The 126,272-nt window shown below is 51.4% G+C and overlaps 5 protein-coding genes and 1 long non-coding RNA gene across 12 annotated transcripts; 2 read left to right on the plus strand and 4 right to left on the minus strand.

Moving 5' to 3' along the window:
- Nucleotides 1–12,387: 12,387 nt before the first annotated feature.
- CDK5R2 (cyclin dependent kinase 5 regulatory subunit 2) lies at nt 12,388–14,895 on the plus strand. Its single transcript, XM_019976983.2, has one exon. It carries the CDS (start codon nt 12,593–12,595, stop codon nt 13,712–13,714), a length of 1,122 nt encoding a protein of 373 aa, XP_019832542.2. The 5' UTR covers nt 12,388–12,592; the 3' UTR covers nt 13,715–14,895.
- Nucleotides 14,896–38,044: 23,149 nt separating this feature from the next.
- FEV (FEV transcription factor, ETS family member) lies at nt 38,045–42,447 on the minus strand. Its single transcript, XM_019985508.2, has 3 exons — nt 42,236–42,447; nt 41,418–41,492; nt 38,045–39,171 (listed from the first exon to the last, which is right to left on the minus strand). The coding sequence occupies exons 1-3, from the start codon at nt 42,285–42,287 to the stop codon at nt 38,585–38,587; spliced, it is 714 nt and encodes a 237-aa protein (XP_019841067.2). The 5' UTR covers nt 42,288–42,447; the 3' UTR covers nt 38,045–38,584.
- On the plus strand, nt 41,225–52,815 carry LOC139177415 (uncharacterized). The gene is made up of 2 exons (XR_011561863.1): nt 41,225–41,860; nt 50,855–52,815. It is a non-coding gene; the product is annotated as an uncharacterized lncRNA (long non-coding RNA).
- Nucleotides 47,203–50,489, minus strand: CRYBA2 (crystallin beta A2). The gene is made up of 5 exons (XM_019985518.2): nt 50,407–50,489; nt 50,067–50,231; nt 49,113–49,254; nt 47,883–48,025; nt 47,203–47,406 (listed from the first exon to the last, which is right to left on the minus strand). Exons 2-5 carry the CDS (start codon nt 50,225–50,227, stop codon nt 47,259–47,261), a joined length of 594 nt encoding a protein of 197 aa, XP_019841077.1. The 5' UTR covers nt 50,228–50,231; nt 50,407–50,489; the 3' UTR covers nt 47,203–47,258.
- A 7,759-nt stretch (nt 52,816–60,574) lies between the features above and the next one.
- CFAP65 (cilia and flagella associated protein 65) lies at nt 60,575–102,212 on the minus strand. 7 transcript variants are annotated; one of them, XM_070772467.1, is made up of 35 exons: nt 102,095–102,212; nt 101,279–101,445; nt 98,510–98,556; nt 97,961–98,192; nt 95,566–95,750; nt 88,871–88,973; nt 88,202–88,368; nt 87,810–88,009; nt 87,377–87,522; nt 86,698–86,920; nt 86,035–86,300; nt 85,428–85,628; nt 84,836–85,195; nt 82,091–82,228; nt 80,187–80,432; nt 79,379–79,603; nt 78,349–78,507; nt 77,956–78,106; nt 77,369–77,497; nt 75,757–75,970; nt 75,314–75,442; nt 70,855–71,031; nt 70,498–70,564; nt 70,240–70,350; nt 67,918–68,109; nt 67,655–67,813; nt 66,241–66,384; nt 65,685–65,798; nt 65,399–65,506; nt 63,765–63,809; nt 63,326–63,528; nt 62,727–62,852; nt 61,707–62,207; nt 60,889–61,026; nt 60,575–60,775 (listed from the first exon to the last, which is right to left on the minus strand). In XM_070772467.1, exons 4-35 carry the CDS (start codon nt 98,093–98,095, stop codon nt 60,643–60,645), a joined length of 5,595 nt encoding a protein of 1,864 aa, XP_070628568.1. In that variant the 5' UTR covers nt 98,096–98,192; nt 98,510–98,556; nt 101,279–101,445; nt 102,095–102,212; the 3' UTR covers nt 60,575–60,642. The 7 variants fall into 7 exon arrangements, 6 of the variants coding, with proteins under 6 accessions (XP_070628568.1, XP_070628572.1, XP_019839607.2 ...); XM_070772471.1 differs by having other exon boundaries at nt 67,918–68,040; nt 102,020–102,182; XM_019984048.2 differs by having other exon boundaries at nt 102,020–102,182.
- Nucleotides 102,213–114,547: 12,335 nt separating this feature from the next.
- IHH (Indian hedgehog signaling molecule) lies at nt 114,548–120,823 on the minus strand. Its single transcript, XM_019976990.2, has 3 exons — nt 120,286–120,823; nt 117,703–117,964; nt 114,548–115,978 (listed from the first exon to the last, which is right to left on the minus strand). Exons 1-3 carry the CDS (start codon nt 120,601–120,603, stop codon nt 115,320–115,322), a joined length of 1,239 nt encoding a protein of 412 aa, XP_019832549.2. The 5' UTR covers nt 120,604–120,823; the 3' UTR covers nt 114,548–115,319.
- Nucleotides 120,824–126,272: the final 5,449 nt, after the last annotated feature.

Consider the following 126,272-nt stretch of genomic DNA (forward strand, 5'->3'; position numbering starts at 1 on the left):
ATGAATGCTACAGCTATACATGAAAATGCCTGCAGATTACAAAACTACAGCCCACTGTATGGGTTGAATGGCTCCCCACCTCTGCCTCCCCCTCCCCAAAGTTATATCCATATTCTAACCTATAGAACCTACAAATATGACCTTATTTGATAAAAGGGCCTTTGTTTATATAATTAAGTTATGGATCTCAAGATGAAATCATCCTGTGTTTTGAATGGGCCCTAAATCTAATGGCAGGTGTCCTTCTAAGAGAAAGGCAGTGGTTCCTGCATTATAGGCAGACTTGAGAGACACAGAGGAGAAGGTGATATGAAGATAGAGGCAGAGACTGGAGTGATAATGTCTACTAGCAATGGAGCTCCAAGGATTGACACAGTCATCAGAAGCTTAGGAGAAAGGCATGGGATGGATTCTGCCTCAGAGCCTTCAAAAGGAACAAAACCTGCCAACACCTGGATTCTGGACTATGAGAGAAATTCTTAATTATTTCAGGCCACCACGTTTGTGGTAATTTGTTACAGTGACCCCAGAAAACTAATACAGCCACTAAGTCCAAATGAAATATTATCCCAATTTTATCTTGACCCCAGGAACTGTCATAGCATTTCAACACCCTCTGCATAAGGAAACAGGTAACAAAGGGGGAGTTGGAATGGAAACAGCATCTTAACCAATTTTGGTTAAAATACCAGTTCTTCAAATTTTGGAAAAATCATAAAACTCTGAATACATGAATAGGGCCCCTCCCAGGACATTGGAAGGGGTCTGGCCAAGTGAGAGTCCCTGAAGCTTACAAATGATAAGTTTTACAGGTGGGAGGCACAGTGCAGTGTTATAAAGCCAAGCACTAAGTCAGATGGCCTGGGTTCAAATTCTAGTTCAGAACTACCTGGCTGTTGACTTCAAACAAGTTACTTAAGCTTTCTGTGTCCCAATTTCTTCCTCTGTAAAATATAAATGATAAAAACACTATTTACCTCATGGGGTTATTAACATGGTTAAGTGACATGATACATATAAGTTGCATAATACATGTAACACACATAGAACATGACATACCCCATGGTAAGTACTCAATACACATTAGCCATTTTATGATTTACTGGGCCAGCCAGTGTTCTAGGCATTGGGGTATAAAGACAAATGAGAAATGGTCCTTGCCTTCAAGAAGCTCATTTTAGAGGGGAAATAGAATATAAAATGATCATAATACATTTGCTCAATTGGGATCTATATATGTAGTAGGAGACTAAGGAAATATATGAAAAGATAAACACCAAATCTAGAACACTGGTTATTTCATTGGGCAGTTAGTGATAGAGAAAAGAAGGCTATTGGGTAGAAGATGAGGAAATGGAACTATAGGCAATATTTTATTATTTAAACCAGGTTTGTTGTTTTGGCTTCCCTGGTGGCTCAGCAGTAAAGAATCCGCCTGCAGTGCAGGAGCTGCTGGAGACACGAGTTTGATCCATGGATCAAGAAGATCCCCTGGTTGGTTGCATGGCATCCCAACTCCAGTATTCTTGCCTGGAAAATCCCATGGACAGAGGAGCCTGGGAGGCTATTGTCATAGGGTTGCAAAGAGTCAGACAAGACTGAAGCAACATAGCACACATGCACACACTTATTGTTTTACTTTTTACAACTTTTTGTATTTTTCACTTATTGCATAGCAATTTTAAAGATTCCCAACCCTCAATCATAGCCTAGAAACAGTAGAGGTGCTAGACACTGAGGGGCTCTTTGGGCTTGGACAATGAGTTCTCCCACAGGTCTGTGCTAGAGACCTTCTTCTGTTTTCTGGACATATTGTGCAACCTTTGGGAGGAGGATGGAGTCCCCATAACAACTGAGATTGAATTTCCCTCCACCCCAACAGAATCAGACTAGGAGTCGGATTTAATTTAACATCCTGGAATGTGAAGTCAAGTGGGCCTTAGAAAGCATCACTATGAACAAAGCTAGTGGAGGTGATGGAATTCCAGTTGAGCTATTCCAAATCCTGAAAGATGATGCTGTGAAAGTGCTGCACTCAATATGCTAGCAAATTTGGAAAACTCAGCAGTGGCCATAGGACTGGAAAAGGTCAGTTTTCATTCCAATCCCAAAGAAAGGCAATGCCAAAGAATGCTCAAACTACCACACAATTGGACTCATCCCCCACACTAGTAAAATAATGCTTAAAATTCTCCAAGCCAGGCTTCAGCAATATGTGAACCGTGAACTTCCTGATGTTCAAGCTAGTTTTAGAAAAGGCAGAGGAACCAGAGATCAAATTGCCAACATCCGCTGGATCATGGAAAAATCAAGAAAGTTCCAGAAAAACTTCTATTTCTGCTTTATTGACTATGCCAAAGCCTTTGACTGTGTGGATCACAATAAACTGTGGAAAATTCTTCAAGAGATGGGAATACCAGACCACCTGATCTGCCTCTTGAGAAATTTGTATGCAGGTCAGGAAGCAACAGTTAGAACTGGACATGTAATAACAAACTGGTTCCAAATAGGAAAAGGAGTACGTCAAGGCTGTATATTGTCACCCTGTTTATTTAACTTATATGCTGGACTGGAAGAAACACAAGCTGGAATCAAGATTGCTGGGAGAGATCTCAATAACCTCAGATATGCAGATGACACCACCCTTATGGCAGAAAGTGAAGAGGAACTAAAAAGCCTCTTGATGAAAGTGAAAGTGGAGAGTGAAAAAGTTGGCTTAAAGCTCAACATTCAGAAAACGAAGATCATGGCATCTGGTCCCATCAGTTCATGGGAAATAGATGGGGAAACAGTGGAAACAGTGTCAGACTTTATTTTTGGGGGCTCCAAAATCACTGCAGATGGTGACTGCAGCCATGAAATTAAAAGACGCTTACTCCTTGGAAGGAAAGTTATGACTAACCTAGATAGCATATTCAAAAGCAGAGACGTTACTTTGCCAACAAAGGTCCGTCTAGTCAAGGCTATGGTTTTTCCTGTGGTCACATATGGATGTGAGAGTTGGACTGGGAAGAAGGCTGAGCGCCGAAGAATTGATGCTTTTGAGCTGTGGTGTTGGAGAAGACTCTTGAGAGTCCCTTGGACTGCAAGGAGATCCAACCAGTCCATTCTGAAGGAGATCAGCCCTGGGATTTCTTTGGAAGGAATGATGCTAAAGCTGAAACTCCAGTACTTTGGCCACCTCATGGGAAGAGTTGACTCATTGGAAAAGACTCTGATGCTGGGAGGGACTGGGGGCAAGAGGAGAAGGGGATGACAGAGGATGAGATGGCTGGATGGCATCACTGACTCGATGGACATGAGTTTGAGTGAACTCTGGGAGTTGATGATGGACAGGGAGGCCTGGCGTGCTGCGATTCATGGGGTCACAAAGAGTCGGACACGACTCAGTGACTGATCTGATCTGACAAAGAAAAAAAAAAAAAGAAACAAAATGTCTTGTTCATCAATTTGTGTTGAGTGAATGAATGGAAAGATGAATTCTGAATGGACGCTGAGGTAGTCACACAATCACTATCAAGACTGTGTATTTGGATCATAGTGTAGGATAGGAAAATATTGTCCTATTGCAGAATAATCCAGAAGCTACTTGAAAGTAAGCAGCCTCAGAGTTAAGAGAGAGAGATGAACCATGTTGTAACCCCAAATTGTGGTTTTGTTGGGGCCCCGGCCATTCTCCTGAGAGAGCTCCCCAAGGGCAGGCCTGACAGAAGTCCTGGAAGAGAACCCTGGGGCAGCTTTAAAGCTCAAACCTACCCCTACCCTGCTCCTCAGAGACATTGTGCTAATGGCCCTGATGATAACAAATGGTTCTGTGCGGCCACAGCTGCCTCTTACACTGGTTGGGGGCAAACTTGATTCAGAAGCATGATGGAGGGTAAAGCATCAAGTTTCCTATTTAGCAGGAAGCTGATATCCAAGGAATGCAGCCTGGCAGCTGCCCAGAAAGAAGACTTGACAATTGTGCAGGCTGTGGGGAAATGGCTTTCTTGTCCCAAGGCTTTTACTTTGAGGGTTACTGGGATTCAATGAACACCAATCACCAGCTACAGTTTGCACAAGGAGGTTTGAGAAATTCAGCAGGAAATAAGCCTTGGGGTCAGGAGCCAGGTTGTGGTCTACAGTGTTTCATCCAGATTCAGTCCTTCGCTGACAACCAGATGCGAGAGACCATCCCCTTCAGTCATCAAGACCCAACGCGTACTTCTCTGAAGTTAGCAACAAATGTCCAGAAGGAAAATTTCTAGGCAGGAAATTCTATTTACTGGAACTTTTTTCCTTTGCAAATATTAAATTTGCTACTCAAATTACTTTAAGATTAGAAGTGGGAAGGAGGGGTATTTATTGGGTCATAGACTTGGCATTAGGTCCAGCTGGATCCAGGGGCTAAAATTACATGAGGAATCTATCCCTCCATATGTTGCCTCTGTTTTCATGGGTATTAGTTCAGATGACCTCTCTCCATGTAAGGGCAAGAGAGTCACCAACATCTCAATGCTTAGCAGCCTCAGAGGAAGAAAAACATCTGATTCTCAGTAGTTCTAGTAAAACTCCAAGAACTGAATCATCTCATTCTTAATAGTTCTAGTAAAACTCCAAGAACTGCATCTTGTTAAGATTGGCTTTGGTTGTCAGCCCATCTCTGATCCATTGTGACTGGGGAGGTAGATGGTCAGATACATAACTATTAACGCGGCTGTTGGAAGTATCAGGTGAGATCTTGCCTAAGGATGTGCTTTGTAAGCTGTAAAGCACAGTATTCAGCTCAGGTCTGGCCATTAGGTATATGGAAAAGACATGCCCATTGCCCCATGCAAACCACATGAATTGAGAGTGTGGGAGAATTAATTTCCCAAAAGCAAGTTAGGGTATTCTTACTGCAGGGAGGCTGGATGCTCTTCTGGCAGCAAGAGCAGTGGTGCTTAACAGAAGAAACAGGTGAGACCCAGCCATCTCCCCAAGTTTTCCTCTTTCTCTTAAGACCACCCAAAGAAATTATGATTCCATGGGTCTGAGATAGGTCCCAGAAATTATATTTTTACAAAGTTCCTTCAGATGACTCTGCTAGGCAGAGTAGTTTAGAAGCTACCAGTTAACCTAGCAGACAACCTCCTTACACTTCTCCGCTGCCTTTTTGTTCATTTGCTCAGTCATGTCTGACTCTGTGACCCCATAGACTGTAGCCCACCAGGCTTCTCTGTCCATGGGATTCTCTAGGCAAGAATTCTGGAGTGGATTGCCATTTTCCACTCCCTACTCCAAATCAGAAGTGAGTATGGGACTTCCCTGGTGGTACAGTGGATAAGAGTCCACTGCCAATGCAGGGGACACAGATCTGATCCCTGGTCCAGGGAGATTCCACATTCCATGAATCATCTATACCCCTGCACCACAACTACTGAGCCCGCTGTCTGGAGTCCTCAAGCCACAACTACTGAAGCCCATGAGCCTAGAGCCTGTGCTTTACAATAAGAGAAGCCACCACAATGAAAAGCCTGCGCACTGCAACTAGAGAACCACCCCCACTCCCTGCAACTAGAGAAAGCCCATGCGCAGCAACAAAACCCCAGTGCAACCAAAAATAAAAAAATATTTTAAAAAAAGTGAGTGTGTGTGCAGCTCTAGGTGATAAAATCAGGATTGATTTTTTACTTAAAGGAAATAAAAATAAAGGGTTGATCTTATATTTTGAGACCACAGAGATGAAAGCGTAAATTAACGTATCTGTTGCAAACCCCATCCCCCCTCAGCCCCTAATTCTGGACAAATAGGAGGTAAACCAAAGTGGCTCCTCTCCAGTGCTGAGTCTTAAGCAGGTCCACCAGGGCTCCTCCCACAAGCATTTACTCACTAACCCTCATTGCTCAGAGGGTAGTGAGCAGGCAGTGGCTGAGGTCTGGCTCTGCCTTGGGAAAGGTGCTTAGCATTTATCACAGCTTGAGGGCAGAGAGGAAAAGGCCGTGGACTGGAGGGGACACAATACCAGATGGAGGAACAGGACCTCAGTTAAAAATTGATTTTATCCCCCTGCCAGTGGTTGCTTAGCTGCGAGACTTCAGGATAAACTGGAGTTAGTTTAGCTGCAAAGGTAGAAGGGGGATGGGCAGGGTTGGTCAAGTGGTCCAGTCTCATTCTCTGTAACTCACCAGAGGACATGGCTCAACTTACTACTATTTATTATTATTTTCATCTCTCTGTAATTTCTGTTGTATATTCTTTGAAGGCCAGAGGTCACCCCCGCCCCAATTCTGTTTCCTATTCCCAGCCCCTAACCCAGTACTTTCTAGCGGACAGTTTCTCAAATAGTATTTGCTATCATGGATTTTATAATTTTGCAGAACATTTTCTCAAAACTCTTGAAAAGAAGATCTGACCCTCCATGGAGTCTCTGGAGCTTTGTAGAAACAGCAGGGTGTGAGATGAGTAGCCAGAGAATGCCCTCTGAAAAGTGCAGTCAGAATGCAGGGCCAGCATGGTGCTGGGCACATGGCAGGCACACACAGCTTCACAAAATTAATGAGGCCCACAGTGGACTGGAGAAGGGGCCAGTGCATGATATGCTGGCAGGTCTTTGTGACCTCAGGAATCAAATCAAATAACCCCCCACCCAGGAACAGTCTGAGTTGCAATAGCTGCCAGCATAATGGCCCAGAAGAAAGGATAGCTCTAAATTCAGGTCTCAAAAGCCAAACAAAAAGAAATGATAGTACAGCCCCTGCCCTTTAATGAAAGATGTTCTAATGAGAGAAGAAAAAATGCTAGTGGTACAGGTCAGACAAACTGTTCCTGCCCTGTAAAAACAATGACAGGATAATTCTGTAATAACTTACATTTTGTAACACCAAGCACCATGCACATATAATATACAAGCATTGTGGAGCATTGTGAGATTAAATAAAATCTTACAGCAACCCTATGATGGTCCACCATTACAGGCCTCAGAAGAATTAAGAAACTTGCCCAAGGGCCCTCAGCTCATAAGTGGAGGGGCTAGGCTTGAATCCAGACCTGCATGACTCTAAAACTCATGTATGAACCCCCACACTGTCTTTTTTTTTTTTAAGGTGACAAATATTTTCAGTGCTATTTGTGAATGAATCAGATCTCTTCCTGGCCCCTCCCTCTGCTAACAAAGGAGTCTGGGACAGTGAGCTCCTTGTTCAGTCCTAAAGAAGGACTGTAACCCAGGGCTCAGCCTCTCTCAGGAGGCAGCCCCTGAACTCCAGGTTGAATTTAAGTCAAGATTAGAAAGGCTCTTGTGATCATGAGTTTAGGGATCTGAACATCCCTAGAGTTTAGGGATCAAGTTCCATGCAGGGGGTGACAGAGGATGAGATGGTCAGATGGCATCATAGACTCAGTGGACATGAGTTTGAGCAGACTCTGAGAGATAGTGAAGGACAGGGAAGCCTGGCAGTCTATGTGGCCACAAAAGGTCAGATACGACTGAGCAACTGAACAACAACAGGGGTTGTTGGGGCAGATGAAAGTGGGGCAGAGGCAAAGATTGTGTGGGAACCCAGGGAATATCTGAGCTAGAGTTCTCAAAGCCTCTTTTCTTTCCCTGAGAGTCTCCAAGACAGAGTTTTCAAACCTCCCTGGGCTCAAGCCAGGGCAGAGAGAACCCCTCTCCCATCCCAGGGCACCAAGATGGGAAGGTAGGACTCCCAGAGTGGAATCAAGATAGAGGACAGAGACAGGGAAGGAGACAGACAGCTACATGAAGACCCAGTCACAGCAGCAGCTTTCCTGCAGCCACCTGCCTGGTTGAGATGGAAACGCTGATTCCAGCTCCAGCCCCCAGACAGGCTAAGAATATCCCAGAAAAGCAACAGCCACCACCCCCACCCTTCTTGATCTGCTCCTGCATCTGGAGTGCTATGCTGGGCTCCAGCAGGGCAGGGAAGAGACAGAGATGCTTGTGGCTGGGGTTGGGGGGTGAAAGAGAGGAAGCAAAAAATGGGCTTGGTGGAGGCAGGAGAAGATGAACTGAGAAATAAAGCTATTGGAGAGCATGTACATATATATATGTATATATATATACACACACACACACACACACATATATACATATATTGCTGGGAGGATTGGGTAGAGAGAACTGTTTTTAGGGGGCAACAAAGGGAGATGAAAGCAGGAGCCAGAGAGCCGGGGATAGAAGGTCCAAGTATGAAGAAGTATGAGGATGTGAGAGGGCCGGCATCAGTAACCTAGAGGGTAGACCAAGGCTTTATTAAGGGAGCAGAGCTTAGAGCAAGGAAAAAGAGCCCCAGCCTCACCCTTGTCCTCCCCTGACCCTTAATCCTGGGCCTTCCAGCCTCTCAGCCTTGGTCTCTTCTCTTCCTATCCTGGAGCACCACTTCCGCAACTGTGCTATCAACCCTATTTTCTTTTCTATAAGTTTTACTTGGGCTCCTCAATTAAGTCCTCCTAGCAAGGGGTCTGCTGAAAAGTGAAAGGCATGAGAACATGGGGTTTCCCTCTTGGCAGCTAGCAGCACCTCCTTTGTTAAGTCCATCTCTTCTCTCTGCTCCATCTCTTTCTACACTCCCCATTGTTGCCTGGGAGGAGGCAGGGTTTCTACTCCCTCCACAGCCTCCCCACTCCAGCTCCCCTGGGGTAAGGTCCTCTGGGGAGGGAGGGAGGGCTGGTGCATATGCTCTCCCTTTGCACACCTCAGGAGCCGAGGCCTTCGGGTGGGAGGACTGAATCAGGGTAGGGGGGCAGCCGGATCCAGGCATTCAGATGTCCAGGCTGAGTCTCTTCTCTGGCTGTTTTAAGAACCTACATTGTCATCAGCCCCTTTGTAGGGGCCTCTTGGAGACATGGAATGCAATGACCTTGAGTTCCAGGACCTCCTGCCTTGATGTTTACTAGGGAGACCCTGGAAGTTGGCCATCTTGGCATCCTGTCCTTTGTTGCACCATCTTTCAGGCTCCCCTCCCCTAAAGCTTGGAGGGACCTAGGAACGTTTACATTGCTGAGAGCCTGCGCACCCCTCCCCTTCATCTCCTGGGTAGAACTGCAGAAGGGCAGGCCTCACATAGATGCTGTGCACACAAGCCTGAGCCCATCAGGCAGAAACATAGAGAACCAGACAGGACTGGAGCTGGAAAGTGAAACAGATTCACAGGGCAGGTTTTATTTAGAAACAGATTCGTAGAGCTAGAAGAGGCTTTAAGAACCATTTTTAAGTTCAATCACAAGATATTATCTCCCTCCTTCAGTGTTTTTTTTTTTTCACCTGATAATAAAAACATGTAGAATTCCTGCATTGTAGTATGAAGGGAGAGCTGAAATGACTTCCCGAACTCATACAATTAATAAGCTGTGGACTAAAACTCCTGACAGAGGATGAGATGGTTGGATGGCATCACCAACCTGATGGACATGAGTTTGAGCAAGCTCCGGAAATTGGTGATTGACAGGGAAGCCTGGTGTGCAGTCCATGGAGTCACAGAGTCGGACACTACTGAGCCACTGAGCTGAATTGAACTGAAAACCCCTGCATCCTAGACTATGACTTATCAGATAAAAAGATAAAAAGCAGCCAAAGGGCAGAAGAGTTTGAACAGCATTGCCTTTGGATGTTCCCTTAAAGATGGGGCTCATTTAGGGAATTCCCTGGTGGTCCACTGTCTTTCCATAAAGCACACCTTCTCAGAATGTCTTTCCAGTTTCACTGTGGTTATCCTCCTTGGCCTCCACCCTGTAGAGACATAAACTCCCTCTTTCCTCCCTTAATAGTGCAAGCTTTTTTGGTAACAGAAATGCCGTCACTCTTTATAGATTTGCTTTTATTATTTTGTCTTCTTGTCTTTTAAAATTCCATCCATATTCTTCTTGCACATCTTGGACTGAGAACTCAGAGCCCAGCCCTTAACCGAGTTGTTATGTAGCAGCTGCTGCTGGCAGGGGAAGAGGTTAGAAAGATTGATGTTAGGAAGGGCGTCAGGTCCCTCCTAGTCAGTCCGTAAAAGCTTCTTGGAGGAGATGGAATTTCAAGAGCTTGACAAAGGCAGATTGGTGGTCTGAGGGAGGGTCCTGGCCCAGTGATAGGAACTCAGAGATTCAAGAGGGATGACCAGACTAGGAGGGTGGTGATCATGTGAGCCCAAGAGAGGGGGTTTGAGGCAGGGCAAGATGAAGATGAGAAGGGGAAATAAGATGTTTTAAGGCACCTGAAGCAGAGGAGGGAACTCTCAATTCTAAAAGGACAGCAGGTCACTTCTGGGCTTGGAATGGGGATCCCGTAGTGGTGACATCTGTAGGGGCTGCATAGACTCTTGTCCTGAATGACACCAGCAGCAGGCCTTACCTCAGTGAGGGACTCCTGGGAGCAGAGGATCCACGTGCCATTCAGATCCACGTGCCTGGTGTTTCTGCTGGTGCAACTCAGTCTCTATGGGGCCTGTCCTTAACTACTGGTGAACTGACTGTTCCTTGGGTGTCAGATAAAGGCTGACTCAGAAAGCCTTGTAGGAGGAAGTAGGACCAATTACAGAAACTGAAAAGAGGGAACATTTTTCAGTAACTATGGGGAGAATGAGAGGTTGGGCAGGTCAGCTTGAGCTGTGAGAGAACAAAGATCAGATCTAAGGGAACAGGAGAGACCCCACTGAGAAAGTACAATTGAGTGCTGAGTCAGGGAAGGGTACAAGTTGGCCTGTGTAAGGTGGTGTATGGTAGGGAGTCAACACAGCTAGACCACAGGCCCCCACAGGGGTGGGGTGGGGGCGGGCCTGTGGGATAGCTGAGAAAAGCTGGTGCCTCTGTTGGCAGCCCAAGGGGATTCTGAAATAGCCTCTATGCAATGAACTAGGTATACACGTGCATACACACAAGCCCTGACAGCAGTGGATCCTTGGAGCTGGGTTGGTGGTCTCTGAGGAGCATAGAGGTGACTCTGGGGCCAAGTCTGAGAATTCTGCTGAATCCATGTGTGTGTTCTCTTTGCACCCCCCATCAACTGTAGCCCACCAGGCTCCTCTGTCCATGGGATTTTCCAGGCAAGAATACTGGAGTGGGTAGACATTTCCTTCTCCAGGGGATCTTACTGACCCGGGATTAAACCCAGGTCTCCTGCATTGCAGGCATATTCTTTACTATCTGACCCACCAGGGATAGGCGAAGGCTTCTCTCCTCCATGAAACCCATACCTACCTCCAAAGTCCACTTAAGAAGCCAGAAGACTCCTGTGCTGGGGAGCCAGAGAGCAGGCCAGGAGAAGGGTGGACACAGTCCTTCAAGGCAGATGGAACAGCCCAAAACCAGCTGGGCTCCAGACCTGCAGGTAAGGCCTAGAGAATACCAAATCCAGGACAAAGGCCTTATGGGTGCCGAGGAGAGGACAGACAGACCCAGAGAGAAATGGGCAGGACCTAGCCTAATAGCCTGGAGCTGGGAATGGGGTCAGCTAGGACCTGAATGGCAGGGAGTATGTGACAATAAAAACCCATCTCAGCCTGGACCCAGGACTGGCCATGGTGGGACCAACCCTCTGCACAGAAGGCCGGTCTGCTATCTGAGGCTGGACAGACCAATTTCCAAACTTTCCCCAGGGACCAATCACCCATCATCCACCCAAGTGTGAAATCAGGGGATTGGAGGGGAGAGGGGCAAAGAGCACAAGAGCAGTCGCTCAGGGACCAGAGCTCAGGGCCTCTTATCACAGACTCAGCAGCAGAGAATCAGGTCGGCAAACCGTGGCTTCGGCGACAAATCTCAGCGTATTACCACCCCTAGAGTAAAGGCCTCTAAGGAAGCGGGTCGCGACCTTCAGGCAGACGGGGCCCAGCCAACACCTCATCACAGGCAGAGCAAGAATATACCTGCTGCAGTCTTCCCTGGTGGCCACATGGGGAAAGGGAGGGGAGGAGAGTTAAGAGGGAATCCACCGACTGCTAGATTGGAGGAGCTGGTGCAGTGCGACCCAGCTGGGGCCTGGGCGCCTTGATGAAGACACTTGCCTTGATGAAGCAGCTGCCCACACTGCCTACCGCCCCCTCCTCCCCCCCAGCACATAATCAAAAGGGGAGGGAGGGTGTTCCATGGCATCTCTGCTATCGCGAACCAGTGCATCAAAACAAGTTGATTCAGGGCCCTAGGACCTGTAGGGGTAGGTGGGAGCAGCCTCCCACACCCACCCACCCACCGGTTCTGACCCTGAGGAGGTCCTCGAACCAGCCACCTCCTCCTCCTCTCGCCTTTCTTGTGAAGGGACTGGACCAGAGACCGAGGCATGGGGATGGGCGGGACTTGAGATTGGTATGAGAGATTCTATTGGTCAGCGCAGCTGCCGGTTAAGAGGGCAGCTTGGGCAAGGATTGGCTGCGTGAGACGGGGCGTGGCGCGGCGAAGACTGGGCCCAAGGGGTGGGGCTGACGCTGCAGCTGGCGCAGCTCAGACCCGGAGCAGCCGGCGCAGAAAAGCCAAAGCAGCCGCGTTCTACTGCCCGTTCCCGCGCCCGGGCCGGGGCTGGGCCCCCACCGCCGGGTCCCCGGGGGCTGCAGCAGAGGCGGCGGCGGCGCGGCGGGCAGGGGCACCGCCCGCAGTTCCCGCCGGGGCCCGGGCGCCGGCCCCGCTCTGCAGGATGGGCACGGTGCTGTCTCTTTCACCCGCCTCCTCGGCCAAGGGCCGGAGGCCCGGCGGGCTGCCCGAGGAGAAGAAGAAGGCGCCGCCCGCGGGAGACGAGGCGCTGGGGGGCTACGGGGCGCCGCCAGCGGGCAAGGGCGGCAAAGGCGAGAGCCGGCTCAAACGGCCGTCCGTGCTCATCTCCGCGCTCACCTGGAAGCGCCTTGTGGCCGCGTCCGCCAAAAAGAAGAAAGGCAGCAAGAAGGTGACGCCCAAGCCAGCGTCCACCGGCCCCGACCCCCTGGTCCAGCAACGCAACCGCGAGAACCTTCTCCGCAAAGGTCGGGATCCCCCCGACGGCGGCGGCGCCGCCAAGCCCCTGGCGGTGCCCGTGCCCACTGTGCCCGCGGCCGCCGCCACCTGCGAGCCGCCGTCGGGGAGCAGCGCCGGCGTTCCGCCGCCAGGCTCGGGCGGAGGGAAGCCGCCGCCGCCGCCGCCCCCAGCCCCGCAGGCGGCGCCGCCGGTCCCTGGTGGCTCGCCGCGGCGGGTCATCGTGCAGGCTTCAACCGGCGAGCTGCTGCGCTGCCTGGGCGACTTCGTGTGCCGGCGCTGCTACCGTCTCAAGGAGCTGAGCCCAGGCGAGCTGGTGGGCTGGTTCCGCGGAGTGGACCGCTCGCTGCTGCTGCAGGGCTGGCAAGACCAGGCCTTCATTACGCCCGCCAACCTGGTGTTCGTGTACCTGCTGTGCCGCGAGTCGCTGCGCGGGGACGAGCTGGCGTCGGCCGCCGAGCTGCAGGCCGCCTTCCTCACCTGCCTCTACCTCGCCTACTCCTACATGGGCAACGAGATCTCCTACCCGCTCAAGCCCTTCCTCGTGGAGCCCGACAAGGAGCGCTTCTGGCAACGCTGCCTGCGCCTCATCCAGCGGCTCAGCCCGCAGATGCTGCGGCTCAACGCCGACCCCCACTTCTTCACGCAGGTCTTCCAAGACCTCAAGAACGAGGGCGAGGCCTCCGCCAGCGCCGGGGGTCCACCCAACGGGGGCGCGCCCGCGGCCCCCTCCACCTCCTCCTCCTCCTCGGCCGCCAGGGACAGCTGCGCGACTGGAGCCAAGCACTGGACTATGAACTTGGACCGCTAGGGATAACCCAGGGCCGCGCCCGCCCCCCGCCCCAGCCCCTTACACACACTCGGAGCCCCCGGGACCATCAAGCCGCCGCCGCTGCTACCGCCGCTCCGCGCCGTGGCCGGAGGAGGAGCCGCCCCTGCCCCGCAGGGGAAGGTGGAGGCCAGGATGCCAGAGGCCTCGGCGTTTGGATTTGCTGGGCGCAGGGTGGGGGTGGGGGATGAGCGCGGGAGAGGAACCCCCAACCTCACCCTTTCTATCTGTCTGCGCCCTCATATCTCCAATTCTGCCCGGGTCACCCCCTTCCCTTCTCTGTGTAAGTCCGTCTCCCTTGGACTTGTCCATTTCTTCATCTCCTTCCTGTATCTTCACCTTCCCTCCTTACTTCATCTTTTGCCTTCCCACCTTTCTCCTTGCAGTTCCACTTTCCATTCCCTGGGTGTGTGTTTCCGTCTCCATCTTACCCACTACCTGACTCTCTCTCATTGCCCCGTTTCTCTTTCTGCACCTCTGTCCCCATTTCCCCTTCTTCTCTTTTCCTCGCTCCTGGCATGTGTCACCATCTTCCCCCTCCCATCTGCCTTCCCCCCTCTCCGCCTGTGTTAGCTTGCATTTCTCTCTTCGACTGCGACCCCGTATTCTCCTCCCCAGACCTAAGGAAACATGGATTCTTGATTGGGATCGGCTGAGGTACAGCAAAAATTGCAGCCCCGGGAGCCCAGATAACCACCAGGGTCCTTCGCCCCATCCCCACCACCTCTCCCCACCTTTTCTAACGTGTTGCATGCCGGGAGTTGGGGACAGGGGGATGCCAGCTTCAGGAGGCTGAGGTTTGGGAGCAAAAATCAACCTAGGAGGTCACCCCGGCGGTGGCGGCGGCGCCTCAGCAGAAGGGTGAGAGGAGACAGAATACCCCTCTTCCTTGCCCTTAGGTGTTTTTGTCCCCCCCACTCCCCAGGTTTAATTTATTTGGTTGTTTCCGGAGGGAGGGGGGAGGGGCGGGGTGGGCCCGGAACTGTCTGAGGTGCTGATCTGAGGCCGGACCAGAATTCTCCTGGGAGGGTACCAGGGACTGGGTTGGGCCTGGTGCCGTGTCCAAGGTGCCAATGATGCGGGCCGACGGTGCGGGCCGCATTGTCTGTCTGTCCGTCTGTCCGGGAGAGAACTATAAAGCGCTGGAAGCGCCTGCAGATGTTTTTGCGCCAGCCTTTTTTTGGGCCTTGGGAGGGAGGGAGCAGGAGTGGAACTATCACAGGCAGGGCACTCGGGCCCCCATGGGCCTAGTGGGGAGGGTCGAGTCCCTGAGAACGGCTACTGTTTCTGTCACCCCTCCCCCCACTGACTTCCATCTTACAGAGAGCAAAGTGAGGGAGCCAAAGGATGAGGCCTGGTGGTAAGGCTGAATTTCTGCCCCACCCCGTCCCCCCACCCACCCCCCGCCACCTCTGCCTTCATTTTTTCTGACCACCTGCGCATTAACGCCCAGGCCATTTAGGGGATAAGTGATGAGGACAGCGGAAGTTGCTCTCCTTTTACAGAGTGGCTCATTGAGGCAGCATCAGTTAGTTATTGTTGTTGTTTTCTCTCTTTCCTCCGCCTCTCCCTGCCATTCATTCTGTCAAGAGTTCAGTCAGGCCTGACTGTCTGTCTTCACCACTCTCAGGTGGGGCCCGAATGCCACACTTAGCCCCATACTCTTTCCCCTACCCATGGGTCTGCTTCAAGACTGTTTCAGCCACATGCCTACCCAGGGCAGCTTTGGGAGGTCCATCCCTGCTTGAGATTCAGACCTAGCCCTTAATCGCCAGGGAGGCTAGTACCCAGGCAGCCTGGAAGACAGGAGCCATTCTTTGGGGTTGAAGGAGGAAAAGTAAGCTATTTAGCCTGAGATTCCTCTTTGGTCCCCATTGCCTTCTTAACCACTTAGCTAAGCGCCCCATTCAGTTTTTCATCGGCCCGAGGAGGCCCTGGCTGCAGTGGAGCGCTGGCGTCTGTGACCCTGATCTCCACGGAGACCTCCGAAGCATTCGGAGAGAGAAGAGGGAGAAGCCCACCTAGAAAGGCCCTGGTTCGCTGTCCGTGGTACTGACGGGGCGCACTTGACAAGAGTGAGGGAGGGCACGCAGGAGTAGGAGGAGCTGCAGACGGCCTCAGTTAGGTTTTCCGGATAATTTGGGAGTAGATGTGATCCTTTCTGGTGGTAAGTCACAGGAGTCTGGCCCAAGAACTCAGGAAGACTGTCCTCATAGGAAGACAGATCTCAACTCTTCCCCGGACTCTGCCCAGCTCCCTCTCAACCGGCCAGTAGCCGGAAATCCCCAGTCTAGATTTGTGAATCGAGTTCCCGGAGGGAGGTGGGGAGAGCTGGTGGAAGGAAAGGCGGGAGCAGTTGCCCATTGGCTGGAATTTGGCGCAGTCAGCGCGGTGCCGTCATCTCTCTAGGTATGGAAGGAGAGAGGGAGGAGCACTTGGGTCACCCCGCGGCTGTCGCCATAGTAACCAGACTGAACAGGCGGGGCAGGGGAGGAGGGTGCCCTTTCCACTCTCTCCTCTCTGGCGGGGAGGTTGTAGAGAACAATCCTGGTCCCTCTTATTTGGAACTAGTTATCGAGACTATTTGAGTGGGATTTCTGTGTTAGAAGAGCCCAATGGGGATGGAAAAGAGGCTCCTACAGAGACCCTCAAACATCCTTGGGGAGGGGGCTCTAGATTCTGCCCCTGAACGCATAGACACAGCACCCTTCTATTACTACACTCCTATGAGCACTGGAACACACACACATACAGGTGGGTGACAGCGCGCTTGCCTCCAAGTACCTGTGGTCTGGCATTTGGAGACCTAGAATGAGAAAAAAGCCTTAGGGCCTGGTGACAAATTAAATCTCACTTTCCTTGCCACGCCCCAGGCATGAGACATTGCCATAATCCGATTAAGTAGTGAGGGACTGGAGGAGGATCAGCATGAATACAGGGAAGAATTAGCCTCCTGGGTCAAACTTGGTCAGATTCCTGTTTTCTCAGGGAGAAGGTGGTCATTAAGAGAAGGACTCGGAGCAGTCTTTTGAGAAGGCAAAGTGAGAAGGGAGTAAATGCAGAAACAGAGTGACGTGCCTTCTCTTGATTGCCCAGAAGTGAACCTCTGGGAAAATAAGTCCAGGCTTAGGACAGAGGTGGTGAAGAGGGCCCAGAGGTCTAGAGAGTCCTGCAGGAATGAGGGAGGGGTGGGCTGAGGAAAGAATGGAGATGGAGGATAGGAGACAGAAACCCAGATGGAGCCATGACTCAGCACTTATGCTCAGCAAAGGTTGGAGGGCGGGGTGATTTTTACAGGACAGGGGCAACAGAGAGGGGAGGGGAGGGGAGAAGGAAGAAAATGGGTAGATAAACTGTGATCTCACCATTTGCATGATACATGCTGATACATACATTGTTATACAACACATTTGAACACAGAAGCAGGTACATAGGCATTTAAACTGATGAAGTCTCATTCAATCATAACATAAACACATCTCCACTTTCCTTCCCTGCTTCCTGGAGCAGAGGACGTTCTGTTCTGAGAGCTATGCTTGCCTCTCCCTGGAATACCGTGGTACTTAATGGAAAAGGAGAAACACAAAAAAAATCACAGGTGTGTGTGTGTGTGTGTGTGTGTGTGTGGTGGTTGTCATGGTAACTGCTTTGCCTGCCAGGCAGGGTGCCCAGCAACCAGAGCATCTGGCAGTATCCAAAGGGACATCCTGTGGCCTCTACCCTCTGGGACTCTGCCACAGGCACCAGATGGGCATCTCCAGAAGATTTCTACTACAGAGGCTGCCAAAGCAGCCCCTTTGACCATGCCACCATGACCAGGGACATCTGGTAGCCAGGCCTGGGGGCCTGGCCATCTTCATATGTCCCACTTTAAGTGCAACTCCTGACCCCTTTATACAACATAAACAGCACTTGCCATGAGTGGCCTCAAGACAACAGAGGTTAAACTTTAAAGACCTTTTTAAGACTATTACCAGGACTTTCCTGGTGGTCCGGTGGCTAAGACTCCAAGCTCCCAGGGCAGCTGGCCCAGGGTTTGATACCTGGTCAGGGAACTAGATCCCACATGCCACAACTAAGGCCTGGCACAGTCAAATAAATAAATTATACACACACACACACACACACACACACACACACACACCATTACCTTCCCTTTCAGCATCTTGTCAGACATCCAAGAAGATCATCTATACTCACACAGGTTAGGTGTGTAACTAAGGCATACCAAAAATGTTTTAGTTCAGTGTGATTAAAGATTGGGTATAAGACAGATAAACTGCAGAGCACAGTCTCAGGATTCAAGTTCCTTTGACCTGAGTTTAATATTTTGATAAGGTTTTTAGAAGCAATCTCTCTTTTACACTTGCAGACTGGCTGTCTGACTTTGTACTCTAGCACCCCATTTTCCTTTTTTTCCTAGGCATTCAGGTTTAACCTCTTAGTTTCTGGCTTAAAATTCTCCCAACTGATTTTGGGCTTCCAGGGGATTTCTTTTCCCCTGGATTCTAATTCTTTAGCAGACAGCTGCTCTCTAGATCTCTCTCTACTTGGTGACATTGCCCACCATAGTTACTCCCCTTTTACAAGTTTCCCCTGCCCCATTTCTTCACCTCCTTTGATCATAATCTCCTGTGACTGATATTTGGCTTCAAGACCATACATCATAAAATTAGTCTCTCTGCATGCATTTTTATATATGACAATCTAAAAGGAAGGAGGGATGATGATAAACAATATAAATATGAAAAGGGATATTTATAACCTTTCTACATTTTACACCTTTTTAAAAAATTTACATATTATCCCAGAAAACCACAGGACATCAAGAAAAGCATAAGAAATAAGACTAATGATGGAAGGCTTGCCCTACTATATATTAAAATTTACTAAAGAGCTAAGGTTGCTAAAGCATAAGGCACTGATGTAGGAACAGATGTATCATTAGAACAGAATAGATAATCCCAAACTAAACTCCAGCAGAGGTGGGAATTTAATAGATGATAAAGGCACCATTTCAGATCCATTGGGAAAAAAGATAGATTAGTCAATAAATGCTTTCAGGACAACTGGATAGTCATTTATAAGAAGAAAAAAGATCAATCCTTTCTCATTCTTAGCCCCCAAATAAGTTCCAAATTGATGAAAACATTTTTAAAAAATTATAAAAGCCTTAGAAGAGAGAACAATTTGAAGGTATCTATTAGAAATTCAGATGCATATATTTTCTACTCTGGAATTCCAGTTTCTAATATTGACCCTAGAGAAGTACTTAAATGTACAAAGAGACATGATAAAGATTTGTTTATTGTATTACTGTTTAGAGAGAGAAACTGAACTCAACCTAAATATCCACCAGTAGGTTAGAAATTTAAAATGCTTTGATATAATATTCAGTTTAAAAGGATGGACTGGACTGTACATACCAATGTGAAAGATCTCCAAAACATGTAGTGTCATTAAAAGTTGCATAGCAATATACATAGTACCATATAATTTATGCAAAAGCAAAACAAACTAATTTCTGTGTGTATGTGTGTGTATAATAGAAGCTTAAGAAAGATACAGATCACTCTTATTAAGTGACTTCTGGGAAGGAACTGGGATTGATGTTGTCTAAGGGACTTTTGCCTTATCTATGGAGTTTAATTTTTGCAACAACAATGTATTAGTATATTGTTTGCATAATAAGAAAATAGTAATATGTGATAGTAATCTAATATTAAATAAAATACTTGAATAAAACATGTGCTTATAATTATTGCATCTTGGGTTGGGTCAGTTCAATTCAGTTCAGTCGCTCAGTCGTGTCCGACTCTTTGCTACCCCATGAACCGCAGCATGCCAGGCCTCCCTGTCCACCACCAACTCCCGTAGTTTAACCAAACGCATGGCCATTGAGTCGGTGATGCCATCCAACCATCTCATCCTCTGTCATCCCCTTCTCCTCCTGCCCACAATCTTTCCCAGCATTAGTGTCTTTTCAAACGAGTCAACTCTTTGGATCAGGTGGCCAAAGTATTGGAGTTTCAGCTTCAACATCAGTCCTTCCAGCGAACACCCAGGACTGATCTCCTTTAGAATGGACTGGTTGGGCGCTCTAGGGCTGCGCCGCCGTCCGCTCGCCCGCAGCTGCGCGGGCCCAGGCGCCCAGACGGCTGCCTGTGGGGCCCAGGGCGCCGGGGCCTTCATTAGTTCGCCCCGCGTGCGGAGAAGCTAAAATCTTAAAAAAAGAAAAAAAAAAGAATGGACTGGTTGGATTTCCTTGCAGTCCAGGGGACTCTCAAGAGTCTTCTCCAACACCACAGTTCAAAAGCATCAATTCTTTGGCACTCAGCTTTCTTTATCGTCCAACTCTCACACCCATACATGACTACTGGAAAAATCATAGCCTTGAGTAGACAGGCCTTTATCGACAAAGTAATGTCTCTGCTTTTTAATATGCTGTCTAGGTTAGTCATAGCTTTCCTTCCAAGGAGAAAGCGTCTTTTAATTTCATGGCTGCAATCACCATCTGCAGTGATTTTGGAGCCCCCAAAAATAAAGTCAGCCACTATTTCCACTGTTTTCCCATCTATTTGCCATGAAGTGATGGGACCAGATGCCATGATCTTAGTGTTCTGAATGTTGAGCTTTAAGCCAACTTTTTCACTCTCCTCTTTCACTTTCATCAAAAGGCTCTTTAGTTCTTCTTCACTTTCTGCCATGAGGGTGATGTCATCTGTGTATCTGAGGTTATTGATATTTCTCCCAGCAATCTTGATTCCAGCTTGTGCTTCTTCCAGCCCCACGTTTCTCATGATTGGGTTGGGTAGAGAACATCTTTTTATACATGGAGAAATCTTAAAGAAAAAGATTGATTCCACTTAAGTTGAATGTTAGAGATACAGAGAAAAAGAACAGCCATAAACAAGATTGAAAAACAAGTGACAATCTGAGAGAACATAATTGCAACACAATATATTTTTAATAGAAAGATAGTTAAAACTGTGAAGAGGTAATTCACACAAAATATAGATAATCAATAAGCACACACAAAAAAGATACTTGAATTCACTATTAACTAAAGAAACTCAAGTCAAAACAGTAGTGGGATATTGCATCGCTGACAAAGATCATAAAAGTAGAAAATCCCATCATGACAAAAAAAATGGGGAAATGTGCACTTCCTTGCACTATTGTTGCCATATACATTAGTCCAGTATTTTTGGAGAGCTACTTGGCTGTGGATCAAAATGTGGAAGGCAGTATACTTATTGTCCCAACTACTGCATTTCCAGAAATTTGCCCTAAGGTGATAAGTGGAAAAAGACATGATACAAAGATACTTATCATAACATTGTTTATAAAAATAAAAAATTGGATGCATCAGTAGGAGACGAAGTAAACTGTGACAAATCAATATTCATTGGGATATTATAAACCATTAAAAATGGTACATTAATCTGTATTAGAAATGACCATGACAAAGTGAAAATAGCAGGTTGAAAACAATATAATGTGGTCCCATTTGTGTAAGAGAGAGAGAGAGATCTTTAAACAGCTGTTCTTTTCCTATCATTCAGATCCTCCACTTAACAGCTACCTCTTCCTGCATGAATTCATCTCAATCTGCCCCATAGTCACCCCTCATCACATACCTCAGATTGATTTCTTCATGACATTTGTTCCTGCCTGCTAATTTTTTGTTACTTGTTTTGTATCCTGTCAATAAATGGCCTATCTTTTTCGCTGCTAGATTCCTGGCACCTGGCAGTAGGCAATCAATTGTTATTGTTCAGTCTCTCAGTCGTGTCTGACTTTGTGACCCCATGGACTGCAGCATGCTAGGCTTCCCTGTCTTTCACCATCTCCCGGAGTTTGCTCAAACTCATGTCCATTGAGTCGGTGATGCCACCCAACCATCTCATCCTCTGTTGCCCCCTTCTCTTCCTGCCCTCAATCAACAGATATATACTGAATCTGTGCGTACGTGTATGTGCAGCAATGCCAAGTTTTAGAATGTTTTTGTCTGTTTAGTCACTCAGTTGTGTCTGACTCTTTTTGACCCTGTCCATGGGATTCTCCAGGCAGGAATATTAAAGTGGGTTGCCATTTCCTCCTCCAGGGGATCTTCCCGACCCAGGGATTAAACCTGTGTCTCCTACATTACAGGCAGTTTTTTTACTCACTGAGCCATTGGGGAAGCCTAAAATTTTAATAGTTGTTCTCAATAAGTGGGACGATTTTAAAAGACCAGTTTTACTTTCTTCTTTATACTTTTCTGAGCTTTTTAGTTAATTACAACAAACTAAACTATTGTTATTACCTAAAAATGAAGAAAAATTATAAAGAAAAAGAAATAGAAGATAAATGAAAGGAAGGAAGGAAATGGGAAAAAAAAGTGACACTCCTTTTCCAGTGTCTGGAAAAGGAGAAGCACATATCTACAGCCCTGCCCACCTCCTGTTGCACATGTCTCCAAAGTCACTTCACTCCCTTCCTCCTCTTCAAGCTATTTCCAGATCCCTAGGATTTAAGAATGTCCCTTGCTGGACAAGAGAAGTAAGACCCCCATCTATCCCAGCAGGCATGGGTGTGTGTACATGCACAACACATGTGTGGTACAAGCACACACAGCATGGGCATGCACATGTGCACACTCTTACAAGGATCCATCCAAGGCCATTTAAAGAACATTTCTCTATCTTTCTCGTAAGTGCTGAGGAACACCCATTGTTACTTATACGAACATTAAAGCTAGGGAAAATATTCCTCTTCACGTTAGCTTCTTCCTATGTTTTCTTTAAACAGTGAGAATTAGTGCAGCACCTGACAGTGGATCGTCTCACACGCTAGCAAAGTCATGCTCAAAATTCTCCAGGCTTCAACAGTACATGAACCGAGAACTCCCAGATGTTCAAGCTGGATTCAGCAAAGGCAGAGGAACCAGAGATCAAAGTGCCAGCATCCGTTGAATCATAGAAAAAGCAAGAGAATTCCAGAAAAACATCTAATTCTGCTTCATTGACTACGCTAAAGCCTTTGACTGTGTGGATCACAACAAACTGTGGAAAATTCTTCAAGAGATGGGAATAGCCGACCGCCTGACCTGCCTCCTGAGTAATCTGTATGCAGGTCAAGAAGCAACAGTTAGAACCAGACATGGCAAATCAAAACCACAATGAGGTACCATTTCACGCCAGTCAGAATGGCTGCGATCCAAAAATCTACAAGCAATAAATGCTGGAGAGGGTGTGGAGAAAAGGGAACCCTCTTACACTGTTGGTGGGAATGCAAACTAGTACAGCCACTATGGAGAACAGTGTGGAGACTCCTTAAAAAACTGGAAAAAGAACTGCCATACGACCCAGCAATCCCACTGCTGGGCATACACACGGAGGAAACCAGAATTGAAAGAGACACGTGTACCCCAATGTTCATTGCAGCACTGTTTATAATAGTCAGGACATGGAAGCAACCTAGATGTCCATCAGCAGATGAATGGATAAGAAAGCTGTGGTACATATACATAATGGAGTATTACTCAGCCATTAAAAAGAATACATTTGAATCAGTTCTAATGAGATGGATGAAACTGGAGCCTATTATACAGAGTGAAGTAAGCCAGAAAGAAAAACACCAATACAGTATGCTAACGCATATATATGGAATTTAGAAAGATGGTAACGACAACCCTGTATGCAAGACAGCAAAAGAGACACAGATGTATAGAACAGTCTTTTGGACTTTGTGGGAGAAGGAGAGGGTGGGATGATTTGGGAGAATGGCATTAAAACATGTATAATATCAAATAAGAAACGAATCGCCAGTCCAGGTTCGAAGCAGGATACAGGAAGCCTGGGGCTGGTGCACTGGGATGACCCAGAGGGATGGTATGGGGAGGGAGATGGGAGGGGTGTTCAGGATGGGGAACACGTGTACACCCGTGGCAGATATATGTTGATGTATGGCAAAGCCAATACAATATTGTAAAGTAAAAAAAATAATAATAAAGTTTAAAAAATAAATAAATAAAAAAAGAACCAGACATGGAAAAATGAACTGGTTCCAAAATGGGAAAGGAATACCTCAAAGCTGTATACTGTCACCCTGCTTATTTAACTTATATGCAGAGTACATCATGAGAAATATTGGACTGGATGAAGCACAACCTGGAATCAACATTGCTGGGAGAAATATCAATAACCTCAGATACGCAGATGACACCACCTTTATGGTAGAAAGTGAAGAGAAACTAAAGAGCCTCCTGATGAAAGCAAAGGAGGAGAGTGGAAAAGTTGGCTTAAAACTCAACATTCAGAAAACTAAGATCATGGCATCTGGTCCCATCATTCGGCAAATAGATGGGGAAACAATGGAAACAATGACAGACTTAATTTACTTGGGCTCCCAAATCACTGCAGATGGTGACTGAAACCGTGAAATTAAAAGACACTCACTCCTTGGAAGAAAAGCTATGACCAACCTAAACAGCATATTAAAAAGCAGAGACATTACTTTGCCAACAAAGGTCCATCTAGTCCAAGCTATGATTTTTCCAGTAGTCATGTATGGGTGTGAGAGTTGGACCATAAAGAAAGCTGAGCACTGAAGAATTGATGCTTTTGAACTGTAAAGTTGAAGAAGACTCTTGAGGGTCCCTTGGACTGCAAGGAGATCAAACCCAGTCCATCCTAAAGGAAATCAGTCCTGAATATTCATTGGAAGGACTGATGCTGAAGCTGAAGCTCCAGTGCCTTGGCCACTTGATGTGAAGACCTGACTCATTGGAAAAGACCCTAATGCTGGGAAAGATTGAAGGCGGGAGGAGAAGGGGACGACAGAGGATGCAATGGTTGGATGGCATCACCAACTCGGTGGATATGAGTCTGAGAAGCTGCGGGAGTTGGTGATAGAGAAGCCTGGCATGCTGCAGTCCATGGGGTTGCAGAGTCAGACACAACTGAGCGACTGAACTGAAATGAACTGACAGTAGATCTCGATAAATAGTAAATGGCTAAATGAACAAAAATAGTGACAGTTTCCATGTTTTGCTTTGGTTGTCAACAAGTATGCAATTAAATATATATCTTTAGAACACAACTGTGGTAACTAACTCCTCCCAGATGTTTAATATTCCTCTTCTCTTTTTGAATGTTCTTGTTTTATGCTGGATTTGGAGATTAGGATTTGCTCTGTTTTTGAATTTTATTCTGGTATTTTTATAGTATGTTTTATAGTGTCTTTATTTCATTAATTTATTTTGGAATTTATTTTTGTATGTAGTGAGAAGGAGAAAGTGAAAGTGAAGTCGCTCAGTTGTGTCCGACTCTTTGCAACCCCGTAGACTGTAGCCCACCGGACTTCTCTGTCCATGGGATTCTCCAGGCAAGAATACTGGAGTGGATTGCCATTTCCTTCTCCAGGGGATCTTCCCAACCCAGGGATCGAACCTAGGTCTCCTGCATTGCAGGCAGATGCTTTAACCTCTGAGCCACCAGGAGAGAGAACTATTTTCCCCAAACGAATAACAGGTTGCACCAACTTTTGAACAGTCTTCCTTTTCTTCCAGTGTATTCCATCTCTATCTTTTATGAAATTTTCACAAGTCCATGGGTCTGTTTTCAAGACTCTCCTGGGTTCCACTGGTCTATGTGACTTCTATTGTGCCAAACCACACCTCTAATAAAATAACGGTAGTTTTGTGGTATGCTCCTTGTTCTTTTGCCAAAACTGTCTTGGCTATTCTTTTTAAAAAATATTTATTTATTTTTGGCTGTGTCAGGTCTTCATTGCATCATGCAGGCTTCTTTCTAACTGTGTCTTGTGGGCTTTCTAGTTGAGGCACTGGGCTCAGTAGCTACAGCGTGCAGGCCTACTTAACCCAAAGAATGTGGGATCATAGTTCCCCAGCCAGGGGTTGAACCCACATTCCCTGCATTGGAAGGCAGATTCTTAACCACTGGACCAGCAGGGAAGTCCCCCAAACACATCATCCAGAAGAACTTTAGAGCCAAACCTGTCAGTTTCCATAAAATCCCTTTGGAAAAAAAATCCTGGGACTTCGATTGAGACTTAACAGTTTATAGATGAATTTGGACAGATCTGACATATTGTAATAATGAGTCATTCCACCCAGGAACATGCTAAGTATTCTATGTATTCAGGTCTTCTTTTATATTCCTTAGTGAAGATTTATAGTTTTATTTTTCCATTTGGATATTTCTCATGTATTTCACTAGGTTTACCTGGGAATGTATTTTTATTGCTCTTGTCAATCTGTCATTCCCAATTCTTTTCCTTATTTCTACACAGTATGGAAAAGCAGAAGTTTTTGTGTATTAACCTTGTATCTTACTGGATATACTATTTTCATTAGTTCAAATTGATTTCCAGTTGAGTCTCTTAGATTTTCTAGGGAAGCAATCATATTGTCTGCAAACTAGGACATTTTGAAATCTTCCTATCTAATATTTGCATATAGCAGATAACTTTTCTTGTCTTATTGTGTTGCCTAGGACTTCCAGTAGAATGTTCAGTAGTAGCAATGATGACAAGGTTAGAAGGGGTAAAAAAGACACCACTGCCTTGTCCCAGACTTATGGGAATGCTTCTCATATTTCACCAATTGTTTTTTTGTCTTTTAGAACTGAATATTCTGTCTTTTAGAACTGAATATTCTGCTATATAGTAAGTCTTCTCAAATCATTTTTTTGGAAGTTGATAAATATCTGGGAAAAGAAGAGAAGTGAAAAGCAAAGGAGAAAAGGAAAGATATAAGCATCTGAATGCAGAGTTCCAAAGAAGAGCAAGAAGAGATAAGAAAGCCTTCCTCAGCGATCAATGCAAAGAAATAGAGGAAAAACAACAGAATGGGAAAGACTAGAGATCTCTTCAAGAAAATTAGAGATACCAGGGGAACATTTCATGCAAAGATGGGCTCGATAAAGGACAGAAATGGTATGGACCTAACAGAAGCAGAAGATACTAAGAAGAGGTGGCAAGAATACACCAAAGAACTGTACAAAAAAATCTTCACGACCAAGATAATCACAATGGTATGATTACTCACCTAGAGCCAGACATCCTGGAATGTGAAGTCAAGTGGGCCTTAGAAAGCATCACTATGAGCAAAGCTAGTGGAGGTGATGGAATTCCAGTCGAGCTATTTCAAATCCTGAAAGATGATGCTGTGAAAGTGCTGCACTCAATATGCCAGCAAATTTGGAAAACTCAGCAGTGGCCACAGGACTGGAAAAGGTCAGTTTTCATTCCAATCCCAAAGAAAGGCAATGCCAAAGAATGCTCAAACTACACAATTGCACTCATCTCACACGTTAGTAAAGTAACGCTCAAAATTCTCCAAGCCAGGCTCCAGCAATATGTGAACTGTGAACTTCCAGATGTTCAAGCTGGTTTTAGAAAAGGCAGAGGAACCAGAGATCAAATTGCCAACATCTGCTGGATCATGGAAAAAGCAAGAGAGTTCCAGAAAAACATCTATTTCTGCTTTATTGACTATGCCAAAGCCTTTGACTATGTGGATCATAATAAACTGCGGAAAATTCTTCAAGAAATGGGAATACCAGACCACTTGACCTGCCTCTTGAGAAACCTATATGCAGGTCAGGAAGTAACAGTTAGAACTGGACATGGAACAACAGACTGGTTCCAAATAGGAAAAGGAGTACATCAAGGCTGTATATTGTCACCCTGTTTATTTAACTTATATGCAGAGTACATCATGAGAAACGCTGGGCTGGATGAAGCACAAGCTGGAATCAAGATTGCCGGGAGAAATATCAATAACTTCAGATATGCAGATGACACCACCCTTAAGGCAGAAAGTGAAGAGGAACTAAAAAGCCTCTTATGAAAGTGAAAGAGGAGAGTGAAAAAGTTGGCTTAAAGCTCAACATTCAGAAAATGAAGATCATGGCATCTGGTCCCATCACTTCATGGGAAATAGATGGGGAAACAGTGGAAACAGTGTCAGACTTTATTTTTGGGGGCTCCAAAATCACTGCAGATGGTGATTGCAGCCATGAAATTAAAAGAAGAAAAGTTATAACCAACCTAGATAGCATATTGAAAAACAGAGACATTACTTTGCCAACAAAGGTCCGTCGAGTCAAGGCTATGGTTTTTCCAATGGTCATGTATGGATGTGAGAGTTGGACTGTGAAGAAAGCTGAGCACCGAGGAATTGATGCTTTTGAACTGTGGTGTTGGAGAAGACTCTTGAGAGTCCGTTGGACTGCAAGGAGTCTGTTGGACTCCAACCAGTCCATTTTAAAGGAGATCAACCCTGGGTGTTCTTTGGAAGGAATGATGCTAAAGCTGAAACTCCAATACTTTGGCCACCTCATGGGAAGAGTTGACTCATTGGAAAAGACTCTGATGCTGGGAGGGATTGGGGGCAGGAGGAGAAGGGGATGACAGAGGATGAGATGGCTGGATGGCATCACCGACTTGATGGACGTGAGTTTGAGTGAACTCCGGAAGTTGGTGATGGACAGGGAGGCCTGACGTGCTACAATTCGTGGGGTTGCTAAGAGTCAGACATGACTGAGCAACTGAACTGAACTGAACTGAAAGCTTTAATCAAAATAATTTTTCAAATTGCCTGTTCCTTGTGGAACATCAACTGAGCCGTGATCCTGGGCAGGTACAAGTTGGGGATGGAGGATAAAGTGACTGAATGCTCCTCTGGAACTGCTTTTTCCCTCCTGACATTTGAAAGCAGTGTTATATGATGTACAGAACAAAAGACTAGGAGCCAGAGGTTTGAGTGCCTACTCTACATTTACTAAAAGTTGATCTAAGGCAGTTATTCAACCTCTCTGAATGTCAGTATTCTCATCTATCAGATGGAAACAAGAAACTCAGATTTGTGATATCTTATCAAATTGCTATAATAAGAATGAAAATATTACTGTTTTTGGAGTAACAACCATTGCTATGGTAGTCAGCACTATTAATACATTTTGACAGAGGGATCAAGGGACCAACAGGGTCCAGAAGGGGACCCTGAGCTGCTCTGACCAGCTCTGCTAGCCCCCGAGGCAGCAGGGAGCCCCAGAGGCCTGGGCCTCCCATGAGCAATCTGTGACCTGGGTGATATGTGTTTACTCCTTGCTGCCAGGCCCCGGCCCCAGTGGGACCCACATGCCTGTCTCCAGAATGCAAGCCAGGGGACTTGCTACAGCTGCTGGTGTGTAGATGCCTGTGCCAGCCTGGCCCAGCCCAGCAGCATTCCTGAGTCTAGGCATTTGGTCCAGGAGACCAGGCCTCTCGTGGGACCCTCCACTCCAAGGATGTCCCCTGCCGCAGCAGAGAACAGCTGGGCCTGCCTCCTCCACTCACCTGCTTTCTGATGAAGGGTGGGGAAAGATGCTCATTGGGGGCACCTCAGGACACTTGGCATGAAGAATCCTCAAACTGTGAGGACACAGAATAGCAGGCATAACAGTGGTGCCAATGCTTGTACTAACATCCATGCTGCGATATGTAGTAGAAATGTGCTGAGATTTGCAGCAAATCTGGGCCCTGCTGTTTCCTCATGGGGGGACCTTCAGACTTTCCCCCCACATCTGTCATATGGGAATTGAAGAGGCTATTGTATCTGGTGAAATCATATATATGGATGTCCTTTGTTAACTGTAAGGCACAGTACACATATAAAATGGTCCTGAATCTAGCCCTTTTGGCACGTGGTTACAGACATGGCCAGTGGACCGACATGTGTACAGGATGGATCCTAGAACTCGTCTCTCTGTCTCTCCTTGTCAACGGTAGAAAACACGGGGAATGAACTGAAGAACTGGAAAGGTGATCATAGAAACAGAGAATGAAGCCCAGAGGTTATCAGAGCCTGGGACCCTTCCCCGGTTTCCCCATTCATCTCCCCAGCTAATGTCACCCCAGATTCTCTATGTTGCAGAATGGAAGAAGATAGCCCTGCCTGGAGCCTCCCTGACAACTTCCTGCTGTGTTGCTAAGCAACCTGGCCTCCTCTCCCAGAAAAAGGAACCCAGGATCTGGCCTTCCTGCCTCCCTCAGCTACTTCCTCCTCCCCCAACCTCACAGAAGAAGCTTCTCTGACTCACGGAAGAAGTTGGGTGCAGTGTTGTGGGGACTAGACTGGGGGAGGTGGTTTGAGACCCCAGTGCAGGGGGCTCTTCTGGGCTGGTCAGTGCTGGGGTATGGTAGTTATGGAATGGTCCTCAGTGCTGGGATCTTTAGGCAAATGCTCTGCCCATGGCAGCAAACCAACAAGGTGGATATAACCAGTGTTTCCATTTTACAGATGAGGACACTGAGGCTCAGAGAGAGCAAGTAGCCCTCTCTTTCCCACAGGGGATAGGCAGAAGTTGCGTCTGAATCCATGTCCTCCTGGACTCCCTCTACTCCATCATGCCATGTGAGATAAATGCAAGGGTCACATTGGCCACAGATTTCCAAAATGTATTTCTCAGAGACTCACAGACTTAGAAAATGAACTCATGGTTTCTGGGGGAAAGGGATATTTAAGGACTTTGGCAAGGTCATGTACATATACGACTATTTTTAAAATGGATAACCAGCAAAAACTTACTGTATAGCACATGGAACCCTGCTCAATGTTACGTGCCAGCCTGAATGGGAGGGGGGTTTAGGGGAGAATGGATACATGTATATGTATCCCTTCACTGTTCACCTGAAATTATCACAACATTGTTAATCGACTATACCCCAATACAAAATGTTTTTGGTGTTAAAAAATAAAACAAAAATAAAATGTATTTCCCACTCTGTAATCTGTCTGGAACCAAGGTGAGTACTGAAATTCGGAACCTAGCCTAGGATTGGGCTGAGATTTGGGGAAATTGTCCTGCCACTTCCTGGGCTTCTCAGAATCTGCTCATTTTTCCATGAGAAAGGATCAGGGGAATAAGGGATGGGGAAGGAAGTGAAAACTGGGCTGCTTGGGCTTGAATCACCTTGCTACCATTTAGCAGCATGGTGACTGCAAGCAATTTATCTAATATTTTGTGTCTCGAATTTTCCTCATCTATAGAATGGGAATAATACTAAACCCAACTCCAAAGGGTTGTGAGGACCGAATGAATGTAAAGCTCTTTAAATAATGCCTGACACATAGATGTTCAATAAGTATTAGCCTTTATTATTATTACTTCTAGGACACCTTAGCATATAAAGCTCTTTCACATCCCTAGTGGTTAAGAGAACTCACAGCCTCTGAAATCAGACTGGGTTCAGATTTTGTTCTGCCCTTTCTCACCATGTGACTTCAGATTTAACCCCTCAGTGGGCTTCCCTGGCAGCTCAGACAGCAAAGAATCTGCCTGCAATGCAAGAGACTCGAGTTCAATCCCTGGGTCAGGAAGATCCCCTGGAGAAGGGGTTGGCTACCCACTCCAGTATTCTTGCCTGGAGAATTCCATGGACAGAGGAGCCTGGGGGGCCACAGTCCATGCAGTGGCAAAGAGTTGGACACGACTAAGTGACTAACACACACATACTCTGTGCCTCAGTTTTCATATCATAAAATGGGGGAAATCATAATCTCTCTTTCAGAGGATTGTTGTAAGGATTAAATGTGATTTAAATATTAGTTGTGGTAATGTTAGTTGCTGTAACAAGAAAACCTCCAAATTAAAAGTAACAGACCAATATATGAGTGATTTCTCTCCATGTGATGTTTAAGGGGCTGGGATCCCTTCATAATGGAGTTCTGCTGACTCCTAGGAACTAGCGGTCCCCTAGTGCACCACAGGAGGTACAAAGGGAGTGAGAGAACATGGAGAGGGCACACCCACCTCTAAACGCCTTGGCCTGGGCACAAGATACACTGCCATTTTCCTTCATATTCTGTTGGCTAAAACAAGGCATGTTGCTCTCACCAAGATGCAAGGAGGGCTGGAAAGTTAGTCGCTGGTTGGGTGAGGACACCGAGTCGACCCGACCTTTCAGTGACAGCTCCACTGCCTGAAGTGAGGAGCACGCAGCTTAGGCTGCAGGGAGGGGTAGAGCTGCCTGTGTCTGCCACACTGAGAGAACTATTAGGATATTATCAAATGTGTCATTAAGTGCAAGAAATATGTTAAGTGCTATTATTAATATTATTTTTATTTAATCCACATACTAACCATGGGAAATAAACATTACTATTGCCCATATTTTAAAGGAGAAAGCTAAGTCTCTGAATGGTGTGGATCTGTGGTCTTCCCTGTGGTCTTTCCTTTGCCCTGGCCACACCTTGCCAGGTGGGGATGGTTATCTCCACTTTCAGGTGAGGAAACTGAGGCTTTGAGAAGTTGAGTGACTGGCTCAACACGTGACCCCATAGCTCAAGTCCTCACCCATCACACCAGCTCCTCTCTCACTGGGCCTTCCTGGAAAGCCTCTTCCTCGTGTGGAGGTGACCTGCAGCCTGCCCAGATCAGGTGTACTCCATCCACTTATCTAGTCATAGCAGGTGAACTCCCAGGAGGCTTCCCAGTGGGAAGTCACACAGCCAGGAACTAGCTGAGACCCTGTCATCTTAAGTTCAGTACGTTGTCCAGTTGCCCCATAAAGAAACGGAGGATGCACTGAGTATAGAAGGCTGACCCGTGTGATGGTTATGGCCATATAACCATTCAAGAGATGGGTTCTTGGTGAAGCTCACCGGGTTTGTGACTGGCCTCAAAAAGTAGGTGTAGCCACTCAAGTTCCTTCCCAGGGTATATGGAAGGCATCTGATTGGGACTGGAGAGGAAGAGCCAGTGCTTTCTTTGTTTGGAGTTGTTTGTTTTTTTTTAAACACTGATATGTGTACAAAGTTTCTTACATGATCATTTATTCCTTCAACCCTATGAGGGAGGGTCTGTTATTTTCATATCCATTTTGCGGATAGAGTAATTGAGGCACAAAGAAGTAAGTAACAAAGCTAGTAAGTGACACAGCCAGCACTTGAAGCTAGGAAGCCCAGCCTCAGAGCCCTTGCCACTTAACTACTATGCTATGTCACCTTTTGTTTACAAAGAAAGGAAAAGAGGAGATAGCAAAGAAAACGCAGTGGGAGAGAAGTCTTAGAAACAGAAAAAATCTCAGTCAGTGGGACATTGGGCCATCGGCCTCCCAATCTGCCATCCCAGGACGGAGGAGTGTCAGGGGAAATTTAACTGACAAACGGATGTAGGAATTGCCACCAAAGTCAAGTTGTAGTCAGACCCTAGCCCCACCCCACAATACAGTGATCCACTCAAAGGTTGTAGAAACACAAGGAAGTGAAGGCTTACAAAAGACAGTGGGGCAACCAAGCAGTCTGATGTGTTTTTTTAATCAGACCAAGGCCCTCACTAACCAAAGACATTCATAAGACAAGTCATCAACTTGTCCATTATAACTGATCATCTTCTGATTGTTTCAGTCATGTCCAACTCTTTGCGATCCTATGGACTATAGCCTTCCAGGTTCCTCTGTCCATGAGGTTTTTCCAGGCAAGAATACTGGAGTGGGTTGCCATGCCCTTCTCCAGGGGATCTTCCTGACTCAGGGATCAAACCCACATCTCTTGTGTCTCCTGCATTGGCAGGCGGGTTTTTTACCATTAGTGCCCACTGGAAAGCCTCCTGGGAATTCACCTGCTATGACTAGATAAGTGGATGGAGTACACCTGATCTGGGCAGGCTGCAGGTCACCTCCACACGAGGAAGAGGCTTTCCAGGAAGGCCCAGTGAGAGGAGCTGGTGTGATGGGTGAGGACTTGAGCTACGGGGTCACGTGTTGAGCCAGTCACTCAACTTCTCAAAGCCTCAGTTTCCTCACCTGAAAGTGGAGATAACCATCCCCACCTGGCAAGGTGTGGCCAGGGCAAAGGAAAGACCACAGGTAAAGTATTAGCATAGGGCAGAGCATGGCACAGAGTCAGGTTCAGTGAATGGCAGACACATATTTTATTATCAGCAGTTCTACTTGCTGTGAATTATAGGAAAGATTAAGGAACAGGTTGAAGTGAAGAGCATTTGAAAGATACTTTAAAGGGAATATGAAGGAATGAAAGCCAGAAAAGTACATCACAGCAACCCATTTTGGTGTTTGCCTGTGATCACATGGGCTGATGTACGAGAAGGTGCTCTGTAAGCCTCAGCGCCCTGGGTGGCATCTCTGTGGCTGTGCAGATCTAGAGCACGTGGCTATGGATGTCCTCACACAGCATGCTAGTTGGATTTCTGATTCTATCTGCAAGTGAAGGCAAGTGGAGCTTGGTCACAAGGAGCACACATCAGTGGAGAAGACACGGGTCTGTGTAATCCTGAGAGGATGGGGGAGTGATCCCACAACACGGTGACCAAGGCCACCTGGAACTGTGGAGAAGCCACTCAGAGCACTGGGAGAAGGCCTTGTGAGGAACCTGGCCTGGGACAAGCCCTGAGACTTTGGCCAAGTTTCTCAACATCTTAGGCTTTGGTTAACTTATCCTCCGAGTGGATAAAGCCATCCCTGCCCCGCTGTCTTCCTCCCTGACTCTGGACAGAATCAATAAATCAATGGATGTAAAAGTGCTTTGTAAACTCTGTCATGCAAGTGCATGGCAGGGGCTGGGGTGGTGAGTGAGTCATATTTTGACCAGTTACATGAGTGAAGAGAGAGAGAAAAGGCAGACCTTCAGGGAATGAAAGAGGGGCTGCACCCTGGACTGGGAGAGAGAAGCAATGGTGGGATCAATACCTTGGAGAGCCAAAGGCCAAGGGGTTAAGGGTCAGTAAGGACAGGCCTGGGTCGTCAGGAAGCTGAGTATGGTAAGAGTGTGGCTCCATCAGGGCTTGGGTGGAACGGAATCAATCCAAGACCACAGTAAATGGAATCCCAGAAGAATTATCTGAGGGTTAAATAGTAAGTCAGTTGCCAATCTAGGACCAGAACTCGGGTTTTCTAATGCCCAATCCCAAGCTTCCCAAACTGGCTTGTGTGAAGGAAAGAATAGAGGGGCAGGGTGAGCTCTAAGGATGTGATGTCATAGGCAAGAAAAAGTGAAAGCGAAAGTGAAAGTCACTCAGTTGTGTCCAACTCTTTGTGACCCCATGGACTGTAGCCCGCCCAGGCTCCTCTGTCCATGGGATTCTCCAGGCCAGAATACTGGGTGGGTAACCATTCTTTCTCCAGGGGATCTTCCCACCCAGGGATCAAACCCAGGTCTCTCACACTGCAGGCAGATTCTTTACCATCGGAGCCACAGAGAAGGCCATAGGTAAGAAAACCGTCTAACACTTCCCCTGGCTTCCCAATGATGCCCAAATCCCTCTTTTACTAACTCACTCACAGGACTTTGAATCTCAAAGTCAGCTAACCCACCTCCCCTCTCAACCTTCTAAGGAAGGTTAGTAGTCCAGTGACAAAGCACTCCTCATCAAGGTCCATGGCAGAAGGTTCTTCATGAGATCAAGTTGACATATCTGCCTCACTGTAGCTTTCCACCACATGTCCCAGTACATGCATCTGGGTGCTCTGCCACAAGAAAGCTCTCTGAATAATTGAGGACAGCTTCTGTGCCTCATTCCTTACTGTGATTTCCCAGACCATGTTTCCCATGGTTGGTTTTCCAGCATTCTTCCTTCTTCACTTGGTGGGTCCACTATTCTATCTGTCCTCCATTTGATCTTCTCCTGAAAGTGTTATCTATTAATAACACCGTGTACAACATGCTGGGGGCACAATCATTTTTTTAAATTTATTTTTTGACTGTGCTGAATCTTAGTTGCTGCATGTGGGCTTTCTCTAGTTGCAGCGTGCAGAGGCTACTCTCTGGTTGTGGTGTATGAGCTGCTCGTTGCCGTGGTTTCTCTTGTTGTGGAGCACAGGCTCTGTGGCACATGGGCTTCAGCAATTGTGGCCTGTGGGCTCGAGAGCACAGGTTCAGTAGTCGTGACGCAGGATCTTAGTTGCTCCTAGGCATGTGGAATCTTCCTGGACCAGGGATGGAACCCATGTCCCTTGCATTGGCAGGTGGATTCTTAACCACTGGAACATCAGGGAAGTCCTGGTGGCACAATCATTACAGCAAGTGGATCATTTCCTTCATTCTAGGGTGTCCATAGCTGCATCAATGCATCCTCAGATCACAGTGGTTCTTCTTCATTTAGCTTACAGTCTTCCATGTAACATTGTAACTAAGACACTGCTCATTTACACATAGGCTCTACTGAGCCCCACCCTTTCATATCTCACACTCTGGCCTTTAGAGATCTAAGAAGAGGATCTCACACTCCTTGCCAGGAAATTTCACCTTTTTACCTTCAACCCACAATTCTTAGCAGCCCAGATCTTTCTGGAACCTGGTTCTGTCTCCCCTGTGTATTCTTTTCCCCCCAGCTTCTACTCTCTGCAGAGAGGCCCTCTGCCTCTCCCCCAAAGTCACTGAGCTCCTCACCAGGCTAGACTCCTCCCCTGGCCATCTGCTGCCTGAAATACATGATCCCACCCATCCACCTCATGAGGTCTGCAGAGCATAGCAACATGGAACGTGCTGATGCCAGAATGTTAAGGGACTAAGTGTGTGTTAGTTGCTCAGTCGTGTCCGACTCTTTGCAACCCCATGGATCATAGCCTGCCAGGCTCCTCTGTCCATGGAGCTTTCCAGGCAAGAATACTGGAGCCAGTTGCCATTTCCTTCTCCAGAAAGGGACTAAAGCAGGCACCATTCAATTCCAAAGGGCGTAGAGAAAAAGGAAGGTGATTATGACAAAGGGTTATAAACAGTGACCTCTGTGTAATGAGACTGTAGGTGACTTTTCCCCGTGCTTCATTACATATTTCATTCAACTAGTATTTAATGGAGGCCTTGTTGTCTATTTTTCAAATTTTCTATGCTGAGTGTGTTATTTAGAAAACCAGAAAAAAATAAAGTGAAGATGAAAAGAAATACTCTTTCCCTAGATGGACCTCGATTTCATTCCCTTTGGGAAGGGGCATTCAGGCTCTCCCTGCACTTATTAATAATTGACCTGCATTTCCTGCCCACAGGGCACAGGGAAATCTCCTCAGCTGCCTTGTGGGAGCCCAGGCAGTCTCCAGGCAACAAGTGAGGAACCTTTGGTCCAGGAGGGATATGGCCCCTGGGAAAGAAACACCAGGACCACGGAGAAGGGCTTGCCCTTTGTGTTGCTTCCGTCTAAGGGAACGCGTTTAAGGCAGCTGTCCTGCCTACACGTTTTGTAAAAGGCCTGAAGAAAGCCTAAGAGCTGTGGGCCTCGGTGGGCACAGTACTCAGAAAAGCCTCAGGTGGTGAATAAAATGGCCCAGCCAGGAGGACCATCCACTTGATCCACTTCTCAGGTTTCTCGAGGTGAGACCTGGGATGCAGGGCTCCTTTGCCCTCCTCTCTGAAAGCCAAATTTGGCTTCCCAGGTGGCACTAGTGGTAAAGAACCCGCCTGCCAATGCAGGAGTCATAAAGGACGAGGGTTCGATCCCTGGGTCGGGAAGATCCCCTGGAGGAGGACATGGAAACCCACTCCAGTGTTGTTGCCTGGAGAATCCCCTGGACAGAGGAGCCTGGCGGGCTACAGCCCATAGGGTCGCAAAGAGTCGACGCGACTGAAGCGGCTGAGCACGCACGCACGCATGTCGGATCCTCAGCTTAGCTGCAAAACCCGGCTCTGGCTTGTGTTCCTCAGACCAGCAGAGGGCGCGCGCCACCCGCGAGAAGGAGGTTTGCAGCCGCAAGCCCAGAGGGGAGAGGCCGGCGCAGAGAGGGAGGTTCCCCTCTGAAAAAGAATGCAGATCCAGAGAAAAACAGAACGTTGGAGATGCTGCCGGCGGGCGGGGGAGGGGGGTGGTGAGTGGGAGTGAGAAAACAAGTCTAAGTGAGGGTAGGAGAGGGAGGAGAGGGGAGGTGGGGAAGGGGATGAAATGGTGACTGAGGGATGGTTGAGATGATGTGAAGACGACAAGATAAGTTGGGGTGGAGGTTGGGATGAGGGAAGGAACTTGTGGAAGGACGGGTGCGATGAGGGTAGGTGGGATGCCAGGGCGCGTTGGGAGAAGTCAGGATGGGGTAAGGTGAGAAGGGGCAAGCGGAAGGCCTGGCAAGGCAGGCGGAGGAGGGGTCGGTTGCAAGGGAGGAGGGGGGTTGCAGCTGGAACCCACTCACTAGGAGCTCTGCACTTCCCTCCAGTAGCACCCAAGCCTGCCGGCCCTCATTCTCTGGAGCTTTTCCTTGCCAGGCCTTTCTGCGCACGCCTGAGCTGGGCGTCTGGTTACCTTCCTGCCCCTACCCCTGCCCCTATCCGCCCCCCCCCCCAAGTTTCTGGGGCAGCTACGAACAGAGAGAGGAGGCAGCGGGGAGCTTCGGAGCTTTAATAGGTCTGGAAGGGAATAGAAACACACCGCAGTACTGCGGGAGGGTTGGGGGTGGGGAGGAAGGGGGCCTGGAAGCTACCTAGAAGTGTGTGAGGTGCCGGGAGAGGAGAAGGTGGACTGAGCTGGGCATCGAGGGGCCGGGGGTGGTGGTGGGGGGGGTTGGGCATGAGAAAAGATTTGGAATTCGAGAGAGGGGTCATATCGAAGGGGCTTCCAGGAGCCAGAGGGAAGCACAGACGGAGGGGAGGGAAAATCCGGAGAGACGCAGGGACCTGGAGTCTAGAAGGTTAGAAGTGGGGGCACAGTCACCCTCCCTCGGGGGCTGAGGGACGAGGCGGGGGCAAATCCCGTGGTAAAGGAAGACTGAGGCGACGTCAGTCCCTTCCCCCCGGGGCTGGGTGCAGCGGGTGGAATTAAATCTGAGCTGGAAAGAACGGAGGGGAGGCCCCGGCCCCCTCTCCCGTATGTGGGTGGAATTGAGCGAGGCTCCCGGAGGCTGGGAGAGGCCCCCGGGGCGCCCGGTCTAGTGGTAATGGCCCCCCAGATGCGAGGCCGCGGCCACCGCGCCGAAAGGCCCGGGCGGGGGCTGCAAGCCCGGGCTGGGGTAGAGCGCAGCGGTGGCGGCGGCCGTGGCGGCGGGGCCCGGGCCCGGCCAGTAGGAGAAGCCGGCGGGCGCGACGCCGGCCGAAGCGGCCATGAGGTTGAGTTTGGAGAGGCCAGGGAAGGGCAGCGGGGCCAGGCCGGCCGGCAGCTTGTAGAGCGCGCCGTCCTGGGCGGCCGCGGCCGCGGCCGCGGCGGCGGCGGCGGCGTGGGCGTGCGCGGGAGGCGGCTGGCAGGCCTGCGCCAGGCCCTGGAAGTCGAAGCGGTAGGCGTAGCGCTTGCCGTGCACCTTGCTCATGATGTTCTTGTCGTAGTAATAGCGCAGCGCGCGGCTCAGCTTGTCGTAGTTCATGTTGGGCTTGCTCTTGCGCTCGCCCCAGCGCCGCGCCACCTCGTCCGGGTCGGTGAGTTTGAACTCGCCGTGGCCGCCCTCCCAGGCGATGCAGCCGGCGTTGGCGCGGTCAGCCAGCAGCTCCAGCAGAAACTGCCATAACTGGATCTGGCCGCTGCCTGTGGGGAAGGGGGCGGTCAACCACAGGCGGAATGAGGGAGGCGAGCGGCGGGGAAGAGGTGGGGTGTGAGAACCCACCACTCACCCCCCTCCCTCGCAAGTCGGATGTGGGGATCGGTGTCAGGGAGGAAAAGGGCACGTCCAGCTGAGTGGCTGACCAGGGAGGAGATGGTCAGTAAAGCCGTCCCTAGGCAGTACTGCGCTTTCGCACAATGGAAACACAACCCCAGGGCGCACAGCTTTGTAAGAATTAGGGAGTGAAGGGAGAGCATCACTTGTTCCATGTGGGGGCAGCGGTACTCCAAGGCACAGGGCTCTTGGAGGTAAGTGAAGGCGGAATGTCAGACCCTCGGCCTGAGAGCCCTTACTCGGTGCAGAGCCTGCACAACCGCTCGGGGTAGCCTACATAGGCGGTTAGCTGGCCACATCCTGCTGGACCACGTCCAGAGATCCAAAGGGAAGAAGTCGGCCTGCAGCAGGATCACTCGGCCCAAGAGACAAGGCATACACTTGGACCCTCTGCCTGAAGTGAAGAAGAGGTGATGTCTGGCTTCCTTGCCATACCATGTCAGACTGGGATGGGGACAGTGGCTCCCTAAGTGTGAGAGGAACGGCAGCCTCTAAAGTCTCCCACCCTTGCCAGCATCTGGTGCTGGGGCTACTCCAGTTCAGCCTTTTTTTTTTTTTCTGAAACAGGCAGGATTCCCAGCGTACCAAGGTGTCACAGTTCCCTGGGGACATGATACACAGCTCTCAAGAGAGGAGACCCAGACGCTTCTGTGCTTGGCTCCCTGCCTCCGCCCCATCTTTGGCCAATCTCCAGGCCCTTCTGCCCTGTCCAGATTTTCAGGGTTGCTAGAAAGGGCCAGGAGGTTTTCCCAGATAAGTGGGTAGTGAGAACTCCTGTTTCTCTGTCTTGGAGCCTCAGTCAGACAAGCAGAGAAAAATCTTGATAGAATTAACCACCCCTCCCCACCAGCCCACCCCCACCCACCCCAGTCCTTGCACCTACCGGCACATATACATACACACAGTTTTAGAATAAAATGGATTTTCCTTGAAGTTGTCTGGTTGTTGTTTTAAATTGAGCCTGGTGAAGCTCTCTTCTTTTTTCAGTGACTTCCTCAGAACCCAGATGCTGCCCTCCACATAATTTCGACCCCAATCCTTCCACACCAGCTCTGGGAGGGGCTCCCTGGCTCCAGGTCAGGAGGACTGAATTTTAAGATCAGAAGCATGGCAAGGGGTGGGGGAAATGTGCATCTGGTACTGAGAGGTGTAGAGGCTTGGAAACTCATTCCGGCTGGGTGTTGTGTTCCCTTTTAGATAAAGCAGTCGCTGGCCTTGTTTTTCTGGTCATGGTAATTATTGGTCACTTGATAAGATCTAGGGTACCAACTGTGGGGCTTCCCCTGGTAAAGAATCTGCCTGCAATGCAGGAGACACAGGAGATTCACCTTCAGTCTCTGGTTCGGGAAGATCCCCTGGAGAAGAAAATGGCAACCCACTCCACTAATTCATGCCTGGAAAATCCCATGGACAGACGAGCCTGGCGGGCTATAGTCCAAAGGGTCACAAAGAGTCGGACATGACTGAATGACTACGCACAGGGTACCAACTGGGCAGGGACCGGTGGGGAGGCTTTACCTGGTAGGTCAGCCAGGTCCTGCTGCCAACATGGCAAAGCCAAGGGTAATTTAGCGACCAGCCAAGGGCGGATGGCGGAAGCTGGAAATCAACTGAAATGGCCTAGAGGACTTGGCTCACAGAGCCCGGCTGGCCAGGCCAGTGAGGCAGGTGGGCGCTGGCCCTGGTGCTAATGGTGACTCAGCCTGGAGTGGCCTGAGAGTACTTCTCCGGGGTCACCTTGCTGGGTGGTGTCCAAGCCTTGTGCTCCTGCTGCCAGTAGGGAAAGGACACCAAGCACCAGAGCAGGAGAGAAATATTCCCAGCTGAAAAGGGGTGGGGCGGGGTGGGGTGGGGGCGGCAGGATCTTCTCAGCCTGCCCTGGCCTGCAGAGTCAACACTGGGTCTCAGAAGGTACCAGAGCCAAAGGCCAAATGAATGTTCACCACCATCCCCGCCAGTCTCCCCACAACCAGGCCCGGACCCGCCGTTTCCCAAAGCCCAGCGTTCCACATCGCTCCCACCCGCCGTTGGGGTGACAGTGGCGCCTGTCGGTATGCGGTGCGTGCCCCGGGACCCCATCCTCGACTCTGCCCGTACACTCCGGCGGCCAGCTCACCTTTCTGTACCGCTGGGCTCAGCGGTCCCCAACCCGGGCTCTTTCCTTCCTTGAAGAGACCGTCTCCGACGGGATCTGTGGCAGCAAGAGAGAAGAGTCAAGCGGATCCAGGCGGAGGTTGCCGACTTGACCGAAAGACCCCGAGGCCAAGGCTCAAGGAGGAAGAGGGGCGTGCCATGGTTCCCGGGCGAGAGGCTGGGGGCCCTATCCGTCCGGCTCCTCCTCCCGGAGCCTGGCCCCGGCGCGCGCCGCGCGGAGCCCCTCCATAACGCCCAAGTCAGGAAACGCGTCCAGGAAAAAGGAAATCCGCTTTCCGAACGGGCCGGCGGGAGCCTTATAAAGCCGAGCGGGGTTTGCGCCAGCCGATCTGGAGCGCGCAGAGCCCACCGGAGAGGAGAGGACGCCTGGAAGGCTGGGCTGGTGGGAACGCTCGGAGCTCGGAGGTGAGGAGCCACGAGGGCGCTCGGGCCACGCCCGGCTGACCACAGCCTCCCAACACTGCACTCACACTCAGTCCCTTGCTACACTGAAGACCCCTGCTCCCCTACCAGGCTCTTTCAGCCCCCGGAGCCGGAGCTCCTGGCTTTCCAGGCTCTCAGTGTGCTCACTTCAAGTCCTCTAGACCTCACACTTAAACCTCAAAGCGCTCCACCTGCTTTTAAGGTTTCCTGATGCCCTAGCTGGCTCAGTTCTGCCAGCGATCCGAGTCTCTGGACCGCGCCCCCTTCCCTTGGACCCCAGCATCCCCGTCCCAAGCCCTAACCCAGATTTCCCGCCCCGGGTCCCGGTGCCTCCAGCCCCCAGCTGGTCCCTGGTACCTGGCAGGTACATGTTGATCAGCAGGGGCTGGGAGGCGCCGCTCTGTCTCATCGCCGCCAGGAACTGGGTGGTGGGAGGTGGGGGGGGGGGGGGGAATGGGAGAGGGGGGGATCGCGTCAGGCTTTGAGCTCCGGGGCACAGATCCCCGCCCGAGGCGACCGAGGTGACAAGGAGAAGAAGGCGGCGCTGGGTCCAGCAGGACCGGGCGGGAGGGGGCTGCCCGAGTGTGGCGGGGGATGTGGGGTGCGGGGGAGGGGGGGTCCTGGAGCGACGCTCCCAGCTACCAGGCTGTTCGGAACCCTCCGGCCCCCAGCGCGGGCAGGGGCCGCAATTTCCGTTTTAATTAAAGAGCTGCCGCCTCGGCCCCCCGGACCCCGCCCCCGCCCCTCTTATCGCCCCATCGCAATAAAGTCTCCAACGTGCAGCGCGGCAGCCAAGCGCACCAGGCAGCCCCCCACACCCCGCAACCCGGGAGACGCGCGGGGGATGGGCCTGGGCCTGGGCCTGGCGCTCTGATAGGGGTCAGGAGCCCATTTCTTTTCCGCCTCCCTGACTCTGAGCAAACAGCAACGGGGTGGACTACCCCGGCCCCACCTCGGACCCCCGGGGCCACAACGCGGGGAGGAGGAGGCTCACTCCTCTTCATCCATTCCCCCCACCTCACTGCTCCACTCTCCTCCCCTTCCTCCCCCCACCCCTACCCGGGTTCCCGTCTCCAGGCTGCGTTATCTGCATCTTCACTTTTAAATTTCCGCTTCCCTCCCTCTCGCCTGTCTCTGCGCTCCGGGTCGGGCAGCCGTTGCTCTCTTTATCTGCCCCCCTCCATCCTCGCTTCTTCTGCCTCCTCCTCCTCCACTCTCTGCTCTTCCCTAAAGACCCGATCTCCTTCACTGATTCCCTCTTGTTTCCCCAGGTTTCCTGTCTTTCCAGGGCTCCCAGGCCCCTGGGCCATCACTGGGGTGTCTCCCTTACAACTTTTAGTGGGTTGCCCTTCCTCTCCTTTTCTAAGTCTTTCCTTCTTTCACTTAGTCTCTCCTCCTCCTCCTCTCCCCATCTCCCCTTCTGTCTCCTCTCTACCTCTTTCCCTTCCTTTTCTCATTGATTTGTTCCCACTAATTTATGGCATATGGTAGACTCGTGATCTTCCTTCCATTCCCACCCACCATAACCACTTCTCTCCTATCTCTGCCCATCTCTTGTCATCCCAGCTTAACCATCTACCCTAACAACTACTCTTGATTATCCCTGAACTAGGCTACAATTGACACCTTGCTCTAGCAGAAGAGGAGTGAAAACAGGTGTACTGTACAAGGCCCCCAACCGGGGGAAAGTGGAAGTAAATCCACTCTGGGAAAGGGACAAAGGCGGGTATGTGGTTCCAGGTGGTGGCCTGGAGTCTCTGGGTACAGGTGAGGCTTCCTGGCTCTGGAGAAGTGCATCTGGAGGGATGCTGGCTGAAAATGAGGCTCTGGGTCCGGAGCACCACCTGCAGCCATACAGCACCTGGTGACTCCAGGCAGAACTGGTAAACGCAAAGCCTTTCTTTCCCACTGCTTGACTTGAGGAGACAGGAGGCCTGGACTTCAGGGCACTTGGATTGGAGCGAGCAGGTTACCAGTAAGATCCCTGGTCCTGGGATGCCTGACTGAGAATGGCTGGGAAGTCCAGCTTGAGGTGGGGACCCTGTGCATTCTTTACTTGCTGTGACTGCTGGGTTGTTCCTCCTTCCTGGTGGAGGGTACAAAAATCAGAAGGAGCCAAGGAGGAGTGTGGGAGGAAATGGGGGAATCCCAGGACCCTAGAGGATCCTCAAGGGATATGGATGGAGGCTTCAGGATGTGGAGGTGGAATCCTGTGGGGAAAAGATGAGCGGTTGGGATGCTGGCTGGGGACAAAATTCAGGGCTTCGAAGGAGCAGAGCATCTTGAGGGTGGGGCCAAAGTCTTACTCCCTCTCCTTCAAGCCTTCTGTGACTTCCCCAGATAGAATATGAGAAGCAGGAGACGAGTGTTGCAAGAGTGGGGAGGCAGAAAGTTTCACTCATTTAATGGTCTCAGCAGAAAGCTGAGGGCGAAAGGAGAGGCACTTAGAGTGGGGGTCTGTCCAGACATCCCAGGTCCGAGCTGGTGAAGAACCAACACCTCAGGCTCTGCCTCACCTCCCTGAGGACTGAGGGGCTGAAGGCATGGGTGGGCTCTCAGAAGAGTTTGTGAGGGAGTGATGGGTGAGCCCCGACCTCATGTGGATCTTGGCTGCGTCCCTAGAAATGAGATGACTTTTTCCATCCCGTTTGACCTTTAGCTGAGTGCAACCAATGAGCAGGTCTAGGCAGCTTCCACCATCACCTCCCACCTGACAGGGTGTGGGTTCCACCGGGTTCTGCACATCCCATCAGCCTGCCCAGAACAGGAGGATGGGAAGGTGGTTCCCTGGTGGCTTTGTGGGTAAAGAATCTGCCTGCAATGCAAGAGACACGGCAGACATGGATCCCTGCGAGATGCAAGTTCAATCCTTGGATCAGGAAGATCCTTAAAGAATGAAATGGCAATCCACTCCACTCTTTTTGCCTGGAAAATTTCATGGACAGAGGAGCCTGGCAGGCTGCAGTCCAAAGGGTCTCAAAGAGTTGGACATGACTGAACGACTAAACACGCAAGATGAAAACACCCAGGCCCAGCCTGGCATCTGTGCCTCCTTCTCTTTAGTTGCTGGTGTGGAGAGCAGAGTTGGACCCCAGGGTCTAAGAAAACCTAGAAGGTCCATCCATGCTGGCAACGGCTGCAACAAATATTAGCTCCCCCGACTCCTTCATTGTACAGGTGGGGACACTGAGACCTAGAGACAGGGTGCGCCCTGATCAGCGTCACACTGCGTTCCCGAAGGCATCTTGCTGGGTGTTTTTGGTAACCATGGACCTTCCTGGAGGGAGGGCAGTTCAGCTGATGGAGGACCCCAGATCTCCCTTTGCCCATTGCCTGCCCCAAAGCAGGTGGTGGGGGAGATGACTTGCTGGGCCCTGAGGCCAGTTTGCCTGGGTCTGGGCTCAACTCTTCCATTTTCTAGTTTGTGTGGTTTTGGAGAAAATTACCTCACCTCTGTACCTTAGTCTCTTCATCTGTTAGATAGGGATTAGAATACAACTATACAGAATTATTAGGCTTATATAACATGCTGAGTGCTCAGATAAAGCTGCATATATGTAGCTGTTACTGTTACCAACCCTCGAGGTAATAGGTCACAGGTAGGAGCCTGTGACCATGCAGGAACCCCAGACTCCTCTGGAGGCCACAGAGGTTTGGGGCTCTGCTGAGGCCTGAGGCTTTTGACCACAGCTCAGATCAGCCTCCACTTAACAGCCTGGATTTGGGGTCAGAAGCCCTGTGTTCAGGTCCTGGCTTTGTCACCAATTAAATAGATAACCTCATCCATTTAAGGCTTCTCCTTCTCTGAGGAGTTCCAGTTTCTGCATTGGTGAAATTGGTGAAGAATGGAAACTGTTAGGAGGATTAAATGCAAGAAGGGCCATGGACTCTCAAAGCCATCCAGGTATAAAGCAGAATTCATACTCTATCTAGAACTCTGTCCTTGGTCCTCTGACCCAACCTTGAGATCCATGGGGGAAGGCAGGGCCTATGGTAACTGTCCTAGTGCTTTTCTGAATCACAAGCATTTTCAGGGGGTTCTCCTTGAATCCTCACAATCCTTGTCCTGTGAGAGAGACAAGGCAGGAATCTGCAGCTCCAGTTTCCAAGTGAGGGAATTGAGGCTCGGGTATGTTATGTGGCTGGGTCCCAGGTGTTCTGACTTCCGGTCCGGGGAGTCTTCCCAAGGGAGCTGATGCCTAACTTTGCCCAGCTGGGCCCCTGAAACTGCCCAGGTCCAAGTCTGAGTTTTCTTCAACATTGCCTTGACTCTCCCAGACAGAGGCAATGATTTGGGCCAACCCTCCCTGTGGCTATATCCACTAGGGGCTTGAAAACTCAAGCATCCCTGAGGGATAGGATGAAGGGCATCCCAAGGGTCTTGAATATCCTGCCTATATGGGGCTGAGATGATCATAAACTGGGTCAAAGAGGGAACTAGGAAGAAGCTATACTGGTGCCATGGACTCTAATGGCTGCTACCACACTCAGCCCCAAAAACATGGCTATGAGCTTCTACCACCTACCCCAGAACGCAGGCCTGCTGTGGTCAGTGACTTGGGGGTAGTCTCTCCAGCTCACGGGTCTTCTGAAGAGTGGGAAGGAAGAATGAGGAGGGAGTTGTTTGAGACAGCCGAGAGGCAAGGTATGAAGATGTTTTGTAAAATGCTTGAGTTCACTACCACAGGAAGGATTGCTATTCAAAGGGTCTGAGGCTCAGCTTAGAGATAGGATGTCTCCCCTAGAAGGCAGTGGGACCTCCCACCAATTACCCCTCTCACACCCTTGCTCTGTCTGGCGGAGATTCTACATAACTGGGAAATGGGTGCAAGTTTCCCTCAGGCTGGATAGGGAGCCAGGATGAAGAGAAAGGCTGGAAATGCCTGTGAGAGGTGGGGGTTAGAGAGGAGCCCAAAGGGGCTCCTGCACAGAGTGAAGGACGCCCTGCCCTGTATGATGGTGCCTGGCCCAGGGGGGCTGTGTGAAGGTTGAAATTCAGCTACGAGCCCTGCCATGGCATCGTGTGCACTCAAACCAGGGGATGGCAAAGGTGCTATCTGGGCTAACAGGACCCCCTGGTCCAAGCTGATAGGTCTCTATCATGGAGAGGTGTGGGGCTGGCTGCATTTAACAAGTTCCTCAGGATGGTTAACAGCAGTTTCATCTCAGCCCCATCTCAGCCACTTAGATCCTAAGCCAGTGTAGGCTCCATAGTCAAGGATCCTGGAGCCCAAAGGAATGGTTAGGCTGGCAGAGAAAGACTCTTAGAAAGATGAGGGTGAAGATCACAAAGCAAGGCACCGAGAAGGAGGCAAGAGGGGCAGGCAGGTTCAGGAGCCTTTATTGAGGGTCCTCAGGGGAGGCGCTGGGGCTGTGAAACTTAGTGCTGGACTCTCCGGATGGACTGCAGCTGCCCGGTGTGGGCCTGCGTGCCGAATTCGCTGTAGTTACGGAACTCCCCACTGTGGTGGTCCCGCTCCAACACATACTGGTAGCCCCGGTAGCCCGGATACTGGTAGGCCACCCACCTAGACGAGTGAAGGCACAGGGGTGATAAGTAGGCTCTGCCCCCACCCCCAGTGATGTCTCCATTGCCGGTCCTCCTTTCTCAGCTCCCAATTCCCACCTCCAAAATCATGGCTTCAGTTTTCCCTACCTGGTCTCTCCCTGCCCTGTCTACTGCTCCAGGTCTTCCTAACATCTTCCTCCTCTCATCGCCTATTCCCACCCTCCATTGCCTCCTCACTCAGGTTTTCAATTCCTTCCTCTACCCCACACTGCTCCCCTGACTCCTATTCCCCTATTACCTGCCCCCGCCTTCCCCATCTTCTCCATCATCTCACTTCCCCTTGCCTCTAAGTCTCCCACGACCTCACTCCTCCAATCCCCCATCCCCCAACATGTATGTTCATTGTGTCTCTTAGCACTGTCACCTTTCCTCACCCTCCTCCCTGGTCCCCATTGCCTCCCTGCTTTACTCCCCTGTTGCAGGCCCAGGACTCACGCTCCAGAGCTGACTTTGAGGGAACCCACATCCTTGCTGGCCCAGCCCATGGAAGGCAGGGATGGGTAGTCATCATTGAGTTCAAACTTGCAGCCCTGGAAGTTTTCCCCCTCAAACAGTGTCACACGACTGTCACTGTGGTTCTGAGGAACGAGAAGGGGAAGTGGACAGGTCAGACCCTCCAAAGAGGTGCTAATGGATACATTCTCAGCCCCACTCCTCCAGTCCTCCTGCCCAACACAAGCAGTGAAGACAGGGTCTACAAGCACACCCAGAGTTCACTCCATCAGCTCCATATCAGTCTGAGAAGCTGGGGTGCTCAGAAGTCCCAAGCCTGGTCCCTTCTATGGCTTTGGATTGGGGTGGTGAGACTAGAAGGGGGATTTCCAGAGACCCTTCCAGGTCAAAAATAAAGAATCTTGTGACATGGACCTGTTTTGCAGGAGGAAAATTAGAGGTCCTAAGAGAAATCTGGCCCACTATGCAAGACAGTTTCCCAAAGGTCTCATTGACTATCCACTCCCCTGCCCAGGACCCTGGGCATAGCCACTCATAGGGTAGGACCCAGCAAAGAGTGATGGCAGAATCATCAGTGTTTGTTGAGTCTGGGCTCCCCTTGTCCCAGGACCTTCTTCCTGCAGGACTCCTTGGCTTCCTGGAATGGAGAACCTGGCCTGAGTCAGTACCTGCTCTCTGTCCTCCACCCCACAGCCCCAGATCCTCCCCTCCAGTATATTTGATTCACTAACAACCCTTTCCCCCCCTCCCCGAAACATACACACCCAGACCATCCCTTTTCCAACCTTGATCCCTGATTGAGTTCTAGTCTTGTCTGCATGTTAAGTTTTGTGAGCAGAGGTAAACCACTTTGCCCTTCGAGCCCCATTTCCACACCAATGTATAAGGTTAACAACAGTTACCCCGACCTCACAGGGCTGTGTGAAAACAAAAGCGCTCGCTGATGAGTGTGAACGACTGGAAGTGAGAAATGGAGCTCAAGACCTTCACGGTTGTGGCGCTGTCCATGGTGCTGATTTCTGACGCCTGGTTTAGCCCACATTTTAAACTTTTGGAGAACTCTCTGGTTCTGAGAAGTAATGCCGCTACTACCCGTCTAGGAGTTGTGTTTACACACCCCTGTACACTGAGTGGATGGTCTTTCCCAGGTGCTGTGGTGGAGCCAGGACCTGGAGCTAGGCTGCAGGGGAGGAGGGGGAGGGCTGTGCTTACCGCGCAGAGCACTGGCCGGAAGGAGAGCAGCTGGTCGCTGTGGTGGCCGGCACTGCCGCTCCAGGCACTCCAGCGAGGATAGTCACCCTTCTCTAGAATGAACTGCTGTCCTTGGAAGTCAGGGTACTCAAAGGCCACCCAACTGGGGGAAGATAAGGGAAGCTGGGAGGCCTCTGCTCCAGCCTCATTCATTCCTCTCTCCCCAACCCCCACCCTCCAGCCTCACACCCCCTTGCTTGCTAGGAAAACCAATCTTTTCCTCCACCCCAGGCCCTTCCCCTGACACTCTCATCCCAAGGCAACCCAGTCCCTCTAGAGGCTAGAAACCCAAAGCCGGCTGCTATCTGGGGCTGGAGGGGTCCAGGATTCCAGCTCAGGGCTCCCAGGCTGGAAAGAATTTTCCAGTCTATGAGAATCACTCGAACAAACATGTCTACCTCAAGGATAGGTCCCTGCAAATGTAGGTGTAGGGAGCCCCTAACCTGTGGTAGCAACCTGTGATAGCAACAAACTGTAATAGCTCTGGGACCTCAGCTTTCCCGAGGGCCGTCTCTAGGAAGCCAGGGTGGGGGGAGTGGAAGGGACTTGGCTTTTTGTTGTTGTTGTTGTTAAAAGAAGCTTAGAGACATCTAACTTTGGAGAGGACAAAACTATGCTGTGAACTAACCCCTTCAGGGCTCAAGCTGGCCTCACGGAGTCCTGCCAAGGGTTGCTTCTTGCCTTTATCCCTTTGGCTCGCACGAGGATAGAGTCTGTCTCGTGATTTGTCTTGGGGCTGGTGGGGAGTTTTGAGGACACCTAGGGTTTTTCCATCTTGGTGGGTCTCTCTCAGGCAAGGTTTCTCTACAGTCTGGGGAATGGAGGGCTGGGAGTCAAGGTCCCAGTTTCGGAGCTTGGGCCAGGGGAGCCTGGCGCCTCTCAACCCAGCCCAACCATGCCGGGGGCATCACTCACGCGCCATTTTCCACCTTGACCGAGCGCACCCGGCGCAGGCCTCCGCGCTCGCCGATGTTGGCGCAGTCACTCAGCAGCCTGCAGCGGCGGCCCTGGAAGTCCTCCTCATCCCAGAGCGTGAGGCTGGCGGGCGCGGGACCCTGCGCCGGGGCGCTGCTCATGGCGCTGTGGACAAGGACGGGACCAGGCGCTCAGCGTCCCCAGGGCCCCCTCCCGGCCCAGACCCGCCCGATCCCGTTGGGAGGTGAAGGACCCGCGGTTTGGACCCGAGCTGCTAGCAGCTCTTTTCCATCTCGCCCTCCCCGCCCAAATAGACCCCGCCCCAGCTCCGAATATTCACCAGGTAGGTGGGCGAGCGCGGTACCGACGGAAATGGAGAGGCTGCGCGAGGGCTGGGCGTGCGGGGCTTTATACCAGGCCTCGCCCCCTCCCCGCACCCTCTCCCGCCCGGGTAGGGGGAGCTGAGTCAGCGGGCAGGCTGAGGTCAGCTCTGGTGTCCCCGGGCGTGGGGGTGGGGCCGAGGCCTTTCCCGCAGCCGCTGACCTGGCCCCAGCCCTCGGGGATGACAATAGAAAGTGCTGAGACACACGTCCGGGGCCCGCCACAGCCGAGGCTGACTCCGCTTTTTCTTTCTGGGGGGCCTGAGCCAGGCAAGGCGCACCCTCACTGGCCCAGACCCTCAGGGATAGAGGTGCCAGGCCACCCTGTGACCATCCCGCTAAAACCGCGCTATCCCGACTCGAGATGCTGAAGCTCTTTCCAGCGTCTAAACTCCACCTTTTCTTCAGCCCTAGGTCGAGGCTTCTCTTTGGGGCGACGCTAGGGAGGAAGTAGACAAGTCTCTTCACAAGCGACCTTCCTACGAAGCTCAGTCCTCTTTTCCCTGGAAGGTGGGCCATCGCGGCCCTGCTCCTCTCAAGCTCGAGTTCCCAGACTCCGCGCCAGAGCTCCCAGAGTTTTCTTGAAGAATGGTGCTGACAAGAGACGATGACCAAGACTCGCCGCAAGACGGCGCTGAGCGAAGGGAATGAAGCACCCGGGGGAAGGCACGGATTTACAAAGCGTTTAGGGAGTGGCGGTCGTTTGAACGCTGTTTGGCATTACCTTTCTTTGGGATTGGAATGCAAACTGACTTTTTGCACTCCTGTGACCACTGATGAGTTTTCCAAATTTGCTGGCATATTGAGTACAGCACTTTAACAGCATCATCTTTTAGGATTTGAAATAGCTCAGCTGGAATTCCATCACGATCTCCACGAGCTTTGTTCCTAGTGATGCTGCCTGCTTAGTGATGCGCTGTAGTAGGTAGGTAAAAACGCTTTCGACTGATGCGCGGCTGGAACTGCGACGCGGCCCGCCACCAGGCAGAGCTCCTGGGTCTGGGACCCCCCCGGCCTCAACTTCAGCCTGAGAGCTAGCAGCTGATTATTGAGCGCCTAGGTCACACCCTCCGCTCAGAGCTTTTACGTGAGTGATCTCAACTAATTATCGCACCTATCTGTTGAGGCAGACGCTGCTGTTGGCTGACGTTTCACAGAAGATCCTGCGGTCCAGAGGGTAACACCTGGACGCAGTCCGGGAGGTGTCACAACTGAGAAGTGGCCCAGCTGAAGTGTGACCCTGGGGTTTCCGTTTTGACTACAGATCTTAGGCTCTTGATTTCCCACGTGGCGCAGTGGTAAAGAATCCACCTGCCAATGCAGGAGACACAAGAGATGGGGTAGGATCCCTATGATGAGAAGATCGCCTGGAGTAGGAAATAGCAACTCACTCCAGTATTCTTGTCTGGAGAATCCCATGGAGAGAGGAACCTGGCGGGCTACAGTCTGAGGGGTCACAAAGAGTCCGACTCCAGGGAGTAGGCACGACTCCGCCTCCTAGGCTCTTAACCCCAAACCCACTGCATTGTGGGAGGGGGGCAGGGGAAAGGTAGGGTCTGGGGAGGGAGAAATTTAAGGGAAAGGCTTGGAACCCCCAAGGCAAGTTCCAGGAAAGAAATTTCCTTACAACTTGCAGCAGAATTTCCTAACCATCATGGCTGTCGAGCCACAAACGTTTCTGGCAAAATTGTATTTTCCTTAATGAAGGGGGTATGCCAGAAGAAGTGTAGGGATGAGAAAGAAGGGAACTAATACTTCGTTTTGCTCATGAACCAAGTGCTTCCCTTATAGGCTCAAAAGTCCAACATGGTAAGTTTGGATGAACTTACTATGTGGAAATGTGGAAGAGGCTCCCAGAGGCACAGGGCCTTTTCCAAATCCACACAGCTAGCCAGTGTTAGAGCATGATAAGACTGGAGTGCTTTGCCACCCAACTTCTGGTGACTAAAGGGGCTCACAGGCCAGATGCAGATGCTACAGATTCAGAAGTCAAACCACACTGTCTTCCACGCTTTCTCAAAACTGCCATCCTCACTCCAGCCTCAGAGCCTCTGCATTGGCGGTTCCTGTTACCTGGAGTGTCTTAGTCACAAGGTCTTGGCATGGTGCTGGCTCCTTTTTCATCACCTGGGTCATGCTGTGCCTGACATTTACTGTCCTTCACATCACCCTATTTTCTTCATTTATTATTCTGTAAAGTTGTCTTTTTCATCTTCTGTGGATGACTGTACAGAGTGTTTCCTTTTGTACTAGAGTGTAAGCTCCATTTAAAGGGGCAGGGGCTGTGTAACTCTTGTTTTCAGTTGTTTCTCTCCATCCTAGCACAGTCCAGGACACATAGAAGTTGCTCAATAAAATGTCTCAAATGAGTGAGTGGACAGGGTGCTCAGGTTGGGCCAAAGGTCCCCGGGGAAAGTTGTGTAGAGGAAATGCTGCCGTGAATTGGGGGTGATCTTTCACCCATCCTGCCAACCTCCTCAGTCTTGAAATTCTGGCATGCTGAGAACAGGCATGGGGGTATTGGGGTCCCCCTTGAGTCTCTCTTTTCACTGTTGAGAAATTGCTGTCCAGGATCCCGATGCGTGTGAAGGTGAAGGCCAAAAGCACAAGGCCCTAAAACACAGGGAGTAAAGTCCAGCTTGGAAGTTTTGGAATCAGAGCAGGGACAACCCCAATTTGATTGCAGGTGAGGTCAGAACCACGCCCAGTCCCCTGACTCCCTGTGCTAGAGGGGGTGTGGTCAAATAGGGTATACTTTTCCCAAGCCAAGAAAAGGGGAAACGCACAATATCTAAAGAGGCAAGAAACAGTCCTAGACTCTTCGTCTCCAAGCACTTGGTCTCGGTTTCACAAGTGGGGCTGTCGCAATGGTGACACGCGAGGGATCGAAAGAATCTCTCTTCTACATTCTCTGTTCCTCCCCGGTCTCTATCCAGCAAGTCTGGACTCGGCCACCAGGGGGGGCGCGCGGGCCGCGCTGGGTGGAACGCCCGCGCAAAGGCCAGAGCCGCGCGGGCAATGGAAGTGGGAGTTGATGGGAGGCTGAGGTCTGGAGGCGCGGGAGGCGAGTGCGTCAGGCTGTGCGTCTGCGCTGGTCAGTGACGCGGACGGTGAGTGCTAGTCCCGAGGGTGCGGGGGTGTTTGTCAGAGGCCAGTCACTGTGTGTTCAGGAGCTGGGGCTGGGAGGGCAATTTCCAGTCCAGGTGTTGGTGGGATCACCATATTCCACAGGAGATGTGTGGTGTGTGTGTGTGTATCTGTGTGTGTCCAAAGGCTTGAGGGGAGATAACACAGTTGAGATCCAAGTTAGAATTCCAGCTGGAATTTGCGATGGAGACCTGTGTGTGAGAATAGTCATGGCTTATCTCCTAGTCCTAAAATCTAGTCTTGGCTCTGCACTAAGTGGCTGTGAGGCACTAGCTGGCCTCTTCCCTCCTCTGCCTCAGTTCTCTCATCAGGAAAATGGTGTATAGGTCCCACCACCGATACACTATAGTCAATGGCTTTCAGTTCTACCTGTCCTCACCAGTTTTCTCAGAAATGGGCATAGCTACCAACACTGCCCATAGCCATTTGCCTGGATTTCTAGACCTCTCTCAGGCTCCTCATGTCCCTCCAGACCCCTCTCTGGTTCTGGTGGTCCTCATAGTCATCAAGAAAGGGAAGAATGAACCCCTGAGGGAAAAGCGTTGTCGGGCAGCCCTGACCGGAGTGCTAGAATGGGGCTCTGGGATCCTTGTCCCTTTCTGGTACTGGGGACCCCCTTCCTGCTTCCTTCCTCCACCAGCTGATCCATCTCCAGCCTCCCAAGCCTCCCCCACCCACTCCTCTCTAGCCCCTTCCGCACCCTGCCCCCCAGCAGCTGGTCCTGTTTGTTTTCCCAGATCAGTTGTGCTCAGGGCTTCCTGAAGGATGGATGCACAGGTGGCTTTGTTTGCCAGCTCAGCACCGTCACCCCTACCTCCTCCACATCCACAGCCTCTCATGGGGAAGGGGTGGAGGAGGGAGTTAGGTAGACAAAAAAAAAAAAAGAAAAGAAAAAAGAAAGTGTCCTCAGGTCTACACATCCAAGAGACCTCAAGATCTCATCAGGATCTCATTACCTAAAGAGAACTTGCCACCCTATCCAGTCCTTCGTCTCATATAGGGACCTTTGGTCCCACAAAGAAATCCTCCGGATTCCTCCTCTCCGTGATTCTACTAAAGCACTCATCTCAGAAGCACCCTAAGATCCCACAGAGCAGCCCTAAGACTCAGTCCTGTATCTTCAGTGAGGTCCTGGATCCCACTCAGATGCCCATCCCATACAGGGAAATGTAGATCTGACGAAGAAACCCTCAAATGCAACCCTGGACTCTCACTGAGGTCTCCATCCCAGGTAAAGGTGCTGAGAATCCCTGGAGAAGTGACACCCTCCTCACATAGGGCCCCATCCCTTGAACAGCCCCACTTCACAGTACTGCTGGGCAGCTGAGAGGGCCCCTGCCCGGTGGCCAATGTCCTCAAGTCTGCCTGCTCCCACCCCTTTCCTTCATTTCACTGGCAAATCAGCCAGGGCTTTGGTGACTGCAGATGCAAATTCTGTGAATGGTGCCTTCCCCCACCCTGTCCTGTCACCAGCCCCTCCTTTGCAGCCCTGCTCCTCCACTCCCCACCCCCACCCAAGATCGGGAGGGAGCAGGGAACAGGCAATGAGCACCTTCCCCGGGGCTGTGAGGGCTAGTCTCCTGGGAGACAGAGATAACACGGGTGAGAGACCAGCGCAGCTCAGGCTGGGTCTGACAGCTGGGCCTGAAAGAGGTGGGTCCGGAAGGGGTGAGAGCCCCTCCCACACAGACTCCTCATCCCGTCCCTCAGTCAGCAGAGCGCCTCTTCTCTAGCCCTCAGAGGGATGGGAGAACTGGCCCCATCCAGGGAGGTGGGGGCAGCTTTCACCACCACCCACTCACCCAGAAGCAAAACCGCGGGGCTTGCAGGGAGAGGGCACACACATGCACACATTCACACAGACGGATCCCACATGTGTCCCATGTGGACGGTCTCTCCTAGGCTCAACAGTCATGCTCATTTACAGGCAGACAGCAGACTTTTGTTCGCTCCTTTATTCCTTAAATATTTAGTCAAATGTACGGTGTTTCAGCCACCGTGCTGGGTGCCTCCTAGACCTTCATTGTGCATACCACCCACTCCACGGTCATCAGAGTCACCCCGTCACGATCATACAGACACTGGAGGGTTAAGAGTGTGGGCAGTGTCCTGGGTTCAAATCCAAGCTCCCCTGCTAATAAGCTGGATGAACTTGTACTTCTCAAATTTTCCCTTTAAAATTGTGAAGATTTAAATGCGTGTAAAACCCAGCACTGACCCATATCAAATAAATGTTCACTGTTCCCGTTGTGGTGGCTGTGGTTATAACTGTCTTTGCTGTCCTGTTGCTCCCCTCCCGTGGCCCCTGCTCCTGGGGGTGGGCTGGGTTGTGGGGAGGAGTCAGGGCAGTGAGCCTAGCTGCATCCCCCCTCTGCATCCCATATATGTCCCCCCATCCAATACATGCCCTGTGGAAGGCAGCCTGGCTCTCAGAATGGGGAGCCTTCCTGCTTCACCCTATTAGAGCCACTCTAATGATGAGCTCAGTGAGGGGAGGGTGGGGGATATACCTATTTCTTTTGTTTTGCTCAGTCCTCTGCTCTCCAGATGGAACCAGAGACCTGACTTGTGGTCCCAGCGCTTTTCCTGGCTCCATATGTGGTCTTGGGTGGGTCACTTCCTCTTTTGGGGCCACAGTTTTGTACCTGAAAACTAAGCTAACTGCTGATCCTGGAGGGGCCTCCCAACCCTTACTCCTGTGATCCTGTGATGCCTCAGGAAGACTCCCTTCCCTCCTCCCCCAGCCTCTGCCTGCCCCTCCATTCCCCACCCTTTACACACACCTGGCCTAGCCAGAATGAGGGGGCGAGTTGCCACTGTTGTCATGGGGACTAATCTCCGAGAAGGTCAGTGAGGCTCTGGTTCTGCCTTGGCCCGATTGGGGATTAGCGCTTGTGTACAACACCCCCCGCAACCCAGAGCCTCCACTCTGGGTCCCCACACTTCACACAGACCCTGGGCGGCCTCCACACCCAGAAGTTCCAAGGCTGGGCAGAACCCACACCTGGGCAGTGGGGCCAGGGGCAGCTGCCGCAGCTGTCTATCCAGTGGTGGCCAAGAGAGAAAGGGGGAGGGATAAAGTCAGACCCACACCCCTCACTCCTCACTGTGGCCTGAGCTTTGCCCTTCTTCACCTTCTGCCCTTTACTGGGGCAATACGGGTGTCCCTGAGAGAGGAGTGTCACCTCCCCCCCAGCCCTGGATCACAGTTGCAGCTCAGGTAGAAGTCACCTCTTTCTCCTTTGCTGTGGGTAGCATCTCCCCATCCCGATGACACGGCTTGGGATGGAGGCTGTTTTCATATAGCTCCCCTTCCTACACACACACACACACACACACACACACACACACACACACACGGTAGCTTCCATCCCTGGTTACCCTGACCTCTGACCCAACATCTTCAAATACCTCCATCTCTCTGGAGTGTACATCCCTTGTTATCTCACATTGCCTCTTTGTGTCTCTGGCCTCTCTCCAGCTCTCACTTTCACAAGTCTGGGGTTGGGGTTGGTGGTGGTGGATACAGCCTCTCTGGACTCTGAAATCTTCCACACCCACTGGGCTGCACCCACGGTCTGTCCCTCAGTGCTCCTGCTTGGATTCCCCCATCTCTTGCGCATCCTTCTCCCCTCTCCCTTTCTCATCGGTGATTTCCCAGTTCCCCCTACAGCCGCGCTCCAAGTGCTCTTTCCTTTTTTCCACTTCCTCCATTACCTGTCCCCTCCCCCGCCCAGGGTGCTGACAGGGATGACAGGAAGCAGGCTCCGGCTTTGAGCAGGCAGGGGGAGGGGTGCTCCCCCTGCTTCGAACACCAGCTGCTAAGCACCCCCCTCCCCAAGCCCAGCACCTGCAGGTCTGCCTGGCGCCTGGAGACTCCACCCCTGGGCCGGCAGGGGAGGAGGGACCGGGAGGAGAGGCCAGATCCCGGCCACATCCAGGAAATGCGGGTCTTGGGGGGATGGGGAGGTGGAGGTCTGCGGACACCGTCCCCCCTCCCTGGAAGCAGGGGAAGAGTCAGTGGCTCTCTGTCACAGGGGCAGACCCCAGTCCACTGGTGAAACACTGTATGTTGTGGGGGGGCAGGGTTCACTCCAAGGGGAGACCTTTCTGTCTTGCAGCCCTAGGGCCTGGAATCCCAGGAAGGGGGGCAGTGCTCTGAGCCACTTCCATGATTGGGGGAGGGGAGAGGATGCCCACAAAGACAGAGGGAAGATGTGCCAGGGCCAGACCAGGCCCCTGACAGGCAGATCAATCAGTGCCAGGCAAGGAGCAGAGGGCTGGGCCCAGGACAGAAGCCTGGTTAGGGAGGCTGGGATAGGAGCCATGCACACCCAGCCCGGGACCCATGCATGGGCCTCCCCCCACCCTCTTGCCCCAGGGTTGCTGCACGTAGACCCAGCCTGCAGTCCGCCCTCTCCCCAGCCCTGCCTGGGATCTGTCAGCACCATCTCATCCCCTCCCCCTCCCTTTCTCTGTGCCAAGACTCAGCAGAGCCTGTGGCACCTGCGGGTAGTTGGGTGAGGGGTGGCAGTGAAGTGGAGGGGAGGTAGAGGGGGAAAGCCAGCACCCCCAGGAACCTCCAAATTGGAATGGGAAGAGACCAGCGACTCCTGACCCTCATTCCCATCCCCCTGGGGGCTTCCTCGGCCTAGATGTGTGGGGGTGCGGTCCCTCCTCAGGATGTCTCCTCACCCTTAGGAGAAATTGGGGAGCTCCTTACTGTTGTCCAAGGAACCTTCCTTCCACCCCTGACCTACAACTAGCCCCTCTCTCTAGGGCTGACTTAGCATTGATATCAGTTCTGGGAGAATGGAACGGGAGACACCAGGAATCAAGGACAGGGACTCAACTGACCCCAAGCCTGAGTTCTAGGTTCTCCAAGCAGGAGGCGGGGGTCTAGCGCAATTTTCGCCTTTCTCCCTCCTGTCAGATCTTAACATTCTGAGTCACTGAAAAGGGGGCAGCCTGTCCTAGGTTTGGGTTGTAGCTAATGACCCTCGAACTCCCACCTAATCTGAGGGCCACTTAGACCCACCCCACACTCAGCTGACTGAAACAAGAGACCTTGTGATTATCAAGTCTGGGAGAGGCGGTCAGCTTCAGGGCCTGGGACCCCCAGCAGGCAAGGGCTACCAGACCCTGTGTTTGTCCTTCTCAAGCAATCTGTTCGGAGGTGGGGAGACTGCAAGACGGGCCAAGGAGATGACAGGGAGTGAACCCTCAGAATGTCAGCACCAAAGAGATGAGGAGGAACTGAACTTGGTCCAATGTAACCCTAGCTCCCTCAACCCAGATTTTCCACACCTCATAGCTGTTGCTCCAACTCCTCGCGAGCCTCCAACTGCCCAGGTCAAGGGGCTCAAAATCATTGCTGAAAGCCCAGAAACCAGAACATGGGGGCTGGTGGGCTCCACACGAGAGGCCAGACTAACCCCCCTCTCCTTGTGCAAGTGGGAAAATCCGAGGAGAAGCCGGGAAATGACTTGCCCAAGACCACAGAAGTCGCTGGGACAGAGCCAGACTAGAAACCCGGGTTTCCACCTCCGGAAGAACGCCTAAGCTGGCCCCCAGACCCCCTACGCCACCCGGTGGAGCTGGCTCTGCCGGCCCGCATTATCCGGAATCGAAGCGGGCAGCCCTTGAGCAGCGGGCCGGACAGGGCAGGGCGGGCGGGGCCGGATGGGAGCCGGATGTCCCTGGGGAGCGGCGCACAGCCTCTCCGACCCGTATGGCGGCGGCGGCGACAGGTGCCTGCGTGGCGATCGGCCCGGGCCCCCGGGCGGGTGCTGAGAGGCCGCCCCTGCCTCACGCGAGCCGAACGAACAAAACGCTCAGGTCCGGTTTGTGCGAGGGGCTCGTCGCGGGGCGGGAGCGGCGGGTCCGGGGCCTGGCTGTGGCCCTCGGCGGTCTCCTGGTCCTGGTCTTCTGCGAGCGCCGTGCTGTCCCGCGCCCGATAGCCGCCCTCACCTGCGCGCATCTGCGGCTGACACGTCGGCGGCCGCTGCAGGTGCGCACCTGGTCCGCCCCTCCCTTCCTGGCCACCCTCCACCCGGCCGGGCCCTGCTTGGCTTGGTCCCCAGCGCACGCCGCGGAGCTTGTGCGGGAGCCCCGGCTCAGCGCGCTTTATACGGCCTACTCAGTCCCCGCCCCTAGACACACACACGCGCGCGCGCGCGCACACACACACACACACTCTCACACCTGTCCTGGCGCCCGTTTGCTCGGGGCAAATATTGACTCAGAGGAGGCGGAGCGCCCCCTCACCCCTCTCCCCGCCCTCACCCAGGCTTCGGGGCCGGAGCTCCTCCGAGGCCTTGGCGGTGGGGGTGGAGGGGGTGTCGGGGACCTGGGCGCCTCTGGAACAACACCAGATGTCACTTTTCCACCCACCTGCCTCGGGGAGGGGGTGGGGAGGAGCCGAGGACAGAGGCTACCAGGCGGAGGTTAGGGGGAGCGGGAGGTTGGGTGTCCTAAGGAAACTGGGGCATCCCCTGGCCTGGGGGATTCGGATTCATATTTAATAGGGTCTGTGGCCCGCGGCCTAGCGATGCGCTCCGTCCCCGTCCCAGCGTCAAATTCTTGACCTTCCTCGACGTGCCTCGATTTCCCTTCCTCTCAACCTCCGCAGAGCCCCGGGAGCCCGGCAGATGCTGAGTAAAAGCTAGCAGTGGAAGGGCCGAACCTCGGAGTAGGTGCGGCGGGGAAAGGGAAGAGATGGCCCCTTTTGCTCCGCGGCCACCTGCTGTGCAGACCAGGCCACCCGGCTCTACTAGGGCAAAAGCCAGCCAGAAACCACCTGGAGCGCCCTCCACTGGCCAAACCGCAGAACTCTCGCCCAGCTGCCTAGTGGAGAGGAGAGACTCAACCTCCCAGCTCCAACGAGTCAGTGCGGTCCACCTTGGCCGCTTCCACCGTCTGTGCCTCTCAGACTGCGCGCGAGTTCTTGTCGTTTACGAGGAAATAAAGTGAAGGCAGATGTGTGTGTGTGTCGGGGGGCGGAGCTAGATGCTTTACTGGGGGGTGATGGAGAAAAGGCAGGGAGGAATCTACAGATGCAAGTCGGAGGAGGTGGGCGCTTGCGTCTGCAAACAGTCGGTGCGGGGCGGTTCAAACGAGCCGGGCATCTCCACTTGCTGCGGCCCCGGGGCCGCTGCTGGCAGCGACTCGGGACTCAGAATCCTGGAATACAGAAAGCCCCAGGTAGGGGAAGTGGAGGAGAAGTTTCCCGGCGCCCCTGCCCTCCCGTGCTACCCCTCGCGCCCTCCGGCGGCCGCTGGCCCCGGCGCCCCCACCTGGGAACGCTGAGCGGCGGCAGGGCGATGATGCGTGGTCGCGAGGTGAGCACCACCTCCCCGCGGCTCGCCTCCACCAGGATGTTCTGGATCATGTTCTCCAGCAGCGCCTCCTGCAGGATAGCGAAAGCCGGGAGCCTGCGCGGCGGGAAGCCGGAGCGCCGGGGTCAGCGCCGCCACCGACTTGCGCTGGGCTTCTCCACTGGCCTCCTCTGTGCTGTACCGTTTGCCCCGAGCTTTAGGTGGATTCTCACTTAACTCCCCGCCCTCCCAACACTACGAAACATTCTTGTTCCAATTTCACAGACGTTCAAACCATGACTCAAAGAGACCAAGGTGCTAAATGTCATGCTGTTGGTACCGGAGAGGGATTCGAACTCGGACAATCCGGGTTCCCATCCCAGGACCAGGGTTGGGGAAAGGTACTGAGCGATGAGACCGCACAGAAGGAGCTCCTAGGGAATCCCACCGTGGACAGAAAGCCACAGAGCAACCCTGGGAAACGGCAGTGCAATAAGAGGTGGTACTTTGCTCCTGGCTCTAGAAAATCACTTAAGTGGCTTTGACGACTATAATCACCCTGCTGGAAGTGGTGTGATGGTAAATGTTAATAGTCTGCTCTTGGAGAAGAAAAATTAAAGCTCAGATCGCCATTCTGTACATAGCGCCCCCTGAGGCCTTAAGCTTCCAGCAGCGCTGTCAATGAACTCGGAGTTGGAAAGAGAAGCTGACACAGGTAGCAGCCCATACCACTGCCTCCTATGACCCTTCTGCACTCAGCCCCCTCTCCAAACCTTCACCTGGGCCTGGCTGCTCACCGGCTGATGGCCTCCTTCTCATCCTGCTCTTGCCTCTCCTTCAGTAAGGCCTTCATCTGCTGCTGCCACTGCCATTTCAGGGACTCCTGGGATGTGGGCTGCAGCATGGGCTTCACCTCTGTCCAGGGCAACTTCTCCCCCTTGTCTTCCCCCTCCTGCTCTCGCAGCTCTTCCTCACCCATCTCCTCCTCCTCTTCCGTCTCCTCCTCCTCCTCTTCCTCCTCCTCCAGCTCCTCCTCTTCTTCCTCCTCCTTCTCCTCCTCTTCTTCCTGCTCCTTACTCTCCAGCCTCCGTTTGTCCTCCTCCTCCTCCTCCTCCTCCTCCTCTTTGCTGAACTCCGAGCTCTTGGAGGACTGAGACGGGGCTGGCACCACGTGCAGGCTGCTGTTGTGGGCCACGAACCTGGCCGACTGCTCATTCCAGAACTGGCAGAAGTAAGGCATTTGTTCCACCAGGTTTTGTCCCACAGCCTCATGGAAGAGCTTGTCTTCCAGCAGGCCCCTGGGTGGGCAGAGGAGGAGGTCTTCACTGAGAGGCCTTGCAGCCCCCTGCGGGGGACTCTGGTTTCAGGGTTCCCCGAGGGGTGGTTCTTGACTACTGTGGCCACAAACAGGTGCTGGTGGGGGGCTGATCAGTTGCTCTTCCTGATGTTCCTTCTTTAGAAAAAGGCACCTCTGGTCCCCCTCCCCCTCGGATTCTTAAAGGTGATCATTATATGATAGTGGAAGAGCCAGGAGGTCAGAGGTACCCAGATGAGGGTGGGAGCCCTGGAAAACAGTGGCCCCGCTCCAGATCCCATCTACCAGCCGCAACAAGGCAGAACTTGGGACCCAGCCCTGAGGATCCCTCCAGCCAGGTCACCCTCCAGAAGGGCCTGGAGCAACCCGTGGAAGGATCTTGTGAAGAAGTTCTATCTTTGGGGAAAAGAAGGGCTGCGACTTGCGGGGCTTTGGGTGGACCCAGAGTTGACCGAACTCACGAGGGAGACAGAGGGGTGAGGGTTTTGGGGAGGGTGCTCACCTGATGATGGCAGAGAGGCAGTCAATCAGAAGCTGCTTCTCCTGCTTGGAGACAGAGGCCCACTTGTCAGGGGATTCTTCCTCACCAGCCTCCGACGCCACCTTGGGGCTCCTCTTTGGCAGCTCCCTGGGGGGCAGGCCATAGCATTCTGAGTGGCCTGGGCAAGCCCCCATGCTGGGGTCAGGGGCATGAGCAGTGATGGTGGCTGCCCGGTCATGAGGACACAGGTGAGCTTGCAGCAGCCTCTAGTCTTAACCCAAACATAGTGCTGCTGCATTTTGGGAATCAAGTCCAACTCTCAGAGTCAGCACAGGACTTGGAGATGCTCCAAGGTGGAAAGAGAAGGGAGGAGGGGAGGCAGGGAGGCCTAGGTGGGTTCCCCAGGGGGGCTCTGGCTCTCTGCCCCTCCTTGTAAGGGCCTGACAGTAGTGGGGGCATCTCGGAGCCAGCAGGGCCCCAGTAGTCCCGCTGATGGCTACACATGCTCCAGGCCCTCAGCAAGGGTTAGGTCTGGGTAGCCCCTTTTCTGGAGTGTGTGGGGGAGGGGCGGTGCAGACAGCAGAGAAAGGAGACCCCTCCCTCCCTCCCTGAGAGTTCACCAGTGCAAGAAGTGGCGGGGAAAGTCAGAGAAGTAGTTGGCCAGGAAGTAGTCGGTGGCATGGGCACGGGCAGTGAGGCCTAGGCAGAGCATGCCTGGCGACGGCGGCTGGGGGCATGGCCAGAATGTCTCCTCCTTTGCCGTTCTGAGGTTCCAGCTGGTCGGCCGGTTGAGATCCTGCTGGTTCTTGATGGGAGGCAGCGTCTTTGGAAAAGGGGAGGCACGGACGACAGGGGCTGGGGACTGCACTCCCATCACTGATGGGTGCTTAGTCCTCCAACCAGGCCTTTGGCGACACCTCTGGCATTTCATCCCCACCCATCAGTACTTTCATCCCTCCCTTCCAGGAGGCTGGACTGGGGGGTGGAGGTATCTCTGGGGACCAAGAAAGGATCCTTTCAAGACATCCCAAGGAGATGGGCCTGGGCTTACGTCCTCACCTTGTACTTTCTCGCAGGCTCACAAGCTGTACAATATGCCCTTTTCTGTGGAAGCAAAGAGACCCTTGCTTAGGATGCAAGAGGCCTAGAGGGATTCCCCTCGTCCTGCCCTTCCTGCTGACCCACAGAGGGCCTGAAGTCAGCGCCACCACCTGCTGCCCTCTTGGTCCTGCACAACTCCCAGCCACACCCTCTTCCAGAACATTCCAGGGAAGTGCTGCCTACAGACAAGGAAAATCTGGCTACCTAGCTAAAGGGAAGGAAAGGAGATGCCACCAAAGAGTGCAGGCTGCTCCAACAGCACTTGTCCCTGGTGCCCAGGAACGCTGTGGTTTAGTGGGATGAGGAAACAGCCTCCCATATTAAGCCTTAATTCTCCTATGGGAGAAATCCCTTCTCCCAAAGCCCTCAAAACATGATTTGCCTTCAGAGCTGGGCCAGAGCCTCAGAGGGGAGCAGTGCTTCCCTGGGGGTTCAGTGTGGAGGACACAGGGGTGATCAAGGTGCAAGAGTGCCACCATAGGGAGGAGGAAGCAAGGCGGACACGTTGACTCATTTATTACCAGCCCCCCTGCATAAATACTAACATTAGCCCATATTGAGTGGAGGCTTTCTGGGTACCAGGCACTGTTGTAGGTAATCTACAAGCATCAACTCATTTAATCCTCCCACCAATGCCACAAAGTGGATCGTTTATTTGTGTTTTAAAAGTTTTAAAACTTCTCTTTTTAACCTTTTTTGTTTGTTTTTGGCCACCCTGCGCAGCTTGTGGGATCTCACTTTCCCAACCAGAGACTGAACCTGGGCCATGGCAGTGAAAGCCCAGAATCCTAACCATGAGTCCACCAGGGAATTCCCTTTCTAAAACTTCTTAATATGGAAAATTTCAAAGGTATACACAAGTGGACTTTCCTGGTGGTCCAGTGGCTAAGACTTCATGCTCTCAATGTAGAGGGCCCGGGTTCAATACCTGGTCAGGGAACTAAACCCCAAATGCCACAACTAAATATCCCATGTGCCACAATGGAGATCAAAGATCTCATGTGCTAGCACTAAGACCAGGTGCAGCCCAATAAATAAATAAAAATACGTATTATTAAAAAGTATACAGAAGTGCTGAGAATGCTACAAAGAGTTCTCCATTACCTCCAACCCAGCTTCAACAATTAGCAGTTTATGGCAATCTTCTCATCTAGACTACCTTGAAGCCAATCTCAGATGTCATATGACTCCCATTATATAGTTGAGGGAACTAAAGAGGTTAAATAACTTGGCTAAGATGCGTCGAAGCTGGAAAACTAAGCCAGACACTTGTTTCCAGAGCCTCCACCTGAAAACACTACGCCACCTTCCCTTCCACCAGAAGGTGAGCTCTGCCTGTTTCCTCCTGGATCCCCAGTGGCCACCCAGTAGCTACTCATTAAATACAGGCTACATGAGGCAGGGAGTGGTCAGCCAGCTTTCTGTATCCACAGTTTCTTGGGAGGGGCTATGCTTAGTCTAATAAAAGAAATCTCATCTCTTACGTCAGGCTGGTCAGCTTTTAGGACCACCTCGGATCACCACCTCTGTCCCCTACGGCAAGGCTAATCAGAAGGCTCTGTGGTGTTCAGAGCCCACCCTGCCCTCCTCACCTTCACTTTCCTATCTGTGATGGTGAACTCTACTTCCTGCCGCAGCTTCTCGTCTTTCCACTCCTGCAGTTCCTTACGATACTGCCTCAGGGGTTCCTGCTGGTATACCTGTGGCTCAGGAAAAGGAGAGAGAAGACAAGGTCTGGAGGGCCTTGGCTTGGGCCTGTGCTGTGGTTGGCCCTTGGAAGAGGGGCCTTGGGGGAAATCTGGGGATCTCACAAACCACTGCACCCCCTCAAGCTGGGAGCTGTGTGCCATCCCAGCTTCTCTCTGAGGGTGGTCCTACCTTGCATACCAGGTCCATGCTATAGAAGCTGGCGTGCACTGAGGCCTTCAGGGTCACCATGAATGGGACTGTCTCCTCCGGAGCCACCTTTCCTTTCATAGGACTCACAGACACCTGTTTATATTTGGGGAAGGAGTCTCTCTGGAGCTTCACAGGGATGGGATGGGACAAGATGGGATAGCACAGGATGGGATGGGGTGGGATGAAGTGGGATGGGATGGGGTGGAGTGGGGTGTGAGGGGATGGAGTGGGGATGGGATGGAGTAGGATGGAGTGGAATAAGATGGACTGGGATGGGATGGGATGGAGTGGAATGGGATGGAGTAGAGTGGGATGGGATGGGATGGAGTAGGGTTGAATGGGATGGAGTAGAAAGGACTGTGGATGGGATGGAGTGGAGTGAGATGGGATGGGATGGAGTGAGATGGAGTGGAATGGGGTGGGATGGGATGGAGTAGTGTGGGATGGGATGGAGTGGGATGGGATGGGGTGGAATGGGATAAATCTAGAGGCCCTCTGAAGGTTCTGGTTTCCTGCAAACACAGGGAACTCTCACCTCCCCAAAGTCTAGAGGCTTCAGCTGCCAGGCAAAGACAATTGTCTCGTTCTTGGAGATGTTGTTAAGGAACAGCAGGCGGCTGCACTTGCTCTGCACAGGAATGTTTCCCAGGGAGATATGTGACTGGGACAGGAAGACATTCTGTTGGTGGAGACAACACAACAGCAACTTTGGGAGGTGAAGAAATACTAAGCCTAGCCACCAGTACCGGAGAAGGCAATGGCACCCGACTCCAGCACTCCTGCCTGGAGAATCCCAGGGACGGGGGAGTCTCTGGGGTTGAACAGAGTCGGACACGACTGAAGCAACTTAGCAGCAGCCACCAGTACCAGTCACAGTGCTTTCAATGGGCCAGGTACCACTGTCGGCAACTGACAGGCATTTAATTCTCAGGGGCCCAAGGATACAGGCACCACTATTGTCCCCACTTTACAGATGTTCAGAGAGTATAAATAATTTTCCAAAGATCTCTAGGATAAACCCAGACAGTATCACTCTAAAGCCTATGGTTTTGACCATTAAAAACAGGCTTGAAAGGACTCAGAAATCAGAATTTGCTTAGAAAAAGCAGGAGCAAGGCCAATATAATTTGAGTCTCTGAAGGGTAGTTGTGGACTACTAGGTGGTCAGCTGTTAGCATCTTCACCGGGCACAGAGCAGAAATTGTGTGGTAGGGCTGTCTGGAAAGAGCGAGGCCATGGAAGGGGCATTTTCTTGGTCTAGACCCTGAGTGCCTCCAGAGCTGAGACTCTGTCTGGCACTTTTCTGTATCCCCAAAACTGTGTCCTCCATGGTACTCACCCTTCAGTAAGAGTCCAAATAGGGGGGAAGGGGAAGAGTAGACAGGCAGATGTATTGGTGGATAGTGACTGGACGAGTGCATGGATGGTTGGATGGATGGATAGGTGGATACGGGGATGAGTAAATGGGCATGTGGGTCAGTGGGGAAACACATGGATGGTGGATGGATGAATGTGGCAGGCCTCGAAACAGTGAGAAGTGTGTGAACTAAAGGTAGTGTTACTGACCCTAGGTATCTTTCAGCAAAATCCATCTCGTTCCAAGGGAGAGGCTGTTCTGAATGAAGATAATATCTCAGCCCTAGAATAGGCTTCTTTCTACCCCTCCCAGTGCCCCCCAAATGCCCCGAGGTGAGGGTGGATGGGGGCCCCACAGGAGGTGGAGCGCCTTGAGCAGGAACACCTGTGAGCACTAGGTGGCAGGGTGAGCCTCTCATGGACCGGTGCCACACCCTAAATACGGAGGAGGGTTGGTTCCAGACTTCACCTCCGTACCCCTTTCCTTTTTCAACTCTGTCATTTCCTTCTCAGCCTCCTCGTCCGCTGCGCTAGCCTCCCAGGCCCTCAAGCTCCCCCTAGGCCTCAGGCCTTCCCAGCTCCCTTTGCCTTACCTGTCCAGGTACCATCAGCCTTGAGTGGATGGCGTTGTTGTCCCACAAGGAGAGGTTGTGGAATGGGGCCGCGTCCCCCAGGACGTGGGGGTCATAGCCCACTCCCTGGAAGCGGATGACGGCTGAGTTCCATCCCAGGATGTGTATGGGCACATCCACCTGGGAGGTTAGGAAGGGGGGTGCAGGCCCTGGTTAGAGCAAGACCTGCTGGGAGGGGGCCACCTCCAAACCCCCGCCCTGTGTGAGCTGGGGCTTCTGCTCACCGTGTAGGTCTTAGCCTCAATAGGTGAGAAGATCCAGAAGACCCGGGCAGTTGTGCCTGGCTGGATCTCCCCTTTGGGGTTGAGGCAGCAGAAGATGGGGTGATCAAAATTTTTTTCCTGAACCTGCGACAGGATGTTGGTCTGGATCTCATATGTTACAGGCACCGAGCCACCATTATACAACTCATAAATCTGCAGGGGGAGGAATTGAGGAATCTTCACACCTGCTCAAGGCCACCACGCAGGGAGCCTGGGATTCTGTGTTCACTGTGGGAGGGTGGGTTGATATCCATGATGTCACCCTTACAGTCCCAGAGTTCCCCTAAAAAACTTCTGATTTCTCTTCTGGCTGGATCACCCAAGAAGTATACAACTGTATTTTCAGCCTGTAACATTTTAGTATACTATGTAATCTTTATATTATTTGCTCTCAATGTACCTAAGTCAAGTGTGCTGGTGCTAAGTCACTTCAGTCGTGTCCGACTCTGTGCGACCCCATAGACAGCAGCCCACCAGGCTCCCCTGTCCCTGGGATTCTCCAGGCAAGAACACTGGAGTGGGTTGCCATTTCCTTCTCCAACGCATGAAAGTGAAAAGTGAAAGTGAAGTCGCTCAGTTGCGTCCGACCCTCAGCGTAAGGGGACACTAATGCCTGTGTCCATACTGCTGGAATTTAGGGAAACGTCCATGCACTCACCATCCGGACCCTTCATGGTTTTCTAGGCGCTCATTCTAATTACCTGGGAGGCTGCCACTTTCCACCTCTGCCATTAGAGGCAGTTGTGCTTAAAGGCAGAAAAGGGAGCAGAAGGAAGGTATGAGGTCCCCCAAGACTAACCCTGAAGTTGGGGAGTCACAGAAAGTCCTGCCTGAAACCAGAGGTCTTCTGGCCCAAGACTCCATGTTAGAGATGAGAGAAAGACAGTGAGAATAAAGAGTTAATCTGGATTAGGTTCAACCCCCTCATCTTTCTCAGCACCCACTCCTGAATGTGCTTTTTTTTCCTGTATGGACTGCTGTCTGAGATTCAGACCTGCTATCTTCTATTTGATGACTCCTCCTTGTTGTTTCATAGGCATCTTACATTTGGCCAAGACCAAACTCTTTACAACCTATTCCTCCCCCTAGTGTATCTCACTTCAGCAAATGGCACCTACATATTCCCAGGAGTTCAAAGTAGGAATCCAATACATTTTCCTCCATCCCCTTCTCTTATTTTCCAGATCTAATCCTCAGCAAGTCCCAGTGATTCTGTCTTCAAAATGTAGATTAAATCTGTTCATTTACTCTGTTTTTGCTGCCTTCTTACAGGTTCCGGCCACCATCTGTTATCATCTTATGAATGAAAGGAGATGCTGGACTGCAGTTGTGGCTTGGTTGGAGGTACAAGTTGGTCTTCTCCTTTGTCCATTTTCCACTGTGTTCAGTGTCACAGCGGAGTGGTCTGGTCTCTCTGGAAAGCTCTCCAGGAAGCATATGAGTCTTTGCTTGTCTTTTTAAGGGTCTGGGCTTCTGGGTGAGGCTTCTGGGAAGCCAGTGGGTAGAGGGGTTGTATAAGGAAGTGAGCAGAGCCTGGGACCATGAGAACCTCTATCGGGTCTAGGAAGCCCTTTTAATTTGCTCCAGGCTGAGTGGCTGGAGGCCCCTGCCCAGAAACACAAGGGATTCTAAATGATTAGAAATTTCAGAGCTGTGAAATGTTTGGAAAAATTCTGTATCTCCCTCTGGGAGATTTCCAGCGTACATTTTCAGAACGAAGGACCCTGGTTCCCTCCAATTAATAAAGACAATTCTGTAGCTTCATGAGGATTCACTTTCTAGCATTTCAGCCTCCGGAAAGATGCCCTTTTTGGAGCAGTGATTTTCAAGACATGACCGTCAATAAGCAGGTGTACTGAAACCAGTTTATCAGGTCATGTCCAGCATTTAAAAAGTAGAACAGAATAAAAAAGAAAACATCAGAGCACTCAGCATGTAGTGGTGTACGTACTGATTTGTGATACTTTTGTTTCAGTTAGATGTGTATGTATGAACTGCGTTTTCCAAAATATACCATGGTTCATGGTCAAGTTTGAAAAGCCCTGTGTTAGAGGAAGGAACCCCCTGCTTTTGCACGGGAATGGGGCCTGGCAAAGGGCTTAGCACCAGTGCCTAGAAGCTGAAGCCTCTTGCCTTGGGTCTCTCCCAGTTGCCCAATCTTGAGGTTCAACCCCACCTCTTTGAGTGAGGACAGGGGCCTTGTCATCCTGTCATGGGCTGATGCAGACACACAGAGGACAACACTTAAGCATCCTGGTGACCAGGACAACACAGACCACTGACCTGCCTTGGGGGCAATGTGTCGCCAATGGGGACAGGGATGAACTGATGGCTGGTGGAGGTGAAGTGCACATACTTCTGCTCCAGCTTCACTGTCACACCTATGAAATTGAGCTGGAAATAGAAAGCCCATGAGTAGCATCCTTCCCTGGGAGGAACTGAAGTACCCAGTGGAGAGATGTGGACCCCAGTTCCCTGGGGAACGGCACTCCCTGTGCCGCTCTCTAGGCTTTCCAGGACAAGACAAGGGCAGGACCTCACCAGGATCTCCCGGCCATGGGACACCTTGAAGAGCACCGGGAGGCGATCTGTGCCGATGAACAGATGGCTGGAAGGGAGGAGACAGTCCAGGATGACTTACTGAACCTTGGTGTGGGTGGAAGAACGAAGGGTCATGGCACGCTTGTGGCTTTGGGCTGGCTATGCGGAAATCCCTGAGCTGGGATGAGGCAAGAGGAAAATTAAACCTCCCCTGCAGGTGGAAAGGCAACACCTTCTCAGGGTGGTGGCCACTCAGGGTACCCTGGAGTCACACAGTGTAAGGCCAGGCTCCTCCAGGAGTTGGGGGAATGGAGGTCTTCAGGACTGGAAGGGCGGGGTGAGCGGTGGGGGCAGCACCTGTATTTGAGCTCCACTATCTGCTCTTGCCCGGGACTCAGGCTCCCAGCCTTGGGACTGATGGAGAAGATGCAATTGTCCTGTGCGCGCATCTGGTGCAGCTCGGTGCAGTCAAACTCTGCCTTCTCTGCCCAGAGCTCCACGTCAATCTGCTGGTCACTCGGGAAGAGGAAGGCCCTGGGGGAGGGGTGCAAAACAGAAGGGGTGGAGGAGCCTCTCGGTCAGACCAGAGGCAGGAGCTCTGAGCCCCAGCTGGGATGCATGGAGGCCTCCTCTATTCCCTCCCTCTCTTCTCCCCCATTAGGCAAGCTGTCCCATGCAAGGCTGAGCAAACACTGAGGTTGTGGATTCTCATTTCATAATGGTCCACAAACCTAGGAACAGAAGCAGTGACTAAATGGAGAATGGAAATTGGGGCTCCCATTGTGGGTACCAGGGGTCAAGGGGCTGCTTGTATATGTGGCCACTTCGAGCTTGGCAGTGACCCTGGAGGGGTCTGTGTGACAAAGCTCTTAGGAAGGGCCATTTGAGGCACCTAGAAATGTCAGCAGCACCAACCAGGGGGCCCCAGGAAGACTGGCACTTTTGAGTCCAAAGCAAGGCTGGACATAGAATCACTGCCTCTGTGATGCTAGGTGCTCCAGTAAAGCAGATATTGCATTCTAAAGGGTGCCCAAATAAGTGACAAAGGGGTTCCAAGATCACAATCTGAAAAGAAGGCTCCATCCACTCTCAGAGGGATGAACTGGCCTCAAACTGGGCAGAGTATATGAACAGGGAATAGCCAGAAGTAGGGGAAAATGGGCATCACACCTGAAAAGACTCAAGAAGAGTCTCAGGAAAATGCAAATCAAAATTCTCTCAAATAAATCTTAAGTATTTTCACATCTGAATCGTGAAAAATGGTTACATTCAATGCTGGTAAATTTAGGAAGGACAGACATCCTCGAATACAGGGGAGAAGGAACTGCTCCCACCTTTTGTTGCAGGAATTTTGATAGCATCTTTTAGAATAGAAAGTGCATAGAGTAGAAAATGCCCTTTGACTGAGAAATTCTATTTGGGGGAATTAACTTGCAGGGATAAAAATGTAAGCACGCACGCACACACACACACAAGGATGTTTATTACCACTTTGTTAGTGATGGCAAAAACAACATTAAAAAGCACTGGGAACAACTGGTGTCATCTGAAAGGAGTGGTTTAAAAATGTAAAGGCTTCCTTGACAGTCCAGTGGTTGAGACTCCACATGTCCAGTCCAAGGGACACAGGTTCAATCCTGGGTCGAGGAGCTAAGAGCCCACATGCCATGTGGCATGCTCAAACAATTTAAAAATTAACAAAACAAAATAGACATAAGGTCCATTCATATTACAGGATATTATGCAACTATTAAAATGAATGAGTTACACCTCTATATACTGATCTTTATTGATCTAAAAATGAATGTTAAAAAAAAAATGAATGTTACTGACATAAGGCTGAGTGACAACGTTATTGTTATAATGCTGAACATAGAGTAATACATGTAACATCATGCCGTTATCGTAATAAAAAATGAAAGAGCAACTGTGTCCATGTGCCCCTGCCTTGTACCAGTGCTGAGAGCGGAAGCACATGCCAAGCCCACCGGGGCCGACTGGAGAGGGAGCCGGCGGGGTGGGGGTGGGGGTTCTTACTTTTCTTCCATCACCCTTGTGTCGTTGGACGTGTTACCGGACTTGGTACTTGCTTCTGTCGTTTTATCTGCAGGATATTGATCTGCAGTAAAACTGGCGACCTTGCTACTTCAGGTTTGCTCAGAGTTTCCCTCTCGGCTCTCACCCCAACTCCGCCCAAATAATCCCTGCCCGTCCTCTGGTGTGGGCCCCCAACTTGGGACTGTGGAAACCTGCCAGCCTGTCCCCCTGCCTCGAACCCCTAATCCTCCTCAGAAGGAGAAGAATTACACGCCAACCAGAGGACTCCAAGGCCCTGTCCACATCCTTATCAGCGTTACAGCCACGCTGTGCTTTTTGCTTTTACCCATGTCTGCACCAGGCCCCCATCTAGAAGGCTCTCTGAAGGCTCTCTGCCTCTGCTCCCTGGCCTACAGGTCTAGCTTTCTCCAGGAAGCGTTTCTGAGGTGCGCACACACTCCCACCACTTCTAAATCCGAGGGAAGTAGCTCTTGACGCTGCACAAGGGTCTTTCGCAGCATGTCACTCACCATGCACCACAAGGCCGGTCTGCCCACCGGGAGGGCAGGGCCTAGGCTCGTCAGCTTTTCTATTCTGAGCTCCGGGCCTGAGGCCTACACCAGGGAAGCCCCAGTCCACGTTTGGCCAGTGGCTTAATGAATGAATTAGGGAACAGACGACGTTAATTTGTGCCCCTGACACCTGTGACAGATCACCCTTTAAATGCACGGCCCAACATCTCCCTGGGCCAAGCGCAAAGGCAGCAGAGGAGGCTTGGTGGGGGCATGGCAGCGGCATGGCTCCCAGGTCCCCCTCAATGCTCCCCCCAAACCCACTTGGGGTTCTCTGTCCTGCCTGCTGCTGCCTCCAGGCCAAGTCCACACTCCCCGTTTTTTACTGATCTTGGCAGGAATAAAACCTTCAGTCTGTTCCTTATGAGTTTAGCAGAGACTCGGCTAGAACTTTCAAAAATAGCCCTCTAAGAAATTGAAAGGAAACACAACAACGCAAAAAGCCAAAGAGAGTCAAGTGTTCTTAGGAAGGTTCCCTGCGTTTGGAATCTAGAAGAAGCACGGACTGCCTTCCTGAACCTCAGACGATCCCCTGATGGACGGGCCTGGCTCAGTGGGCACTCTGCCTGGCTTTCCTCCTGCCCTATTTCCAGCCACCTGGACCCTCTCCACTGAGAGTGAGAGCTGGCGTGCTCCTGCACAAACAGTCCACCAAAATACACTGCTCCACACCAGGACACCAGCCAAGGCCGCTTCTCCTGCCCCTACTCCTGAGCCCTGCAGGGCCTTGGCTCCTGGCCACTCAGACAGCTCAGTGGATGGCTGACGCAGCGCTCCAGGCAGGCCCCGGGCCTTCCCCACCAGGCCACAGCCTGCCAAGCTTCCCAGTCACTCAGGGCCAGGAGCCCTTAGTTACTCACAGTCTCGACCCTTCTCAGACAGAAGCTGCTTAATGAACTGGCTCCCCCTCCTCCACCACAGGGAGGGACAGGACAACCCAGAGAGTAAGGGGAGGCCGCTGCACCGGGGCCAGTACAGCCTCCCCCCAGTCTCACCCACATGCACCCCAAGGCTCTTGAGATCACAGATGCATATGTCCACTCTCATCCACCCACTGCCACGCCCAGGCTGGGCCCCTGGCTCTCTTCCCACCCCTCCCAAGCCTGACCCGGACGGGGACACTTCTTTCTCACCTCCGTCTAGCCAAGCAAAGTTGGAAGTCATCAAAAGGAAGTTTACTGGGAAATGAAGGCGCGTGGCAGAGGCCGGAGGAAAGAAACGGCGCTGGCACGGAGACAGGATGCTAACTGGGCACCAGTTCGGGGTCCCCATGGGAGTTAAGCCAAGCACAGGAGGGGCCCAGCGTGGCGGACTCCGGTCTCCAGGCCTGGGCCCCATGTGACCGGGAAGCGCAGCTGTTCTGTCCAGCCCCGACTCTTCCTGCAGCCCCACGTGGCTTTGCTCAGCTCAGCCATCTCCCTGACATGCTATGGCAGCAGAGCCTGCCAGAGACCCTCAACTCGCCCCATGCAGGCCTGGCCCCCACTGGCCTGGGGCTCTGTCAGGGCTGCCCGAGCATTTATCTAGCTCAAAGATCAGGGTACCCTGTAGCTTCTTGCTGACTAACCTGTGTAGGTGGGGGCTCTGGACCTGGACAGATCTGGGTGGGAACTGGCTCTGCCTCTAACGGCTGAGAGCTCTTGGCTGAGTCCTTAGCCTCCCATCTGTGAGACAGTCAGTGGAGGAGGATTTTTTCACAGGGTTGGTGTGAGACTCGGAGAAGAGGGTCCGAGTGGCCAGCTATGGCGCATGAGTGGTGGCTACTTCTCACTCGCTAAGCTATGACGATGCCCCTGCCAGTCTCAGCAGTAAAGAATCTGCCTGCCAATGCAGGAGATGGGGATTCCGTCCCTGGGTGGGGAAGATCACCTGGAGAAGGAAATGGCAACTCACTCTAGTACAGTTGTCTGGGAAATCCCATGGACAGAGGAACCTGGCAGGCTACAGGCCATGGGATTGCAAAGGAGTCGGACATGACTTAGTGACTAAACAACTGCCAGTCTCCATCAGGGTGAGTCTACCACTTCTGAGCCTATGGACGCGACTCAGCCAGATCTGATGTCCTGTTGGGCGACCCTAGTCCAACCCTGGCGTCTACATCCAATCGATGCGCGGGGTCGGGGGCGCACTTCATGGACACCAGGCGGCCAGGGCTACAACCAACAAGAGAACACCTCCAGCCCGTCCCCCAGCACCCCACTCCGTACCAGTCCAGGGGCACCATGCCGCTGTTCTTCAGGGCCAGGAGCACCACGGAGGGCGGGGCATCTATCGGTGCCGCCCCAAAATTGAAACTGAGCTTCAGAGCGGTGAAGACAGGGGGGATCTGGCTGGTGCTGTGTGGAGCAGAGAAATGGTCTGGGACAGGGTTGAGGACAGGCTGGAATCCTTCCAGGGGTGGCTGGCTTGGCACCCGTCTCCCCACAGTGGGGAACTGGAGAATCTGGGATTCAGGCACAGGGGTGGGTCAGCATTTGAGACCTCAAGTCAATCTCAGCCTTCTCCAGGCCCCACCAAGGATGGGCAGACATTGGTGGGGGGCAGATAGGGAGCCCCTTCTTGGACAGGGCCTGGTGCTGGGGGCATGAGTGGAACATTGCTCCAAGAACATTCCCAGACAGGCTCTGCCTGTCCCCCAGGCCCACCTCACCTGTGCCGGGTGGGCACCTTGTAGGTGAGTTCCCAGGATGTGGGGTCACGCTCCAAGTAGCTGTTGAGCAGGTCCAGGGAGAAGAGGTGCCACAGTTGCTTCCGGGTAATGCCCTCGGCGCTGCCCATGGAGCAGATATCCAGGATGGAGAGGAGGGGGTACACGGCCGTCAGGGACACGTGACACAGCTCCTGCTTCTCCCCAGCCTTGTTATCTGTGGGGGTATGGGAGAGAGGGGTGGGCTCACCTCCCAGCTCCCCTGGCGAGGGGAGTATACACTGTGGGTGCAGGGGTCCCAGGCAACCTGCCCCAGGACCCCAGTCAGGAGCAGACTCCAGGGACGCTTCCAGCAACAGCAAACCTTATCTGATACTTTCTACGTGAACCAAGCACTGTCCTAAGCGCTTGGCAAACACCACTGTATTTAATGTGCGTTATTCATTTTCAAACTTACTAATGGCTTTATTGAGATATAATCTATATACCATAAAATTAACCATTTAAAAACATTTTTAGGGGGGACTTCCCTGGCGGTCCAGTGGTTAAGGCTCTGTGCTTCAACTGCAGGGGGCACTGGTTCGATTCCTGGTCAGGGAAATAGGAACTTACATGCCATGCAGTGCAGCCAAAAAATTAAAAAGAATTTTTTGGTTGCCTCATGTGGCATGTGGGGTCTTAGCTCCCCGACCAGGGATCGAACTGGGTGCCCCCTGCAGTGGAAATGCAAAGCTTTAACCACTGACCACCAGGGAAGTCCCCAAAATTAACCCTTTCAACACATACAATTCAGTGATTTTTTTTTTCGTATATTCACAGAGTTGCACAATCATCATCACTGATTTTAGAACATTTTCAGTCCTCCCAAAACAAACCCAGTACTAAGTAGCTGTCACTCTCCATTCACCCCTCTCCCCACCCCTGGCAACCACTCATCTACTTTCTGTCTCTAGATTTTCCTATTTTGGGTATTTCACATAAACAGAATCATACAATGTGTGGCTTTTGGTGACCACCACCTTTCACTTGGCATAATGTTTTCGAGGTTTGCCCATGTGGTAACATGTGTCTGTGCTTTATTATTTTTCGCCAGTGCACCATTATTATCCCCATTTTACTGATGTGGAAACTGAGGCATAGGGAAGTTAAACAATTTTGCTGAGGTTATATGGCTAATAAGTGCTGGGGCCAGGATCCAATTCCAGGGAGCCCACACTCTCAGCCACTCACTCTCCTGTGCTCCCCTGACTGTACTGTCCTGGACTCCCACCAAGTGGCCCTGGGGCAGGCTGCTAACAACCTCGTTTTATGAGGGAGGAAGCTGAGACCCAAGGCAGCTGAGGAGTTACCTGAGATCCCTCAATAGGTAAACTCAGTGCCCAACTCTTCACACCGAGTCCCCCACAGCTCAGGCATGCACATGTGGACACCCACATAGACAGATGTGGTTGGTATGAGGCATGTACACTAGACACCCAAAAGCACATCCTAGCATGTTCTCATCCATCCTGCCAGCTCTGTCTGGACCCTCGGCATCCTCCCACCCCAAGTCCTGCACACACAGCCCTCCGCCTTTCCTCCCTGGCCCTGACATCCCTGCAGATGGCCCAGGTACCTCTGTGGGAGATGAGAGCATAACTGATGGTCCAGGAGTACTGGGACCGGTGTTTGGGACAGGCAGTCAGGCAGATGGCGTCCTGGGACCGGGGCGGCATGCTCCCCTCTGTGCGGTCCAGCTGCAGAGCTGCTCAGGGGTGGCCGTCAGGGGCGGCCGGGTGGGGTCAGGAGCAGAGGAGGCCCCCAGTGCAGCCTAGAGAGGCCCAGCCTTTCCTCTCACCCAGTCCCAGACACTTTCCTCTGGGCCAGCAGAGCTCTGGTTAGAGAGCAGGCTCTGAGCCAGGAAATGGGGAGCAGAGAGCTTCCTCCAGACCAAGACAGTGGGGACCAGTCTTGGGGTCACTGGCACCTGCTAAGCACTTTGCTCCACCCAGCTGCCCTGGGAGGTAGGCACCACCAGTAGCCCCATTTTACAGATGAGGGAACTGAAGCTCAGAGAGGACAATCACCCTCCAACCCCACACATCTAGCAAGTGGAAGCACCCAGTTTCAAGCCCTGTCCCCAAACCATGGTCCGGTTAACCAGTGTTAACCCGTGCCCCTCACTCCTGCCCCGGGGGCCCAGTCCTGCCCAGGCCTGAGTACCAAGGGGACCATTCTCGACAGCCGTGGGGTCGCTCTGTTCCAGGAAGAGGCGGTAGTGGAGGGTGCAGTCGCCATCGTTCCGGAGCACCAGCATCCTGCTCTGCTTGCCATTCACCAGCATGTTCCCAAAGTCCAGCTCCTTTTCCTGTGCCTGAGGGCCAGAGTCAGCCAGCCCGGGGTGGGGGATCCCCCAGGCCCACAGCCCCATCTGTTGCCCCCCACTCCAGCCTCAGAGGGTCCCCAAAGAGCAGATCCAGCAGGGAGAGCCAGGGGGCCAGAAGACTGCCATCCCCTGCCTTCATGGGGTCAGGTACTCCGGGGCCTTCCCTCCCATCTGGGCCCTGCCCCTCCTCCCTTTCTCTTCCCCGCACCCACCAGGGTCCTCCCACTCACGGACAGGCTGCTGGTGATGCCCATGCCCACCAGCCGGAGCATGTAGTGGGTGGTGGCGGAGGGCTTGGTGTTTGGGGGCAGGCCGGCTTCCCAGACCCACATCCCCACTCGGAACAGGTACTTGGTCTCCTCCAGGGGGCTGAAGGTCCAGGTCAGCGTCTGGGGTCACAGACATTATCCCTACGTGGGGGTCTCTGGGAACCCCCGCCCAGCTCTTGGACGTCTGAGGTCTCACTGCAGAACATCAAGCTATACAAAACCTTTCCTTACACGCACTGTGTACTCTGTCATCTCCTTCGGGCCTTCAACCATTTATCCCCAGAGGTAAGTGGTATTATTTTAGTGTCTCATTGTCTGATGAGAAACTGGAGATGCAGAGAAGCGGGGTAACTCCCCCAAGGTCACACAGCTGACGAGGGTACTTGGTGGGAGCTGGGGATGTGAACTCTTGAGGCTGGACTCCAGAGTTTGTGTGGTCACTCGCCTTACAGAGTACTACCCCTGGGCTCTAACAGACGTCGTGTGTTGGTGGTTCTCGGCTCAAGCTTGGCCTCCTAGACTAGAAGACCCTAAACCAGGGCTGGGGCTCTGCTAGTTTGGGTCTCACCTGTGCCCTGCTCCAAGGATCTACCACTTTGACCTCCAGAAGCTCCCTTCCTCACTCCTTAATGATAGCCACCCATTAGCCCCAAATCCAGCTGCTCTGCACCACCTCCAGCTTTGGGAGACCGAGGACGGAGGATGGACTTGCCCCTGGGCACTGACATCAGAAACCCGGGTTTAAGTCCCAACTCTGCACCTCTTAATTCACAGTCTTAGTAAATGGTTTTCCCCCAACGCAAGTCTCAATTCTTCTTTGTAAAATGGGGGTGAAGATGATGGTAACAGTCATACCTATGCATAAAGCTGAAAAAAATGACTGTGGCTTAGATGGAGGAGTGAGCCTGGCTCCAGAGAGACGTGAGTAAGAGATGATGGGAAGATGAGGATGATGGGTATCCTTCCCTCCCGCCCTTGGCAGGGCACTCACAAGGCTCTCATTGGGCTGGATAATCCCTCTGGCGGGCTGGACAGCCAGCATCTTTCGGTGCTGCTGGGAGACCCTCCACTCAAATTCCAGAGGCAGACGGGAGGGGTTTCGGAAGGTGAAGAGGCTGGTGGAGGAGCAGCCCACCCAGGTGGGCTTGAAAAAGACGCTTTTACAGGTGTCCAGCTTCAGCTGCAGCGGCTCCTCGCGGCTCTGCATGGTCACCTCCTGGGGCCAGTGAAGGGAGGATAGTGCCCTGACATCACCCTGCGGCCCTGGCTCCCCCAAAGATCACAGGTGGGCAGCTTTGCTCCCTAGGAGAGAGCAGCAAAAGGTGCCCCACCCTGGGCCCTGGGTATGGGCAGGTTCTGTCAAAGGCAGAGTACGTACGTAGTGACTGAACAGGAGATGGTTCTCGAAAAGACGTCAGGGACCGAAAAAGGATGTACAGACCATTTCATTGGCCAGACGTAAGCCTAAAAACCTCAGACCCTTTCCCTGGCCTGGCCCCAAACACCCTTCTACCATCTGTAGTCATGAGTCTTGGGCTGCCCTCACTCCTTCCTTGGGGACCTTTGCACCCCTTTCTGTTGCTCCGGATCCTATAAGTGGACAGGCAGGGTCCTGGGGAGAGCCGTTCCCAGACATGGCCCAGGGATCCTCTCCCTGCCGTGCCACTGCCTGGACAGGGAGCAGCCCCTGAGCTATTTTAGGGGAGCTTTAAAGGCCAGTCCCAGGATGCGGCTTTGAAAAGGGAAGCCCCAGACTCTGGCCCCCTCCCAAGGATCCAGTCCCCACCCCCACTGCCTACCTTGAGATACTGGGGGCAGGAATTGAACTGCAGGTAGAAAACGTGCTGCTTCCAGGAGCTGCCTTTAGGGTAGGTATAGGTGAGGAGGATCTTGTGGGCCCCAGGGCCCAGGAGGCCCGAGCGGGGCCGCAGGGAGATGTCCAAGCTGCTTTTGGGGCTCAGGCTGTAGGTGAGCAGCATGGAGCCTTTGTTGACAAGGAGCAGGCTGCGGTAGGAGGGTTCACTGGGGGACACTGCAGGAAAGAGCTGAGGTGCAAGAGAGGAGGGGCCCCGGCTCAGATTTGCACGCCCTCCCCAGCCCCACCCCACACGCACACTCCAGGTGGTCTGTGTGGGCATGGGTGAAGCAGTCTCCCAGGAGGCCCAAGATGCCCTTGCACAACCTGGTCAGTACCCTGGGGGCATGGAATGGAGGGACACAGCTTGGGCCCGCCAAAATGCTTCTGATCTCCAGAGACCTCCAGGGAAGGAGATGGAGCGGCCACAGGGACTGGCTCCAGGAAACTGAGGACCCTGGACCCCACCACCGCAAGTTTCTTTCATCTGTTGTTCTTCAGTTGCTCAGCTGTGTCCGACTCTTTGGGACCCCATAGACTGTAGCCCTCCAGGCTCCTCTGTCCAGGGGATTTACCAGGCAAGAATACTGGAGTGGGTTGCCATTTCCTCCTACAGGGGATCTTCCTGACCCAGGGATCAAACCCATATCTCCTTCTTGGCAGGCAGATTCTTTACTGCCTGAGCCACCGGGCTCTGAAAGTGCCCACAAATCATCTTTTGGAGATCCCCATTTCATAGAAGCGGGTGCAGAAGCTCTGGGGTAAGCAGCCCCTTCTAGATTATTCTCAGGCAGGCAGCCTTGGTAGCGGAGAGAGGGGAGCCCCACTCTGGGAAAGGGAAAGCCCCAGCAGTCCCAAACATCCCTCAGGCATCTAGGGTGTAGCCAGCAGAGGCAAAGAGCTGGGTTGGCTACCAAATGCATAGCCGAAATCACTGGCCCGGGGGGCCCCCTCCAGCTGGGACAAAGAGCACAGGTGCACGAGGTGGGGGCGAGGGGTATGTGGGCAACATGGGTCCAGAATTCTGCTGGATTTCAGTAAAGGCCACAGGCTGTAAGGAACCAGCCAAGGGAAAGGGGCGGGGGCTGGGGGTGGTCAGTGAGTGAGGAGACCCCAGGGAAGTCAGGAGGGCTGTGGGAAGGCGTGCCCTTGAGCAGCAGTGTAACAGTTAGGGGGCAAGATCACCCCCAAACACACAGCACAAAAATAATGTCTTTCCAGCAAGCGTGAGACAGGAGGGTGGAGCAGCTGAATGAAAAGACTGACGATGGCAACAGAAGCTGGGAAGAGGCATCGAAGGGGAAACCAGAACTGCCACTTGGCCATCTGGCTCCAGAGTCTGTGTTTCTCAACCTTATGTCATCCTGGGGCTCAGGTCAGACAGGGCCTCCAAGGGCCCTGCTGGAGAGACCTGGGAATGATGACTCCCTCAGGACAGGGTTAAGCTGAAGGGCCAGGCTTGAGACACTTGCTGGCTGGCTGATTCCTGAGGGCAGGGGCTTGTGGCCTGGGAGGTCCTATTCCCAGCAGGCACTCAGTTAACATGCAAACAGAGGAGCTGGAGACTTTAAGGCTGAGCCTGAGAGGGCCGGGGAACTATTTCAGATGGAGCAGGCCAGAGCCAGTGGTCCAAGCCCCAGACTCTTCACAGTGCCACTGCAGTGGTCCAGGAGACAGTCCTTCAGGATGGGTGCAGGGGTGCAGAGCCCCAGGGGCTGATGGTGGGGAGGTTGGGAAGGCCAGGGAGAGCACTGAAGTGCTTCTGAGGCCACCAGAGATGGGAGAGGGATCTGACGGCAGAGCCAAGCCCTCTGTCCCACCTCCTGCTGCGGCTGGGGCCACGCTCACCTTGGGGGCGTGCAGGGTGTACTGAGGGATGTGGTGCTCCAAGCCAGGGCAGTAACTGTGGCCTTGCGCCCGGAGCGTCAAGCACCAGGACGGGCACACAGTGCAGTCCTCTTCGATGTTGTTGTAGCTTCGCAGGACCTGTGGGACAACCATACCCATGACCACAGTGTCTGACCTGGTGGGGCACCCCAGCCTGCCCCCTGTACTGCAGGAACCCTACATGGGGCCCAGGGGGACGGGGCCCCCTGGGAAGACAGTGGGGGAACCACAGCCATAGCAGCCCTTCCTGCTGTGCGCCAGGACCCGCACTGAACACGCAGCACCAAGCAGTCAGCAGACACGCTCTCTAATCCTCCCAGCAGGACGAGGGTGGGGCTGGGAAGTGAAAGCAGCATTCATCCTGCAGGAATGTGCCCAGAGAGCACTGGCCAATAGAAACAGAATGCAAGCCGCAAGTGCGAGCCGCAAACATCGTTTTAAATGTTCTAGTAGCCACATCGACAAGGCAAAACATGTAAAATTTATTTCAACAGTATATTTTATTTAACTGAGTAGATCCAAAATTGTATTGTTTCAACATTACATATGTATGTGTGTGTATATATATATGTATATATATATATATATATATATGCACATGCTGCTGCTGCTGCTAAGTCACTTCAGTCGTGTCCGACTCTGTGCGACCACAGACACGGCAGCCCACCAGGCTCCCCTGTCCCTGGGATTCTCCAGGCAAGAACACTGGAGTGGGTTGCCATTTCCTTCTCCAATGCATGAAAGTGAAAAGTGAAAGTGAAGTCGCTCAGTCGTGTCTGACTCTTAGCGACCCCATGGACTGTAGCCCACCAGGCTCCTCTGTCCATGGGATTTTCCAGGCAAGAGAACTGGAGTGGGGTGCCATTGCCTTCTCCGATATATACACATACATATACAAATCCCATGGACAAAGGAGCATGGTGAGCCACAGTCCTGGGGTCTCAAAGAGTCCAACACGACTGAGTGACTAAGCATACATATATATGTGTGTGCATGCTTAGTCACTCAGTCGTGTTGGACTCTTTGAGACCCCAGGACTGTAGCCCACCATGCTCCTTTGTCCATGGGATTTTTCAGGCAAGAATACTAGAGTGGGTTGCCATTTCCTCCTTCAGGGCAATCTTTCTGACTCAGGGAATGAACCCACCTCTCTACGTCTCCTACACTGGCAGGCAGGTTCTTTACCACTAGCAGCGCTTTGGAAGCCCATATATATCTGTGTGTGTATGTATTCTTGTTCAGTTGCTCAGTCATGTCCGACTTTTTCAACCCCCTAGACTGTAGCACTCTAGGTCTTCCTGTCCCTCGCCATCTCCCGAAGTTTGCCCAAGTTCATTGCATTGGTGATGCCATCATATACATATATATATACATACATATATGTTTATGATGCATATAGACGATGGCATTGGGCTTCCCAGGTGGCTCAGTGTGTAAAGAATCCACCTGCAATCCAGGAGAAGCAGGCAGATGTGAGTTCAATCCCTGGGTTGGGAAGATCCCCTGGAGGAGAGCATGGCAACCCACCAGGATTCTCGCCTGGAGAATCCCGTGGAGAGAGGAGCCTGGTGGAATACAGTCCATGGGGTCAGAAAGAGTCAGACACAACTGAAGTGACTGAGCACGCACGCATGCACATGATGGCATCACCATATACAGTGCATATATACATGAGGCAGGAGGCATTTTGCATACTTTCTGTGCTAAGTCCTAGAAATCAGTGTGTCTCTTCCCTTTACAGCATGTCTGTTTGGACTAGACACAGTTCAAGTGCTCAGTGGCCACACGTGGCTAGTGGTTGGCATATCGGACAGCTTATGACTGCAAGATGTAGCCTAAAAGTCTGATGAGCTCAGCCAAGCCAGATGTCCACAGCCTCATTCCTACAAACTTTTGAGTTTCTGCACAGCCAACATATTAGAACAGAGGCAACTAAAGACTCAGCTTTGGAAAAACTTCTCAAAGGTTTGGATATGCTCCCAAGTTTATAGATGAAAAGACAGCTCAGGGGTCTATACATTAAGGGAGGAGCCCAAGGTCACAGAGCTGGTAAGGGACTCTGATCTTGACTGCACAGCTCTGCTCTTCCCTGAGCCCCAGCACTCGCCCACTGGGCAAGAACAGCAAGGTGGGCAGAGCAGAGAAGGAGGGAAAGGGGAGGACGGATTGGAAATGTGAAGGGAGCGACATATCCGGGGCTGAGAGGCTGGACTGACCACCTGGTCAAGGGAAGATGGACAAGAAGCCCCTTCCTACATGCACGTAATTACTGGGTGCCCCAGGGTCTGTCCCCCCGGGGCCTAGTTCCTGCCCTCAGCTCTTCCAGAAGGACCAGTTCCTACCTCAAGGACTAGCGAGAGGTCAGGAGCCCCCCAGCCAGGAGGCCCAGGAAACTACGTGCACCAGAATTTCCCAAAGGGCTTGAGCCCCAGAGTTCTCCCTCCAGAGAGGGTGGGAGGCACACGAGAGGGAGACATAATCAGCTGGGCCAAGAAGCCTCTCAGCCAAGGCAGGCCATGAACCTGGGAGAAAGACAGACCACCAAGGCCAAAGTCCAGCCAAGGGGACAAGGAAAGGAGGGAGCAGAGCCCGGCACAGAGAGGACGGGTCCTACCTCACCCCCTCCTCCCCTCCGACCCCGCACCCTGCCGTTCAGGCTCCAGGGCAGAGAATCCACCTTCCCCTGTCCTGTCTGCCCACACACACCTTATAGACGGCAAAGGCTTCAAGCTCCACGGCATACAGGCCGTTGGGGTGAGGCGGCTGGAAGTGCAGGCGCAGGGCTGTGGACTTGAGAGGGGGAACGTCGCAGGTGTTTGGGGTCACCCAGAAGGGGCAGTCAGCCCTGCGTGTCCAGGCCACGGTGATCTTGCCGTTGGTGTGGTTCATCAGGCACAGGGGGACGGGGCTGGGGTCCTCGGGCCTGGGGCAGGCACCGAAATCCACCTCGACGGGCTCAATGCTGACGGGCGGGGGAAAGATGGCCACGTCATTGGTGCCGTCGAAGAAGTACTCAGTCATCGGGGGGATGAGGGGATACTGCGGGGCCGGTATGTCCTCCGAGTCCTGCGTGGGGAGAGACGGGTGGGTGGGGACCGGTTCTCCGGCCGCTGCCCCTCATCTCTGTGCCCCTTTCTGGAAAAGGCTACGAGAGCTCCGCACATGTCACACCCCCCGACTACGAACGATGCCCAAGGCACTGCGGAGCACGGGACTGCCCAAGGATTGCTAGAGAAGGGGGGGGTGTGAACCTGGGAGGGTGGACGGCTCCCTGGGGTCCCAGAGGGACACATCGAACCTCGATGGGGAGCATCAGGGCGCCGTTCTTATCCTGCTCCAGCTTCCTCTCCCTCAGCATGATGCCCAGGATGTCAGGCGGGTAGAGCGTCAGGCCCCGTGCCAGGTGCGTGCGGTACCATGTGAGATGCTGAGGTCGGAGGATGGCTGGCTTGGTGCTCTCCGAGTGGCATGTCCCAATCAGGTCCAGAAACAGTGGGTCCTACAACATTGTGTCTGTGTGAGGCTAGATTTCAGCCTCCACTCGCCACCCTGGCCAGAGACCGGCTTCGTCAGGGCACAGTGAGTACCACCTGGTCCGGGGGCCTGGGTGGGGTTGTCACCTCAAGGCTCTCTGCTCTGCACGTGCTGTGTGGGGTGAGGGCCAAAGTCCCGGGCTGGCAGCAGTGAGAGCAAGACTGGCCCGCCCACCTGGCTCGAAGCGAGCCTCTGCATGCCCCTAGCCAACCTCTGGCTCCGAAAGCCAGGCTGGGGGCCCTGGAGGAGAAAATCCTGCAAGTTCCAGAAAACAGGTGACTGAGCACCAAGCCCTGTCCTCACGACTGGGCCTCGGATTGGCCCCTCCATCTCCTAGGGGAGCCCGGCCTCGCCCCTCCCCAACAGCTCACCTGGTGGTGGATGAGACAGGCCACCCGCCGCCAGTAGATGATGGGTTGAGTGGGCTGGAAGACACAGCACAGGGTCATGCGGGCCTTGCCCACCAGGGTCCCAAAGGCAGGTCTGATGCTGAAGACGCTCTCCTGACAGTCGATGTCAAAGTGGAAGCAGGCCGTGCAGTCCGACTTGTTCTCCATCCACAGGGACTGCTCTGAGCGGGTCCCGAGGTTGACCCAGCTGAAGTCGACGCAGTGGTGCTGCAGCGACAGGGCAGGACCTGGGTGGAGGAGGCGGGGGTGGGGGGGTCGCTGTGAGTGGGCCTGGCCACCTGGGTGGTCTCCAAGGGTCCCACGGATGGGAGGTGGTGCTGCCTGGAGACAGAAGATTGGGTTGGAAAGGCTTGGCGCCCCAGCGGCCTGCGGCCTGCGCAGACCACCAGGTTGGGTAGTACAGGGGCGGCGGTTGGGGGTCGGGGGTTGGGAGTCGGGGAGTGAATATGGGAACAGTATCTCCAGGTGACCTTAACTGATTCCTAGCTGAGCCCACCAGGGGGCAGCAGACACCCAGGCTGAGGGTAAGGAGGCCCCAGGCGTCTAGCAGCAGACGCTTGTCAGTTGTAAGCAGGGGCTGCTCCTGTCTCTGGAGGCAGTGCAGTGACCTGGGACTGCCAGTACCTCTAGAGAAACCAACGACTTTGAGCAGGGTCTGGGAGGCACAGCCAGAGGGCACGATGGACAAGTAGTCCATGGTCCTGACGTCCAAGGTCTCAGGGCGGAAGAACACCGACACGAATTTCTTCTCTCCGGGGGCCACGATGCCATGGGCCGTGGGGCACGAGAAGGCCTGGTCTTTGACCAGCATGTCTGGGGCCACTTCGATCCTGAAGGGGGCGCTCACCTGCGGGGCCAGGAAGGGTCCGGTTACAGGGTGAGGTGGTCCGTCATCACTAAGGTGCCCAGCTGAAGCCCTGCCTCTGCCTCAGTCACCAGCTTGATTGTGGAGCAAGGCTGCCTTGGCCCAGAGGAGGGAAGGGGCTGAGCCTTGTGCCCTGCACTGGGACTGCCCAGAGTGGGTACCTCTGCCTTGTCCCAAAGGTACCACGAAGGCTAGCAGTGGTCCTGGCATCAGGACACCTGAGGGCTGCTCTTGGGGTTGTTCTGGGGGGAAGTCAAGGGATAGTCCAGCCCAGCCCCCAGCTGTGATGATGGGGGGACCCCTGCTGACATGAGTGTATCAACAGGCATAGGTATGCAAGGCTTGCAACATTCTGTACAGGGGTGGGTATTAGGCGCACCCGGGGCTGTGGTCCCTGAGCCCTGCCCCCACTTCCCTCCACGGGCACAGGACACATACTGCCGACGGGTTATACAGCTTGATCTGCCTCTCGGCGGTGCAGCCCACAGCAACAGAGCCAAAGTGCAGCACTTTCTGGAAGCCTTCGGCATCCTGGTCCTCCGGGCGCCTCTGCTTTATGCTCACCAGCAGCTGGGCGCATTTGGCTGGGCAGAGAGTGGACACCCTTGGGGAGAAACCCACCAGGGCCTCTGTGGCCCCAAACTGAATAGCCCCTTCAAGGAAGACATGGGTCCCCAGGGGAACACTGGTCTGCGGCACCAAGGGAAACAAAGAGATGACAAAGCCTGTGGGGCTCGGCGAAGGGCGGGAGGCTGATGGAGGTCCCCTGGGGGCCAGGCCAGGGCGGGGGTGGGGGGAGCACACTGGAGGCTTTGTTTCCCAGGGAGGTGCAGCGGAGGGCTCTGGGGATGGGTGAGAGGTCGGGCCTCACCCACAGCCTGCAGCTGGATGCTGCTCTTCTGCTTGCTGCCCTCCCCATACCAGCACGTGGCCTGGGCTTCATAGATGACAGCCATTGGGGGCTGGAAGGTCACCTTGACCCGGCAGGCCTGGCCTGGTTCCAGCAGCCCCATGGGCGGCAGCATCTGGAATGGGCTGGGGGACTCCCAGGTGAAGAAGGTAGGCAGGTCCCTGGGGGTGGGGCGCAGGGGAGGGGGGATGCAGATCAGAGCCACTTTGCCCCCTCTGACCACTGCCCCTGCTTCAGAAAGGTGGAGATGCCCCCTTTACTCCCACATCCCACATGCCGGTCTCTCCTGCTCCCAGGAATCCTCCTCCCAGTTGTCGCGCTTCCCACCTCCAAGCCTCAGCCTCTGCCCTCACCCCACATTTTCCAGGCAGAACCAGGCCTCAGCCATGTCCCCCATGGCGCACATGGGCAACTGCAGGGACGGTGGGCAGATCAGACTGTGGCAGGGCAGGGTGGCTCTCAGGTCCACACAGAACATCCCCTCTGCTTTCTCAAGCCACAGGTGGTCCACGTACTCCTTCTGCGGTGTGTGGGGGCAGCAGTGGGGAGAGGCAGAGGCAGTGACTGATCAGTGGTACCCGGGTGGTACCCACCTCACCCTGGCCCTGGCCATCCCCCCAACATAACCGTGGAGGGCTGGGCTGGGCCACGGCCCTCCTCCATCTCAGTCTCTGAAGACAAGGTCAGTTCCTTGAGCTCTAGCGCCATCTTGGTCTCAGAGATATGGGGCAAAGTTTTGGGAGAATATTTTAAGAGCAGGAAGAAGCCAAGGAATACAGGGCTTTCTGACGGCTGACAGAGTAGCACCACTTTCCCTGCTGCCCCACCCTCCCCACCCCACACATCCAACTGGAAGCCCCTTCTGTCTAATGAGTTTTGGCTCCAAGTGGTAGGGTGTGGGTGTGGATGTGGGTGTGGTGGTTGGGTTTCGGGTGCTCCTCACTCCTCTGGCCTGGCCCCCTGCTCCGAGGTCACTGTGCCCATGTCCCTCCCTGTCCTTCACTCGCCACGGCAGGCCTTACCTTCTCCAGAGGGCGGAAGATGACGGGGAGTGAGAGGGTTAGGCCTGGGCTCAGGAAGATGGGCTGGGGGACGACCGTGAAGAAGAACTTGGTTTTGGGGGGCCTGTGGGAGGGAGCCAAGGAATAAACACTTCGGGATCAGAAAACTAGAAGAGGCAGAAGGATTAGGGGAGACCCTGGTAAGCTAAGCAGCTGGTGGGACTGTGGAAGGGGAAACACAGGGGTTATGCCCCAGTAGGAATTGTCTCTTGCATGCCACCCCTTTTTTCACAAACCTTCACTCCAGGATGTCAGAGCGCTGAAGGGAAAGATATAGGAGTGGACTTCCCTGGTGGTCCAGCGGTTAAGGAACCACCTGCCAATGCAGGGGACGCGGGTTCCATCCCTGGCCTGGGGAGATCCCACATGCTGTGGGGCAACGAAGGCCGCGCACCACAACTACTGAGCCCACGCTCTGCAGCGAGAGAGGCCGCTGCGAGGGAAGCCCGCGCACCACAACTAGAGTGACGCCTGCTCGCCACAACCGGAGAAAGGCCCGCGCAGCAACAAAGACCCAGCACAGCCAAAAGTGCATAAATAAATAAACAGAATTACTTAAAAAAAAGAGACAAAGACAATACTGCCAAAAACTCTATACCAGTAAGTTCAGATAAAATAAACACATTTCTAGGAATGTATAATTGACCAAAAGTGACTCAAGAATTATACATTTTGTGGCCACCCTAACCTAAAATTATCCAAAAAATTGAATAAATAGTCAAAGAATCATGCCACAAAGAAAAGACCAGGCCAGATGGCTTCGCAGCAAGTAGTATGGAGCACTTGATAATTCTAGCCTTGTCTTCCCAACAACAGAGAACAAGGAAACCCTCCCCAAAATACTCTGTGAGTCTATCATAATGTTGTTATCAAAACCTGACAGTTATGAGAAGAAAGGAAAATTACAGGCCAGTACCAGCCATAAACAAAATATTGGCAAAAACAATTTAGCAATGAGTATAGAAAGAACACTCAATCATGAACAAGCGGGGCTTATTCTAGGAATACACCACTGGTTTAACATTAAAAAAAAAAAAGCGGGGATGGATTTTCCTGATGATCCAGTGGTTGGTAATCTTCCTGCCAATGCAGGGGACGTGGGTTCAATCCCTGGTTTGGGAAGATTCCACATGCCTCGGGGCAGCTAAGCCTGTGGGCCACAATGACTGAATCCTCTGCGCCCCAGAGCCCGCACACTGCAACCAGAGGAGCCTCCCGCTCACAGAAAGTGCATGCGCAGCAACAAAGACCCAGCACAGCCAAAAAAGAATTAATTAACTTCTTTAAAAATCAGGGGATTTCTCTGGCAGTTCAGTGGTTAACACTCCAAATTTCCACTGCAGGGGGTGCAGGTTAGATCCCACATGCCCTGTGGTACAGTCAAAAAAAAAAGAAAATTAAAAATCATTTAATGTAATTCACTGTATTCACAAATTAAGAGAGAAAAAAACAAATGACCATCTCAATAAAGAAAAACATTAAATCAACTTCAACATATGTTTATGACAAAAACTCTCAGCAACCTAGGAATAGAAGGGAACTTCCTTAACCTGATAAAGTCTAAAAAAAGAAGAAAAAAAAACAACTCCAGGAAACATGCAAATTAATGGTGAAACACTGGAATCTTTCACGTTGAGATCATGAGCAAAACAAGGATGCCTTCTAGAACCACTTCTGTTCAGCACTTTCCTTTTCAATAGTGCAGGAAGGAAAGACAAAGAAAAGATACAGGATTGGAAAGGAAGGGAAAAAATGCCATTTTCATTTAAGAAATGAACATGTACACGGAAAACAGAATAACAAACACATCATTAGAATTAACGAGAAAGTTTGTCAAGGTTGCTGGGCACAACGGTGTGGACAAAACCTCTATATTTTTAAAAAATGACTTTCTAAAAAACCAGCAATAAGTAGAAGAATAAAACAATTTTAAAAGATATCATATTCAGCATCATTAAAAATTTAAAACACTTAGGTATAAATCTAACTAAAGATGTGTAAGACATCTATGGAGAGAATGTTACATTTTATTGAAAGATATGAAAGAAGACCTAAAGAAATATAAAGAGGCACCATGTTCATGAAAGACTCAATTTGTGTTGATTCTCCCCAAACTGATCTATGTGTGTATGCCCGTGTGCTCAGTCACTTCAGTCATGTCCAGCTCTTTGACCCTATAGACTGTAGGCTCCTCTTGTCCATGGGATTCTCCAGGCAAGAATACTGGAGTGGGTTGCCAATGCCCTCCTCCAGGGGATCTTCCCGACCCAGGAATCAAACCTGTGTCTCTTGTGTCTCCTGCATTGCAGGAGGACTCTTTACCCCACTGAGCCACCTGGAAAGCCTAAATTGATCTATATGTTCAACTAAATCCTAAACAAAATCTTAAAAAATTGTCTGCTGCTGCTGCTGTTAAGTCGCTTCAGTCGTGTCCGACTCTGTGTGACCCCATAGATGGCAGCCCACCAGGGTCCCCTGTCCCTGGGATTCTCCAGGCAAGAACACTGGAGTGGTTTGCCATTTCCTTCTCCAAATGCATGAAAGTGAAAAGTGAAAGTGAAGTCGCTCAGTCATGTCCAACTCTTAGCGACCCCATGGACTGCAGCCTACCAGGCTCCTCTGCCCATGGGATTTTCCAGGCAAGAGTACTGGAGTGGAGTGCCATTGCCTTCTCCAAAAAGTTGTCTACTTGTATGTATTTAAGTTGATTTGAAGATATTTATGAAAGTTAAAAGGTCCAATGAGAGCCAAGACAATCTTGAGTAAGAATGAAGTTGGAGGACTTACTGCTGCTGCTGCTAAGTCGCTTCAGTCGTGTCTGACTCTGTGCAACCCCATGGACTGCAGCCTACCAGGTTCCTCTGTCCATGGGATTTTCCAGGCAAGAGTACTGGAGTGGTTGCCATTGCCTTCTCCTATAACTGCATAGTGATATACCAATTCAACTTACTGCTATGGGGGAAAAACACCATTTAATGAGACATGAAGACAAAGCACAAACCCGACTAAGGGGACACACGCTGTGGACCACAGCACCGCTATGACCAGAGCAAGTGGGGGACGGGGGAGGGGAGATGGATGGGTAAACTACAGCCTCGGGGGCTGGGGGGGGGGCGGTCTGGATTGACGACGACTAAGAAGACAACAGGATGAGACAGGAAATCAAAACCAATGATGAAACACACCGTCAGAGAACTCCAACAGCAAGGAAAACATACAGAACTGTTCTTTTACAAATATTTGGAAAGAAATCAAGCATGAAACCACAGAGAAATCGTCAAAGGATTTTAAATATCAACTAATTGGCCAATGATGCGAATTATAAAAACAGTGTGTCAAAAGACCACAAAATGGACTAGTTACCACTTCACAGGCCGCTAAAATGATTCACGGTTAATTTAATTATAAGCTGACTAACAATGCAGCTTACACTACAAGATAATTAAGACTTATAAGCTTTAATAATCAATTCAGGATGATATTTATTGGCCCAGTGAGAGACGAATACAGCAAGGGAACAAAACAGGGTTCAGAAATGGTTCCTACATGTATGGACACTTGATAAACATCAGTGGTAGGGAGATCATAAGGCAAAGTATCAAATTTTCAATAAATGGTGCTGGGACAACTGGACATTGATTTGAGGGGAAAAAAGTCATTGGATCCCTACTTCGAACCATTCACAAAAATCAATTCCATGTAGATAAAAGACAAATATGAAAGGCAAAATTATAATGTCTTTAGAAGATACTATAGGAGAAAATCTTCATGAACTAGATAAGGGTAGAGAAGAACTTGCAAATATCTACCATAAAAGAAAATATATTGGTACATTCGATTCCTTTGAAATTAAGAATGCCTTTTCTTCAGAATACATGATAGAAGAAAAGACAAATCACAAGGTGGGAGAAGATATTCACAGCACATAACTGATAAAGAATTAGTATCTTTAATAAAAACATTTATTAAAAAAAGACAATCTACAAAGAACATGTAAAGATAGGTAACAGGTACATGAAAAGATGCTCAACATTGCTAATTATTAGAGAAATGCAAATCATAACAATGAGATATCACCTTGCACTATTATCAAGAAGTCTACAAATAAACGTTGGCGAGGATGTGGAGAAAAGGGGACCCTGGTATACTATTGGTGGGAATGTTAATTGGTCTGCCATCCTGGAAAACAGTATGGAGGTTCCAAAAAAACTAAAACTAGGACTACCATATGATCTAGCGATTCCACTCCTCTGCATATGTCCAGAAAAGAAAAAAAGAAAAATACTAATTGGAAAAGATACACGTACCCCAATGTTCATAGCAGCACTATTTACAATAGCCAAGATACTGGAGCACCCCAAGCGACCATCAACAGACCATCAACCATCAATGGGTCAAGAAGATGTGGCATACACACGTACACACACACACACTCACAATGGAATATTACCCAGCCGCAAAAAATAATGAAATCCATAACATGGGTGGACCTAGAGAATATTATGATTAGTGAAGTAAGTCAGACAAAGACATATACTACATGATATCACTTGTATGTGAAATCTAAAACAAACCAGTGTTTATAGCAAAGCAGAAACAGACTCAAAGATTCAGAAAACAAAGTAGTTGTTACCAGTGGGGAGAGGGAAGTGGGAAGGGGCAAGATGAAGATAGGAGTATGGGGTTAAGAGAAACAAACTACCAAATTTAAAATAGATAAGCGGGACTTCCCTGGTGACATAGTGGATAAGAATCTGCCTGCCAATGCAGGGGACACAGGTTCCATCCCTGCTCTGGAAAGATTCCACATGCCGAGGAGCAGCTAAGCCCCTGTGCCACAACTACTGAGTCCGCACTCGAGAATCCTCGAGCTGCAACTACTGCGCCCACGTGCCTAGAGCCTGCACTCCACAGCAAGAGAAGCCACTGCAATGAGAATCCCAAGCACTGCAACTAAGAGCAGACCCCGCTCGACGCAACTAGAGAAAGCCCATGCAAAGCAACAAAGACCCAGCACAGCCAAAAATAGAATAAATAAACAAACCTAAACTTAAAATAATAAAATAAAATAGTTAGGCAACAAGGATATCCTGCATAGCACAGGAAATGATAGCCATTATCTTGTAATAACTTTTAAGGGAGTATAATCTATTAAAGTACTGAATCATTATGCTATACAGATGAAATTAAAATAATATTGCAAATCAGCTACATTTTAATTCTTTTTGAAAAACGAAAAAAGATAATCTAACAGAAAAATGGACACAGACTTAAACAGGAATTTCACAAATGAAATGGCCAATAACACAGGAAAAAAACACTTAATTGTAATAGTAATCAGAGAAATGAAAATTAAATCTACAACAAATTAGCATTATTGGCAAAAAATTTAAGTCTAAACAATACCAATTGTTGGTAAAGTTAAAGAGGAATGGGAATACTCATATGTGGCTGGTGGGAATATAAATGGATATAAGTACTTTGGAAACGAGTTTGGCAAACATGTACAAACACCTGTGAGAAGCAAACGTGTACATGTTCTAAGTCACAGTAGTTCTATCCCTTTGTATCTACCCTAGAAAAACTTGAACTTGTGCAATAGCTGAACAATGTTGATAACAGTCTCAAACTTGAAACAACCAAAACGCCCCTCAGCAGAAGAATGCATAAGCACACAGAAGCATACGTTGAACTATTACTCTGTGATGAAAGAGGATAAACTACGCATGCGTGTGGATGAGTCTTATGAACATAACTGAGCTATGACCAACCTAGACGGCATACTAAAAAGCAGAGACATCACTTTGCCAACAAAGCTCCATAGAGTCAAAACTGTGGATTTTCCAGTAGTCATGCATGGATGTGAGAGTTGGACCATAAAGAAGGCTGAGCGCTGAAGAACTGACGCTTCTGAACTGTGGTGCTGGAGAAAACTCTTGAGAGTCCCTTGGACAGCAAGGAGATCAAACCAGTTAATCCTAAAGATTTCAATCCTGAATATTCATTGGAAGGACTGACGTTAAAGCTGAAGCTCCAATACTTTGGCCACCTGATGTGAAGAGCTGAATCACTGGAAAAGACCCTGATGGTGGGAAAGATTGAAGACAGGAGGAGAAGGGGGTGACAGAGAATGAGGTGGTTGGAAGGCATCATCAACTCAACGGACATGAGTTTGAGCATGTGTGAGACAGTGAAGGATGGGGAAGCCTGGCACGCTGCAGTCCATGGGGTTGCAAAGAATCAGACATGACTTAGTGAGTGAACAACAACAACAACAAAAGTGTACCGTGTTATCCCACTCACATAAAGTTCATAAGAAGGTAAACAAACTATAGCATTTAGGGAGGCAAACGTAAGTGGCAAACCCTTTGGAGAAAAACAAGAAAATCATTCTCATGAAAGTCAGAACAGTGGTTACCTTTACCAGTAGGGAAGGTGTTCCAAGGCTGGGGGGACACATGATGAGAGAAGGTGAGTTTCAGACACTGTTATTACTCCATTAATTAACCTGGTCACACGGGTCCCACTTTCAACAACTGTTCAAACTATACATGTCCTACACACTCTTTTGGTTTTGTGTGACTTATTTTTTAAAGTGGATGCTTTAGGGGGTTCAGGGCTCCGGGACTTAAGTCTCTGATCCCTCATACTGGTACCTGTATTTTATCTTCTGGATTTTCAAGGAGAGATTTTTCAGAACCAGGTTTTTGGTGATCTCCTTCCCCAACACCCAGCCTTTCCACTGTAGCTCCTCAGCCACCTCAATGTCCCAGATGACCCTCTTCTTCACTTTGTCCTGCTTCTTTGGGAAGCACAACTGAGCGTCCATGGAGCTGGCAGGCTGTCCGGTTGGCAGGGAGAAAGGAGAGAAGAATTCAAAGACCCAGAGAATCGGCTAGGATCGCCCCACCTCCAGAAGGTAATGAATTATATCTCTTCTTGCCCCATGGGGGATGGTCTGGAGAGAGAAGGTGAGAGGCAGGGAGGCCCTGGAGTCTGATATTACCTCTTCTGAGGTCATTCGAATGGTTTTCCAACTAGATTCACTGAGATACTGCCCCTGAACCGCTCTATCAACCCCTTAGCCCAGCACACTCAGCAGCCTTAGCTGGCCTGTTCTGTCCCCCGTGTGCCCTCAGACACTGCTCTATTCAGATGCTGCCTTCTCAACCTCCCCATCCTACCCCTTCTCTACAGAAGCCTGTAGAGAACTTCTCTAAGACGTCCCTCACTGGAACTTCTCCAGGGCACAGGGATATTCCACCATTCCCTCTCCCATCCCTCACCTAGCTGGTGGAGCAAAGGACAGAGCCAACTTGCCTGGGGACAACCCACACCCGATGCCTTGGCTTTGAGGCCTCTCCAAGCACTGCTCCTAAGGATGCTAGAGGTTTACTGTGCCAACACTCCCTGTCTATAACAGCAAATCTTTTCACCGGCTGATCCCTAACTCTTAACTATCTGAGGAAGGGGGGGAATGGACAACTTCTGGGGCAGCGAGATGGAGGGAGGAGGAACCAGGTGTCTCTTCCTACCATTCATTGCAGTGAATGTACATTCACTGCCATTTTCCTTTAGCTTTGACCAAGGGTTGTTTTTATATCATTATATAAGGGGGGCCTGGTGTGCCGCAGTCCATGGGGATATGACTTAACGGCTCAGCAACAACAGAGGATAAATGTATGTGTTTAAAAGATATGTGCTTCACTACCTATGATGCGCCAGACACTGTAGAGGTTAGTGCCAGGCCTATAATAGTGAACGAGACCATCGAATCCTTTCTCTCTTGGAGCTTACATCTGTTTCAAAATATACAGAATGTCAGATGGCCCGAACTGCCCACGGAGGAAAGGTGACATGGGTGGCCGAGGGTCATTTATTATAAACATCAGCTAATGCATCGATCAGAGTCCAACCAGAAAAACAGAAGCCCCTCTGGGTGTTTAAAATAAGGATTCAATGCACAAGGAGGGGCTAGTGAAGTAACCTCAAAGTTAACAACATCAAGAAGCTGCCACCAGGGACTTCTCCGGTGGTCCAGTGGTTGAGAATCAGCCTGCCAAAGCGGTGGGCATGGGTTTGATCCCTGGTCTACGAAGATCCCACATGTTGAGGAGCAGCTAAGCCCGGGTGCCGCAGCTGCTAAGCCCGTGCACCTAGAACGTGGGCTCCACAATAAGAGAAACCACTGCAGTGAGAAGCCCATGCACCACAACGAAGAGTAGCCCCCTGCTCACTGCAACTAGAGAAAGCCCACGTGCAGCAACAAAGACCCAGCACAGCCAAAAAGAAATAAACTAATTAATATAATTTTAAAAAGAAGGTGCCGCTGTACACAAGTTAGGGGAAGAGGTGGGGGTCTCAGAACCCAGAGCACTGTCTGGTGCCGATGGGAGTCACAGCGAGATGCCGACCGAGACACTGTCAAAAGCAGGGAGGGAAGAAGAGACGTACCTGGGCTTCTCCCCTCCTCCCACCTTTTAGTCTCAGCCAGCTCAGAGCAGAGTGGGGAAGGGCAGTGAATGAATCTGTGTGCAAACTGGCCTGGAACGGCACAGATGCAGGGGAGAGATGACCATGGTCCACAGGGAGGCGAATGCAACCACCATCACATTTAAGGCAACCCGAGAACTCCCACATGACAGACACGTGCTGCACAAAACGCAGTCAGACCCCTACGTTACCTCCCTAGATGAGCACTGGCCACCCTGACCCGGTGCTGTCACACAGAAAGAACCCTGAGAGCTGCAAAAATGCAAACAACATCCACCCACTGGACAAATGCAAGGCCCTAGGTAGGCATCAAGATCAGAAGAGCTTTTCGAAGGAAGAGAGAACTACAGGCTACTCTTATCAGCCGCAAACTCCCATCTCCCCAACATTCTTCTCTCCACCGTCATGCTCACAGCTGCCACCGCTCCAGCTGGCCTGGGGCTCCGTGTATGTAGCTTCTAGTAATGGGGTTGGGACAGGAGAGAGGGGTACTCCCAGATTCCGACCCTTGCTGCCCTGCTGCCCATCCACCCCACTTGGCCCCACAGGCGTCCTCACAAAGGCACTGGCGTTGCTGCTGCTGTAGGCACTCATGGCCATGCTGCTGCCAGTGATGGTGGGAAAGGCCACCGTGCTGGCACTCAGGCATGATCCGGAGTTCATGGTGCAGTCCCCGCTGTCCCTAGTCCTCATGAGGAGGCTGAGGGCTGCTTCAATGAGCACTGGGTGCCGGGAACACAAGTCCAAAGGAAGCTCTCTGGCTAAGCCAAGAGTTCCTGCCAGTTGGGAGCTGGAAAGAGACCAGAAAGGAGACAGGAGGGGCATGAGAAAGAGACGTCAATGGAGAAGACTCACCATGGACACTGATCATGGAGGAGTTGCCTGCTTCCGAGCTCTGGCAACAGGTGTGAAGTGGCACGTGAGAAACGAGCCTGAATACAAGACCCAGGGCTTCGTCTGGGAGCCTAGAGGCTCACCATTCAGGAAAGGCCATTTGGAAAAGGGAACTGGGGATGAGGCCCACGCAGCACTGCCCTCCACAGCCACACGTGGCATTTCTCAGTAAGCTCCCAGCGCGTGTCACTGAAGCATATGCATTGCTTTTACCTGGCTTTTACTCTCTACTTGTTGCCTCTGAACATGGCTGGCCTCCTCTGAGAAGAGAAATAAGGAACAAAGAAAAGGCAAATGAGACTGAAGGCTTCTTGGGCTTCTGAGTTTTCTCTTATCAGTACACAACCTGTTTAGTTCAGTCGCTCAGTCATGTCCGACTCTTTGCGACTCCATGAATTGCAGCACGCAGGCCTCCCTGTCCATCACCAACTGCCGGAGTTCACTCAAACTCATGTCCTTTGAGTTGGTGATGCCATCCAACCATCTCACTCTCTGTTGCCCCCTTCTCCTCCTGCCCTCAATCTTTCCCAGCATCAGGGTCTTTTCAAATGAGTCAGCTCTTTGCATTACGTGGCCGAAGTATTGGAATTTCAGCTTCAATATCAGTCCTTCCAATAAACACCCAGGACTTATCTCCTTTAGGATGGACTGGTTGGATCTCCTTGCAGTCCAAGGGACTTTCAAGAATCTTTTCCAACACCACAGTTAAAAAGCATCAATTCTTCGGCACTCAGCTTTCTTCACAGTCCAACTCTCACATCCATACATGACTACTGGAAAAACCATAGCCTTGACTAGACGGACTTTTGTTGGCAAAGTAATGTCTCTGCTTTTAATCCAGGTTTAAAGGAAGCCTTCAATGAAATGAGCCAAAGCCTTTGACTGTGTGGATCACAATGAACTGTGGAAAATTCTCAAAGGGATGGGAATACCAGACCACCTGACCTGCCTCTTGAGGAACCTATATGCAGGTCAGGAAGCAACAGTTAGAACTAGACATGGAACAACAGACTGGTTCCAAATAGGAAAAGGAGTATGTCAAGGCTATATATTGTCACCCTGCTTTATTTAACTTCTATGCAGAGTACATCATGAGAAACGCTGGGCTGGAAGAAGCACAAGCTGGAATCAAGATTGCCGGGAGAAATATCAATAACCTCAGATATGCAGATGACACCCTTATGGCAGAAAGTGAAGAGGAACTAAAAAGCCTCTTGATGAAAGTGAAAGAGGAGAGTGAAAAAGTTGGCTTAAAGCTCAACATTCAGAAAACTAAGATCGTGGCATCTGGTCCCATCCCTTCATGGGAAATAGATGGGGAAACAATGGAAACAGTGTCAGACTTTATTTTTCTGGGCTCCAAAATCACTGCAAATGGTGACTGAAGCCATGAAATTAAAAAATGCTTACTCCTTGGAAGAAAAGTTATGACCAACCTAGATAGCATATTGAAAAGCAGAAACATTACTTTGCCAACAAAGGTCCGTCTATCTAGTCAAGGCTATGGTTTTTCCAGTGGTCATTTATGGATGTGAGAGTTGGACTGTGAAGAAGGCTGAGCGCCGAAGAACTGATGCTTTTGAACTGTGGTGTTGGAGAAGACTCTTGAGAGTCCCTTGGACTGCGAGGAGATCCAACCAGTCCATTCTGAAGGAGATCGGCCCTGGGACTTCTTTGGAAGGAATGATGCTAATGCTGAAACTCCAGTACTTTGGCCACCTCATGCGAAGATTTGACTCATTGGAAAAGACTCTGATGCTGGGAGGGATTGGGGGCAGGAGGAGAAGGGGACGACAGAGGATGAGATGGCTGGATGGCATCACTGACTCGATGGACATGAGTCTGAGTGAACTCTGGGAGTTGGTGATGGACAGGGAGGCCTGGTATGCTACGATTCATGGGGTCACAAAGAGTTGGACACGACTGAGCGACTGAACTGAACTGAACTCACTGAAATGATGATTCAATCCAAGGATAAATGAATCAACCTCTAAAGCAGAGGGATCCAGTCATAGGCTGTGTCTAGAAATTATATACAAATGTTATAGGCAAATTATATGCAAATTTCATGGGTATGGGCATGTGCTCTTTTCTAGGGAGAGTGTCCACAGCTTTCAACAAATGCTCAAAAGGGTGCTTGGCCCTGCTTTGGACACACAAGGGTCCCAAACTGGCTCTGGCTCCATCTCAAATCCCCCTTCCTTCTGCACATACACCCTGGTGTGGCTACCATATTTGAAAGCATTAATGTACTCCTTTTTTGAACATATGTGCATATTTAAGATTACTCAGTATCTTCCCCCACCTCTTTGAATAACAATTTCAAAAATAATAACAACTTCTAAGAAAACTTACTGAGAACTTATTATGTGCCAAGCAGTGTTGTAAGTCCTTACATGTATTTTAATCCTTATAACAATTTATGATTAGATGTGAGTCATCTTTTATTTCGCCTGAAATTATTTATTTTCAAGTCTGGGGTTCAGCCCCTTATTATAACATAGTTTGCTTTAGGAAACAATTGTATGGTCACCCTTTAGAAATTTCCACACTTCCATCAGACACTCTCCCATACCCTTCTCACCATTCATCCAGACCAAAATATTCTGTTGATGTACTTTTTTCCTAATTGGCAACAAGTTCAAACCGTCTAGGGGCTTCGCTGGTGGCTCAGTGGTAAAGAATCTGCCTGCCAAGAAGGAGATGTGGGTTCAATCCCTGGGTTGGGAAGAACCCCTGGAAAAGGAAATGGCAACCCACTCCAGTATTCTTGCCTGGGAAGTCTCATGGACAGAGGAGCCTGGTGGGCTACAGTCCGTGGGGTCACAAAAGAGTCAGACATAACACAGCAACTAAACAATAGCAACCAAACCCTCCGAAGGGGACTATCTTACATTCACTCATTCATTCATTCACAAGGCATTTACTGAATGCCTGCTATGTACCAGTGCTAGGCCCAGACAGGACAGGTAAGGCTCCTACCTTCAATTGGAAGTGAACATTCAGATGGAATCAAAGAGATGCAAGCTGGTGAGACAGGGAGGAAGGCCCCATTACTTTTCTGCTGTTGGATGGCTTTGTAGTACTTCCCTGGCTCAGTAATGGCTGTAACCATAGAGCATTCTACAAACAGCCTCTGCCTCTGGACTCTGGAAAAAAAAATCTCTGGTCAACATTTGTAGGAAAAAAAGAGAGATAACAGGGTAGAAAGCTGGTCCAGACCAGGGCTTAGGGCTTAGGGAAGTGAGCACTGGTCCTGGAGCAAGAAAAGGGTTCCAGCATCTGCTCCGATTCATTTGAAATGGGCAAGTTTCTCCATCTCCTCAAGCCTCAGTCTCCTCACCTGTAAAATGAAGGTTATCCTATTTCACAAAATTGACTTTAAGTTTGAAAGAAACAGAGAATTTGAAAAAGCCCTAGGCAAACCTATGTTACTATAACTAACAATGATAATTTCCACAGTAGCATGTGCTACTCTTCCAAAGACTGCAATCATTGCAAGGACACTGGGCAAGGGAGGTGTTGTTTTTCGTCTCTTTTCTATATCTTGAGAACCTTAAAAAAAATCATCAGCTTCCTTTATTTGCCTAATTTCCAACCTAAAAATTCCTAAGATGACCAGTGTAAAAAGTGGCGGGTTGCCAAGAAGAAATAAAATATACTTAGAGCGGTTTCACTATCCTCTAAGAGATCTCCAGGCTGATCTCACCCAAGTCTTAGTACCTCAGGGCTCTCCGACGGACACTGAGGGGACCCCGTCACGACTTCCCAAAGGAGACGGTCTCCTAAGACAGATACCTTCCCTGGCCACTCGTGCAGCTCGCCGGGTCGCTGGGACCAACGCTCAGAACTCACACCGCCGCCATGTTGTCGTTTCTATAGATACAAGACGCACGAGTCACGGCGTCTCCTGGTTTCCCAGGGCAACGACGGCTACCCGGATGAGTCATGGATCAGAGAAAGCGAAGACCCCGCCCAACTTGAACGTTCACCCTTATTTTTTATTCTCCAACTTCCCGGCTGGCTGTAACTGTCTTCTACCAGTTGCAACACAGTTGTTGGGACGTCCCCGATCACGAGCAAATTCGGAGGAGGGTAATCCAAGGACTTGTCGGAGCAGTGGGAGTCGTTTCTGTTCTTTTGTGATACCCCTTGGTGATAGAGTCAGAATCTCTCCGGGAACTTCGTTATGTGATTACAATTGTTAACTTAAAAGCAGTAGTTATTTCTTACTTGCATTGCAAATGAATTCTTTTTGCAGGTGGAAGGGAATGTCTCCTAAGCATTTTCTCCTGGCATTTCCTCCAGCCCAGCACAAAGCTAACGCTTTTGAAGGGATCTGAAGGTGGATGTTTGAAGAAGGCATTATTTCACATAATATGGATTTTTGGAAGCCCACTGGTTCATTTGTTCGTTTGTCCTTTGCAGGGAAGAGTCTCATTTGGTGAAGACTCCTTAGGTGGTTGAAGCTGAAAATCTGAAATCATTTATGGGCAATTAAAGATGCTTCACTACCCAGGACAGTGCTGGAGGCTGGGTGTTAGAGGGAGAGACTCTAGGGGTAAACCCAGAAAATAAACTCTCATTTTGGGAAAGTTGGAGTTTAAAGGTAAAAGATACACTAAGATGACAATGCTGCCTTAATTGGCCTGGGAGATCACATGGCCAGAGGCTGAAAGGAAGGGTCAGGCCAGGAGCCCATTACGTTATGCCAGCACAATTAGGTCTGGAGTTTTCTTGGGATCAAGGAATGTGGAACTCGGTGAGCTTTTCACTGGTTTTAACATTATTCTCAGAATAGGAAACCTGCACTTTGGACATTACCACTTCTATGTTGTTTGTGGTTTCTATAATGATTTCCTTTTTGTTTTCCTTTAAGCTCTTTTTGAAATGGTCAGCCTGACTCAGCTGAACCTGAAGAACAGAGAAAGGGACCTGTTTGTCTATTCTTAGGCCAGAAAAAAATAAGGAGCAGTAACTCTGGAGGCAAGGCTCGGTGGTAGCCTCAGAAATCCCAGCGAGAAAACCCTAAGGAGACTAGAGCTAGAAAAGCTTATTCTAGGAGCCACACACCCTTGTGCCTCTTCACTGAAGAAGTGTCCCTCCAGAGTTGGTCTGTCCAGTCAGTGGTGGCTTCTGGGCTTGGGACAGTGAGAGGGAATTCTTGGTTGGTCCCTTATGGGCTCTTCTTCTACAAGGTTCTGCCTGCCTCCTGGGAGCTCTGCTGATGAGTGACCTTGACCAGCATGGTGGACTCCCAGGGAAAGGCCCAAGCTGGACTTAGCTCCAAGAAGCAAACAGCATGGAAAGGGGTGTGGCAATGGATGAAACTGAGAAGGGGAGAGGAAGCTGAGCTTGCCTCAGAAGTCCCTCATTTCAGGATCCCAGAACCTGTGGGGAACAATGGGTGCTGGGTCCTGGGGACCATCTCCTTCGTGGACTCAAGAAAGACGACAGGGTGGGCGCTGTTTTGTTCAAGGCTGTGAACAAGGGTAGGTGATGATTCAGTATCTGGTTGAAGACCAGGATGTGGAAGAAAAGGAGGAAGGAGGATGGGAGGACTCCAATCCTCCTGGCTAGAAGCCAAGGGTGATAAAGATAAAGCACATTTGGTGATTTGGGCTTCAGCACACACAAAAATAGCTTTTCTAAGCTTTTTCCCCCAATATCCCTCCCGTGAAATACAGAAGACTTCAGGCTGAGAAATCAGACAGATCTGAGATAAATTCATCAGGCAGACTGACTGCCACTTACTGGCTGTGTGAACTTGGGCAGGTCCCATGACCTCTCTGAGCCTTATCTTTTACCCTGGGGATAATTATCAAAAGGCCCACATAGGGACTGAGTGGTCAGTTATGTAAAGTATTTGATGCATACTTTGTCAACAAAGATAGACACACACACACACACACACACATACACACACACACTGGAAGGTCACTTGCTAAGTGGGTGTGTGCTCAGTTGCTCAGTTGTGCCCAACTCTTTGCAACCCTATGGACTGTAGCCCACCAGACTCCTCTGTCCATGGAATTCTCCAGGCAAGAATACTGGAGTGGGTTGCCATTTCCTCCTCCAGGGATCTTCCCAACCCAGGGGTCAAACCTGCGTCTCCTGTGTTTCCTGCTTTGGCAGACAGGTTCTTTACCACTGAGCCACTAGGGCTTCCCCGCTAAGTGGAAGGTCCCTATAATTTTGCTACTCAGCTTTCTGTGCATCCTCACCTCCTCGCATCTCCCAGTCTCTCTGCTGCACACAGGAGAGGTCAAAAGTGTTTTCTCCTCTCCACATCCTCCTCTTTTGTTTCTCCAAGAAGGAGGCTGCCTGTGGCTCTAGGGTGGAGAAAGACAAAAAGACATGCCAGGATGATCTACTATCCAGTTGGCAAAGCACCCAGCTCCAATACATGAAGAGCCCTCTCCCACTTTTCTTCACCTACAACTCCGACTCAGTTTCCAGTGTTGCTTCTGAAATCAGAAGATGTATTTACGTTTGGGGAAGGAAATGAAGTGGTAGGTCCTCCCACAGAAGCTCCTGACCTCCAAAATTAGTAGGGTAAATCTTATAAGCCCAGCCTGAGAGGTGAAGAGAAGACTATGGATAAGGGGGCATCTAGGAGCAGGCATGGAGCATTCTCTGCATTAAGCTGTCAGTTCAGTTCAGTCGCTCAGTCATGTCTGACTCTTTGCAACCCCGTGGACTGCAGCACGCCAAGCCTCCCTGTCCATCACCAACTCCCTGAGTTCACCCAAACCCATGTTCATCGAGTTGGTGATGCCATCCAGCCATCTCATCCTCTGTCATCCCCTTCTCCTCCTGCCCCCAATCCCTCCCAGCATCAGAGTCTTTTCCAGTGAGTCAACTCTTAGCATGAGGTGGCCAAAGTACTGGAGTTTCAGCTTCAGCATCATTCCTTCCAGTGAACACCCAGGACTGGTCTCCTTTAGGATGGACTGGTTGGATCTCCTCGCAGTCCAAGGGACTCTCAAGAGTCTTCTCCAACACCACAGTTCAAAAACATCAGTTCTTCAGGGCTCAGCTTTCTTCACCGTCCAACTCTCACATCCATACATGACCACAGGAAAAACCATAGCCTTGACTAGACAGACCTTTGTTGGCAAAGTAATGTCTCTGCTTTTCAATATGCTATCTAGGTTGGTCATAACTTTCCTTCCAAGGAGTAAGCATCTTTTAATTTCATGGCTGCAATCACCATCTGCAGTGAGTTTGGAGCCCCCAAAAATAAAGTCTGACACTGTTTCCACTGTTTCCCCATCTATTTCCCATGAAGTGATGGGACAAGATGTCATGATCTTTGTTTTCTGAATGTTGAGCTTTAAGCCATCTTTTTCACTCTCCACTTTCACTTTCATCAAGAGGCTTTTTAGTTCCTCTTCACTTAAGCTGCCATGGCCCTCTAAAGTTGCTGGGTGTGGAGAGAGATTGATGACACCCCCCAGCCTGAAAGGGCTTCCAGGATACAACATTGTCTGGGGCTGGGGAAGACTGCAATACAATTCAAAGGAAAGAGCTCCATTCTGCCTGGGACCCCTATAGGGTTTTCTAACTCTCCTGTGCCAACCCAAAGAACCTGTTCAACTTGCTCCCTCATTGTCCGCTGCTGCTGCCACTGCTGCTAAGTTGCTTCAGTCGTGTCCAACTCTGTGCAACCCCATACCAAGTGGTAAATAGGCATAAGGCCAACAGTAGGGGGGATGGAGGGAAAAGGACATGAGGCTTAATCCCAGAAGACTAAGTTCAAGTCCTGATTCTACCATTTAAGAACTGAACAATTTGAGGCAAATGGTTAAACATGTCAGAGCCTCACTTTCCCCATCTGTAAAAGGGGGCAAACAGGGGCAGTATTCAAAATACAATTGGTACAGTATGCATACTTACCTATGAGAATGGATACCAGGGAGCCCTAAAGCCAGAGCTGGGTCCTGAGAGCCCATACTGTGCCAGCCTTAACCTTTCAGGTGTTAGGTTGTGAGATGTGGAGAGCAGCCACAGTAGTGGAGAACTCAGTCAGTGACTATCCGCTAACTAGTAACAAAGTGGGTCTCTCCCAGGTGGCTCAGTGGTAAAGAATCTGCCTGCCAATGCAAGAGCCTCAGGAGACTCGGGTTCGATCCCTGGGTTGGGAAGATCCCCTGGAGAAGGAAATGGCAACCCAGTCTAGCATTCTAACCTGGAGAATCCCAGGGACAGAGGAGCCTGGGTGGGCTACAGTCCATGGGGTGACAAAGAGTTGGACACGACTGAGGGCACCCGCTAACAGTACTTCCAGATTTTAACAACCAGTAGAGCTACACAGGATAATACTGGTGTATTGGCTGCAAGTGAGACCTGAGGATAAATCCTACCTTACCAGCTACTGTGTATGTGGTTATTTATTTTAAGCCAAAGCTTGGAGTCTCTCTCTCATTCCTCCTTGTTGGTACATACCACCATGTCTGACTGCTCTCTCCCTCTAGTCTGAGCAGGCTCCTTTTCTGCACTATCTCCCAGCTGTCTTCCTCAGCACCATCTCCTATAGGCTGCCCAGCTCCATGTCCTTCTGGCCAGAACCATGGACAGCTCCATCCTAGGCCATCCCCTTCCTCCTGCCTCCTCTCTCCTCTTCCCCCACCCACACCAGTGCAGAACCCTAAGGCATGATTTGAATGCAGATCATAGCTGAGAAGACAGTACAGTGGAGTGGTTCAGAGCAAGCTCTGGAGTTAATCAGACTGGATTTAAACCCCAACTCCATCAGCCCTCAGCTGTCTTATTCCTTCATTTCTGTAAGACCCAGCCTCCTCTTCCATAAACAGCAAGAACTTCTAACAGCTGCCTCAAAGGTCATGAGGTTTAAGTGTGATAAAAGGTTTACAGAATTTAGCACAGAGCCTGACTCATTATATGTTTTGAATAAATGAAGAACACCATTATTCTGTGACTTTCCACCCTATTTAATTCCTCAAACCCTTTCCCAATCCCTATCTGGCTAGAGCCCTCTCTCAAGTAAAGATGTTATAGCATGACCACCAATTTAGTGTTAACTGGCTTCCTTTGGTTGTGGAAGTTGACTTGGACTTAGAGATGGTAAGGAAGCCTACATTTTTTGGTCCATGAGATTCTCTTTTATTAGTTTTTTTTTTAATTAAAAAAATTTTGAGTTAATTTTAGATGTGCACAAGAATAGTGCAGGTGGTTCTCTAAAACCTTTCATCCAGCGTCCTCCTAGGTTAACCTCTTACATGACCATAAGACACTTATCAAAAAGAAGAAATTAACATTGATATAATAATACAATTAAGAAAAGTATAGAATTTATTTGGGTTTCACAAGTTCATCCAGTAATGTCCTTTTCCTGTTTCAGTATGCAATCCAGGATCCCACCTTCGGCATTTCCTGAATCTTTCCTTGTCTTTATGATCTTGATTCTTTTGAAGAGTACAGTCAATTATTTTGTAGAATATTCCTCAATCTGGGTTCGTTTCTTATGATTAGAGTAAGATGTGCATTGTTGGGAAGCATAACAGAGTTATAAGCCCTTTTCAGCGCATAATATCAGAGGGTACACCTTGTCGACATGTATTACTGATGATGAGCTTGATCACTTGACTAGAGTGGTGTCTGCTAGGATTCTCTACCATAAACTGCACTTTCCTCCTCTTTATTAGATTCTGAACACACCTATCTTTTGCCTCTCTAGAATTAAGCGTTCAGAACCAAGAAACCTATCCATCTATACTCTTTCAAGCACTCCATGGAGAAATACCATTCCCTATGACCTGCCTGTTCACCTTCCTCTGAGTTTTACACACACACACACACACACACACACACCTTTACTTACTTATTTATCTTTGGCAATGCCATGCAGCTTGTGGAATCTTAGTACTCTGACCAGGGATGGAACTCAGGCCCTCAACAGTGAAAGGGCAGAGTTCTAACCACCTAAAATGCAGAGACCACCAGGGAATGCCCAGAGTAGCTTTCTTACATTGGGCATTCAAAGGCATATGTTAAAAACCAGATGCAGACACAGAGGGAGTTGATGAGGGTAACAGTGCACTTCTCAGTTCGTTTTCATGGACCTTCTTGTCAAGGCCCTGTAAGCATCCAACCATCCATGGGAACGTCCAGCCCCTCTCTCAGGTCTGGCCCCAAACTTTGAGCACTTTCTTCAGCATCTAACATTTGGGTTTTTAAAACTTCTAGTAGCCTTCCTTTTAACTGTGTATAACTCCTTGCTACCCACTAGCCCACATGCGGAAACTCCTTTCCTTCCAGAGGCTCTCCACTCCTCCAAGTTTGCTGTCACCAGAGACCCTGCTACCAGAGTAGGTATGGAGCATTCTTTCAACCAGTTGAGTGTGGAGATGAGCTTATCCAGCCCTTCCCTTTGTCTCTATCTGCTCCAACTTTATCCCGTCAGTGTGTCTTCTCACACTGCCCCTTTAGAAGATGAAGAAGCACCACCCCTCTCCCAGCCTCATGCACACTTCATTTTTTAAAAAGCTGTCATGTAAAAGTGTATTAAATGCTTTGGAAAGCCTCCAAAATTGTCCTCACCAAATCCCATCTCCTCTTTGCATTTTGTTCTGGTTACCATTGCTGTGTAAGAAAGCACACCAAGATTCCAAACAACCGTTTTATTTTGCTTGTGATATCGTGGGTTGGGAATTCAGGACAGGCTTGGCCAGGCAATTCTCAATTGGACTCTCCCATGCCATTGCAGTTAGGAGTTGGCCAGGGCTGCAGCCTCCTAAAGGGTCCACTGGACTGGACATCCAAGATGGTGCACTCACACAGCTGACAATTGATACTGGCTGTTGGCTGGGAGCTCAGCTAGGCGAGGGCTGGGAGCTCAGCTAGGCGAGGGCTGGGAACACCTATCCATAGCCTTCCCAACTTGGCAAGTTCAGGGTAGGTCCAGACAGAAGCTATATGGTCTTTCCTAACTTAGTCTCAGGCCAGATTCAAGGGGAGAGGACTGTCAAATAATTCATGGACATATTTTAAACATTGCCACTTGCATCAAAATGAGATCCTCTCCATGGGGTTGCAAAGAGTTGGACACAACTGAACAACTAACACACACACACACACACACACACACACACACACAGCATCTAGAGTGTTGTTTTTCCAGGACCACCCTCCTGGAGATTCTTGGCCACCCCTAGCCCCATCAGATCTTTTAGATGAAGGCTGGGAGTGCATTCCTCTCCTTCTGGGGTGGGTAACTCGTCAGTTCCTACCTTTCTCAGTTTGCTGCTGCAGGGGATCTGAATTCTGCTCTGGAATGTGCTGTGTGACCTTAGGAAAGTAACTTCACCTCTCTGGGCTTTTGTTTCTTCTCTGCCAGAAAAGAACTGAGAATAACCTCACTTCACATAATGTTAGGGTTTTAAAAGATAATATAAAGAGCAGAGGCATCCCTAGTGGCTCAGAGGGTAAAGAGTCTGACTGCAATGCGGGAGATCCAGGTTCGGCCCCTGGGGTGGTTGGCAACCCACTCCATTATTCTTCCCTTGAGAATCCCATGGACAGGGGAGCCTGGTGGGCTGTACAGTCCATGGGATCGAAAGAGTTGGACATGACTGAGCAACTTCACTTTCACTTTCATAAAGAGCAGAGCTAGCAATTGATGCTCCTGATTGTGGAAGAAACAACTGCGGGCAAGTCATTTTCCCTCTGGGACATTTCATTTATTTCTCTCTGAAATGGGAGGTAATTCCCTTATCCTGCTTACGCATGCATATGAGAGGGGTCTTGAATGGACTGCAGGAGGAGGCCAGCCCAGAGGTTGAGGTTCCCCAGCTCTGGTGTGGGTGGGAAGGTCCCTGCATCTAGGCCCTTCTGGGGCAGAAGAGATGTGTGTGCATGTGTGCGTGCGAGGCAGCCTGGGTGTGGCTTGAGGCTTGCAGGGTGGGGCCGTTATCTGTCCTACCTGGCCTTATCAGATCTGGGCTGGCCGAAGCTTGGCCCAATGGAACAAAGAGGCTTTGAGAACTAGGCTGGGGTGTGGGATGTGGGCCCAAGCTCCAGGAGGCTTGCTCTACCCAGGGGGCAGAGGGCATGGGTTGGAAGAGCTGCTGCCACCAATACCTGCCAAAAAGTTTTCCTGTGGCAGGGACACCTTCTCAGGTGGGCAGCAGAGCCTGTGCTCCACACTGAGGGCCTCCATTCCTTCTTTGGGGTGTTTTCTGCTTCAGCACTTCTCACCAGGCCTTCACCTCTGCCCCTTTTATGGGGTGCGGTGTTTCTCCTCCCCTACTTCCATTCTCCTCCTGGCACCTTTAAGCCCCAGTCACACTGGCTCCTAGTCCTTGAGCATGCCCTACACTTCTCCTCCACACACCTGCTCCCAATGATCCATCCACCTCTTCTTGCCCAAATCATTTATGCCAAGCCCCAAACCACTTCCAGGAAGTCTCCAGACATTGCACATCCCATCCTTACCCCTGTTTATTTCTCCCCACTTCTTCTTGTGTGATGCTGTAGGAACTTCTCTCCAAATTGTCACCACTGGCAGAACCTGTCTGAGCCTGGCAGAGACTCAGACCAGTTGGGGCCAGAGTTGAAGGTTGTACAAGTTGTACACTGCACAAGGACTGGGCAGGCAAGGGGGCGGGGCCTGAAATCCAGACATTCTGTGAGCTCAGTGCCCTTGGTGTGAGACTTTCTCCTAGACAGACTTCCTGGTGCCAGGCCAGAAGTGTTGCCTTTTCTAGTTGGATCTCCTGAAGGGGCATTTTACTAAGATTTTTCATGGTGGCTCAGACAGTAAAGAATCTGCCTGCAATGCAGGAGACCCAGGTTTGATCCCTGAGTTGGGAAGATCCCCTGGAGAAAGGAATGGCTCCCCACTCCAGTATTCTTGTCTGGAGAATTCCATGTACAGAGGAGCCTGGCAGACAATACTCCATGGGTTGCAAACAGTCAGTCACTACTGAGTGACTAACACTTTACTTTTTCACTCACCTATTTCCACTTCCTATCCTGGGGCTACAAGTGCTAACAGCAGGCCTGGTCGCCTAAAGGATTGTTGCATTGGCTCAGCCTTTTCCAACACATCTCCGCTCACTGTCAGAAGCCATTCCGCAGGTAGCCCCTTCAGGCAAAAGTTGGGGGAGAGCAATGACCACTGTGGATGCAACGGCCTTCAGGGCTGAGCTTAGGCCTGTGAAGAACAGCAGGCGTGGGACCAGTAGCTCCCTGGGTCTGGGCGGTATGGTTGACCTTCCTCTGGGCCTCAGCATCTTAAGGAGGATAAGCAAGCTGGTTCTGGTGGGAGGAACTGGACTATCGCACTGCAGAAGTGAAGGATAACTTTCCAGGCTGACTCTACTCATCCAGCTGGTACCATCACCATAGTTCTGGGTCAGGATTCCCTGAAAAACTGTGGGGCCTCACCTCTATCCCAAGGTTGGTCTTTTCAGGGTCTGGATTCAAAGTGCTTTTCTGAATCTCTGCAGCCATCTCTGAAGATAAGTGTATTTCCTGAGGAAGCTCTTTTAGAACAGAAGGTCTAGGGACACCAAATGGCTCTGTGTCTACAGGACAAAGTGTCCCCAGGCCCCATAAGAGGGGCAGGTAGGCCTCCCATAAGGGAGAGCCTCAATCTCTCTTTCACTCTCTCCCCCACCCCATGCAAAATTTCTGTAAAAGACAGAATGTGCAAATGAATGGACCAGAGCCTCCTGACCTTGACCTTTTGTTTCTCACTGCAAATGTGTTCATAGATGTTCTGGTTCCTGTGACCTGGTCTGTGAGTGTCTTCCACAAAGGGACATGTAGTCCACTCCAAGTGGCCTGACAAAGTAGATTTCCAGTCCTGAAATGCTGAGCATGCCTTCTGGAAAGGACCCAAGTTTACCAAAGGAAAAGCCTCTGGTGAGAATAGTGGACCTGTGAACCAGATCAGTTCAGTTCAGTCAGTCATTGTGTCCAACTCTTCTCGACCCAATGGACTGCAGCACGCCAGGCCTCCCTGCCCATCACCAACTCCCATAGTTTACTCAAACTCATGTCCATTGAGTCGGTGATACCATCCAACCATCTCATACTCTGTCATCCCCTTCTCCTCCCCACTTCAATCTTTCCCAGCATCAGGGTCTTTTCTAATGAGTCAGTTCTTCGCATCAGGTAGCCAAAGTATTGGACTTTCAGCTTCAGCATCAGTCCTTCCAGTGAATATTCAGGACTAATTTCCTTTAGGATGGACTGGTTGGATCTCTTTGCAGTCCAAGGGACTCTCAAGAGTCTTCTCCAACACCACAGTTCAAAAGCATTAATCCTTTGGTGCTCAACTTTCTCTATAGTCCAACTCTCACATCCATACATGACTACTGGAAAAACCATAGCTTTGACTAGATGGACCTTTGTTGGCAAAGTAATGTCTCTGCTTTTTAATATGCTGTCTAGGTTGGTCATAACTTTTCTTCCAAGAAGGGAATGGCAAATCACTTCAGTATTCTTGCCTTGAGAACCCCATGAACAGTATGAAAAGGCAAGCCAGACGCCTGGGTTCAAATCCTGCTTCTGTCATTTGCTGCATCATCTTGGGCAAGTTACTTAAGCTTGCTGTACCTCTGTGTTCTCATCTGGAAAATGGTAAGAATATAGTATATACTGGGCTTCCCAGGTGGTGATAGTTGTAAAGAACTCTTCTGCCAGTGCGGGAGACATAACAGATGAGGGTTCAATCCTTGGTTCGGGAAGACCCCCTGGAGGTGGGCATGGCAACTCACTCCAGTATTCCTGCCTGGAGAATCCCATGGACAAAAGATTACTGTATCCCTGGTAGGCTACAGTTCATAGGGTCGCAAAGAGTCAGACATGACTAAAGCTACTTAGCATGCATGCATAATATATACCACATAGGGTTGTTATGAAAATGAAGCGGGTGCTACATGTAAAGCATTTAGAACAATGTTTGGCAATGGTTAGTCTTCACGAAATGATTAGCAGTTGTCATTACAGCCTGTGGGAGCCTCTTCCTCTCAGATGACAGTCTCCAGAGCAATGAAGTTTTCTCTAGAGTATTCCTCCATGGAAGTGGGGATAGTAAGGTAAGAGTCAAGGCAATCATCCCCCCACCACTTTCTGACAGAAATCTCTATCAGAGGCTAGAACCTGCCCAGGGGTGTGCTTTCACAACTAGCTCTCCACAGTCAGCGGAGCCCTAACTTGGTAGCATATGCCAATTTCTATGGTGTAAATATTCCCACTATGGCCTATTTCAACTGCTTCAGAGTATTCCTGAATATTTAACAATTTTATCGATGGACATGGGAATCTCAGCTGGTCTATAATGAGTACAGAAAAACTTGCTGTGGGATGCAGAGACCAAGAAAAAATGAAGACAGGGGTCATCCTGTTTTGGCAATAAACTGGTGTCCTTCCGACTAAGCAATGTTTCTCAAAGTGTAAGCTATGGACTATCTGCCATATTTGGAGTATTTGTAAAAATAAGTTCCTAGGCCTCGATCTGGATCTTCTTTTTTTTTTTTTTTGCTGAGCTGGGTCTTCGTTGTGGCACATGGGCTTTCTCAAGTTTGGTGTGCACCATGGTGGCTTCTCTTGTTGCAGAGCATGGGCTCTAGAAGCTCAGGGTTCAGTAACTGTGGCTCACAGGCTTAGTCACCCTGAGGCATCTGGAATCTTCCTGAATTAGGGATCGAACTCGTGTCCCCTGCATTGGCAGGCAGAGTCTTAATCTACTGGATCACAAGGGACATCCTGATCTGGATCTGTTAAAGAAGAATCCTAGAAGTGGGACCACAAATCAGGATTCAGGCCCTGAGAAAGACCAGAATCAGCAGGGAAGGCACCTTAACCAGGGCCAGGCAAGGCCTCTGCACGCTGACCCCAAAGTTCGCCTAAACACAGTTAGACCAGAGAAAGAACTGATCTAACAATTCCGTGATAACTTTACTTATCTAGAAACATCTCCTTGTTTCTGAGTAAAGGGGCTTTCCCTACTTATTCTGGTCTTTCTAGGGGCGTGAGTCTCTAACTTTTCACTGTGGATCATGAAGAGATTCTGTAGAATTCACATCTGCCTTGCAGCCCATTCTGAACAGCCCTCTGTTGCGACTTGGCAGACCTACTGGATGAGAAAGGGCCTGCAAAGAGGGTGGGAGCGCTGAAGGTTTTGTCTTTGGAGGAAGGTGCACACAGCCCTGGATGGCCCCACCCACGGTTCTAGGCTAACAGTGTATCAGCCCTACTTGGTGTCCTGGACTCCAGGGCTCTAACAACTTAAATAATTTTTATTACAAAAGGAAGAAAAGACCAAAACATCCCCAAATTTTCCCATGGGCTTCCCCCTCGGTGCCAATAAATAAGGTGGGGGAGACTGACCGGAGGAGGGGGTAGGGGTCATGGTTCAGCAGAAATGGGAATGTATAGCCTGGGCAGAGGCTGGGCAGGACATCCAGCCCACTGCCCCTGTCCTGGGCACTGTGATCACATTGGCTGGAACACACAGCTCTGTGTACTGACAGCAACAGTCTCCGTATGTGTCCCGAGGAGTGTGGCCAGAGAGGAAGGTCATGCCTCAGGATGGCCAGGCTGGCTGCCCTATCCTGCAGCCTGCTCAGTTCTGGGCAGCATTGAGTCCAGCCAGCTCCCTGCCAGCTCCCAGGGAATCTAGCAGCATCAACTGAGGTGCAAGCCCACCCAAGAGGGGCCTAAGATGGATAGAATGGGCCCTCCCCACTGGGGGAGGCAGGAATGAAAAATCGTAGTGAGGGCTGGCTGGGTTGGGACCCACTGGCCTCAAGGATAGAAGGAGAGACCACTCCCCCATCGCCAGCTCAGCTTGCAGCTTTGTCACTACACCAAGATGGGGCTGGGGGACACTGGCATCGTCCAGTACAAGTCTCAATGATGTATCTTTGTGGTGGAGGAGATGGTGGGAACCAGTGTCCCCACTCAGGTCCCTTCCAAGGCCAATGCCCTCCTGGTGGGGAGGCCTTTGGACCCATGTGGGCAGTTCTGGGAGGGCAGTAGAAGGATCCTTTCAGCTCCCTGCCCCGGCCACGCCCAGCGAGTGGAAGCTGCCCTCTTCCAGCAAGAGACGTCCCAGGCGGTAGAGCAGCTGAGGGTACCAGTGCACACCCTCCCCTGGGGTCCAGCTGCCCCACGCCAAGCTGTGAAACAGTCGCAGGGGCCAGAAGGCCAACTGAGCCAGGTGGTGGTCAGCCACAGCCGCAAAGCAAGAGGCCACCACATCCTCTACCACCAGTGTCCCATGCCTCGTTAATGGGGCATAGGCCCCCAGGGCCACGTGCGTGGAGACAGCTGCCACTCTGGCAGGCTGCAAGCCTGGCACCCCAGCCACCAGCACATACTGGCCAGGCTGCACTTGGCTGGCAAACGTGGCTCGGAAGTGGGCAGCTGGCTCAGTGTGATTGTTGGCTGTGAAGAGGAGGTGGGCGGGTGTGAGTGCCAGGCGGCGCGGGGGATCCTGGGTCTCGATGACCTGGAAGGCCCTCAGCCTGTCCGGCTCACGATCGAGGAAAATGAGCACGTCGCTGAAGGTGGGGTTCCCATCCTCCCCCATGGCCAGCACTCGGTCTCCGGGCCTCACAGCTGACAAGGCCACACGTGCCCCGCTCTCCAGGCGCACCTGGGCTCCAGCAGGGAAGCAGCCACCTGTCTTGGCTGCGGCTGAGTGCTCTGTGGGAAGAAGGGACATGAAGGCATTACTGGGTGGAGTTTGGATTCCCAGTCACTGCAGTCCTCCCCAGCACAGCCAGAGGTGCCCCTTGCTCCCAGGCTGCTCCCCCATCACCATGTCATGTTCCCTGCCCGCCACTTTCTCTGCAGCTTTGAACCCACCCCCAGCCCGCAGTATGATCTGCCTTCCTCCCTAGTCTAATGCTTTGCTCATGAGAGGAGCATATTGAGGCTCCAAGCCCAGGGAGCATGAGGGAAAGGGTCCTTAGGAAGCCCAGGTGAAGCCCTCCCCCTGCCGCTCCCAATCCTGATAAGACTGAAGCAGTCAGAGAGGCTGAGGGTCAGCTGGGTCAGGAAGTGGCCAGCTGTGACTTGACACCCCAAAGCTGCAGCCTCGAGAAGGTAAGTCACTTCATGCTTCTGGGGTCTGGATGTCCCATTATTTCTCACCCATTTTTCAGATGCTCCCCCCAAATTGTCCTCTTGGACTGACATCCCAAGTTCTATGCCAGAACTGGCCCTTGGCATCTATATACCAATAGAGAGGAAGGCCAGTCAGTGGCGAGAACACAGACTCCTGGGGAAACTCAGAGTGAATGGCCAGGCCAGGGTGTAGCTCAGTGGCCAGGATGAAATCACCATCTTCAGTTCATGTGCTGGGTCCTTGTGTAGGGACAGGACACAATGGCATCAGTGGGTGGGATGCAAGATACTATTTGGGAGTCAGTAGTAATGCAGGGAAATGACCCCTCTGGGAACTGGCATCGGGCCTGTGTTTGCAAGTGAGGGGTCGATGTGACTTGAAGTAAATATAGTTGACAGGGAAGTGCAGAGGGGAAAGGTCCGGATGGGGTCACCACTGTGAGCCTGGTGGAATGAGGAACAAAAGAGAGCCTGGTCCAATGTGCCAGGTCTGTGAGTGTGATCGCTGCATGGGGCCAGCATGGAAGGCTGAGCCTGCAGTCAGGGGACCCCGCAGGCAGTCCACACAGGAACCATGTAAAGCATCCATGACCGGGTTCAGTGCACGTGGCAGGGATGCAGACAAGATTCGAGGGAGGGGGCGAGGTTCCAGTGCCTGCCAATTCTGATCAACAAAGCGGCCAATATGGGAAAATCCACTTTATTAAGTCCATTCTGTTTATTCTTGCCCTCACGGCTGTCCTTGCCCCCCAAAGTCCAGCTTCAGGGCCCCGGGGAAGAGGTCGGGGACGCCTGCGCCCCTTGAGAGGAGCAGACATAGTGCCTTAAAAGGCCTGACCTGCAGCCAGGCTGTGCGTTCTGAACCTCTGGGCTCCTGGCTCCCAGTCAGTCATGCTGATGTCTGGGCACAGCCTGGCCCCTGGCCCCACCCCCACCTCCCAGTTCTGCACCACTCTGTATGGGGAGGCCGTCTCTCTGTCAGCCTGGCTTTCTCCATCTGGCCAGCTTGCTCTGTCTTGCACCATTTGCAGCAGGCTCTGGACTGTGGACCGCCTGGTCAGCACCCAGCATCGCTGGGACAGGACCCTGTCTCCCTAGGCTCCTGCCATGACACTATTAGGCACGGGTGGAGCAGGTGGTCAAGAGCAGCAGGGGGGAGCGCCGCTGACGTCCTGGTCCCCGAGGTCCCCGCCTCCATCCCTGGGCGGGCCTCTTCACCTTCTTGGCTCCCGCTGGCCCAGCGCCGCCTGCCCACGCCCTGCGGCCCCGGCCCCGGGCCCAGTCCCCCGGCAGCGGCTCACCGGACTTGACGGAGCAATGCACGTGGGCCTTGGACTCGTAATACACCCAGTCGAAGCCGGCCTCCACTGCCAAGCGCGCTAGCAGTCCGTACTTATTGCGGTCGCGGTCCGACGTGGTGATGTCCACCGCGCGGCCTTCGTAATGCAGCGACTCCTCCGAGTGGTGACCGTCCTCGTCCCAGCCCTCGGTCACCCGTAGCTTCACTCCGGGCCACTGGTTCATCACCGAGATGGCCAGCGAGTTCAGGCGGTCCTTGCAGCGCTGCGGGAGGGGAGGGGACAGAGTTGGGGGAGGGGCTGGCCCGTGTGCAGGTGAGCGCGCAGCCCCGCCCCTTACTCTCCTACCGCACTCGCTGGAGCTTGGAAACCGGGGAGGGTACTCTGTCCTTCTCTCTTAGGAACAGAGAACCCTAAAGTGCTTCCTTCCATTCTAGCATCCCCTGACCCCACCGGGATCTGGACCGCGCAGTGGCGCCACAAATCTGGAAGGCGCGTCCATCCGCTCACCCGTGGGGGCCTGTCTCTAAACTCTCTCTCTCTCTTCTTGGAGTTACTGCACCTTTTGAGCGCCGGGCCCTTCTGTCTCACCAGGAGACCAGCGGGGGACCGCCTGCTGCCTGGAAGGTAAACGACGTACCGGAGCTGACTTGCCTGAGGCCGGCCTGCTAGGCGTGCAAGGCTCGAGGTGCCCAGTAGGTGTCACCGTAGCCCCAGGGCTGAGGCCCGCGAAGCGGCCTGGGCGCGGCAGGTGCGGAGCGCCTCGGCAGCCTGGGGGGTGTGTTGGAGGGGAATCCCAAGCCTGCCGGGATTCCTCGGCGCCAAGAGGCATTCCCGCTGGGACCCTCACGATCCCAAACCGGCCACGCCCGCTCCCGGGAAGCGGCAGCCAGGGAACCAGAGCTGGTGATCGGCTAGCGCCTGACCCGGCCAGATGGAGGACCACGTGGCTTGTCTCCCGCTGCGAGGGGTGGGCTCTGGGTTGATAAAGGCCAAGCAGCGTTCTCCCTGTGTCAAGAGCACTCAGCACCCCTGCGCCGCCCCTATCTGGGAAAGGACCCGAGAAACGGAGCGTTTGACCTCGGGGTGCCCACTTCATGCTCCGCCTCCCATGAAGTGGAAGACGAACCGCGCTGCGGGGAGGACGGTAGAGACCATCGTCTGCGCTGGCTCTCTTCGTACCTGGAGCCTGAGGAACCCCGCAGCTGACTGAGGAGAGGAGCCTGGGAAGAGGGGTCCTTCCACAGTCCTTGACTCTGAGGTGCCAGGAGCTGCCAGGTGTGGGCAGCCCACCTCTCAACCTACTCCACCCCTCAGAGCCGAGGGTCCCCACAGACCCTTGGACTCGGTCTCCCAGGAGCCAACAGCGGCTAAAACCCAAGGCCCCGTCGGTCCTCCGAGGCTGCAGTCTAGCTGGGGGCGCTCACTGCCCCCAGAGGGAGCTCCGCGTGCTCCTGGCCGCCAGGCTTCTAGCCACCCACCTATGTCTGTCCCGCGGCCCCTGCTCCCCGCCCCTCTTCCCCCACCCCACCCCTCCCCTACTCGGGTCCAGAGCCCGGGCACGCGCTGTCAATGATTGCCCAGTCCGTGGCCCGGATCCTTATCTGCATTCCTCGGCGCACGGCCCGGCCCAGCCACCAGTCAACCTTCGCCCGACACCGCGGGCCAGCCCCAGCGCCTGGGCGCGTGCTGCGGGCCGTGGTCTAACTGCCCTCCCCAAAGCATCTAGAAAGCAGGCTGCATACGTGCAGTGGAAGCCCACCGAGGAAGGGGACCTAGGTCCCCTTCCCTCGAACTCGGCCTCAAGGAAGAAAGTGTGCTCCCCGCCCCGCCACCCCCACCCTTCCCCCAGGTCCTTGGGTTGAGCGCGCCTCCTGTTCGGAGCACTTAGGACTAGCCGGCACCCCAGCCCCTCTCTTTCAATCTATCCACAGTACCAAACCCAGGGATTCCCCCAAGTTCGGTCCCAGAGCCCGGCTGCCCGGCACCCCTACCCTTCAACTGCAGCTGCGCCGCTCGGCTCTGGGGACAGACACGTGGGCTCCCCTGCAAGATCCCTTCCCTACCTCCGCCTCCTGGCTCTACCATTGCCCGCTGTTCCTTTAACCCAGACCCCGGACCGGGCCGAGCAGCGAACCGAGAGCGCGCGGGGAGGAAAGGCCAGTGGGACCCTCCACGCCCGGAGCTTCGCCTCTCGGGTTGCCGAATCGCCTCGACATGAAAGGGGCGCAGCCATGCGGAAGGTTAGGCCAGAAGGACTGGTGCATCTTGCAGGCGCGGGAGGCAGTCGGGTAGAGGTACCTCCAGGTGCCGCGTCTGACCTGAGCTGCCAGCACTCCAGGGCCGAAGGGGCCACCGCCAACCCGCTGGGCTGTGGCGCTTGGCAGAGGGGAACTCTTCTCACCGCCTCCAGCGGGCTCGGGGAATGCCAGCACTCCGCCGGGACCCCAGCCGGCCCATCTTGCCGAGAGGGGCAGGTGCCAGGGGGCGTGCCAGCCAGTCAAGGAAAGGTGCCAGGGGGCGGGTAGGGCCGGGCAGGTGGCGGTGCTTCGGCGGCGGCGCCCTGCGAGGGCGGGTCGCGCTCACCTGGGTCATGAGGCGGTCGGCGCCGGTGTTCTCCTCGTCCTTGAAGATGATGTCTGGATTGTAGTTGGGGGTGAGCTCCTTGAAGCGCTCGGAGCTGCGCGCGATCTTGCCTTCATAGCGGCCGCTGGCGCCCAGGGTCTTCTCGGGCACGTTGGGGCTGAACTGCTTATACGCGAGCGGCACGAGCTTGCGCGGCGGCCGCCGGCGGCTGCCCACCACCCGGCCCGGCCCGCAGCCCCGCGCCGCCGGCACCAGCAGCAGCAGCAGCAGCAGGAGCAGGCAGAACCGCAGGCGGGGCCGGAGCCGGGCGGGAGACATGGCCGGGGAGCCCCGAGGAGCGGCGGGCGAGGACGCCTGGTGGGCTGATGGGTGGACGAGTAGACCGGAGCGCTGCGGGGGCTCAGGCGTCCGGGTGGCTCCTGGGGGCTCCAGGTGGGGGCGCCATGGGCTGCGCGGCGCGGCGCACGGCCGGCGGGACTCAGGTGCGGGGCGGGGGCCCGGGGCCCTGGCTGGTGGCGACGCGCTGTCCCCCTCGGCGCCTCGACTCTGAGCTGCCCGGCTCGCCGGCCGCCAATAAATAGGCCGGCCCGTTTGTTTTGGCAACGCGGCGGCGGCGGGGGGCGGCGGGCGGCGGGGCTGCGGGCCGCCGGGCTGGGCTGGGCTGGCCGGGCCGGCCGGCTGGCGGGCCCCGCGGTTAGCACCCCGGCCCCGCGGTCAGGCGGCTGGGGCGGAGCGGGAGCTGCTGCCGTCTGCGGCGCAGCCCGGGGCCGAGTGAGAGGGGAAATGGAAGAGATCCGGGCTCGGGCCCCGCGCAGACCGCACCCTACCCATGTCCCTGCCTCCTGCGCGCTCGACAGCAAACCTGCGGCAAGGGCAGCGCAGCCTCCTCCCCCTCGGGCGGGCGGCCCCGGCACTAGCCAGCCCTCGTTCCGCTCGCTCCTCCGTCGTGCGTCTGCCCGCCCCTGCCCTCTGCGCCCCCCGCACTGCCTGAGTGTGCTCTCCCCGCCCGGACGCGCCCCACCCGGCCTTGGCCTCGCCTCTGGGCTCCCCGCGGCTCCGGGGTGCCCCGCCAGGCGCAAACCTCCAGTACAGGAGCTGCCGCCCCCACGGAGACCGCAACCCACGGCGCGGCCGGACGCGAGGGGTGGGGGACAGTGGCCGGACCGCATAGCCGCCTACGGTGTCCCCTGCGGGGAAGTAAACCCAAAAGGCAGGAGGCCGCTGGTAACCTGGTGCCCCACCCTGGCCCGGGGAGGCGCGCCCTCTCAGCTTGGTGGAGCTGAATTCTGTATCAACCCGGTGCGAAGCTGGGAGTGGGGCATCCAGCCTCATGACGAGTCAGATGGAGGACGAGGTGGACGTGAAAACATTGCTGAAAGGAGCAAAGTGAAGTTGCGGAGGCATAGGCCAAGGTGTAGAGAACAGCATCCTAAATAGTGACATCAACGGAATAAGGAATCCTGACTGGCTGCCGCCGGCACAAGGGAGCTGCTAAATAATTACTCTCTCGGTTCTATTTCACAAATGAAAAAGAACAGAGAATGAGTGATGGCAGCTAGAGATGTAAGCATGGATAGTGTGTGTATCTTAATAGGATATTCAGGAAGGCTGAATGAATTAGGATTCATTCTGTTAAAACGAGAAAAGGCAAGTGTGTTAAAAAACAAACACCACTACAACAAATTACCTGATTTGGTTGCAATATTTTCTACAAATTTAATAGAGATAGAAATAAAAGGGTGAGAAAAGTTTAAAAATTCTCATTTCAAGAATATTAATACTGCTTATGTGTTTGATAAATGGAAGCTTTTAGATATTATTATACAAGCATTCTGCTTGCATTATCTAATTTAAATCTACAATTCCAAATGCGTTAGTATCCTCCCCATTTTACAAATGAAGATTTTGCAGTTCTAAGAAGAAAAGCAACTTGCTCCTGGCAGAAGGATTCAAACCCCAGTCCCACTCCAGCAGGACCTGCACCAGCTGACCCCAGAGCCCCAGTGCCCACCCAGCAGACTGGCTCTCTGGGCAGCACTCACTCACCCAGTTCAGTCTGAGTTTGGGACGTTGGTAGCTTTTCACAGATATACTCACATTTTCTCTTAATCAATTTTGTAAATACAAATTCAGAATCGGAAGGGACTCAAAACAGAATGTTTAATCCAAGCCCTTCGTAATATAGAAGGGGAAACTGAGGCCCACAGGAGGGGTATTTAGGATGGCTCCACCAGGGTGATGGGGGTCGTTTCCTTGGCTTCCCTTGGCTTCCCTTGGCTTGTGCCTCCTCCCCACACCCTGTGCTCGCCCTTCTATTTGCATTCAGATTCCGTGTCACAGATTACTTGCCAGTGACAGGTTACTCTAACATTGCTTCTTTTCTTTGAAAGCCTTCAAAATGCTTTAACATGTGAGTTCCCGGGTTCAAGAACCCAGCCCCCCAATCCTGTTCAGATTTCTGGGGTGCACTACTCAGCCAGGTCGGTACCTTTCCCAATCCAGACAAACAGGGGCTAATCCCATAGGTTTCCATGGTCGCCTATCCTAGATCACCTATCCTGGATCAAACTACATTCAGTTCAGTTCAGTTCAGTTCAGTCGCTCAGTCGTGTCCAACTCTTTGCAACCCCATGAATCGCAGCACGCCAGGCCTCCCTGTCCATCACTAACTCCCGGAGTTCACTCAGACTCACGTCCATCGAGTCAGTGATGCCATCCAGCCATCTCAGCACCACATAAATAATTCCTATGTGACACTGATCAGATCTTACCCAGGGATCTGTATTCAACAGGATCACAGCTTAAGAGAAGAAATGAGAGGAATGGCAGCATTAATAAGTGGTTATAAGGTAGAACCTCTAAGAGAAGCTTAAAGAAACTTTTTCACTTGGAGAAAAGAAGATTGAAACTGAATTTAACAACTCTTCAAGACCATGCATATGGGATAATAAGCAGGATAATGGCCCTAATCTCTAAGGGCAGAAAACGTTTAGGAAAGGAGTTGAATTTTCATTAGAGATGAAGGGAGAAAGATCTAATTTAGGGCAAAACTTCTCTTAAAAATTGTTATAAAACACCTGATTCCTAGTACTTATCCACGGGAAATACATAGGAATGCTCATATATGTGTGTACAAGACAGTGGTGGGGCTTAGGGCCACCCCGTTAGGGAATCATCTACCCCGTGCAAGCTAGTATAATAGGCCCAAAAGGACAGAAAATGCAAACAGACAAATAGAAGAGACAGTTGTTGTCCTCAAGGTATTTACTATTCAACCTCAAAGGTAAATCATGAAAATAAAAGGCAATCAAAGCCATGAATGCCACTCATAAACAAGGACAGAATAATGCATTCTAAATTAGATAGGTTAATAGATAAGATGAACTTGATCTAGAAGAATATGGAATTAAGAAACGACTGGTCTAGGGTTAGACCTCTTGGAAGAAATCAGGGTTTTTTTTTTTAATTTAATTAATTAATTTATGGCTATAATGGATCTTTGTTGCTGGCCCAGGCTTTCTCTAGTTGCAGCACTTGGGTTTCTCACTAGTTGCATCTCCAGGGCTCTAGGGCGAAAGGACTCAGTAGTTGTGGCACATGGGCTGAGTTGCCCCTGCAGCATGTGGAATCTTCCCAGACCAGGGATAGAACCCACGTCCTCAGCACTAGCAGGTGGATTCTTAACCAGTGGACCACCAGGGAAATCCAGAAATCAGTTTTGAAGGAGAGGAAGGAATGACTGAAAGGAATGAAGAGGACATTCAGGAAAGGGCAGTGGCTCTTGTGATCATGAAGAGCCAAGTTGGATGACCTAGTAAAAGGGGGGGAGCCCGAATATTATCTGATGTGATCTCCTCGCTCAAACCTTATGATGTATACACAACCATCTTCATTTTATGAATGAGGAGCTGAGGTTCAGAGTTTGTGAGGGAGCTGGAAGGGCAGGAGTTGGAATCCAGGCCTGCTTGCATGCATGTGTGCATGCTCAGTCGTGTCCAACTCTTTCCAACCGCATGGGCTGTAGCCCACCAGGCTCCTCTGTCCATGGGATTTTCCACAAGAATGCTGGAGCAGATTGCCATTTTCTCCTCCAGGGGCTCTTCCTGACCCTGGGACCAAACCCATGTCTCCTGCATTGCAGGTAGATTCTTTACCGCTGAGCCATCAGGGAAGACTCCATAATAATCCAGCTTCTTGGTGAGTAATTCTTAAGGCAAGCATGCTGGGCTGTTAACCTCTGTTCAAGTCAATGGTTTTTCTCTCTAAATTCAGGAGACTCTTGTTATCTTCATCTTGGGCTTTTAGGCTTCATACTTCTCTTTGACTAATCATTTCCCCAACTGGTTGGCATCAGCCTGACTCCTATGGTTGATTTTTTGAAGAGGTTAGCAACTCCACCAAATTTCACCCATATGCAGGAAGGAAAGAAGCATGCCTGTCTTTCAAGCTTCTGATCAGGGCAGGACACATTTGGAGATTCAATTAGAGCCACTCAAAACTAACAATGCTATGAATACTGGCCATTGATTAAAAATGGGAATGTCAAGTTACCTTTGCCCTAACAATAAGCTCATTACAAGGCACTTCAGAGAAATTCAAGCTCTAAAGACCTTGCTTTGATGACTTTGACAGGGTAGGAAAAAGTAGCAGAATTAGTTACAAAGAGTATTTTCCCTTCAAGTCAGAGACTAAAGGCTGTGGGAAACTTTTATAAACAGAAAGACCTTTGCAGACAGAAAGACACACATATATAAATATATTTCTGAATATGGATAATAACATGTTTACTGATTAATGAGCTTTATTTCCATCCCAGTGTCTCTATTTGGAAGAAATTAGTTGCTTAAAGAGACTCTTGGAATATACTAGTTCAGTGAATGTTCAGTAAAGGGGGCAGGGTTCTACTCTTAATACTCAAGCAACACTCCTGACACACCTGTCAGCTTTCTGTATTAGTTCACTCACACTCAGCTGTCTCTCTTGGTCAAGATAGCACCCTAGGGATGCCTGACATATAGCCAAGGGTCGATAGCCAAAGAAAGAAAGAAGGTATACAGCCACTTGCATTTTAATAACTTGTATTCTTAGTTTCTGCAAAATGACAAATTCATTCTGTTATGGTTATAGCTAACAAAATGGTATTTAACTCCCACTCTCACCTTATGACTGGGTTTCCTTGATGGGCTCAGAGGTAAAGAATCTGCCTGCAATGAAAGAAACTCCAGAAGATTCGGGTTTGATCCCTGGGTTGGAAAGATTCCCCAGGAGGAAGATGGTGGAGGAAATGGCAACCCACTCCAATTTTCTTGCTTGGGGAATTTCATGGACAGAGGGTCCTGGTGGGCTAGAGTCCATGGGGTCACAAAAGAGTCAGACACATCTGAGCATACACACATATGCGTACTTTTATTTAGTACACATTCAGTATTCATTTTCCAATTTCCTCGCCTTGGTTGCCCCAAACAAAAATGATTACATTCATTGATATCCACAGATTTATAAAACCACTTCAAGATACTGCTGATGTGGAGGTGGGGGTGTGTGTGTGGGGGGGATGGGTGAGTGTGATAATCCTTCATATATTGACTCAACAAGTGTTTCTGAGAACCTACTAAATGCCAGACACTGTGTCAAGTACTCAAGATGTGAGAAAAAAAAAAAGATTCCTGTCCTTATGGAGCTTTATTCTAGTTGGGAGGCACCAGGGGGACAAAAATAAATACAGAAATGAACAAAATATGACTATATATAAAATAAACAAACAACAAGGTCCTATTGCATAGCACCAGGAACTATATTAAATATCTTGTAATAACCTATAGTGGAAAAGAATATGAAAAAAATCACTTTTCTGTACACCAGAAACGAACACAACATTATAAGCCAATTATACCTCAATAAAAATAAATAAATAAAAGTTAAAAAATATATATATAATGTGTTAGAAAGGAATAAGGACTATGAACACAAAACCTGAAACAGGGTGA

The sequence above is a fragment of the Bos indicus genome, chromosome 2, assembly GCF_029378745.1.
Source record: "Bos indicus isolate NIAB-ARS_2022 breed Sahiwal x Tharparkar chromosome 2, NIAB-ARS_B.indTharparkar_mat_pri_1.0, whole genome shotgun sequence".
NCBI classification, from domain to species: Eukaryota; Metazoa; Chordata; class Mammalia; order Artiodactyla; family Bovidae; genus Bos; species Bos indicus.

Excerpts from the sequence above, each read along its gene's own strand:
- CFAP65 (XM_070772467.1), bottom strand. The coding sequence starts at position 98,095 with ATGAGGACTAGGGACAGCGGGGACTGCACCATGAACTCCGGATCATGC. Across the intron at positions 85,629-86,034 it reads CCTGTCTCATCCACCACCAG|GACCCACTGTTTCTGGACCT; the intron begins GTGAGCTGTTGG and ends ACAATGTTGTAG. Across the intron at positions 63,529-63,764 it reads AGCCTGCGAGAAAGTACAAG|ACGCTGCCTCCCATCAAGAA; the intron begins GTGAGGACGTAA and ends CCTTTTCCAAAG.
- CRYBA2 (XM_019985518.2), bottom strand. The coding sequence starts at position 50,227 with ATGAGCAGCGCCCCGGCGCAGGGTCCCGCGCCCGCCAGCCTCACGCTC. Across the intron at positions 48,026-49,112 it reads TCCGGCCAGTGCTCTGCGCG|AACCACAGTGACAGTCGTGT; the intron begins GTAAGCACAGCC and ends CTCGTTCCTCAG. Across the intron at positions 47,407-47,882 it reads CTCAAAGTCAGCTCTGGAGC|GTGGGTGGCCTACCAGTATC; the intron begins GTGAGTCCTGGG and ends TCACTCGTCTAG.
- FEV (XM_019985508.2), bottom strand. The coding sequence starts at position 42,287 with ATGAGACAGAGCGGCGCCTCCCAGCCCCTGCTGATCAACATGTACCTG. Across the intron at positions 41,493-42,235 it reads GATCAACATGTACCTGCCAG|ATCCCGTCGGAGACGGTCTC; the intron begins GTACCAGGGACC and ends TTGCTGCCACAG. Across the intron at positions 39,172-41,417 it reads GAGCCCAGCGGTACAGAAAG|GCAGCGGCCAGATCCAGTTA; the intron begins GTGAGCTGGCCG and ends CCTTCCCCACAG.
- CDK5R2 (XM_019976983.2), top strand. The coding sequence starts at position 12,593 with ATGGGCACGGTGCTGTCTCTTTCACCCGCCTCCTCGGCCAAGGGCCGG.
- IHH (XM_019976990.2), bottom strand. The coding sequence starts at position 120,603 with ATGTCTCCCGCCCGGCTCCGGCCCCGCCTGCGGTTCTGCCTGCTCCTG. Across the intron at positions 117,965-120,285 it reads CCGACCGCCTCATGACCCAG|CGCTGCAAGGACCGCCTGAA; the intron begins GTGAGCGCGACC and ends CCCCTCCCGCAG. Across the intron at positions 115,979-117,702 it reads GCATTGCTCCGTCAAGTCCG|AGCACTCAGCCGCAGCCAAG; the intron begins GTGAGCCGCTGC and ends TTCTTCCCACAG.